This window comes from Populus alba, chromosome 1, assembly GCF_005239225.2.
Source record: "Populus alba chromosome 1, ASM523922v2, whole genome shotgun sequence".
Classification (NCBI taxonomy): Eukaryota; Viridiplantae; Streptophyta; class Magnoliopsida; order Malpighiales; family Salicaceae; genus Populus; species Populus alba.
This window is the reverse complement of record NC_133284.1, coordinates 48,027,717-48,170,858: the sequence shown is the minus strand read 5'-3', so window position 1 is coordinate 48,170,858 and position 143,142 is coordinate 48,027,717. Positions and strand designations below refer to the sequence as shown.

At 33.3% G+C, this 143,142-nt stretch overlaps 11 protein-coding genes, 1 non-coding gene and 2 pseudogenes across 18 annotated transcripts; 5 read left to right on the top strand and 9 right to left on the bottom strand.

The window, feature by feature from the left end:
- LOC118063022 (ABC transporter B family member 15-like) overlaps positions 1–6,107 on the bottom strand; it is a 6,772-nt pseudogene extending 665 nt beyond the window's left edge.
- A 12,338-nt stretch (positions 6,108–18,445) lies between these two features.
- Positions 18,446–26,530, top strand: LOC118062994 (pentatricopeptide repeat-containing protein At4g04790, mitochondrial). Of its 2 annotated transcripts, XM_035076894.2 has the most exons (16): positions 18,447–18,886; positions 18,973–19,023; positions 19,372–19,998; positions 20,186–20,365; positions 20,847–20,911; positions 21,935–22,042; positions 22,248–22,361; positions 22,716–22,811; positions 22,972–23,070; positions 23,995–24,114; positions 24,292–24,396; positions 24,833–24,997; positions 25,078–25,205; positions 25,316–25,394; positions 25,744–25,961; positions 26,069–26,530. In XM_035076894.2, the coding sequence occupies exons 1-16, from the start codon at positions 18,625–18,627 to the stop codon at positions 26,256–26,258; spliced, it is 2,607 nt and encodes an 868-aa protein (XP_034932785.1). In that variant the 5' UTR covers positions 18,447–18,624; the 3' UTR covers positions 26,259–26,530. The 2 variants fall into 2 exon arrangements, with proteins under 2 accessions (XP_073263275.1, XP_034932785.1); XM_073407174.1 differs by lacking the exon at positions 26,069–26,530 and having other exon boundaries at positions 18,446–18,886; positions 25,316–25,431; positions 25,744–25,910.
- Positions 26,531–37,777: 11,247 nt separating this feature from the next.
- LOC118063024 (uncharacterized) lies at positions 37,778–40,707 on the bottom strand. The gene is made up of 3 exons (XM_035076936.2): positions 40,456–40,707; positions 39,453–39,535; positions 37,778–38,350 (listed from the first exon to the last, which is right to left on the bottom strand). The coding sequence occupies exon 3, from the start codon at positions 38,345–38,347 to the stop codon at positions 37,778–37,780; it is 570 nt and encodes a 189-aa protein (XP_034932827.1). The 5' UTR covers positions 38,348–38,350; positions 39,453–39,535; positions 40,456–40,707.
- A 6,225-nt stretch (positions 40,708–46,932) lies between these two features.
- LOC118062999 (polycomb group protein FIE1) lies at positions 46,933–50,911 on the top strand. Its single transcript, XM_035076900.2, has 13 exons — positions 46,933–47,241; positions 47,794–47,859; positions 47,967–48,089; positions 48,368–48,448; positions 48,520–48,612; positions 48,743–48,818; positions 49,091–49,170; positions 49,250–49,321; positions 49,822–49,881; positions 50,028–50,124; positions 50,287–50,350; positions 50,465–50,524; positions 50,629–50,911. Exons 1-13 carry the CDS (start codon positions 47,065–47,067, stop codon positions 50,693–50,695), a joined length of 1,116 nt encoding a protein of 371 aa, XP_034932791.1. The 5' UTR covers positions 46,933–47,064; the 3' UTR covers positions 50,696–50,911.
- A 2,137-nt stretch (positions 50,912–53,048) lies between these two features.
- On the bottom strand, positions 53,049–62,280 carry LOC118062995 (uncharacterized). Of its 3 annotated transcripts, XM_035076895.2 has the most exons (20): positions 61,848–62,280; positions 61,549–61,637; positions 61,281–61,390; positions 61,131–61,185; positions 60,334–60,422; positions 59,957–60,023; positions 59,814–59,876; positions 59,435–59,605; positions 59,191–59,284; positions 59,027–59,106; positions 58,840–58,915; positions 58,456–58,499; positions 57,707–57,774; positions 56,957–57,042; positions 56,712–56,869; positions 55,293–56,628; positions 54,899–55,182; positions 54,201–54,398; positions 53,959–54,115; positions 53,049–53,547 (listed from the first exon to the last, which is right to left on the bottom strand). In XM_035076895.2, the coding sequence occupies exons 1-20, from the start codon at positions 61,957–61,959 to the stop codon at positions 53,249–53,251; spliced, it is 3,636 nt and encodes a 1,211-aa protein (XP_034932786.1). In that variant the 5' UTR covers positions 61,960–62,280; the 3' UTR covers positions 53,049–53,248. The 3 variants fall into 3 exon arrangements, with proteins under 3 accessions (XP_034932786.1, XP_073269002.1, XP_034932787.1); XM_073412901.1 differs by lacking the exons at positions 61,131–61,185; positions 61,281–61,390; positions 61,549–61,637; positions 61,848–62,280 and adding an exon at positions 60,764–60,968; XM_035076896.2 differs by lacking the exons at positions 60,334–60,422; positions 61,131–61,185; positions 61,281–61,390; positions 61,549–61,637; positions 61,848–62,280 and having other exon boundaries at positions 59,435–59,540.
- Positions 62,281–84,884: 22,604 nt separating this feature from the next.
- LOC118062996 (autophagy-related protein 18f) lies at positions 84,885–92,698 on the top strand. The gene is made up of 8 exons (XM_035076897.2): positions 84,885–85,807; positions 88,863–89,306; positions 89,385–89,816; positions 90,196–90,432; positions 90,547–91,380; positions 91,462–91,628; positions 91,954–92,319; positions 92,474–92,698. Exons 1-7 carry the CDS (start codon positions 85,589–85,591, stop codon positions 92,315–92,317), a joined length of 2,697 nt encoding a protein of 898 aa, XP_034932788.1. The 5' UTR covers positions 84,885–85,588; the 3' UTR covers positions 92,318–92,319; positions 92,474–92,698.
- Positions 92,699–94,696: 1,998 nt separating this feature from the next.
- LOC118063025 (disease resistance protein At4g27190-like) lies at positions 94,697–97,881 on the bottom strand (annotated as a pseudogene).
- A 5,592-nt stretch (positions 97,882–103,473) lies between these two features.
- On the top strand, positions 103,474–107,437 carry LOC118062997 (probable galacturonosyltransferase 12). 2 transcript variants are annotated; one of them, XM_035076898.2, is made up of 6 exons: positions 103,474–103,926; positions 105,410–105,483; positions 105,577–105,732; positions 105,822–106,412; positions 106,500–106,802; positions 106,901–107,437. In XM_035076898.2, exons 1-6 carry the CDS (start codon positions 103,716–103,718, stop codon positions 107,183–107,185), a joined length of 1,620 nt encoding a protein of 539 aa, XP_034932789.1. In that variant the 5' UTR covers positions 103,474–103,715; the 3' UTR covers positions 107,186–107,437. The 2 variants fall into 2 exon arrangements, with proteins under 2 accessions (XP_034932789.1, XP_034932790.1); XM_035076899.2 differs by having other exon boundaries at positions 103,476–103,926; positions 105,428–105,483.
- Positions 107,438–113,520: 6,083 nt separating this feature from the next.
- Positions 113,521–116,883, bottom strand: LOC118063000 (transcription factor ILR3). The gene is made up of 5 exons (XM_035076901.2): positions 116,210–116,883; positions 115,299–115,361; positions 114,616–114,693; positions 114,368–114,530; positions 113,521–114,206 (listed from the first exon to the last, which is right to left on the bottom strand). Exons 1-5 carry the CDS (start codon positions 116,437–116,439, stop codon positions 113,940–113,942), a joined length of 801 nt encoding a protein of 266 aa, XP_034932792.1. The 5' UTR covers positions 116,440–116,883; the 3' UTR covers positions 113,521–113,939.
- Positions 116,884–119,129: 2,246 nt separating this feature from the next.
- On the bottom strand, positions 119,130–120,689 carry LOC118063003 (thioredoxin-like protein CXXS1). Its single transcript, XM_035076907.2, has 3 exons — positions 120,516–120,689; positions 120,212–120,334; positions 119,130–119,473 (listed from the first exon to the last, which is right to left on the bottom strand). Exons 1-3 carry the CDS (start codon positions 120,615–120,617, stop codon positions 119,318–119,320), a joined length of 381 nt encoding a protein of 126 aa, XP_034932798.1. The 5' UTR covers positions 120,618–120,689; the 3' UTR covers positions 119,130–119,317.
- A 1,542-nt stretch (positions 120,690–122,231) lies between these two features.
- Positions 122,232–123,354, top strand: LOC118063002 (photosynthetic NDH subunit of lumenal location 3, chloroplastic). Its single transcript, XM_035076906.2, has 3 exons — positions 122,232–122,600; positions 122,733–123,019; positions 123,110–123,354. The coding sequence occupies exons 1-3, from the start codon at positions 122,324–122,326 to the stop codon at positions 123,254–123,256; spliced, it is 711 nt and encodes a 236-aa protein (XP_034932797.1). The 5' UTR covers positions 122,232–122,323; the 3' UTR covers positions 123,257–123,354.
- Positions 123,355–123,489: 135 nt separating this feature from the next.
- Positions 123,490–130,247, bottom strand: LOC118063001 (kinesin-like protein KIN-14N). 3 transcript variants are annotated; one of them, XM_035076903.2, is made up of 17 exons: positions 130,111–130,247; positions 129,603–129,854; positions 129,368–129,512; positions 129,183–129,292; positions 128,965–129,084; positions 128,672–128,875; positions 126,998–127,174; positions 126,842–126,916; positions 126,587–126,733; positions 126,372–126,510; positions 126,143–126,252; positions 125,706–125,867; positions 125,416–125,621; positions 124,744–124,825; positions 124,550–124,654; positions 124,352–124,456; positions 123,490–123,824 (listed from the first exon to the last, which is right to left on the bottom strand). In XM_035076903.2, the coding sequence occupies exons 2-17, from the start codon at positions 129,792–129,794 to the stop codon at positions 123,645–123,647; spliced, it is 2,259 nt and encodes a 752-aa protein (XP_034932794.1). In that variant the 5' UTR covers positions 129,795–129,854; positions 130,111–130,247; the 3' UTR covers positions 123,490–123,644. The 3 variants fall into 3 exon arrangements, with proteins under 3 accessions (XP_034932794.1, XP_034932793.1, XP_034932796.1); XM_035076902.2 differs by having other exon boundaries at positions 130,085–130,242; XM_035076905.2 differs by having other exon boundaries at positions 127,097–127,174; positions 130,085–130,242.
- A 9,403-nt stretch (positions 130,248–139,650) lies between these two features.
- On the bottom strand, positions 139,651–139,723 carry TRNAA-AGC (transfer RNA alanine (anticodon AGC)). Its single transcript has one exon. It is a non-coding gene; the product is annotated as a tRNA-Ala (tRNA).
- Positions 139,724–141,052: 1,329 nt separating this feature from the next.
- On the bottom strand, positions 141,053–142,352 carry LOC118063004 (21.7 kDa class VI heat shock protein). Its single transcript, XM_035076908.2, has 2 exons — positions 141,749–142,352; positions 141,053–141,420 (listed from the first exon to the last, which is right to left on the bottom strand). The coding sequence occupies exons 1-2, from the start codon at positions 142,053–142,055 to the stop codon at positions 141,137–141,139; spliced, it is 591 nt and encodes a 196-aa protein (XP_034932799.1). The 5' UTR covers positions 142,056–142,352; the 3' UTR covers positions 141,053–141,136.
- Between the last annotated feature and the right edge of the window lie 790 nt (positions 142,353–143,142).

Below are 143,142 nucleotides of genomic sequence, written 5' to 3'. Positions count from 1 at the left end.
GATTCTCTTGCATCCTCTCTACCATAGGCAATATTTTCACGGATAGTTCCAGCTAAGAGTGTTGTTCTTGACTGACTAGTGCAATATGAGATCCTAGAGCTCTCAAATTGAAGCTCGTTATCTCCTTAATGATCATTTTTTGTCCTGTTTGATTTTTATCAAAAAAATAATCAAATTAAAAAAAAAATTCCAAAAAAAACTGAAACCAGTTCGAACCGGCCGGGTTCGGTTCAGTTCGGTTTTTAGGACAAAAACCGGTTCAGACCAGTTCGGCTCGATTTTTTTCGGTTTGACTTGGTTTTTTCAGTTTTGGCTCGGTTTGGGTTGGTTTTTTTTTTTGTTTTTTTCTGTTTAGGTTCGGTTTGGTTTTTTCAGTTTTAGGCTTGTAAAACCAAAACCGAACCGAACCGGTCAGTTTTTTTCAAAATTTTAATCGGTTTTTTTTCACGGTTTAATTTTTTTATGTTTTTTTTTTTTTTTCTGGTTTTCTTGGTTTTTTCAATTTTTTTTGCTCATCCCCACCTTTAGAGGAATAAAAACTGCTCCTTTCAAGGAATCATAAAACCTTTCAACAAGTCCAATGATGGTATATTTTCCAGAACCACTTGGCCCCACCAGTGCCACTGTCTTCCCTGCATCAATTTTAAGGTTCAAGACATTGAAGATCATTTGATCTAGTCTTGTTGGATATGCAAAGACATTGTTGAGCTCCACTTGGATGTTTAGCTTTCTCTTGATGTTTGAAGTACCCAACGAGTTATTTGGATCAATCTCACTTTTCCTATCGAGAATTGGAAATACTGCTCGAATGGCATTGCCACCTTTGGACAAACCATTAGTCATGCTTCCAGCTTCTGATAAAAGCAGTGAAAAGAAGTATAAAAATGCTACGAAAAGGTGCTATGAGGTTGTTAACCCTTCTGTCATGAGCTCCAACCATACCAGTATGTTAGTGTGATAAAAGCTGTGTTAAAAAACTTGGGAGCTAAACAGGCCAAAACCTGAAGTGTTCAACACTTTCTTCTTTAGGACCTCTGAAGGTGGCTTTGAAAAACCTCAACATTCTCTTCTCAGAAGACAATGCAGCTATGTTTTCCTGTATTGTTCTTATCTCATTATACTGTTATGAAATGCCAGAAGCATCCAGCCATCTGGTAAATTAGCCGGCACTTGGTTCTTCATAAGGTGGCCAAGGAATAAAAAAAAATAGTCATCTTGATATCCGTCGCCCTATGCTTTGGCTCACTATTTATTTTGTCTACATGCTGGTCTACAAACCTGCTAATAGTCATTATCTCTCACTATTGCTGAAGATATAGACATTAAATAAATAATAGTTTGTCCTTGAAGTGATGATTACGAGGTTAGAATCATTCTTTGCGTTTCCATAGTCATGTAGGGGCAGTAGCTCGCTAAGCTCCCTTTTTCCTGTTGTTATTTGGTTTCACATTTTGCAAATGTTCTGCGAACAAATTCTGGCTGCATTTTGTCATCTCCTGCCAATGAAGTAGAAACAAGATACAGTACTTTAGATTTTCCTCCAATGATTATGTAAAAGATCTTTCTTTCCCTTAAAACTAGTTGTTAATTGCTTATCTTCTATGAAAGAAAAAGAGAAATGTGTATCAGAGAGTCTCACTTATCCAAGACATTGAATATGTCAACTCGGTATGCATTTTTAGATTCTTGTTCTTGTAAGTGATCATTGCATAAGACATTTAGATAAATTCATCTTTCTCAGATTCCATCCATGTGCTGTATACATGACCTTTTCTCACATGTAACAATCAAAATGCTTAAATTTATCCTCTGTCAAAACTTTGCCAAGGATGATGTTTCACAGCATGCAGACAATGATCTAATAGTTTATATTTTTAAATATTTCTTCGACAGTGATCTTGTTTATTCATGAAGAACAATTATGTCAGCATTCACATAGTTTTGATCTTACATATTCCTTATGTTGAGAAACAACTGGTATTTCTCCGGATGTTAAACTAGGGTTAAAGTGGGTGTCAGAACTCACTTTCTGCAAAGAAAGATTAGTATTTTTCCAGGTCTTCTCACCTCAAAATACTCAGAAAACAGAAACCTTCCCTTCATAAAGTTTGAATTACAGGCCTCTATAATAACAGTGACTTCCATTTCCATATTCTATGACGAATTCACCTCCGAACATTTTCCAGGGTGCCAGGATTTTGCACCCTGGCAATCACTAATAATGCAGTGTATAAAAGAGCAAAAATGGCATTTTATATGCCTCTCATTTCTCTTGCTTTATGCATACATCTTCTCCGTGAGGGAACTATGAGCCAACATCACACAAAGGAGTTGAAATAGATCTCTCAAGAATCAATAATTGAATAGAAGCTTCTGTTCCATAAATGATAGCAAGTAACAAGAATCGATAAGGTAAATGAGGATGCAAGTATCATCATGCGAGCAAATATCAACAGATAAAAAGAAAGATGCAAGTTTCTAATACAAATCATATTGAATATGAACACCAAAATTAGTTCACTGTGTATTCTGAGAAGAACAACCATCCTGCTTCAATGATAAGAGGAGCTTCCACTTTGTATTCTTGTCAGAGAGTAGTACGCTCCTCCACTACCCAATTCCATTAGTTCACTGTGTGAACCTTGTTCCACAACTTTTCCATTCTTGATAACTGAAATGCAGTTGGATTTCTGTATTGTTGACAGGCGATGAGCAATGACTACACATGTTCTGCCAACCATCATCTTCTCAAGTGCATCTTGAACTAAGCTCTCTGACACACTGTCAAGTGCACTAGTTGCCTCATCCAGCAAGAGGATTGATGGGTCCTTGATTATCGCCCGAGCAAGTGCTATCCTTTGCTTTTGACCTCCAGACAACTGAACCCCTCTTTCTCCACATTAGGTATCATATCCATCTTTCATTCCACTGCAAAAAAGGCACAAATGAAATGGAATGAGAGGTTAATAGCTTCAATTTGCAGATTCTCAGATCAAAACCAAGCAAAGAATATTTACATATTTTGTTAATTTATATCATAATGCGTCCTTAGACAGCTAAATTTTTGCCCTTAAAAGTTATAACCATTACTTCTTTTGGATGGAAAATTAATTCTGTAACATTTACTATAACATCTTTCATACCTGATGAATTCATGTGCATTGGCAAGAACTGCAGCCTTTCGTATCTCAGATTCTCTTGCGTCCTCTTTACCATAGGCAATATTTTCACGGACAGTACCAGCAAACAGTGTTGGTTCCTGGCTGACTAATGCAATATGAGATCTCAGCAACCTCAGTTTGTAGCTCTTTACGTCCTGTCCATCAATAAAAACTGTTCCTTTCATGGGATCATAAAACCTCTCGATAAGTCCAATGACGGTAGATTTTCCATAACCACTTGGTCCCACCAGTGCCATTGTCTTCCCTGCATCAATTTTAAGGTTCAAGCCCTTGAAGATCATTTGGTCTGGTCTTGTTGGATATGCAAAGAAGACATTGTTGAACTCTACTTGGCCCTTCAACTTCTTTTTGATGTCCAAAGCACCCCAAGAGTTATTTGGGTCAATCTCGCTTTTCCTATCTAGGATCGCTAACACCGATCGAATGGCATTCCCTCCTTTCGATAAATCATTGGTCATACTTCCAGCTTCTGCAATGACATAAGCAAAGAAAAGCAGTATCAAAAATGCCTGGAAAAGGTGCTCTGGGGATATTAAACCTTCCGTCAAAAGCCTTCCTCCGTACCAATTCTCTGCTTTTGGCCACCAGATAGTTGGAATCCAAATTGACCAACCTGAGGAATTCTTGAAGATGGTGTTTCAATCAGGAACTACTGTAATCTATCTTACGTTCTGACCTTTTCAGACTTCAAGAATTCTAGTTAACTGAATTAAATGCCAAAAACGACAGTGCTGAATAAATGTCTAGGAAATCAAGAACAGCATGCTACCTTAACATATAGAATTTGAGTTAAATGCCTAGAAACAAAATTCATAAATTAATTGTTTTAAAGAAACATTTTCTTACTAAAGAAACATCTGAGACCTGCTATTAGAATTTCTTTCCATCAATATTTCTATGAAATTCTATTGAAATGAATTCGAGAAATAAAGATAGCTTACTTGAGTTTCATATCCATCTTGTAACTTGGTAATGAAGTCATGAGCATTTGCATCCTTAGCAGCATTTACCACATCGTCCATCGATGCTCCTTCCTTCCCAAACAGTATATTCTCCTTTATAGATGTTGCAAAGAGGACTGGTTCCTGGTTAACCAGACCCATTTGCGATCTCCACCATTTGAGCTGAAGCCTATTTCCTTTGTGTCCATCCAAGAGAATTTGTCCTTCGTTGGGGTCATAAAATCTTTGAAGCAATGAAATCACTGTGGATTTTCCAGAACCACTGCCTCCCACAAGGCCAACTGTCTTACCATCTGGAATCGTGAGATTCAAGCCTTGCAAGATTGATGTATCAGGTCTTGATGGATAATTAAAATATATGTCCTGAAATTGAATTCTCCTCTTATATATGACAAAGCCTTCCCCTTCTTATCCTCTGAATCTATACTAGGAGTTCGATCAATCATTTGAAAAATACGAGTAGAAGCAGCCATTGCCTCTGTGATGGAAGTTAGATTTGGGAGTGCTCCTAAAACACTCCTGCAATTGCAGAGTAAAAACTATGAGTTCTTGAACTCAAATTAAATCAGTTAGTCTGCTTCAAAGAAATTATCAAAAGAGGAAAATAGAAACAAAAGGAACTTACAATCCTCCCATGATGATATTGATTCCAGCTACGAAGATAGAGCCTCCTTTTTCTCCTTTTTCTGTCACCAAATAAGTACCTAACCAAGCCTGAAAAGACCAACCAACATAAATCATTCCCATGCTCCCCATCAACAGTCCCTTTGCGAAACCTTGCTTATGAAGTTTATGCACTTCGAAGCATTGATTTTGACAGTCAGGTCAGTGAAATGTCACCCTAAGTGTATCAGTTACTGCATATCAGAGTCGTTCATGAGATCTCTCTAACAAGTTGGCTCTTGTGAACAATACTAAACGCAAACCTTGTCGCATATTGCTACTTGGATTGAATTGGCATCATTAGAAATGGTTGAGACAACTTGATGCGTGGTGGAAGAACCAGCTTCTTGGGTATCGAAGAAACCAACTTGTTGTCTAAGGACAGATTTCAGATATTCCATTCTCATTATAGAAGTTTGTCTCTCAGCAGTTCTTGTCCAACACAGCCCTTCTGCAAAAGTAAAGATCAACCAAAATGCAATAAAGAACGGAATTAGCCTCCCTGTACCTGTTGATAAATGATTTACAATTGAAAATAATGAAACCTGAAAGCAGTTCATTAGATTTACTAATACTAAACTCACCAACAAAAGCAGAAAGTCCAACAGCAATTGCAACATATAGCAGCTTGAGAGAGTACTGACAAGTAGAATTAAAATAAATTCAAATGAGCTATGACAATTAACAATATTAAGAAGGATCAACATGAATTCTGATGCACTTAAGGTGAAGAACTTCTAAGAATTTACGCAAGCCTTAGGCATGAAGTTACACCAATAACTTTTACATTTCCATTGTGTAGTAGGAAATCATGCATGTATAAGCATTGTGGAGGTTGTTTCTGCGATGGATGAGCTAATTAATCAATCATTATGCAGATTACTCTATTTTATATTGGATCTATAATTTTCAGTTAAAATATATGGAGTCAAAACCTTCCCTCTCAACATATTTTCATGTCTTCAAGACATATCACATGACAAGTCCTTCATTTAGGTTTTTTCCACTACTGTAGACACATCAAGTAATGTCACTGGTGCAACCTTAACTATAGCAAGAAGGATATATAGAAGGGATTGCTAGAACAAGATAGTTTCGAGGACTTCAAGATGCTCACCTTGTTCACGGTATCAATAGACACAGATGCACTGGAGCTTCCATATTCATTGATAACATGGCTAAGAACATACATTGTGAGAGGATATTGCAATCCATCTCCAATGCTGCCCAGAACCCCAAAGAACATCAACAGCTTGTCTTTGCTATCAGCATACCGAAACATGCTATCTTTGCCTCCCATTGTCTGTGCTAAATCTAGGAGAGCGATGAAACTTTCAACGGTGCACTTAGCTTCATCAATGCTTGAAATTTCAAAACATAGATTGCTTTTTATTTGCGTTGTTAAGGAAATAATTAATAATTTGCGTCCCTCTCTCTTGTATCGTTTTATCCTCTATAGTCTTATGCTAATCCAATTCCAAATGCATTTAGTAAATTTGTCGGCACTTACTTTACGGCAGGGAATCAAGGAATCTGAAAGCAATCAGGTTGCCCGTGTTGGAATCCGACCGTACTGATAGTTATTAACATAGTTATTAAATCTAGTTTGGAAGTTGACCCGATTAAAAGACCCGGTCTCAGGTTTTATGGGTTAACCCAGGTCAACCCATAAAACCCAGGTTATTTACTTATTTATGGGGTCAGGTGGTTAAAGAAAGAAATGGAAAAGAAAAGCAATTATAAAGAGGTGAAGTGGGACCCAATGTGGCAAGGCATAGGCATGGGAGAGGGTGATGTTTTTGGTTGTTGATTGTTTTGTGCAGAGATCTCTTAATCTCATCACAATCTTCTCCTACCCTCTCTGGCTCCTTGACATGCTTTCCCCTGGGGTGAAGCACAGTCCTTGCTCCTTACGCACCCGTGCTCTAAAACTTAAAAACACCACACGAATCCTCTCTCTTTTACATCTTTTCCCTGCAAATTCCTATGGTTTCTACATGATTGAAAACATTAGCAAGAGAGAGAGATGTTAAAGACTTGATGGTGATAATAAAGCCTGTGGTGCTGGTACTGTATCTATTACCTCTCTCTCTCTCTTGAAACTGCAAGTTTGGTCCCATTTAACCTTTAATTTTTTTTAAGTTACAGTCATCAATCGTCAGGCTAGAAAAAAGAAATGGAACCCAACACCAACTCTCAAGATCTCCAAACCCAGATCGACCTGCAATCGTCTCAAGCGAACCACCTCCAAAACATCGGGTGTCGCCCGGGTTCGTCCGGGTCATGGATCGACCCTCCAAGTCGACCGGGTTTTGCCGGGTTGTTGCACCGGCCGGTTTTTTGACAAACCCGGACCGGTCTAGCCACCGGGTCAGCCGGGTCCCGGGTCAACCCGCAGGGCCGGTTCGGGTTTAATAACTATGGTTGCTAATTGAAGACTAAGCATACTAACATAATATTTAACGTGGTTCAGCAAACCATCTATATCCACAAGAAAAGTCTATATTATTAGAGATAGAAAAAAGATATAAAACAAATACATAAAGAAGAATCACTTCACTTAAACTCAACTCTCAACTCACATTGCTGCCCTTGCGGCTGCTGACATTGCAACACTTTTTTCTTTTTTTCTTATTCTCTTCACATACTCATTTTCTCATTGGATTACCGTTTATTTTATCTACATGTTTGCCTAAAAAAGTTGCTTGGATTTATTGTTCATCACTATTGTTGAAGAAGATTTTGACACTTCATTCTTTTTTGGCTCTTAAGCAAGATTCTGCCTGCAGCCACCTCCTGTCAAAAATGTAAAAACTGGATACTAAATTGTAGTAAAGCACTCTGTTGGTGAGCATTGAGACTTTACTATTTCTTAAAGCAGAAAAAATATGTTCATTACATCTACTGCAAGTCTCTTACGTAGGAACAATAGAATTTTACACCACTAGTCAGCATGTGACACGTGTACAATAAAGACACTTGTTATGATCTGTTGCCCAGCACATTCCCATGTCATTTATGCCCAATCGTCTTTTGATAGAGACCTGCCATCAATATCAAATTTGAGGCATTTGCCAAGGATCTTGCTTCCAAAACTGCAGACAATTTTATACTCTTTTTTTTTTCTCTCTTTGTTAAGAAGGTATCTTCATACACAAAGTTTAGGGCTTACAGAATCTTTATGTTGATGAATAACTGGTGAATTTATTGCAACTTGCAATGGAGATAGCATTTTAATAACATAAAATTTCTTTCTGATACATGTTATCACCTCAAACTACACATAAGACTGAAAAAAAACTGCAGTTTAATCTTTTTCAGTTTTCCTAAAATCCAAAATAAATATCGCATCCTTAAATTAATCCAGTGTGAGTTTGAAAAAATACCCAAAAGATCAAGGTCTTTTGAAGGCTTGTGAATGAACTGGGAGATTAAAACTAGTGGACTTGGTTTTTACAAACACTTGCAAAACAAATCCTATGTTAGACTTAAAAGACTTTTTTATACTTATATTAGCACTTGTGTATGAGGAATGAAGCCTTAGAAGCTATATTATGTCTGTTTACGGAGAAAATGTAAGAGATGATCGGAGGTTAAAGCGAAGTATGTGAGTTTCCAGATAGGAAGGAAACCTTTACCTAGTGACTCGTGGATGTTTATATATCCATGAGCCGCACCAACTTACATGAAAATAATGTTAGTAGTGTTTGGTTTTCTAAAACATATATATACAGTAAACATTACTAGATTTAATAGCTTTATTGATAGAAATTTTAATTAGTATTTACAATAACATTTCACTTATGATTATTTTACCAACAAAATCACAAATAAAAACCTTTTGTTAGAAAAACTCTATTTGATAATTTCTTGTCTGTCGATAACCTCGTCGTTAAAATTTTACTAATGGATTTATAGATGAACCATGCACACCAAAAAAATAATTACATGTTTCAATCCATAGATAATTCCCTCGATACTATTTAACCTATCATCGACAAAATAATCATCGGTAATTTCATCGATGAGTTACAATAGCATTTACAATAATTCTTTTCCAACTCTCTAAAATATACTTACGAAATTATTTCGTCAATGATTTAACAATTGCAATGGCATTTAAAATGATAAATTTAAAAAGTTTTTGAAATCCAAGAGACTTCGTTAGATAATTCTAGAGTTGTTTAGATTTTATACAAAGATTATCTAAAGATTATATATTTTTTTTAACTTTGAATAATTGCTTCAAGACTGGATTAATTATCACAAACTACAAAACGTTCAAGTGTCTGACTTCTAACAATAATTTATATAGAGAAGGGAAGAAGGATGTTTAGAATCAGATTCTGACATCAATTCCATCTTCAGCTCATGGGGGATCAGGAGGCCAAACTGCTTTGCATGCTGCTGTGATGGAGACACATCCAGGTAGTGTCCCGTGCTAGGAAAATTCTTTCTTTTAATTTATCCACATTCAATTCTATCTTTTAAATTCTTTTCCATTCTTTGGGTTCTGATGCAACCTGCCAGCTGTGATCAAGGCTTCAAATGACTCATAGATCTCAAGCTTTTGTGCAGTTGTAGTTTCATAATTCATCTTCCATGTGATGTCAAGTATCATGAAAACCCTTCTGAGATGACTGTTAGAGAATAATATAATTATATTTCGAGATTTTATGTAAAAATTTAAATTATTAGGTTAAGATGGTTCTTTAACATGGTATTAGAACTGTCGCACCCGACATCACGACGACCCTGAAAATAATTCTCTTGAATTACAGAAAAAGAACAGATTTCTGGCATCCGGTTCTTTTAGGGGAAAAGGTCTTGTTTGAGGAGTCGCCACCTAGTATTATGGTCACTAGGAATCCTAACTGGTCAACAGAGATTCTATGGCTCGGGATTGGTTACGTAAAAGGAAAGATATTATCACCCCTTAAACGTTCTGCCTAAAGCAGACTGCATTGCTGGTTTTGTCTTAAATTGCTAAATATTTATTAATTTATGCTATGATGATTTGTTTATAACATTCATGACTCTGGCGTCAGTGAATATTCTAGCTCGAATAATTCCAACTCTGGCGTTGGTAAAAATTCGTAGCTAAAAAACAATTAGATCAATATTATTTATTTCCTACTCTAGCACCAGTGAACAAATAAAAATAAATTTATTTTTATGCATGCATATTTTTTTTATTTTTCTAGCTAAATAAAATAAAATACAACGAATAAAAATAATATAAATGTAAACCGGTATTTTTATTCCCGACTCTAGCGTCAGTGAATAAACCAATAAATTTACATTATTTTTATTCATGACACACATTTTTTATTTTTTTCTACCCTTTTTTATTTTTCTGTTTTTTTATTTTTTGGTTGGGCTGGGCTGGACTCAGCCCAGCATACGGTTTTGGGCTGGGCCTAGCTCAACCCCTATGGGCTGGGCTGGCCCAAGCCCAGCCAACCCGGCTGGGCTCAGCAGCACGCGTGCTGCTGCACTGTGCAAGTGAATTAAAATTCACTTGCACAGTGCATAAGGCGTTTGAAATAAATGCAGAAGAAGAAACCACTTACCTGGTTTGCTGGAATCGATGGAGACGATGGCAAAGCTCTGGCTGGCCGGCACTGCCTCCTCTCCTCTACTCCTTCTTCTGCTTTCCTTTGCTTTCTCTTCTGGTTATGGAAACGCTGAAAGCAGTGGCAGCGATCTCGTGACTTTCCTCTGCTTGTGTTTTTTTTTTGTCTGTGTGTCTCCTGGGTTTTCCAGTCGAGAGGATGATGAAGAGGCCGGCCTGATGGGAACTTGTTTTTGATTCAGGTTTTCGTTGTTTGCAGGGACGAAGGCAATGAGGGCCAATACTCGTCTCTATGTTTTTCTATTCTCTGTGTCTCTGTGTATTTGTTTCTGCGTGTCTCTCTGTTTTTCCCTTGTTTATGCTAGGTTTCCCTCTGGTTTTCGATTCTTTTCTAGCTCGCTTTTCCCCTGTTTTTTCTGGGTTTTCCCCTCTGTTTCCCAGTGTTTTTTTTTTTTTTCAATCCCTTGGGTTTTGCCTCTGTTTCTAGGTTTATTCCTCCTTTCCAGTCTAAAAATCCCCCCGGTTCTGTGTTTCTCCCCCCTTTTTTTCGTCCCGTGATTCCTTGTTTTCTTCGGCTTTATAGCCACAGCATTCCACCGTTACCAGGTAATCAATTGACTGTTATTGCAAGAGTAATGGTGGCGGCCGACAGCTGAAGAGTTTGAAGAAGATGAACAGTGCTGAGAAACGACACTGTTTTTTTTTTTGTTTAATGGTTATTTTCATTTTGGCCCTTGAATTTTTAAACATTTTGTAATTAAGCCCCCTGGGTAAAATTGTAATTGGACCCCTGCATTTCAGCGTCATTTTCAAAATGGTTCTTGGATTTTATTTTTTGCAATTTGGACCCCAATTAAACTCCAAACTTTGATATTGTTTCAATTAAGTCCCTGATTTCATTAATTTAATTAAATCCAAGTCCAATTAAGTATCAAAACTTATCAATTCTCCAATTAAACCCTTAATTGGATTAATTAAATTTATTCCAAGCTTAATTAAGTCTCAAAACTTATTAATTCTCCAATTAAATCCTTGATTGGATGAATTAAATTAATTTCAAGCCTAATTAAGTCTTAAAATTTTATCAATTCTCCAATTAAACCCTTAATTAAACAAATTAATTCCAAACTTAATTAGATTAATTCCAAAGTTTAATTAAACCCCAAAACTTCCATTCATATTGCCCTTAACCCAAAAAATTAATTCATTCTTCATTTATTTCATTTTACTTGTTTTCTCATCATCATTATTATTTTTTTTCATCGATTTTTTTTATCCTTTTCAATAAATAAAATAATAATAATAATAATAATAATAAAATGGTTAAAAATTGGGTTATGACAGTTGCCCCCTCTTTATAATATTTACTATGCAAAGATATTGAAAAATTTCATTTTCTTTTACCTTTGTGTAGTAAATTTATAAAGAAAAGTAGATAGAGAAAGAACCTTTTTTTTTTTTTTAGTCTTGAAAACTTTGAAAACAGTAGATTGACACACGACCTTTACAGAGATTGAAAACAAAAAACAAGTCATTTGGAAGACGATCCACCTTTTTTGTTTTTTTTTTGTTTTGTTTTGTTTGTTTTTTTTTTTTTTTGGATCAAATTGTTTTGGGCAACTTGACCGATGATAAAAGAAACGCGAAGGATTTCGTGAATGGTCTAATTTTTCCAGGCGACCTGCCCGATGATTGAGGAATAAAAAAATACGAGGATGATTTTTTTTTTTAGGATGGTCACATTGTAATGGGTTACCAGCCCAGTTGGTCACATTGTAATGGGTTACCTGCCCAGTTGGTATATTGTAATGGGTTACCAACCCAAATGGTCACATTGTAAGGGGTTACCTGCCCAGTTGGTATATTGTAATGGGTTACCAACCCAGTTGGTCACATTGTAATGAGTTACCTGCCCAGTTGGTAAATTGTAATGGGTTACCTGCCCAGTTGGTCACATTGTAATGGGTTACCTACCTAGTTGGTAAATTGTAATGGGTTACTAGCCCAGATGGTCACATTGTAATGGGTTACCTGCCTAGTTGGTAAATTGTAATGGGTTACCAGCCCAAATGGTCACATTGTAATGGGTTACCTGCCTAGTTGGTATATTGTAATGGGTTACCAGCTCAGATGGTCACATTGTAATGGGTTACCTGCCCAGTTGGTATATTGTAATGGGTTACCAACCCAATTGATCACATTGTAATGGGTTACCTGCCCATTTGGTATATTGCAATGGGTTACCAGCCCAGATGGTCACATTGTAATGGGTTACCTGCCTAGTTGGTCACATTGTAATGGGTTACCTGCCCAGTGGAAAAATACAAGGATTTTTCAGGATGATACATTGTAATGGGTTATCAGTCCAGTAAAAAAAATACGATGATTTTTCAGGATGGAAGCTCAAAGGAAATGAGGGCTTGGAGGCACACTCGAAAATAAATGAGGTGAGGGCTCAAAGACGCGCTCAAAAGGAGGTAGGATAGGAAATGCACTACCTTTGATGGTCGAGGGCTCGAAGGCGCACTAAAAAAGAAATGAGGTGAGGGCTCGAAGGTGCACTCAAAAGGAGGTAGGATAGGAAATGCACTACCTTTGATGGTCGAGGGTTCGAAGGCGCACTCGAAAGGAGGTAGGATAAGAAATGCACTACCTTTGATAGTCGAGGGCTCGAAGGCACACTCAAAAAGAGATGAGGCGAGGGCTCGAAGGCACGCTCGAATGAAGATAAGACGAGGGCTCGAAGGTGCGCTTGAATGGAGGTAGGATAGGAAATGCACTACCTATGATGGTCGATGGCTCGAAGGCGCACTCGAAAAAAGATGGAAAAACATAGAGATTTTTCAGGTGGCCTAATTCTCATGGGCAACCTGCCCAGGATGAAAAATTCTCAAAAAATGAAAAATTTTCAAAAGCAATTTCAATCTTGGCCATTTCAAGTTGGCCTTCCACTTGATGGATTCCGTTGGAATTTTCTCATATGAAATTTACAAAACTCATTGTTCAATGTCTCGAAGTTTAGATGATATGCATGCATCTTTACCTGTTTTGAAATATAGGCCCCCATTTCTTCTTAGTCTTCTTGTTGCTTGACTGATGAGGACTTGCTACCTCTGATTCGGGTCATCTTTGTCACTTGGCTTCTAGCCCACTCGAGTTAGCCCATGTAAATCTATTTCCAGATTTGTTTGCACAACTCAGCCTTTGTGGTGCCCATTGTGACCCACTTGCTTGCTAAAGATTTTTTTTGACTCGTCAAATAATTTGAGAGGATCATTCATTACTCCTCGTTTCACTACTAGAAACATCCAGTGTCACTTGCTGAAAGGATCAAACTGTATTTCATAAACCAAAATGCCCCCTTGTCTTGTTGTAGGAAATGTTCCATCTCCTTTTTCTAGAATTTTTCCTTCTAAGCACAATGTTGCCCCCTTGTATTGGTCATTGCCCCTAAGTGTGCTCTGTCAGCGACTTAGAAAAATTATGGTTTTAAGAGGCCATTCTTTCATTTCTCTCCTTTTCAGTTTGGTGAAGGAATATAGGTCTAGAATGAATCTTGAAATCTTGATCTTGCATTTTGAAAACAAAAATTATTTTGATGTGAGTCTAAAACAATTTGCTTTTGAAATCTTGCAACTCCTTGGTTATTTTCTTTCTTGGAAAAGAGATTATTAGCTCTTGTGTTTGGCAATGATATCTTCGGTGAAAATACATCATGAGATGACCTTTTTTCAAAGTGAAGGGCTCGAGAAAAAGCTCGAGGTTTTGTTTGAGAAAAATTTGTCTCTTTTTGAACACTCATTTTTATCAGCATGAATAATAATGAATAGCTTATTCTTGAGGTCATGAGTCTTATGAAAAAAATATTCTTTGCATTTTGAGAGCATTGTTTATTGTTCTAGGTTGCTTGCTTGCTTGATTAGAAAGGACTTCTACAGGTACGTAACGTAGGCTGTGGTTTTTGGCTATGAAAGAAATGGATTCATAAGGCTCAAAGAGTGTTTCAGGGTTTCAAAGACTGAAGATCACGATCAATAGTTTGACTTTTGGCGTCATTCATATTTTCTTTTGCCGCTCTTCTTTGATTTGCCCCTCTTTTTTCTTTTTCATTGCTTTGCTAGAGCATACTCATTTTATCTTGATTATCACTTTTTCTTGTGATTTGGGCATGCCCCCTAGCATTTGAGTTTCTTGAACTCTTTTGCCTCTTGGCTTTCTCACGGCTTTATCATCTTTCTTGATCATTGAAATTTCACTTGCCCCTTACTTTTTTTCTTGTGATGTGGGCATGATCCCTAGCATTTGTGTTTCTTGGGCTCTTTTCCCTTTTGGCTTTCTCACGGCTTTATCATCTTTCTTGATCATTGAAATTTCACTTGCCCCTTACTTTTTTTCTTGTGATGTGGGCATGATCCCTAGCATTTGTGTTTCTTGGGCTCTTTTGCCTTTTGACTTTCTCACGGCTTTATCATCTTTCTTGATCATTGAAATTTCACTTGCCCCCAGTGTAGGGTGTGATCTTAATCGGGATTTTTTATGAAAGAAAAAATTATTCAGGCTCAAAAAGGGATCGCAAGGGATGTATTTATTTCAGAATGTGAAAGGAATAACAAAGATGGCCTTTCCTCATTTCAAGCGCAAGCAGCTATGATCAATAAACTTTGACCTCATCTAGTGTGATGGTTTAGTCTTTGCAAAGATGTAATTCATGAGTTATGAGCAACAAGTTCACTACATACCATTATTCATACATTTAAAAACACATGATTCAAGAGTCATGGGGTAAGGGTATTTATTCATTTCTTTTTTTCTTTCTTCTTTTTAGAGTTTGGTCACCTTTATGAAGGAGTTGCTTGATTCAATTGTCATTCTACAAGTAGAATGTCAAAAATATCGTTTTTGATCTTTTTAGAGTTTGGTCACCTTTATGAAGGAGTTGCTTGATTCAATTGTCATTCTACAAGTAGAATGTCGAAAATATCGTTTTTGAATAAACATCAAATTATTTTTTGAAATCAAAATGCCAGATCAATTTTTTTTCAAAACTCTAATAGGGAAACTGATTTTTGTTAAAAGAGATGAATTGCGTCTATGAGATCATACAAGGCTTCAAAGATGTGTTTGTGAATCTTTATAAGAAAACTCTCTCAGAAAAAAAATGAATAATGATAATCGTAAATATGATTGAATGACAAACTCATTATTTCATTGAAACTTTGGAAAATAAGTTCAACAAGAAAGAACTTATGACAACATCTTGGGCTATGAATACTGGCATGATAACATATAAAGGGGCTAAACATTTAGTGATCATTGATTGGAATTTCTAGAATCAATCATTCATTCTCCTTGACAAGGGCGTCTTTTCAACAATCAATTGAAGTCATTTGTAGATCATTCTTGACCTAATATCACCATAGCTTTATCTTCAAGATAGTTGATTTCTGAGAGTTGGTGTGAAGCAATTAACTATATGAATGATAAGTGTCTTGGCAACCACCTTCAGTGAAACCGTTCTTCTCAATCGGGTTAGCAATCTTACCTAACCCAATGGCTTGTTCAATTCTCTCAACTATAACAACCAGGTCAGTGAAATGTTGTGCAGAGCTTCTAACTAGGTACTCAAAGTATGGAGCTTTAAAGGTGTTGAAAAATAAATTGATCATCTCTTTTTCCAACATGGGAGGATTAACTTGTGTAGCTACCTCACTCCATCTCCGGGCGTATTCTCTTATGGACTCCTTGTTGTTCTTCTCCATAGCTTGCAAGCTTAACCGATCAGGGCTCACGTCTATATTGAACTTATATTGCCTTATGAAGGCATCAACTAAGTCCTTCCATTTTTTAACCTTGGTATTGTCCAACCGCATATACCAAGTGAGGGCAGCGCCACTCAAGCTATCTTGGAAGAAATGAATCAGCAGTTTCTCATTATCAACCACCTCAGCCATTTTGTTGCAGTATGCTTTGAGATGAGTTATAGGGCATTAAGTTCCTGTATATTTGACAAATTCTGGCACTCTAAACTTTTTGGGAATGACAACGTTGGGCACCAAACACATCTCAATAGCCTTTATAGGATCATATAGTCGAATTCCCTCCAATGCTCTCAACCTTTGCTCTAGGGCAACTAATTTGTTCATACCATCTTCTTTTACCCTCTTGCCCTTTTGAGATTCCTTCTCTGTAGAATCAATGGTAAACGACATTCTCGTGGGGTATGCTGGTTGAAAATGCATGGCTTGTTGAAAATCAGATGACAACCCATTTGCCCCTAGATTCTGTTGATTGAAGGGATTTACGAGCATAGATTCAGGCTGAGCTATAAGTGTTGCTTTTCCGGATTTATCTCTCAAGGCTTGCTCGAGTAGACTAGTAAGCCTTGCGACTTCTTCCTTAAGATTGTCCACCTCTTTTTAATGTTGGGCTTCCAATTGGGCTCTTTCTTCGTTTTCCATTTGTCTTTTTCCCGAACGAGTGTTATAGATGGGTTTCAATGGGGAACCTATATTTCAACCTGCTAAATGTAAATCATGCAATTATGCAAAAATGCTGAAGCAATTAAAAAATACATATGAAATGCGGACTTGCCCTTCATGGGGTGACAACCTAATAGAAAGATCCTAATTATTCAGTGCATCAAGGGGTTGGTCATTATCTAGTCTCAAAGGGTCTCTCGCATGCTCAGTGATCGTCCATGAAAGGTCGATATGAGGCTTACAAGTAGTGTGAAGATAGAGGCCCTGAGTAATATCAGTTTGGCATATCAACCACTTCCAAGTAAACAATCAAGCGAGAGTTGGATGGTTTCACGAGTCTTACCCAGGCTAAAGCCATTGGGGTACCGTTACTTCCCCACTTATCCTAGGTTGTAAAGTGTGTGCTCCCAAAGTGATGCATAACAACATAAACAAGGATGCATGCTAAAGCAATAAATGCAAGAAAAAAATAAACAAATAAACACAACAACAACAAAAAATAATAATAAAAAATAGCAATAATAAGCCAAAAGACAAAGCTTAATCCTAAGTCCCCAATGGAGTCGCCATTCTGTCGCACCCGACATCACGACGACCCTGAAAATAATTCTCTTGAATTACGGAAAAAGAACAGATTTCTGGCATCCGGTTCTTTTAGGGGAAAAGGTCTTATTTGAGGAGTCGCCACCTAGTATTATGGTCACTAGGAACCCTAACTGGTCAACAGAGATTCTATGGCTCGGGATTGGTTACGTAAAAGGAAAGATATTATCACCCCTTAAACGTTCTGCCTAAGGCAGACTGCATTGCTGGTTTTGTCTTAAATTGCTAAATATTTATTAATTTATGCTATGATGATTTGTTTATAACATTCATGACTCTGGCGTCAGTGAATATTCTAGCTCGAATAATTCCAACTCTAGCGTTGGTAAAAATTCGTAGCTAAAAAACAATTAGATCAATATTATTTATTTCCTACTCTAGCACCAGTGAACAAATAAAAATAAATTTATTTTTATGCATGCATATTTTTTTATTTTTCTAGCTAAATAAAATAAAATACAACGAATAAAAATAATATAAATTTAAACCGGTATTTTTATTCCCGACTCTGGCGTCAGTGAATAAACCAATAAATTTATATTATTTTTATTCATGACACACATTTTTTATTTTTTTCTACCCTTTTTTATTTTTCTGTTTTTTTATTTTTTTTTTATTTTTTGGTTGGGCTGGGCTGGACCCAGCCCAGTATATGGTTTTGGGCTGGGCCTAGCTCAGCCCCTATGGAAATAGCAGAACTACAATGGCCCATAAATCAAGCAGATAATGGATCTAAGAGCCAGAAATGAAAGCATTTGGAGGAACACAAATAGCAATGGTAGCAGTATTTGCAGCAGCTTTCGCACTCCCTTGTGGCTTTAACAACAATCTAGGCAATATGCCTTAAGAAGTTCCTGAATTTCCGCTTGAATAAGTTTGTAATAAATGTTGTTTTTTTAAAAGAAAAATTATTTAAAAATATATTAAAATATTTTTTTTATATTAAAAAAATACGGTCACTTATGAGAATTAAATAAAAGGTAATTCACATGTAGGAGAAAATAATTTTCTGAGCTCACTTACATCTTGTCATTTGGAGATGGCAAGGAAGGGTTTTTGAGGTTACGAAAACAGAAAGCCTAAAACCTCAGCAGTCCTCACATCTTGTCATTTCGAAGACAAAGCCACTGCTGCTTAATCGTCCACCCCCACCAAATGCCATGCCCAAACCCAACAGCCTAAGTAATCTCTTCCGTGCCGCCTTCAAAACCACCAATACCTCCACCGCCTCCGCTGGTGACAGAACACGCGAAAGCTTCATCACCATTCTCGAATCCAAAACACACTCTAAAAAACCCCCCAAACCAAAAACTTCCTCTGAGTCCGAGAAACAACCTAAAGCTAAAGTTAAACCTCAACCTCCTCCGTCACCTGCAGTTAATTCTAGCCTTCATGCTCTCAAATTAGAAGACTCCGATTTTGGTACCTTTTTTTTTTTGTTCTTTTTTAGCAAATGAGAATTTTTGTTACATTTGATTTTAATGTTTTGTTTTGTGTGATTAATGCAGAGGAGTCGGTAGCAAACCCGACAATGCAGGACATAACAAAGATTATAAATGGTAAGTGTTTTTTTGTTTTTTTTACTACGTTAATCAAAAACAGGGTGCAATTTTTAGTAGCCAAAAGAAACAAAAAATAGATCTTAAAGAATTGGTTTGTGTAATGTAATGTAATGTTATTGTTTCATTTCAATTGCCAATAAAAGAAAATTAATAGAGTATTTAAGTTGTTAGAGTTCTAGTTTGGATATCTGGGTTCATTCAAGAAATGGAGTTTCATCATCATTATTTTTTTGCAAATTGGTTTTTTCTGTGTTATTATTCTTATTATTATCTTGTTAGATGGGTTTTGATTATTTTTTGCAAATTGGTGTTTTTTCATTTTTTTTTTTTCATTTTTTTTGGTAGATGGTGTGAAAATTAACACACCAGATTCTGAAGAAGCAGAAGATGAGGAACTTGTAAAAAAAGCTTTGGAGATACCATGGCTTTCAAGATTGAAGAATAACAATATAGGGATGCTGCGAAAAGATGTGTCCCGTGAAAGGAAACAAAAATGGGTTTTCACATATAGTCAGGTCAATCATATTAACCGAATTGTTGATACATGTGCCGACAAGCTGGGGACAGATAATGCGATGGAGGTATTCGGAAAATTGGGAAGGGAAACAGGTTTGAAAGAGTTCAATGCATTGATGAAGAAGTACATCGAGCAATGCAGGGAAACTGATGATGAGAGTGTTGCAATGAAACATATTTCCGCAGTTCTTCAACTTTTTAAATCAATGAAGGAGCAGGGTTTCTCGATAGAAGAGGAAACTTATGGTCCATTTCTTATACTCTTAATTGATATGGGTATGGTGGAAGAATTCCATTTTTTCTCTGACATTATCAAAGATACAAATCCTAGTAAAAATGCACGATTAGGTTACTACGATATGCTGTTATATATTGGTGTCAATGATGAAGAGAAGATTCAGGAACTTTGCAGTTATATTTGTATTGATGATGGGGACAATAATATCAGTTTACGAGGTATGTGCCTTTTGTGTTGGTCCACCTTAGAAAATAACTATTATCTGACATATATGTTTTCAATCAGCATGTTGAGTGTCTGGAAAAAAAAATTGGCAAATCATGTTCTCTTGAGCCCTTTATGACACAATCAACTTTTTGTGTATTGGGCATTAGTGATAACTACATGATCTTATTCCTGTTGCAGAAAATTATTTGCTGGCGCTCTGTGAAAGTGACCAGAAGAATTACCTGTTGCAGCTGTTAGGGACTATGGATATAACAAAATTTTCATCGTTGGACCATTTAGCCAGTATCTTTAAATCCTTAGGGAGGCTATCATTGGAGTCCTTTGCAAAGAAGTTCCTTTTGGTGCTCAAAAGTTGTGGTATGTTAATTATTCTATTATTTATTTGAAATCGAGAATCCTGCACTGATTATTTATTGAAGGTCATGAATAGCTATTGATAGCTGGAAACTGATTTGCTTTTCTAAATCAAAATAAAAGTGTTGGCATCTTGAACTTTTTCTAAGACGTCATTTTTCAAATCATCATTTCATAGCTACATTTGTCATACTAGCTTCTTTGAAAATGCATCACTTCTAAGAAATTAATTCAATTGGATTGTCTCCAATGACCACATCGTAGAACCTATACTTTTAATTCACAGCCCTCTGATACAGGATCTCTAGAGGTTCTTTTTCACTTTCTTTTTTTTCCCTTTTAAATGAATATTTTAAACCAGACTCTAGTTCTGGTATCTGAAAGAGACTGAGAATGTATGAGATCGGATGAAGACAAAGCATGCATTTCTTCTTGACACCTTAATCTTATATGCATTGTAATGTATTACTATGATAAAGTGCAGATTATGGAGCAGAGGATATCTCAACTCTCATCTTTAGTTATGCTACTAGCATCCCAAATTTAGTGGTGAGGAACTTCTCATGAATGCTGCTGGTAATGTCCTCAAGGCCATGATTCTATGAGGCACAACTGCTTAAGATGCAGTTTGCTTCTTCGAAACAAGCTCATTCTGAATAAACTTGAGGGGAACTTGAATGTTGTTTGCATTTATAATTAGTGTCTAATAGTAAGCTGCTTGTGATTGATTCATAAGCGTACTAGTGGTATTGTGATGTTTCAAGATTTTTATTTTCTATATGCTTATTTGTTTACTGTCTATTTGGGTTAATAAGGTGGTGGTGATGAGCCAACTTTGCTTTTAGTTTGATCAAGAATTGTGAAACTAATGAGTATGAAAATAATTCGCTTATGGTAACTGTAAGTTTGGTAAAAAATGGCTTTGCTGTGCTTATCAGAAAGTGATTCAGAATGTAAGCTGTGGAACTGGTAAAAATTGTCTGATTGACTACTTATTACATAATAGGACCTAATCTAGTTTCAAGGAGATCTATTTTGAGAGAGTCACTTTTGACTAAATTTTTTCTTCTGTTTAATTGATAGGAGGGCATTAGTAGCCATTGAAGGGGATGCAAGATTGGTACCTGGGCAAGCATGAAAATGTCAAGATTTATTGACACTTTATGTCATTCAAACTGGTGCTATATATTAGAGCTCCTCATCTGGACTATGCCATATCAATTGTTTTAATGTTATCTGTCACTGTGGCTATAAGCATGTGCAATTTGTCGATCACAAGTGGCTGTTTTTTCATCACAACATCACTCCTTTGTCCTTACTTTTCACTTCTCTTTTCAGAGGGCATGGTGTGGATTTCTCTTGTTTGCAATACCTTGACAGTAGTTGGATATGTTAATGGCCAAAATTACAATATTAACTGTTCTGTAACTCTATGTCTTAAATTCTGTAACAAATACATATGAACGCAGATATTTTAAGTGTTTGCACTATGGAAAATCCATTTCAATGTCTTTATGCATGAGATTTTAAATTGGCTTTTAAACACGTTGAATGTGATGTTGCCTGTTGTAGGTTGAGGATGTTGTTTCAAAATTCAAAACCTTGCACACGATAATGAAGATGAGTCCTTCTTCAACTTCATATGAGAAGCTCGTTGTATACAATTGTAATTTACTTAAGGTATGGCCTAATCTTTTTTACTAAAAGGAAAACAGATATTCAAGGTCCTACCTTCTTCAGGTTTCAATTCATTTGAAAAGTTTAAAATGGGAATTCTCTTCTTGTTCAGGGACTTAACTACTTAAGAACCCACATCAAACATATAAAATACTATCTATTTATTTCCATATATAAAATTGATCTATCTATGTTCATCTTAATGCAGGTGCATCTTGCTCTTGATATAGTAGACCAAATGTGTAAAGAGGGTTTAACCATATCCATAAACACAATACATTCAATATTGAATGCTAGTGAGGAGAGCTTTGATTTTAATTTGGTATGTTTTGTTGACTCTACATATCTTGGCATTATATATATATATATATATATATATATTGATCATTTGGATACACTAGTCCATGTCTCATTGTGTGATCTTACCTCACCTGAGGCCACCAGAATTGACCTTTGAACTCAATTTGATTATGTTACTGAGTTTCACTGATGCTAACCTGTGTTTCTTAATAGCCGCAGATGCGCTTACAAAATAACATTATGTGTCTTCTTTGCAACTCAGTTCCCATGAATCATATTTGCTGTTTATATTATTTTCAGCTTTATTCTACTATATTATCTTTTGCTCTGAATTGTTTTTTCATGCCTATCTTTCCTCACCTTGTTTGATGTTTAGGTTCGGCGAATCTATTCATTGATTTATCACCTGGACTTGACACCAAATAATGAGACATTTAGGAGCATGATAAGTTTGAGTGTGAAAATGAAAGATGTAAGTTGCTAGTGGCTCTCTTTCTTGCTTGGTCTCTGCATGTGTATCTGCTGGCCTGTGCACTTAATTTTATTTTCATTTCCTATGCTATCTTTTGCAAAATGATATTCCCATGTGCAATGATTATTTATTTTTCTCCATCTCTTCCTATTCAATGCAGTTTGAAGGTGCATATGGTCTGCTTGATGATTTGAAGAAATTGAATTTGGCACCAACGGCCAGCATGTATAATGCTATAATGGGTGGATATTTTCGAGAGGTAACTTAACATCTCAAGATATTCTTCCTGCTCTATCTCATGTGTTTTTTTATATTTTTTTACTGCAAGTTGGTTTTGACTCGTTGCACAACCTGTGACATTTTCTGCAGCTTTGTTTCATTTGGTACCTCATTATGCAAGTTAATATGGATGTTACATTTTCTGCAAGTATACTTTATATAGTTTTGACCTGTACATGGGATAACTGCTAGTTGCCTACTTTTACAACACTTGAGAGAGAGGGGAGAGGGATGGACATGTGGTGCAAAATTAGGTAGAGGTTGCACCTATTGGGGGGAGGTGAAGGTGGTTAATGATATGTGGTGCTTTTGAGTGACTGGATTTGAGGCAAGGGAGACACAAACACAAAAATATAGGTTGAAGGTAGAGGGTGATGTAGCTCAAGGTACTGCCAAGGAAAGAGAGTTTCTTTTTATACCATTTTATTTCTTCATGTCCCAAGCTTTATGAGATGTAATGACCTTACTACAGATTCCTGAAGAAGCTAGGGATTAGTTGCTAGATATGTTTAGGACTGCATAGTTTATTTTTTTCTTTTCAGTAAATTTATTCATTCACGAAGGAAAACTAATTGATTGTATGCAAAATCAGGATTCATGTAATAATGTCACTTTGGTGGGACGGGGACTTTTATTCATCTCTAGTACCATTTCAGATATTTTTCTTTACCCTATAGTTATGGGTCTGATTTGTAATCACATGAATATTATGATTGTGTAAACTTTTCTTTAATTGTTAGCTTGTACATTTCCTACAATATTGAGTTGCTTCTCCTATATACTTTGATGCTACAGATATGATATTTAACTTGCACAAAACTTCTTATGTTACACTCTAGATTTTGTTATTCTTCTTAACCTCATGATTTTTTACTGTCTTCCTCTTATGCCGAATGATCTTCAGAAAAACATTAGGGGCGCGTTAATGGTTCTCAAGCAAATGAAACTCGCAGATGTGAAACCAGATTCGTCATCTTACAGTTATTTGATAAGCAACTGCAACAATGAAGAGGAAATTATCAAGGTAGTTTGAGACTTGCATTTTAGTCAAGGTGTCATGTTTCCCTTTCTGTATGAAAGGAGTACAAGCTAATTTTCTTGTGTACTTGTCGACTTGCATACTTTTAAATAAAAAGAGTGCAGTGTCAATACATCTCAAACACAACACATTGTGGATTGCCATATGGTTATTTTCTTTCAGTATTATGAAGAAATGAAGGTTGCTGGAATTCAAGTATCGAAGCAAATTTTTATGGCGCTTATTAATGCATACGCAACATGTGGGCAATTTGAGAAGGCCAAACAGGTAAGCCATGTGTAGATTCCCTAAACCACCACATATTTTCAATATAATTTCATCACTTTCTATCCTTTGAATTGTACATAATTTTTTTGTGAACGCTTCTTCTTCCACCACCCTGTCATTCCCCTGCCAATCCTATGGCTTCGTTGACAGGAACCTCTCTAGCTGACATTCATCAAGCTCACAAAAGCTCTTTTGTTATGATTTTTTAGTTTCTTATTTTCTTTACGAGGATGCCCATTTTTCCTTTTGTGATCCTGTCCTCTATTTCTTCTAATAAAATTTTCTTGTGTCGAAGGGGAAAAACCCGCTATTAATTTGTTTCCTCCCTGTTTAGATAATTTTGTTTTTTAAGGAACCCATATCACTAAGCAGTCTTTATGATTCAAATAATATATGTTGTCTATGGTTATTTAACATATCCAATTCAATGTGGTAGGTACTCCTAGACAAAGAGTTTCCAATTAAACACTTAAACGAAATTAGAAGTGTGCTCGTCTCAGCTCTTGCTTCACATGGACAAATGACTGATGCCCTTAATTTGTATGAAGAAATTAAGCGAGCTGGATCCAATCTGGAACCCAAAGCTGTCATAAGCCTTATAGTAAGGTTTTTGTGTACACATGCTTTATGCCCTTTGTTGTGGAAAAAAATGAGATTCTTTCTAAGATTCTACTTGTGTAGGAGTACATTGATTCTGAAGGAGAACAAAGCAGACTGCTTAAACTACTGGAAGAATTGGATGATCCTAATTATTGGGTGGATGGCTGTTTCAGAGTTATCCTATATTGTATTCGCAATAAGGATTTAAGGTAAGCTAACATTATGCTTTCACTTTCTTGAATGATCTATCTGCTTGACGAATTGCTTTTTTGTTTTCGTGGGTTTTGGTTAATGTTATGGTCATTATATTTTAAATTAGGTCTGCTGTGGATTTGCTCAAGCAACTCAAAGATAGGTTCTCTGATGATGAATTGGCAATGGAAGTTCTGTTTGATGAGGTTTGCTATTGGCTGTCCCTAGACCACCTTTATTATAGTATGTAGCTCTTCAAATGTAGATCTTTGTCTCATTTTCTTTTATAGCATAACCTTTGGCATACTGATGTTCAGACACTGAAGTTTTTGTATTGTGGAGAAACCTTTCATATATGTTAGACTGTATTGCTGTGCTGTTTTCTGAAACATGTGGATTGCAATTTGTGAACTTGTAGGGTTTTTGTTTTCATTTCTGATCCGTGACTTGTAAGGCGTTAAGTAAACCTATGGATTTATGGAGCTTAAGTTACAAGCTTTTACTGTTCTGACATAATGAAATCTACTCTCTGGTTTGACTATCATTATTTTGTAGGTTTTCTCACAAGTTGCTGAGACAGAGCCTGCAGATGTGCAGATAGGCATGGACTTGCTTCAAGCCATCAAGGATGAGCTCGGTGCTTCACCTTCACGAAAATGTCTTGATTTTCTCCTTACTGCTTGTGTTAATGCCAAGGATTTGGGTAATTCTCTCTTGGTTTGGAAAGAATATCAGGCAGCTGGGCTTCCTTACAATGTTACGAGTTATTTAAGGTATTTGATTCATGTCCCATTTGTTAGTTCTAGGCTTCAGTAAGACGGAAATGTTTAGATTCAAACTCGTGGCCTTATATGGGGTTTTTCCCTTTGATGATTTGCAGGATGTACCAGGCCCTTTTGGCATCTGGAGGCCACGTATCTGCAAAGGTTATGCTAAATAAAATTCCAAAAGATGATCCCCATGTTCGCATCGTAATCCAAGAATGTCAAAGAACTTATATTGGGCACACTTCTTTAAAGGGAGAAAAGAAAAGAATCAAGGAAGAAGGAAGAAGGAAAAGGAGTGATTGATAAGATAGGTTACAATTTTGATGGGTATTTGAAAGAAAACAAATCAAGGCCCTTGTGTCAGATCATCCATTCATATATTCTTTGTCATAGTTACTAATGAAGATGACATGCCACGCCTCAAGTTAAAGAAATGGATTTTGCTCTGTATTGAGCTGAGCTCCATGTTCGGGAAAGAACTTTGGGCTCCTTGTCTGTTTTACGATTGGGAGAAATGGCAGTGAATGAAGTCTTTGAATGCTTTTTCAGTAAACCTGAGGCAAGCTTTGTTTTCTGATCTTGGACATGAAATATGGAAGCAGTGATTGCAAGACTTGCTTGCCAGCTAACAATACAAGAACTCAGAATCTAGGATGAGGGGCAACTTGCATGAAGCCATGAACTTTCCTGAAGGAACCATCACTTGTCTACAATTATGAGTGATGAATAACATAGCACTTGGGATCAAGAGAGACTCCCTTTTGTAGCAAGAGGAATCTCAGATATTAGATTTGAGCTTGGGGAGCTATAAATTGAGGGTTTAATTGAGTTAGTAATCAGTGCATGGAAAATGACAAATAAACAAACAAAAGGGAGCATTAATACGCATGCAAGACACAATTTTACCCCTTGCCCTTTAGCATCTTTGCGACCTTTAGCTTTGGTGAAGTCAAAACATGCTTTTTGTTTTGTTTTGTTTTTTTTTTTTTTTTTGTAGGCATCTAATGGTGTGGCGATCATCACAAATTAATGCTGAGTGTAAATTTTTTTATAAATAATATTTATTTTTCTGAACTCACCAAGATGAGATCACTCTATTATTAATTCACTTATCACAAAACACCTATAACTTTATTAATTTATAACTTTATACACCACGAGGTATTTGTAATACTATTCTACACTTTAAAAGGTAAATTGACATAATTAATATCTATAAATAACTCTAATCAACACATAAAACATTCAAGTCAAGCTAATAAAGGTAAAATTCATTCACAACACATATATCTCTTGCTCCTTTTTCTATATACATTTTTCTTCTACTTTTCACATTATTTTTGTTTCTATATATTATATTTTTCTTTTTTATATTTACCAACTTAAACATTGAAAGGATTTTTATTCTGACTTGAAACTTATATTACAAGAAACACTAAACATAAGGAGAAAAGGCTTACATTCAAGCTCAATCATTATAACCCAAGACACATGGTCGTGGAAAGATCATTCATATTTAAAGTTTTCACAACTTCATCAAAGTTCATTTTTAAACAAAAAAAAGTCATGTATAAGTAAATAATCCATTTATTAACTTTTTTATAACATAAAATACAATCTAATTTTAAAATAGAAGAAATATTTTAATTATCTTCAATAATTATATAAAAATAATTAACATATTAAAATAATACTAAAAGATCTAGTGGTTTTGTTGTAACCAAACTCACAATGCAATGCAATGTGGATTGTAATAGTGCATTGCAAGCTTTTTTATCATTTGATATTTTTTTTATCCTTTCATATTAAGTTGATTTAAGATTGGATTTCGTGTTTTGTTTCGGTTGGATTGGTATGGGTTCTCATAGTGCTGAGAAACAAATTTGACACTCGATTGATGTTCGGTTCAGACAAATCAAATCAATTTTGTTGATTCAAAATAATCTAAACTTTAGATTTAAACAAATTTACATCCTTTTTTTAGCCACTCAAGGGAAAGGGAAGAAATGGTTGGTGCATTTAACCCACACGCCAATATGCAAGTAAGGCCACCTCACTGTTGTTGCATGTGTGCTTTCTTCTAAGCTCCTAAAGTGGTCTTCATTAATGCCATTAGAATTGTCTCGATGGTGGCATTCTTATGAACATATGGGTGTAGAGATCCAATGTAGCTTTGCTAGCCCATTCTTCTTTCTATTTTCTCTCTCTCATCTCATTGGTTTTCACTTCTAACTCTCTCCAAAATAAAAATAAAAAAAGATTGTCAATTGTTTTTTGTCAAATTTGATTCTTATTATATTCATTGTTCTTTTTAGCAACAATTATTTTTCAAATTTATCTTTCAATATTATGTTAATTAGGAATTAGGCTTCATAATTTTTATTTTTTTTGTTTCCTTCTCATGAAGCTATTTTGGTCTCATGATCTGAATTATGACTTTGACAGGTTCACCCAGGTTAACTTAGGTTTGTTTTTGTCTTTTTTATTAATTGATTTTTTACTAATTTCTTCACTCTACATTGGATTGGTAAAAAATTAAGCTTCATACTTTTTTATTTTTTGTTTTTTATTAGGTTATGTCAGTCTCAAGACCCGAGTAATGGATTTAGCAAGCCAAGCAAAGTTAGCTATGGTTTTTTTTTTCCTTTTTTAAAGATTGATTTTTTTTTTTTAATTTTTTCCTTCAATATTGAATTGGCTATTGGCATTGTAATTTTTTTATTTTTATTCTATTAGAATATCTTGTTCTTATGACTTGGATCTTGTATTCAATAGGTTAACCAAAGTTGAATAGGGTTTTTTTTGTATCTTTTTTCTGAATTGAATATTGTTTTCTAATTTTATCCTTCAATATTTTCTTATGATCTAAGTCACTTATTTATTATTTTTATTCTTAAATTAATTAAAAAATATATTTTAGATATTATCTTTTTAAATTCCATTTAATTTTTACTTTGTTATCAAGTAAGATTATATAATTCTTTTCACAATATTGATACATTTTCTTTTTATGCAGGCCATCATGATTAGTTTTTTTATTTAATTCAATTTATTTACCGCGATAGCCTATCTTTATTATCATATAATTGAATAAAACAAACTAATTGAACCCATATAGACCCAAGTTTTGAAATTTTCTTGCTTCTAGAAAACATGTTAATAGTGCCTGAACTTTTTTTTGTTTAAAACTTTTTTGATCCAGCTTATGGCATAACACTTGTCGCCAATCTAGTTTCTTAATAAAACAAATTAAAGTTTCCTTTATAGTTGACGTTGCTAATTAACAAAAACCCTAAACCATGTGGGTTTTTCATTGTAATAGTAGACCTAGTTTACTTCGGATTGTTATAATGAAATTACCATTTTTTCCCTAAGTTGAAAAAAAGTGTAATGGTATTAAGGGTGTTTTGATATTAACAATTGGTTCATTAACAAAAACATATATACCATAGGGGTTTTTAACTGTAGTGATAAACACCATTTACTATGGATTGCTATAGTAAAATTATTCTTTTGCCCCCGAGTTGAAAAAAAATATAATGGTATTTAGGGTGTTTTGGTCTTTACAATTGGTCCATTAATCATTAAAAGGTTGTTTAAGGTCATGTTAGCACTTCTTTTTCTTTTTCTTTTATAGTAAAAATGTAATTTTGTTCCTAGATTTAATAATTTCTTATGTTTTTTTTTCATTTTAACATAAGTAACGAGTTTGACATTTAACATTGCTTTGAACCAAAAAAACACATTGTGGTTATCTTTAATTTCATCTTTATCAGTTTATTTTGGTCTCATGGTTTAGGCCATGGGTTTTGCAAATCTTTTTTGAATTTTTTTAAAAAAATGATTTTTTTATATTTAATTTTTGAATAATTCTTTTTATTTTATAAAGTTGAGCTTTATTTTATAAAATAATATTTATTTTTAAATAATATTTATTACATGTTATAATGTTTCCAGTTTCGTATTTGTTTTCATTTCTATTATCTTTTATTGATTTTTATAAGTAAATTTAGTAGACACAAACAAGTAAATATCTTATCTTCTAGGATCAAATATCTTGACTTACATTCATCTCTTAATTTTTTTTAGTTTTTTTTGTTATTATTAATGATTTTTTGGTTATTATAGAAAATAAATTTCAATAAATTAATTTAATTTGATGGAGTGAAACTTGATAAGTGATGAAACTAAGAGAGAGAAGTTGATCTACTGAAGAGAGGTTGCATTAGTGTCGACAAGTTGCTGGTTGAATTTGTGGGAAGGAATGTTGTAATTGATGAAATGGAAGAGAAGGGGCTGATTTTAAAATGAAGAAGAAGAAATGGGAAGAGGATAGGATGGTTGAGTTTTAATTTATTTTAAAATCGCATATCAAATTTTTATTGGTAATTTGATACATTAACAATTTTAATGAAATTTTTTATTTTTTTTCATCGTTGTTTTTGTTAGAAATTACTAATAAAAATTATTTGTAGCAATTTTCATCGATAAATGATGATGAAATAATTTTTTATTTACATTTTTTTTTTAATTTTCTAGTAGTGTGTATATAAAATATTTGGTTAAATGATACGAAGAGGATTTATCATACCTGAGGTTTTAAGTTTAAATCTTATAATTTGATCTTAACATGAATCAGTATTTGATTAACTCTATTTGTGTATATGTTCTAAGTGTTTAGGTTAATATCTTGAAACAAAATAAATAAAGATAGTGAATACAAAAATATATTCTTTAATATCTCATATTTTAAAAAATATATAGATTTTTTTTAAAATTATTACATAGAGAGATTTATTTTATATCTTTATTTTTGTTTTTTCTAACCATTTGTTCTTTTTATATCTTTTTTTTTTGTCAATAAACACTAAGCATATACAATATAAATATATGTGAGCAAAACGAAAAATTCTATCTATAAACCTAATTAAAATTTAATTGAATACATAAGATATTATTAAACATACATTTAAAGATTTAGAAAAGGAGAAAATACTTTGATGTTACATCAAAAGTCTAAACAACTCAATCACCATTCTATCCCTTCATCTCTCAAAACCTCGGCCTCTTCTGTAGCTCTCTCTGCCGTTATTTCACCAGCCTTAGCCAAAAGCGTAATTGAACCAAACTCTTTATCCATTAACCCCGCCAACTTGTCCACAAAGTCCATTATCGCATACCCTACGGGCTCCTCTAGCTTTATCTCTTTACTTCTTTTCCACCGCACTTCATAGTTTGGTGGCTCACCGTTCACGAGGTCTATTTTAGCCTTTCTTTCCCGGATTATTTGAGATCGTCTTCGCTTCTCGGTAGGGTTGTCTGAGTTGTTCAAGGTTTCTGTGGAAGGTGGAGCTGGGAATGAGGAAGATTAATGTCACGACCCGAATCCCGGATCCATGACCGGCACATAGGCAAGGTTCCCCTCCAAGATTCCAAACCTATGCGAACCCAAACTTACATACAATCTTTTGAACAACTCAATCAGAGTTTAGCACAGCATTAACAACAAATTAATTTCATAACATAATTTGATTGTCTTAATACAAGAGTTAATATAATTTCATAGTTTTGGAGCACTAACTTGACATAAAAAGAAAGATACAAATTACAACCAAAAGCAGGTTCGGAAAGTTCAACAAAAGTAACCCGCTATCAAGCTATAAGCCTGAAAAGAATAAATAATGAGAGGGTGAGTTCAACAACTCAGTGAGTAGATAACGTTCAATATACACACACGAGATAATATAGCAATGAGAAATATATATACAAGTATGGCTTTAGTTCTTATACGAAGGTTTATCAAATAGGCCATAACAAGAATATCATATGGTAGAACTCGTCAGAAAATCAAAATGCAATGAGCATGAGGCTCCGTACTGTTGGATGATCAGTCCACACAGGTTGGTGTCTCCCCCGACCAACTAGGGTTCAGATACGATGTGCACAAAGACTAACACTACCCTGTTAGCATGGGTATTCTGACTGACATACCATAGGTTCATAATCATAATCAAACAAACATATTCATATTTCAAAGCTCAACTCATGACATCAATCAAATGAGGAGCTATCAATTCAGAATTCACTTCAAAATACATACTGGTTCATATCAAGAATTCAGATTCAATAATTGATCATGCTTTATCATAACAAGGATAATAATCAATATATATTATCAAGAAGCATGATCCAATTCATATTAACAAATCAAATATTTATACTATTTCTCATGCATATGAAAAATTATCCACTCACCTGACTCAAAAGCAAATAGAAGCCAAAAGCAGACACTGAAGAAAATCCTACTGACGTCCCGTCGGTAGAATATCAGGATTATCTGAATACAAAGGAGACATATTCAAGAACGACTCGAAAGAACATTTAACCTATTTAATACACTTAACTAAGGGTGTATTCCGTAACCCTATATGTTTTTGAACTAACTAGTCAATTTTCTCAAAAACCCAAAGTCTAACGGTTTTCCCGAAATCTAATCCATAATAAAAACAACTAATAAAATTGGTAATAATTCACTACGTAACCCTTAATTATTCATCAAACTAATCTGCAAAAGCTAATATTACAGCTAGGGACTAATCTGGAATTTTTCCATATTTTTAGGGCCAAATTGTAATTTTTATCAAATGGAGGACCAAACTGAAATTTGTCATAAATCCATGAATATACTGAAATTCTGACCTTAATTAATCCTCAATTCTGTCCAGGATGTATCATTATGCTTCAGGGATCATTCTGGAATTTTACTAAATTTTTAGGGTCAAATCGTACTTTTTGTCAAATTGGAGGACTAAATTGAAAATGTTAAATTATCTTATCTATACAGTAATTATGTCCATAATTCATATGTTATTCTGTTCAGAATCTCGGAATATGCTCCAGGGACCAATTTGTAATTTTCCAAAGTTCAGGGACTAAACTGTAATTTTCGGAAATTGAGGGACCAAATTGAATTTTCGTCATCTTCAACCTCAAACCCAGAATTTCAACAGATCACCTACTGTTATCCCCTGATTTCTAACACAAATTCACAATTCAAACAAAACCATAACTCAAAATCATCACAATCTTCCATAATCAACTAAATCATCAATTAAACACAACAATCAACCCCTAACCTTCAATTTAATTCATCAATTAAACCCAAAACACAAATTCTCAAAACCCTAACATTCATCAAAACTGAAATTAAAGTTGAATTAACATATTATACATATTAAACAACCTAAATCTTACCTTTTTCACTTATTTCCTCCAAATCTCTTCCTTTTTCCCTTATTTTCCCTTCTTTTCTCTTCTTCTTCTTTCTCTCTTCTCTCTCACGGTTCTGCTCTCTAATTTCAGATCACTTTCCCTTTTTTTTTTTACTTCCTATTTATATTTATCAACTATTGGTCAATTACCACACTACCCTTCAATCATTTATACCCTCTCTTTAAGCCTCCAAGGGCTTTGTTGTAATATCCTATCTTATAAATTTCAAAACATTACAATCTCCCCACCTTATAAAAGTTTCGTCCTCGAAACTTAATAGAAAAAAAAATTGAATACTTACCGAGATTATCAAAAAGATGAGGATACTCCTCACGCATCTTATCCTCGAGCTCCCATGTCGCTTCCTCACGTGAATGGCCTTTCCATTTCACTTTCACTGAAGCTATGTCCTTTGACCTAAGCTTCCTCACTTGTCGGTCGACTATAGCTTCCGGTTGCACCTCATAAACCATATCATCCCTCAAGTCAATGGGATGAACCTCTAATACATGTGATGGATCTGACATATATTTTCTTAACATGGAAACATGAAATACCGGATGAATAGCAGACAAGTTTGGTGGTAATGATAACCTATAAGCAACTACCCCAACTCTCTCCAGAATCTCATACGGTCCAATGAATCGAGGACTCAACTTGCCTTTCTTCCCAAACCTGAATACTCCTTTTGTAGGTGATACTTTTAAGAACACACAATCACCCACTGAAAACTCTAAGTCACGCCTTCTTTTATCCGCGTAACTTTTTTGTCTACTCTGAGCTGTTTGAAGCTTCTTTCTAATTACCTCTATCTTCTCTGAGGTAATCTGAATCAACTCCGGTCCTATTAGCCTCTTCTCACCAACCTCAAACCAACAAACCGGTGATCTACACTTTCGGCCATACAAAGCTTCATAAGGTGCCATCTCTATGCTAGCCTGATAACTGTTGTTGTAAGCAAATTCCACTAATGATAGGAACTTACTCCAACTAACTCCAAAATCCATAACACAAGCCCTTAACATATCCTCCAAGGTCTGAATAGTCCTCTCAGACTGACCATCTGTCTGAGGGTGAAAAGCTGTACTCAACTGCACCTTAGTACCCATAGCCTCTTGAAATTTCACCCAAAACCGCGATGTAAACTGTGGACCTCTATCAGACACTATCGAGATTGGCACTCCATGCAACCGTACAATCTCACTAATAAACAATTCCGCCAACTTTGCATATCCATAAGTAATCTTAACTGGCAGAAAATGGGCTGATTTTGTCAATCTGTCAATAATCACCCATATCAAATCATAACCCTCCTGACTTCTAGGCAATCCTGTCACAAAGTCCATTGTGATCCTCTCCCACTTCCATTCTGGAATCAACAATGGTTGCAACAATCCAGGAGGTTTCTGGTGTTCACCCTTTACCCTCTGACAGGTCAAACACCTAGAAACAAAATCTGCTACATCAGCATTCATCCTATTCCACCAATAACACACCTTAAGATCTTTATACATCTTGGTGGAACCTGGATGCATTGTGTAAACTGTCTGATGTGCCTCTATCATCAATTCTCTCCTCAGATCATCAACATCAGGTACACAAAGTCTATCCCTATATCTCAGCACATCATCATCACCAATCACAAAACCTGCAGCTTTACCCTGCTCAACCTCATTTCGAATCCTGAGTAGGGAATCATCTTTCTTCTGAGCTGCTTTTATCTTATCAAACAAATCTGACTTAACCTGAAAATGAGCAATCATTGCTCCAGCTTCACTAAGATCAAATCTGACTCCTTCATCCACTAACTCATGCAACTCCCTAATTAGAGGTCTTCGTACTTCCTGAATATGAGCTAAGCTCCCTGATGACTTTCTACTCAAAGCATCGGCAACTACATTTGCCCTACCCGGGTGGTACTGTATGGTACAATCATAATCTTTCAGTAGTTCCATCCATCTTCTCTGCCTCAGGTTTAGATCCCTCTGCTGAAAGATGTATTTCAAACTCTTGTGATCTGTAAAGATCTCACAAGTTTCACCATACAAGTAGTGCCTCCAAATCTTCAAAGCAAAAATTACAGCCGCCATCTCTAAATCATGTGTAGGATAGTTCTGTTCATGCTTCTTCAGCTGCCGTGAAGCATAGGCAATAACCTTGCCATGTTGCATTAGAACACATCCTAACCCCACTCTCGAAGCATCACAATACACTGTGTAACCACCAGAACCTGATGGTACTGCTAGAATAGGCGCTGTAGTCAATCTCTCCTTCAACTCTAAGAAACTTTTCTCACAAGCTTCAGACCACTGAAACTTAACATTTTTCCGCGTTAACTTAGTCAATGGTGCAGAAATTCGAGAAAAGTTCTCCACAAACCTCCGATAGTAGCCAGCCAAACCTAAAAAACTTCTAATCTCTGTCACCGAAGTAGGCCTAAGCCACTGCTTAACTGCTTCAATCTTTTGAGGATCAACCTCAATCCCATTCCTTGACACTACATGCCCAAGAAATGCTACACTCTCCAACCAAAACTCACTCTTTGAGAACTTGCCATACAACTGATGATCTCGTAGAGTTTGAAGCACCATTCTTAAATGCTGCTCATGCTCCTCTCTAGACCTCGAATACACCAAAATATCATCAATAAAAACTATCACAAATCGATCAATAAATTGGCCAAACACTCTATTCATCAAGTCCATAAAAGCTGCTGGTGCATTCGTCAACCCAAAAGACATCACTAAAAACTCATAATGACCATACCGAGTTCTAAAAGCTGTCTTTGAAATGTCCTCCTCCCTAATCCTCAACTGATGATACCCAGATCGAAGATCGATCTTAGAAAAGAATTGAGCTCCCTGTAACTGATCAAACAAATCATCTATACGAGGGAGTGGGTATCTATTTCGAACTGTCACCCGATTCAATTGCCTATAATCTATACACAACCTCAATGACCCATCTTTCTTCTTCACAAACAACACCGGAGCTCCCCAAGGGGACACACTTGGTCGGATGAACTTTTTATCCAATAAATCCTGCAGCTGCTCCTTTAACTCTCTCAATTCTGCTGGCGCCATTCTATATGGTGCCATTGATATTGGTTCAGTGCCCGGAACCAAATCAATACAAAACTCAATCTCCCTATACGGAGGCAATCCAGGTAAGTCATCAGGAAATACATCGATAAACTCTCTTACTATAGGGACTTCCTCTAACTGGGGAACTTCTTTCTCTACATCCACTATATATGCTAGGTAGCACTGTACCCCTTTTCGAGCCATTTTCCTCGAGATAACCGACAACATAATTGATGGAGACCCAATCTTATCTCCTTGAAATACCAACCCAACTTCTTGATCTAGATCAAACATTATTTTCTTACCCCAACAATTTACTGAAGCCCTATGCTTCGCCAACCAATCCATTCCTAAAATCACATCAAAATCAACCATATCTAAGACATTTAAGTCTCCCATAAAGATCTTATCTCCAATCTCTATTTCACAATCCAGGTACACATACTTTACTAATATTAACTCATCTAAGGGAGTGGAGACTGAAATGGGGGATTTTAACAAGGTTGGTTGTTTATCTAACCTCATGGCAAAATATGGGGACACAAACAAATGAGTTGCACCCGTATCAAACAAAACTTTTGCTTCAAAAGAGCAAACAGGAAGAATACCTGAAACAACTGTGTTGGATGTCTGAGCATCCTGCTGAGTCAAGGCAAAAACTCTAGCATGCCCCTGACCTTGCTGTATCTGACCTCTATCACCTGCACCCCGACCTCTTTGACCACGGCCACCAAAACCTCTACCCCCATGAGCCACAGACTGGCTCGTCGATGGTGCCTGAATAGGATGCTGGACTGAAGCAGATAACCCTGAAGTGGACAACTGTCTCCTCGGGCACTCTCTAATCTTATGACCTATCTGGCCACAACTAAAACAAGCCCCAGTTCTTCTGTAGCACTCTGCACTGTTATGACCTCCTCCACAGTGCTGACACGAAGAACTATCCCCGGGTGAAACAAATGAACTACGAGGTGCAGTCTGAACTAAACTCTGGGTACCACTACTGCCACTCTGACCGCTTGAGCCACTACCTGACGGTCTCTGTCTAAACCTCCTCTGAACCCATGAGCCTTGACGGCCACTTCGTCCCCTAAACGGACCTGCACTTACTCCCTGTTGCCTAAAAGACTGACCCTCATCTCTAGGCCTCTTAGACTGGCCAGCAGTCATGTCCTCTATTTCACGCGCCTCTAGCAACCTGGCGCTATCAACAGCTGAGGAGTAGGATGGAAACACTTGTGGCGCCAATACCATATACATAGAGGATTTGAGTCCTCTAATGAATCTCTTCACCCTCCACTCCTCAGTGGGTAGAAGATGTTCTGCATACCTAGACAGCTGAGTGAACTTCAGATCATACTCATCCACTGTCATGCTCCCCTGAGATAGCCTCTCAAACTCATAAAGTCGAGCATCCCTCATGCTCTGAGGGAGAAACCTATCTAAAAACATGGAGCTAAACTCCTTTCATGTCCACTGAGTCTCTACTGGTCTTGCTCTTTCCCTAGACTCAAACCAAGAGATTGCCACATCTCCTTCCAACCTGAACGATGCCAAACTCACAGCTCGGTGGTCTGTACATCCCAAAGCTTTACATCGTCGCCAAATGTCATCTAGGAACCTCTGAGGATCCTCTGAACTGTCTATCCCAGTAAAAATAGGAGGTGCCAACTTCATAAAGGCATCCAATGGCACATTAACTCCCTGAACAGTGTGGGATGTCGAGGGTACATCCCTATCCCTCATTCTGTCTCTCTCCATAGTAAACTCTATCCAAGTCTGCACAACTTGGCTAAGTTGTTGAACCTTTGTAACAGGCTCAGGGTCAGCTACCCCCACACCTGTTTCATCAACCATATCTTCCTCTTCTATCTCCTGAGGCTCTTCCTCCACTGGTGGAGGTACCTCATCAACATGTTGAGGCACGGGTGCACCACGCCTCCTTCTCTGCCTTGCAGTTATCAACTGCATAATAGGGACATCATCCTGATCATCATCTACCCTAAGAGTATCAGTTGTTCGTCTATTCCTCGGCATTTCCTAAAATAAAAGTGAGAGCACTTAAGTCATGCTGGAACAATAGCATGATGATTATCACAGAATTTTAGGATAGCATATCTATCACAAGGAAGAAGACATACTTGATGAGAATTTAAAATTTCAAAAACAACAAACAAGACAATACGAATCCTAATGCTCCACTTATTATGAAATTAATTATATTATTGTTTCTTTAACCTAAAGCTCTGATACCAAGTTTGTCATGACCCGAATCCCGGATCCATGACCGGCACATAGGCAAGGTTCCCCTCCAAGGTTCCAAACCTATGCGAACCCAAACTTACATACAATCTTTTGAACAACTCAATCAGAGTTTAGCACAGCATTAACAACAAATTAATTTCATAACATAATTTGATTGTCTTAATACAAGAGTTAATATAATTTCATAGTTTTGGAGCACTAACTTGACATAAAAAGAAAGATACAAATTACAACCAAAAGCAGGTTCGGAAAGTTCAACAAAAGTAACCCGCTATCAAGCTATAAGCCTGAAAAGAATAAATAATGAGAGGGTGAGTTCAACAACTCAGTGAGTAGATAACGTTCAATATACACACACGAGGTAATATAGCAATGAGAAATATATATACAAGTATGGCTTTAGTTCTTATACGAAGGTTTATCAAATAGGCCATAACAAGAATATCATATGGTAGAACTCGTCAGAAAATCAAAATGCAATGAGCATGAGGCTCCGTACTGTTGGATGATCAGTCCACACAGGTTGGTGTCTCCCCCGACCAACTAGGGTTCAGATACGATGTGCACAAAGACTAACACTACCCTGTTAGCATGGGTATTCTGACTGACATACCATAGGTTCATAATCATAATCAAACAAACATATTCATATTTCAAAGCTCAACTCATGACATCAATCAAATGAGGAGTTATCAATTCAGAATTCACTTCAAAATACATACTGGTTCATATCAAGAATTCAGATTCAATAATTGATCATGCTTTATCATAACAAGGATAATAATCAATATATATTATCAAGAAGCATGATCCAATTCATATTAACAAATCAAATATTTATACTATTTCTCATGCATATGAAAAATTATCCACTCACCTGACTCAAAAGCAAATAGAAGCCAAAAAGCAGACACTGAAGAAAATCCTACTGACGTCCCGTCGGTAGAATATCAGGATTATCTGAATACAAAGGAGACATATTCAAGAATGACTCGAAAGAACATTTAACCTATTTAATACACTTAACTAAGGGTGTATTCCGTAACCCTATATGTTTTTGAACTAACTAGTCAATTTTTCTCAAAAACCCAAAATCTAACGGTTTTCCCGAAATCTAAATCCATAATAAAAACAAACTAATAAAATTGGTAATAATTCACTACGTAACCCTTAATTATTCATCAAACTAATCTGCAAAAGCTAATATTACAGCTAGGGACTAATCTGGAATTTTTCCATATTTTTAGGGCCAAATTGTAATTTTTATCAAATGGAGGACCAAACTGAAATTTGTCATAAATCCATGAATATACTGAAATTCTGACCTTAATTAATCCTCAATTCTGTCCAGGATGTATCATTATGCTTCAGGGATCATTCTGGAATTTTACTAAATTTTTAGGGTCAAATCGTACTTTTTGTCAAATTGGAGGACTAAATTGAAAATGTTAAATTATCTTATCTATACAGTAATTATGTCCATAATTCATATGTTATTCTGTTCAGAATCTCGGAATATGCTCCAGGGACCAATTTGTAATTTTCCAAAGTTCAGGGACTAAACTGTAATTTTCGGAAATTGAGGGACCAAATTGAATTTTCGTCATCTTCAACCTCAAACCCAGAATTTCAACAGATCACCTACTGTTATCCCCTGATTTCTAACACAAATTCACAATTCAAACAAAACCATAACTCAAAATCATCACAATCTTCCATAATCAACTAAATCATCAATTAAACACAACAATCAACCCATAACCTTCAATTTAATTCATCAATTAAACCCAAAACACAAATTCTCAAAACCCTAACATTCATCAAAACTGAAATTAAAGTTGAATTAACATATTATACATATTAAACAACCTAAATCTTACCTTTTTCACTTATTTCCTCCAAATCTCTTCCTTTTTCCCTTATTTTCCCTTCTTTTCTCTTCTTCTTCTTTCTCTCTTCTCTCTCACGGTTCTGCTCTCTAATTTCAGATCACTTTCCCTTTTTTTTTTACTTCCTATTTATATTTATCAACTATTGGTCAATTACCACACTACCCTTCAATCATTTATACCCTCTCTTTAAGCCTCCAAGGGCTTTGTTGTAATATCCTATCTTATAAATTTCAAAACATTACAATTAATTGCCATCATCAAGTTCTGTCGGAGGTGAGTTTGATGGTGTGCATTTTATGGAGAAGTACTGAGGGGTTTGATCTTTCTTGACTGGTAATAATGATGGGTTTGTGGAGTGTTATAGCTAGATTATAGATGTAAAAGGATTGCATGGCACTCGTGTGAGGCCGTTAGAGTTAGTTAAGAGTTGGTTAGCTATGAAATAAACGTGTTAAATCATAGGAAAGTTAGTATAAATAACCAGAGGAGTTTACATAAATGGCACACAAGATAATAACAAAATTCTTTTTTCATCTGTTCTTCTCTTCTGTTTTCTCTTTTCTTATGCTTGTTAAGCTGAAGCTTAACAATTGGTATCAGAGCTTGCAACAAGCTACGAATCTCCTTCAATAATGGTAGATGGTAACAAATTCAAGATAGTGGATGAGCACTGCAAAAGATTGGATAATCAGCTACAGGCCTATCATCTAGAATGACAGGAATCAATGGTAGAAAACAAAGAGCAAGGAACCAAGATCGAGCAGTTGGTAATACAAATGGAACTACTATCCTCAAAGTTCCAACAATTTGTGATTGGCCAAACGGCAAGGACAGATATGACAGGAGGTCATTCCAGAGGCATCCTAGCCACTCCGGGACCGGACAGGAACGTAGAAGTGAATGCACCTAATGAAAGAATAACTTCAGGACTAAGAACACAAAATCGAGGGGAGTAGATGACAGGGCAAGAGCTTTATAAAGCAGGGTTCCACATACCATTGCCAGGATGGAACTATCAACCTTCAAGGGAGAGGATCCTTGAGGATGGCTACGCAAATGCAAGAAATATTTTAAGATACATTCGATACCTACACATCAGTGGGTAGAGGTGATCTCGTATTACTTGGAAGGCAAGGCAGATGTATGGTTCGAAGGCTTGATATGGGGAAAGGATCCACCGACAGACTAGGAGGAGTTTGCTCAGGATCTTTGCAGGAGGTTTGGAAACAAGGAAGACATTGTGGAAGAATTCAACAAACTAACCCAAGATGGAAACATGGATGATTATATAGAAAGGTTTGAGGAGCTGAGATCATTGATGGGGGCTCTCAATCCACTGTTGCCAGAAGCTTACTATGTATCCAGTTTCATTAGTGGATTGAAGGATAAGATCAAGTCGATGCTCAAGATTTTGAAACCTGCAAGAGTGTTGATAGCCTTTGAGCAAGCCAAATGGCAAAAAGAGGCTAACAATGCCTTAACCAGGAAGACTCGAATTCTGCAACAAAACAATTCTTATATTCACAGTGGTAGAATGTCAAGCAATGTTTCCCCAAAATATTTTGGGCCACCCAGGACTAAAGGAGCGAAGCTGCCTTCTGATAGTTTCTATGAACAACGAAAGAGACTGGGACAATGTTTTAGATGTGGGGAGAAATATACGCCCGATCATAGAGGCAATGCCAAGAGTCTACACATGATAGAAGGTGTGGAGGGAGAGCAGGATGAAGGAATGGAAGAATTCGAAGACAATATGCAAGGGGAAGATAAGGGAAATGATCAGGTAGATGTATATGGCCTGTCATTAAATGCCTTGGCAGATAACGACACTTACAATACTATCAGGATTAAGGGTAACTGTCAAGGACAGAACCTTATCATCCTCATCGACAGTGGGAACACACATAGCTTTATCAACAAAGGCACAATCCAGGCATTGAAAGCTACCACCAGTAAAACTACATTGTTGGCAGTCACGGTGGCCAATGGAAATGTCATGTTGTGTGAAACACATAGCTCTGCATTTACATGGTTTATGCAAAGCTATGAATTCAAGTCAAATTTAAGGGTGCTGGACTTGGGTAGGCATGATATAGTGCTTGGAGTTGATTGGCTAAAAAAGTATTCACCAGTGTTATTTGATTTCATCAAATTGCGACTGTCATTTAAAAAGAATGGCAGGATGATTGAGCTAAAAGGCATTTCACAAGGTAGTGAATTGCAGATGATATCCACCTTTAAAGAACAGGGAAGCTTCAAGGATGTGATTGGAGGGCTAGTAGGCCAGTTCTTCGCAATAGACAGTGAAGGGGAGGATAAGCCAGCCGATACAAGAGCTGAGATTAAATCTTTATTGGTTGAATTTGCTGGTATCTTTGAAGAACCTCGAGCCTTACCTCTAGTAAGACAATTTGATCACAAGATACCTCTGAAACCAGGGTCACAGCCTATTAACATCAGGCTGTATAAAAGCTCATTCATTCAAAAAGGAGAAATTAAGAAGCTGGTGAAGGAAATGATATCTAACAGCGTGATTCAGCACAGTGTTAGCCCTTTTGCATCCCCGGTGCTGCTGGTTAAAAAGAAAGACAACACATAAAGATTTTGTATTGACTACAGGCAGCTCAATGAACAAACCATAAAGAACAAGTTTCCCATACCTCTTATTGATGACCTTCTGGATGAGCTGCATGGCTCAAGTTTCTTCTCAAAACTGGACCTAAGGTCAGGCTACCATTAGGTTGGGATGCATGAGGAAGACATTGAGAAGACAACATTTAGGTCACATCATGGGCATTATGAGTTCAGGGTCATGCCCTTCGGCCTTACCAATGCTCCGGCCACCTTCCAGGCATTAATGAACAGCGTACTGGAGCCATACTTGCGCAAGTTCGTGCTGGTTTTTTTTTATGACATACTCATTTACAGCCCAACATTCGAGAGGCACCTTGTCCATCTCCGGCAAGTTCTGGAAAATTTAAGCGATAACCAGCTGCTAGCTAAGAGGTCTAAATATGCATTTGGAGAACAACAAGTGGAATACCTGGGGCACGTAATTTCTAACACAGGGGTAGCAATCGACTGGAAAAAGACTGAAGCAGTAAACAATTGGCCTATTCCACAAGCTTTGAAAGAGTTAAGGGGTTTCTTGGGATTGGCTGGGTATTATAGGAAGTTCATCCAACATTTTAGAGTTATCAGCAAACCCCTCACTGAATTACTGAAGAAGAATAAATTTGGGTGGAATGATCAATCTCAACAAGCTTTTGATCGTTTGAAGAAAGCCTTGTGTGAAGCACTAGTCCTAGCCCTGCCCGACTTCTCTAAGACATTTGTCTTAGAAACCGATGCTTGTGACTCAGGGTTGGGGGCAGTCTTAAGCCAAGATTGTCGTCCCATAGCTTATTTCAGCAAGGCATTAAGTCCAAAACATATAGGGCTTTCCATCTATGAAAAGGAGTACCTGGCCATACCCATGGCTGTGGAGAAATGGAGACATTATTTAGAGCAGGAGCAATTTATCATACAAACGGATCATGAGAGCTTGGAGTATCTATTAGATCAAAAGATTCATACAACAATTCAGAAGAAAGGCCTGACCAAGCTCTTGGGGCTGAGATACACCATATTATACAAAAAAGGCAAGGAGAATATTGATGCCGATGCACTATCCAAGAAGCACCATAAAAATGCATCAATCACAGTTGTGGGGGAGTTGGATGCACTAACCAGTATGCTGCCAGGTTGGTATGAGGAGGTGCATGCATCCTATGACAAGGATGCTAAGTTGCAGTCCATTATCCTAGACAAAATGATGGGAAACACAGGAAATATGGATTACACTTATACAGAAGGAGTGTTGAGTTACAAAGGCAAAATAGTGGTGGGACAAGAAGGAGAACTTAGAGCTAGATTGGTTAAATCTGTGCATGACTCTTATGTGGGAGGGCATGTTGGCATACAAAACACATTCAAAAGGCTGAAGGCCAGCTTTTATTGGTCAGGGATGAAAGCAATGGTGAAACGAATAGTGGAGGAGTGCGATGTTTGTAAGCAAACTAACGCTGAGAGAGTAGCTTATCCAGGCTTGTTACAACCATTACTAGTTCCTAATGGAACGTGAGAAGCCATCACCATGGATTTTATAGAAGGTCTGCCAGGTTCGGATGGAAAGAATGCTATTATGGTGGTCGTGGATAGATTCACTAAATATGGCCATTTCATTGCTCTCAGTCATCCATATACGGCACAAGATATTGCGCAGCTATTCCTTGATCATTTCTTCAAGTTTCATGGACTACCAGCTGTGATTATCACAGATAGGGACAAGATCTTTACCAGCATTTTTTGGAAGGAATTATTCAAAAAGTTGGGAGTTCAGGTATTGATGAGCACGGCTTACCACCCACAGACGAATGGGCAGACTGAGAGGGTGAATTAGTGTTTGGAAACGTATCTTCATTGCATGACCATGCATCAACCAAAACGATAGTTTCACTGGTTATCGCTGGCGCAATGGTGGTATAATTCCAGTTATCATTCTACATTGGGAATGAGTCCTTTTCAAGCCCTTTATGGCTATGTTCCTCCACAGAGAGAGTGGGTTGCTCAGGAATCAACACCAGTGGCTGCAGTGGAAGATGTGTTACAACGAAGGGCCAACATGGATCTTGCAATGAAAAAGCAGCTCGAATAGCAAGGCATAAGATGAAACAAATGGCTGATAAGCACAGGTCAAAAAGGGAGTTTTCAGTGGGAGATTTGGTTTTCCTTAAACTTCAACCTTATCGACAAAACAGTGTGGCATTAAGAAGGAACCTTAAACTCAACCCCCGATATTATGGACCCCATCCTATAATTCGCAGAATCGGGCTGGTGGCTTATGAGTTGAAATTGCTAAAAGGGAGTTTGATACATCCAGTGTTCCATGTATCCCTACTAAAGAAAAAGATTGGTGACGCAGCAATTGCCTCTTCCAAGTTACCAGTGACAGACAAGGAAGGACGTATGCACATTGTGCCAATAGCCATATTGGACAAGAAGATGACGAAGAAGGACAACCAAGCAGTAACAACAGGGTTGATTCAATGGTCCAACATTTACCCCGAAGATGCTACATGGGAAGACCTAGAGGATCTACAACAACGATTTCCAGAATCCATCGCACCTTTCTTGGCAGACACTAATTAGCATTCTTGGAACAAGAATGCATTTAAGGGGGGGTATTGTTACAGCTGGATTGTACAGCTTGATTATAGATGCAAAAGGATTGCATGACACTCGTGTGAGGCCGTTAGAGTTAGTTAAGAGTTGGTTAGCCATGAAATAAACATGTTAAATCATAGGGAAGTTAGTATAAATAACCAGAGGAGTTTATGTAAATGGCACACAAGATAATAACAAAATTCTATTTTCCTTTGTTCTTCTCCTCTGTTTTTTCTTTTCTTATTCTTATTAAGCTGAAGCTTAACATGGAGGTTTGGCTGGTAGATGATTTTAGTAGCGAAGGAGAGTGGAAACCATGAGTGCACTTGAGCAAAGTGAAGTCATGAGTGCCATGAGGCCAGCTATTACATCTTAATAAATAAATATTGTTATATTAATTTTTAATAACTTCTTAACATCTTACTAGAAATCAAGAAACAAGTAAGAATGGCAAATAAAAATAAAAATTAAGAAATGTTTTCTTATAAAAAAGTTATTAAAGACATTGTTTTATATAAAAAAAAGTTATTAAGACAAAGCTATTTCAGTAAAAGGTAAAAATATAATATAAACATTATTAAGACATGAAATATACAAATTTGAGTTTTAGTGTATTCCTTTTATAATTTTATTTAAAGATTTAAATTTTATGGATTTGTTTTATTGTTTTACTTAAATTAATTTTTTTTCTAAAATTACTTTTTAAAAAATTTGGACCGGATTATCTATGGAAGAGAAGTAGTTTTACTTTTCATAAAATTAGCAATACTTTTTAGTGACAAACACATGAATTTTTTTAACGATAATTTGATTTTTTAGTGTATTTTTATTTTTTTAATTTTATTTTAGATTTTTTTTAATATTATTATTTAATGTTGAATTGATTATGAATCAATTTTTATATTTTTTTTTATTATATAATAAAATAAAAAAATTAATTCATAAAATTCATAATTGAGTATAAACTAATATAAATATTTAAAAAAATTATTTGAACCTATTCAGTTAATAAGTTTATTTCAAGATATTTTAACATTATTTAATTTTACAACTTGAAATGGAGAAAAAATTGAGTTAAAAAATTTTAAATTTAAATTATTATATCAATTTAATAATAATATTAAAAAAATTAATTATATTTATTTTTTATTTTCTAAAAAAACAATTGTCCAAACTCCAAGCCGCTGTCGCAGCGTGGACCTAAGTATGAACGAAGCAACCCGTCGCCCGAACCTCATGACTAAAGGTTGACACGACATGTCATTCATACACATTACCCTTCCGCCCAGCTTCCTGAACATCACAAGCCTGATTAGTGATTAATCAAATCTCCCAGTTCCTGAACTGAAAGCCAAAAAAAACCCTCGAACAAGCGATTTTGGGGAATCGAAAATGGCAAAAATCGCGTTAGGCTGCGAGCCAGTAGTAGGGTCACTAACCCCATCAAAGAAGAGAGAGTATAGACTCACCAACAGACTCCAAGAAGGCAAAAGGCCTTTATATGCTGTTGTTTTTAACTTCATCGACTCGCGTTACTTCAATGTCTTTGCCACTGTCGGTGGCAACCGGGTACGCTATAGAAAAAAACCTCTTTTGTACTTCTGGTTCATTTTTATTCTTTTGGGTGTTTTCTTAAGTTTTTGAAGGGTTTGCTTTTATGGGTTGTTTTTGGATTTTTGAGTTTTCGAGGTTTGTTATGCAAAGATTAGAGCTTTAGTCAAGCTTTTATATGGTTGGTGGTGTAAAGACTGTAGCTTTGTTATGGATGCTTTTATGCTTTACAGGAATCGATTTCTTGGATCAAAGTCTCGTTTTTTCTTTCTTTTAAGCTTGATTTGTAGGCTTTTTTCTGGAAAAGAATATTGTTTTTGAGAAATTTAGGAATTTGATAGTGTAATTGTATTTGTGTTGCTTCAAAGGTATTGCACTTTGATTGGTATTGCTATAAAAAAAAAAAACTCTTAAGAGTTAAGGTATGTGGCCGCTGGATATTTTTATCTTTTGTTGGGTGTGTGCTGGTGAAATGTGTTCTATTGTTAAATAAAGTTGTGATATGCTTGCTTCTTCTTTTTCAAATTTTTGTTTGAGCTTTTTGGGTGATACAAGCTGTTGTTTCTTCAGGTAACTGTTTATCAATGTCTTGATGAGGGAGTTATAGCAGTATTGCAGTCTTATGTTGATGAAGATGTAAGGAAATACAGTTGTTTTTAGCTTTATTATCTGAGCTCGTGAATAGTAATGTAAATCTGTTTCCTTAAAGAACATTTGGAATTTCCATGTGCTTTGTAGATCAGAAGGATGAGTCTTTTTATACGGTGAGCTGGGCATGCAACATTGATGGTGCACCATTCGTTGTGGCTGGAGGAATCAATGGTATTATGCGCGTCATCAATGCCAGCAATGAAGAGATACACAAGGTATCTTATTTCTTAAGGCAGTAGCTTATATCAAAAAAGTAGTCTTTCTTCCTTTTTTTTTACTGAAGTGGCATGACACAATCTGTAAACAGAGGGTAGAATTCTGGCATCTTTCATTTTACATGCTGCTTAATTCAGTTTTATTGTTCTTTTCTGATTCATTAAACAAAATTCTATGATGGTTAGTATCTGTTTATTTGATGTTGAAATTTTCTAGAGCTGCTTTTATACGAGTAATATACACAATCATTAAATACATATATTTGTACACTATGCAGAGTTTTGTTGGGCATGGGGACTCGATAAATGAAATCCGAACTCAGCCACTGAAACCGTCACTTGTGGTATCTGCAAGCAAAGTAAGTGACATACCCATTTTCTTTTTCATGTGTTCTTTTTGTGTGTATTGATGATTGTTTGATTGGACCAGGATGAATCAGTTCGGTTGTGGAATGTTCATACTGGAATTTGCATTTTGATATTTGCTGGAGCTGGTGGTCACCGCAATGAAGTTTTGAGTGTGGTAAGTTTAGATGATGTAGAGTTATGCCTCCACTCCTGCAATAGGAAGATATTATCATGTGTTCAGTAGTTCATCACTCCTTGTCTCATAACTCAATTGAAACTGATTAGGGTCGTGGTGGTAATTGCAGGATTTCCATCCTTCAGACATATATCGCATTGCAAGCTGTGGCATGGACAACACCGTTAAGATTTGGTCAATGAAAGGTATGCTACTTATTATGGTCTGTCTTATTTGGTGTTGCAACACTCAGTTTTATTGGTATGAAAAATGGCCTTATCCAGTCCAGTCTGACTGGATGCTTAGACTATAATGTACGAGTTATGAAATGATATATTGAAATGTAGAAGGTTTTAAATTTAAATCCTTGCTTCAAATGTTCTCATTTACTGCAGAGAAAGGTGGCTTCAATTAAAAACTATCATTTTTTAATTGTTTTTCTTCCTTTTTTTTATTTGGTGTCATTTACTATGTGCAGAGTTTTGGACATATGTAGAGAAATCTTTTACATGGACAGATTGTCCTTCAAAGTTCCCCACAAAATATGTGCAGTTTCCAGTGAGTTTCTTTCCTTTCCTTCAACATCAGAGTGAGGAATATGTTACCTTGACATATGAGGTTACTATTTGTCTTTCAGGTGTTCATAGCTTCAGTTCATTCAAACTACGTTGATTGTAATCGGTGGCTTGGTGATTTTATGCTGTCAAAGGTGAATGCTGCTTCATGAAAGTGTGTTTTGTGATCTAAAAAAATTAATTGAGAAAGATGCCTTGTATATTTGCCTGTGCAGCTATTAATGAACTAGTTTTGTTTGTTAGTCTCTTTAAAATTGTGTATAGAATTTATCACTGCTGCAACAAATTCTACTTCTTTTGGCTGTAGCATTGGAGGAGTTTAGTATTGTGTCTAATGCCAACTCTCATTTACCATCCCCTAGAAAGATGTGAATAGTTTGGGATCCTAGATGAAAATACTTCAAGCAGATGATACACCTGAATCCTTAAAATAACCATCAATAACTTCATTTGAGAGGCTGGCAGTAGTGAGAAAATTGTTTGAATCAGCAAATTAGACTTGAATCGGTCTGAGAATCATAATTCTTTTTTAAAAAAATACTAATCTGACACCCTTGATCTATGCATTTTCCCTAGCTGGGAATTTGCAGTGACATTCATGCTTATCCTTGTAAATTGTTTTGCACAACTGCAGAGTGTTGATAACGAGATTGTGTTATGGGAACCAAAAATGAAGGAACAGTCTCCTGGAGAGGTTAGGGTTTCTTCATTGATATTTTTTTTTGGAGACATCTTACAGTTCTGATCCACTTCTGTTTATTAATATGTATAATATTTCTTGTCACTTGCTGATTTTGGTGGGCCACATGAATCCTGGCCATTCAACTATTTTCTATTTAGGGTACTGCCGACATCCTTCAAAAATACCCCGTTCCAGAATGTGATATCTGGTTCATCAAATTTTCCTGTGATTTCAACTACAATGCAGCTGCCATAGGTAATGAGAGCCTCGTGGTTGCTTTTGGTATTCTTGTCCATGGATTTTATCTAACATAATTTCTCAAACTCACTGACATTAGTATTCCCTTGTTTCCTTTTTATATTTAAGGTTGTGCGTAATTCATGCGGAGACTTGATCTGTCTGCATTCTATGTGACAGGGAATAGGGAAGGGAAGATCTATGTTTGGGAACTGCAAAGCAGCCCCCCTGTTCTCATAGCAAGGTCCTTGTTTTTATTTTTTTTTATGGTTTATCTTCTTCTGCTGTGGAAGAAACTCGTACTTCATCAATGCCCCGTGTTCCAAGCATTTATTCACTAGTTGTGGTTCTCTCTCAGGCTATCTCATGCTCAGTCCAAATCTCCAGTTAGACAGACTGCGATGTCCTTTGATGGAAGGTAATTCCCACATGAACTACTGCTCCACTTCCTCATGTTTCATGAAAATTTTAGTTTGGTAGCTAGTGAAATAGCTAAATTCTATTTGGTTTTGAATGTTGCAGCACCATCCTCAGCTGCTGTGAGGATGGGTCAATATGGCGCTGGGATTCAATACCACCACCTTCCTAAAGTTTATATCCAAGCGGTCCCTAAGGAGATTTGCTGTCACAGTTAACCTGCTTTAGTTGACTGGTTTAAGGCTAGTGTAACTTATTTGGAATTCTAACAGCTATTTGACCGTGATTAGTTGTGGGTTGCATATTTTTATTAAAAGAAAAATGAATATGTAAACTTTTTCAACATATTTTTTATATAAAAAAAATTTAAAATATAAATTGAAAATTTTATTCACGCATCAATTGATAATTATTTGTGTAAATAAATGAAGAAAAAATAAAATCATTAATAATTACTAAAAGTGAATCTGGAAAAATAAAGAGATAGAGTAGATCAAAAATATTTAATTATATAATGAGATATTTTTTTTTTTATTCAATTAAAAAATAATAAAAACAAGCACATAAAATTAATTGAATAAAAAAAATTATAAGTCTGTATATATGATAAATGTTATTTAAAAATAAATATGTTTTATTTTAAAAAAGTAAAGTTTGTATGGAAATATAAATATATTAGCATAGTATCTTTAAAAATTAAATAAAGATAAAAAAAATTTAAAAAAAAACTTTCATTTAAAAAAGACTAAATAAGCAAAATAAAAAATCATAGAGGAGAAATTAATTGAAATATAAATATTTTTTTAAAAAAAGAAGACATTAAGAATATCAATTAAAATCAAAATCAAAATTAATTAGAATAAAAATTAAAAAACAAATTAAAAAAAAAAAAAAAGACAACTATTATCTAGATGTTGCAAGCGCATTTAAAAAAAATAACTTGGGTTACATGTCCGACTAGGTTTTAATAAGATGGTTCTATTTTATATAGAAAAAAAAAATCATGATAACTTGGAATAAAAAAAAAAATATGAAGTTGGATAAAAAATAAACAAAGAAAAAAAACATGGGTTAACTCGAGTTAGCTTGATAGATATATAACTTGGATAATAAAAAATAAGTCAATTAGTAGTTATATTGTAAAACTCGTATTCCAAAGTAAAATTCGTACACCAGATCATAAGATCAAGATAACTTAATAAAAAAAAAATGAAAAGAAGCATAAAACTAATATTTTTTTAAGAAAAGAATCAAACAATGAAATGAAAAAAAAAATAAACAAATAAAAATATCAACTCACATTAATTTTTCAAACATGTAACTTGAGTCATTAAAATAAAAGTATTGTAAATGAAAAAATCATGAAATTTAATTCTCAATAAATTAAATGTTGAAAAATAAAATCAGGAAAATAAATCAATTGCACCAAATAATTTTTAAAAAATTATAATTAAAATATTGGTGGTGAAAATCAAAAATAAAAGGAAAAGGAATAATTACAAAAAAAACTTTCTAAGAATTGATCATTTTTTCACATTTTATATCCTAAATTTTATATGTATACTAACACTTAACTTCCTGTAAAAAAGTCAACAAAGAAATATGTAATTATTTATAGGATTTTCATTATTTTTTATTTAACTGTGATTTTTATTTCATCTTTTAGATTTTCATATTAAACACTTCATTTAGATGATATTTCATCATTCCAAAACACACTTCATTTAGAGTTTTGTTAATAATTTGACATAAACTTCAAGATATCAAATTTGAGGCTGAAATGGCAAGACTTGATTTAACAACAGTATTTTGCCAACTGATGTGGTGGTGGCTTGTGAATTTAAATTTTTTTCTTGTATAAATCACATCAGTTGGTACGAGAAAGCCCTAGCTATGTATACAAACTTGCAGAGAAGCAGCTGAAAATGGCAAATAAATTTGGATAAAAAATATTAGTTTTCCCTACTGAATTATTCACCATCAGATAATACGTTGTATGAAGTATTCTAAGCAGGAAAACAAACATTTCCAGGCATGTGAATTGATCCCTTGTTTTTTTCTTTCTTTGATCTTAGATTGAAGTATCATTTTTCTTTTTCATGGTAGCTCTTAAAATAAAATAAAAAACAAATTTATTAATCTGGGTTCAAATCTCAACCATATCCCAATACGATGAAGATATAAGTAGGGGTATTAATTGGTTTCCAGGTGTAGAAGCTCAGGCAATTCAAGCTACAAACTTTCTACAGCATGTTCAATCTTGGTGTGTCTATGAGATGTTTGTTGATCTAACAGAGAGAGAACTGTATGAAATTCAGACCAAACTATCTGCAACGCTAGTAACAAATTCCCCGCAGGAAGCCGCTTCTGAAAACCTGCTAATATCTGCAATCAGAAAAAATTGATCAGCTCCGTAACCCAGATTTTAACCAGCAGGGTTTAAGTTGTCGATATAAACTCGGTTATGACAGGAAAAACCACCAGAAATGAAGCTAGTTATGCGACGCACAAGACATGTTTATTGAAAAATTGAACTATAACTCATATGGTAACTGGTCACCTAGGATACAAAATTCTTTACAACAGATGAAAATATCTCAATTTTGCCTCATTGCAATGCTCATCATGCATCTATGCTATAATATATATACAAGAAAGAATCGGTATACTATATCCATTGGATCCATTTGTATCCCAAAACTTTACAGCAAGGAGTTGAGATCGTTCAGATTTTGGTCCGTAATTGCATCACCAAACTCTGCATGATTTCAAGCTTCTGACTTAGTTGTTTAATATCAGCAAGATGCTGTATAGAGGATTCTGAACTGGATAAATCAGTAATAAGGGCAGCCAATTTGGCCTGTGAATCCAAAAGTGCTTCCTCGAGGGAAGTTACTGTTGATTCCATGGTTGTTTGTGCGCTTTCGTTAATCAGATACGATGACGGAGAGAAAGCACTGCTGGCAGGACTAGCACCCCTGCTGAGCCTGTCTGGGGTGAAAATCTTGTCAAAGCCCTCACTTCCTGCAAGGCATAATAAATTGATAAATACAAAGCCTTGCAAAATATGTAAAAAGCAAATATCGGAGCCATATACAGAAGACAAGCTCAACCCGAGCAACCTTAATCATATATTCCTCAACTGGAACTCAATGAAAAAGGCCTGTGCACATTATCCGTTACAGGTGCACATTTTATTCCTCTAGTCCACTATTAAACAGTCCTTGCATATCAAGCCAAGAACCTCAACTCAGACATCCCACTCATATCAATTTCCAGTCTAACAGCTGTTAAACCACAACTTCTCATGCTTCCAAATCCCAAGCTCAAGTTTTGAAACTAACTTATGAATTATAGGACAGTATTATGTGTGTGTTTATTAAAACATGTAAGAAAGTATAGACAAGGAGCTTGTAAAAAACAATTAGACTGTACCAAGGTTGCTAAGTTGATCTATGGCTGACTGGCCAATTGACCGTTCAAACTTGAATAGCCTCAGGAAACCGGCGGCTATCCGACCCATCGCATCACCTTCTGACTTGCACAACAAAGCAAGGTGCTGGAACTCATCTTTGGTCACAACAGCCTCAATCTACAAGGAATAAATTATAAAATTTCAGGTTCCATTTAAGGTAAGAGCCACTGATCAAATATCAGGGAAGTTTGTATCTCATTACTGGTTGCTTGACAGAAAATTTCAAGTTTTCCACAACCCACTTGGCCATCCCATCATCAAAGTTTTCCTCCGATGCCACCATCCGAGCTTCAAGATTGATTCCTCCAGATGTCTCCACAACTTCCTTTATCCCATTTGCAGGTGTAGAAATGCCCTTTTGTCCCCATGGCTTCAATGTCTGCAAGCCTTCCACACCAACCTACAGGCACAATCCCAGTGTTAAAAAATAGCAAGTTAGAGACACAATATCTGCATAAACTGAAATTTAATCCGCACATATTGCCTAATCAACACCTGACCTTGTAAGAACAATAGAAAGTATAACACACACATCCTCCACTTCTTTATCTGAGTCTCAACCCCCAAATCAAGCAGGTCTGCAGACCTTAAACTATGAAATTGCCAGAAGTAAATTATACTCCCAGTTAAGCTTAAAACTATGATATCTATTGAATCCCCCAAAAGAAGACCCACTAAAAGTGAAGCCACTTGAAAAAAGACGTGTCTAAGAAATGCGGTGATAACCCAATGTAGTCACAAGTCTAAAATATTGGTAAAAGCTGACAGAGAATTGGCAAACATGTAAACTGATTTTACAAAGGATAAATCCAAACAACACTACCAGTAAAGTTTTTTGCAGCTTTGCAAAACCAATATTACCATTAAATCCTTGAGAGAGAGAGAGAGAGAGTTCCTTACTGTAACTAATTCCACAGGATATTTCAGTTTTCCATTTGGTTTTTCTTTTCCATTCAGCTCTATCTTTGGACTACTTTTTTCTTTAAACTGCAAGCTTTGGAAAGATGCGTGCCAACACCTCTCTTCTCTTCCCACATCTTTGTTGTTGTAAGAGAGCCACCCACCTGCCATCTCCTGTGCACCTTCAAGAGCAAATAACCAGTCTTTTAATTCTATGCACACATCCACATCATCTGGCAATCTGAGGTGTAAAACTCCATCTTTTCCATCTATTAAACTTCCATCTGTAGAATTGATGAAGAGATAAGACAGCAGCAACTGAAGTGGAAATTAAAACAGAGCCTAAGCAGTACTGCATAATAATGACCGACCATTTATGTAGGTTGCACCATACCTTCTTTTAGATTATCAATAAGAGGGGACCCTTTAAAAAGTTTAGAAAGTGGCCCAGTTGATAAATTTTCTAGCCCTTTAGAAAGCCCCTCCCCTGGACCACCATCAGGCCCCAATATTCCAAACCGATGGAGGAGAGCTTCAGCATAGTTCATTCCTCCACCCAGGCGGACACCAGATATACAGGCAGAAACACTTAAACTATGGCACTCTTGATCCTGTTCGCTTAATGGAATCATGTGTACCATGCTTGTGTCTAGAAATGGGATTGTACAAGCAATACCATTCGCTTGGTATTTCTGTCCATTATGCACCCAAAACACAGCTCTTAGTTGAGGGTATCCATTCGCAGTTACATGACAACCATTTTCAACGGAACTTGTCAGCATGCCATTTTCATGTGCCAAGCTTCCCTCAGTCTCTACACAGTCCACCTCAACACTCTGCCAGTATACAGAGGATGAAATAACAACGGCACCACCAAGGGTTCTATGAGAAACTTTTATGTAAAGATCTTCCCCAATAAATTGAGCCAAAGGCATTCCCTCAATATCTGAGGCAGAAGATTCTAAAAATCGAAGTCGTAGTTCCTTCACTGCTAAGCTTATTGCAGTGTCACAGGGAACCTTATCCATTAGCCTAACACCAGAAGATCCATTCCTAGTTATCTTTGGTCTCTTATCCTTGCCAACTGAGACAATCTTTTCACAAACCCTGCCAAAATATGCATAAAGATCAAGGACAAAAAATAGCTGCTCGACAGAAGTGTTGGAAAGATATTGTTGACAAGCAACTCCAACTCTGACAATACCACCAGGGGGAGGAACATTTGTTAATGGACTCCCATCAGCCGATATCATGGCAACTTCCACAGAAGCATCTTGTAGTTCAACGCATCTCCATGAGCCTGAGCTCATCCCATTGGAACTCGGTGTCCCATTTAAGTTGGTAGATGTTTCCAGAGACAGTGTAAGGTGCGATGCTCCAGCAGTCCATTTTTTCAGGCTAGCATCAATTGGTTGTCCCTCCCAGAGATAAAAGCAAGCAGGATCCTTCTCCAGCTTCAGTAGCCTGAGTTTTAGTGTTGGTGACTCTGAGAAGAACAAATTTTCTATGCGAAGCCTTGCTCCAGCAAACACATTGTGAAGAGTAGAGTTTCCATTTTCAGTTGGGTTGTTTGGTTGACTCACATCCAACGGAACAATAACATCTAATTCCTTGAAAACAAATACCAAGGAATTTACTGAAAAATCAGGTAACACATCCCCAGGATTGATAACGATGCCATCAGCTAAGAAGGAAGATATCCTCAAACATGATTCTTCTTGAAGGTGAATCTGAGCAAACAACGAGAAATGGTGATTAGAAGAGAGTACAAAAAGAAGAAAAAACATCAGCTACTGAGATTATCAATGCATACCATAAGAGGCTGACATGTGATAACTGTTTGCGAAGCAAAACATGGTGGGACTGGAGAGGGCTTAGCCTGAAGAGAGTGGAGGCATATCAAAGGAATACCAACACTTTTCTGCCACTGGTGGTCTCCCAGAGGATATATAGGAGGGCAAAAATCCTTTGCTGTGAAGACAATTAAATAAGCACGATCAACTTTAATGATTTATCTTCAGTCCTAACTAGAAACGCATTCATTAGATTGAATAGTACCAAAATCAGGAATCCGTGCAACATTTTTTGTGATAGCTTGCAGGGATGGTTGCAGTAATGTGCAAGGAGGGCGTGAGAAGGTGTCCCTACATTTCAGCAGTTTACAAAGTCATTAAACCCAGCTACATATGATCAAATCAACTCAAAATCAAGTCCCTGTTGTTTTATTGCCCAAGAAGGCCATTTTTCATCTGGTCTAAAATTAATCATGTGAAAACTTTAAGAAAAAACAAAAAGGTCAAAAGGTGATAAACAATGGTTGTACTGTCCAATGCCATGACAATCATCTTGACCCAACCAATATTCAATCCCGTTTTGGTCAGGTGTTGTCCATTCCACCACTGCATTCCAATTTAAAGATGACCAACTAATAAAGAAACTACTCTGTGGCTAATCAAATCAAAAGGAAGAATTCTATTAAAAACAAAAAACAAAATTATACAGAATTTTAATCCAGTGACATAGAAAGTGATGAAGCCATCACTTGCCATACAAGTGAAATGACACAACTCTATTTATACAGTTTTTTGTATCATTTGTATCTGTATGTTGTTCATAGAAAAGGAAAATATGTGGTAACCACGCAACAATGGAATGCCACAGGCATAATGCTAATCCTTCAAACAGCAGCTAACAACAAAATAAAAGGCCAGAACCAGTGAGCCTACTCGACGCAAGAACAGATTATTTGAAAGAGAAGAGATATTTACCAGTGCTAAACAATGACAAACAAAGAAGAATGAAGTTTACCTCAAGAACATTCCACCAAGCATAACCTTTGTCAGATTATTGGCAATTTTTCCATCAGATACTGTGGCCTGGAAGTTACATCCAAGCATAAGATTTCAGAATGCTAAATCATGTCACCATGCAATTCGTAACAGAAATACACGGAAGCACAAAGAACATAAAATGCTCAAGAATTTCAGACTCGCAGCTTCTAAGATAGGTAATGCAAAATAGAATAATATCATTAGAGCTCACTAGAACTTATCAAAATAGAATTGCTTCAGTCCGCGTCACCGCACAGCTGCATTTAAAGTTTTTGCCTTCCAAGTAACATAAAAAATTTCAAAAGTATAATAACATTTAGATAAAGGATCAACCTTTCCAACTATCTCATACAGCTCAACTGATGTCCAGCTATCTCATATTGATTCTTTTGAGAGCTAAAAGAACACATTCTCAAGAAAAATAGAAATCAGATCTAACTTCTTCTTAGGTTACTTGATAAACAAAATACATTCTTAGACTAAAAACTTCGGACCGGCAAAAAGAATGGTCTTATTAGAAGGTTGAATGTCTAACTCAATTCAATCCTAATTATGATTTGAGAAAAACCATATGCAGGATTTAAAGACAGAAAGGTTACTCACAGTTGTTATTAGGTTTCTTAAGACATGATAGATTATCAATAACCCACAAGAAAATGGGACCAACAAAGAAACAAAATGTTGTTTTAAAGCTCAATGTTTATAAGGAATGAGATGAGACAATACCCGGGAAAAAAGGAGAGACTGCATCAAAAGTTCAAGCTGGAACTCTGCAAGCAAACTGCAAACGTTAACAAATTTTGAGTGGTGGAAAGCACAAGCTAAGAAAGAAAACTATCATGTGTTTCTGGCTGCATATCCTCTCCTCTACACATACTCTGGGCCACAAATGCAGCCCACAAGTGGCGTGAGGTCAAGAGATATGTACTCATAAGATATGTTATTTTACTCTAAGAAACAGAATGTCATATGTTGTACCATAGACAGATAAAAAAACAACACAAATGAAAATCAAATTAATGTTTCAGGCATATTTAAGGGCAAAATGTTAATAGAAGAATACAACTAAATACAAAGACTGAGTTAAGGACAAAAGAAAAACAGACAAACCAGCATCTTTGATGCGGAGAAATATGTGGTCAACAACAATTGAGACAATAGAACATCCTGCTGCTTCTGCAGATCGCTGCCAGGATTCACAGAGAAAAATAGAGCAGAGCACTTAGTTGAGACTCATCTTGACATGTTAAACTTTAAAATGCTAGAGAAAGGGGTAAGAATAAGGACAACTATAAACCTGTTGAGCCTGTAGACCCACATCTCCTCTATTAAGACACACATATAACCCAGTCATGAAGCGAAGAAGAGCACGTAGTCCTGCTCAAACAGTACTATGTCACCAACTTGCTGCATTTATGCCAAATATAAGAAATGGATGGGAAGAAAACATTTAAAGTATACCTGGTTCACTCAATGCAGGACAGACGGCTTCTGGAATATGTAACTGAACCTCAAGCCCTAGTGGACTGTTTAGTTCAGTTCTCTGCATTGTGATCTGATAAAAATTAACAAGTTAGGAAACATTCGACCACAGTCACTGCACAGCACAGGTGAATCTGGAAAAGACTCAATAACACTGCTCTACGGTCCAGAGCAAAGAAAAATCATTAAAAAAAATTACTTTAAAACTTATGATTCACATTACATAAGCCTCTCCAGATATTCCTTCCAGAAAACGTTCTCCCCCAAAGAAAACTCGCTTTGCACCATCATCATCTCTCTGGGAGGCTCCCTCCTCAGCACGAGCTAAACTGGCATCGGTGAACATATCAGGATGAGGCAGGAGATCAACAGATAAAGAGTCCCATTCAAGTTTCTATCAAGGAAAGAATGCATCATCGATTAGATGCTTCAAATAAAGCAAGCAGGAGACACACATTTCCTACAGTCCTACCTCACAAATTCATTAAGTAAATAAGCCACGCTACAGGCTTCACCCCTACCACAAACAGTAGAAAAGCCCTCTTCGATACACAATATTTAAATTATGTGCATCATTGTACTGTCAAAAGCTTGTATGTTACCTTGAATGCATATATGAACTTTTTGTTAGTGGAGAAGTCACGTGCTTCCTTAAGGTTTACTACCTGTAATATAAACAAAATAAAAAAATAAAAACACAAGAAAGCGGTCAAGGTTTGAGGCTAAGAGGCTGCAGCAAAATTACCTGCCAGTTTTCATTTGTGGTATATAATAAAAGGTTGTGTATAGTAATTGATGCCAGTGGTGAAGCCCTGGAGATGGACAAGATATAGATAAGTGTCCATCCAAGTTCTCTCAAAAAAAAAAATGGAACAACATACTGCATCACTTAAGATTTCCGTGAATCATGAAAACATTGTGCTAATAAGGTTAATTCAAACAAAAATCTGATCCTTATGTAAACATCATTAAACAGCTGGTATTTTTTATTGAAAACGTTGTAGAGCCAACGGCAGTTAAGGAAGCTGAGATAAATAAAAAAAGATAGAATGTTTGCATTTATATAAACAGAAAAGTTAATTCCCATATGTCTATATAATGAGGGTGAAGACAACAACTTACCATGCAGCCCCTCCCCCACGTTGAACACCCCCACGTGTTTCAAGTAGAAGATTAACAGTGGTAATCTGAATGGTCATTCCATCTGCGATCTGGTAATAATAAAAGCAAACTGTTGAATCCAAATTTCTACATTGCTTTGAATGTAATAAAATACAATAGAAAAATTGTTAGGTTGCCACGGTGCATAAACACTTAGTTCCTTTCTAATTCAAAACTTCAGTCAGTGCAATGGTTAATCATTTAACACATTATAGTTTGAAAATCCATGTTTATCAAGGAGGTTGGTAATGCTCCATTTTTAGCAATTCCTCATTTAAATATATATATATATATATATATATATATATATATAAATCATTTTTTAACCGCCAAGGAAGGACTGTGTGTGTGTGCCAATACAGAAAACACTGGTTTGAGGATGAGAAACTACTATGCTCACTTTCTGCCTTCCCCTTTCTTTGACGTGATTTCAATATTTTTTATCCGTTCACTGCCTTACTAGGTTATTTTATGGTTGAATTCAGCTGAGAAAAGCTTCAGCATCAGAACAGTCCTTGTATTTAAGAGATTAACATCTCCTCTTACCCTTTCTTCACTTACTCTTTCTTTGCACCAGAAAGACTCTTCTGCATGTCCTAATTCAATTTTGACATACTAACAAGTTACAGGCCTTTCGTATAGAGAAAGGGGGGCAAATTGGGGCTTGGAGAAAAATTAGATTTCCAAGATGCAGGCTGCAGTCACTGAATTCCAAATATAAAAAATAAAATGCAGTCGCACCCAAGATGTCACCTAACCTTATCAGCAAATCCATAACCGCTACTCTTGCTGGAACCACCGGACAATTGTGAGCTGCAACATTAAAAAGCAAACATAAGTAATCTTTAACTTTGAACCAACAGCATAACAATCACTTCAAAAATTAAACCCGCACAAAAGCACGTTACCTGTTGGGACTGCTGCTCCCATCTAAATCACTATTTTCCTCCAAGACCAAATCGAGCTTATCAATTTGAATAACAATCGGTTCTACTTGCACATAACTTACATACGGAAGCTGAGAAAAGGGGGAAGAAAAGAAAAATATAGTTAAACCCATAAAAAATAAACATTTCAATTGTTTTTTAAACCACTAAGATTAACTGCTAATCAACAAATAATCACAAAATGTCTCAAGAAAATTTAATTAAATTAATAGCTAAGGAAAACACTTACAATTATCTCGAATTTGTCTACTTTCGCCTTTGTTACATTCAGCGCCGGCGGCAATCCCATACTCGCGTGCAAAGCGTCTCCATTTATTTCTGACAAAAAAAGTGAAAACCAAATCCAAAATTTCTTCTTAAACAGACGAGAAAATTCTAAATGATACATTTAACCTAGCAAAAAAAAAAAATTTTAAAAAAAAAAGAAGGAATAATAACTTAGGATTCCTCTCTCATTAAATCAAGATACTAAAATTTCCAGAATGAATGAATCACGATTAAGAAAGCAAAAACAAAAATGAAAGTTACCTAAATTAGAAAGTTGCACTGTCCGGCCTTGAAGCTTAAACTGGTCTCTAGAGAAAGATTTGAGCCAGTACTTGAGCGTGTACTCTAACGCGAGTGCCAGTATCGCCTCCATTAATTGATGATGATGGCGTCACCTCCAAAATGAGAGATTTTAGATCGAAGAATCACATTCACATGCAGAAGAAGAAGCGATTTTTTGAAGAAAGGAATCGGTGAAGCTGAGGAATTTTGTTGATTAATGCAGAGTGCGTGTGTGGGTCTAATGGTTCAGTTTTGGTTTTTACAGTTTTGGAATCCGAAGGAAGAGTGAAAGGGAGGGTGGCGGTGTGGCATATGCGAGAGAGTGTCGGCTAGTAGGTGTGAGAAAACGGGGGCACGGTACATCGGATCGCGGGGTGTGTGTCAGGGTCCTGGCGATAGATGTCGGGTGGATTTGTTAAACTGTATTTTTAACACTAAAAACAAAATACAATATAAACTAGTAAAAATAAATTATAAAATTATAAGTAAACTTTTTGTTAATATTTTAAATACTTTAACATAAATATTCAAGTAAAAATTCATAAATATTTTAAATACTTTAAAAATATAATACAATTATTATTTTCATAAATAATCTGTATTTTTAACAAGCAAAGACAATATAAACTAGTAAATAAATTATAAAATTATAAGTAAACTTTTTGTTAATATTTTAAATACTTTAACATAAATAATTCAAGTAAAAATTCATAAATATTTTAAATACTTTAAAAATATAATACAATTATTATTTTCATAAATAATCTGATGTATTATATAAATTAAAATTAATTTTATTACCGTCATCTTTCTTCTTATAAAACATTTATTAAGATTTATTAAGATTATTATCATTAAAAGAATTATTAATGCTAATACTAATATACTAGTACCAATATTATTAACTTTATTTAATTTAAAAATTTTTGAATTTTTTAAATTGATATTAATTTGAATCTTCAAATAATCTACAATATTATTACTAATTATAAAAAATAAAAATAAAAAAAACTTGTAGCTTTTATCTTCTTTATTTATTTATTTATTTTGTGTTGCACTATCAACTACATAAAAAAATATTAAAATTTAATAAAACCTATTATTATTATTATTATTATTATTAAATGAAAAAGTAAAAACATGTGATGTGATATGACAAATAAATATATATGTTTGATAGTGTAGTTATGGTTACTTTTCAAATAATTTTTTATGCTAAAATATATATCAATAATTTTTTTTATTTTTTAAAAAATTATTTTTAATATTAGCACATCAAAATAATTTAAAATATTAATTTAAAATTAATAAAAAAATAATTAAAATAATTTTAAAGCACAAAACAAACAAGCTATAAAAAAGACACAATAGTAAATGGTGCGTGAACCGTGTTGCCAGCTAATTTCTATAATCCAGCTAATTTCTTGACATTCCTGAACGTGACAACAAAATGCAAAAAAGCAAGAACACCACGCTTTACGAGGTGAGAAAAAAAATATTTTTAATATTAATATATTTAAAATAATTAAAAATATTAGTTTAAAATTAAAAAAATTAAATTTTTTAAAAATATTTTTAAATCACATAAACTATATGCTCTTGAATCAAATGGCTTTCACGTTCCAAAAACGATGATTTCTTCGATCTTACGTCCAGCTTCATGCAGTATATATAGCATTAAAATACTTTCCAACAACTTCCAAAAGCTTGCTGATGATGCAATCGATGGATCAAGACAAGGGAGTATGCAATATATAAATTTTCATTAATCTTAAAATATATAACATTTAAACCACTAATTTTTTAAAAATAACATCTTTAGATTTAAATTTAATATAAAGATTTATGTCATGCAAATAATTGAATATTTACTGTGATGACTTTCATTATCAACCCATCACTATCACCATTATCCTCGTCGCTGTCAAAATAAGTCTTCAAAATCATACATGTCTGGAGACTTTAGCCATTTTCCACCGACTTTAGCCGTTTTCCACCAGCTCTTTCCCATTGTAACTAGACATTGGGATATTAGGATAGCTGTGAACGGAGTATTTGAAAGTATAATAACGATTATATTTAATATATTTTTTTTAATATATTAAAATAATATTTTTTAAAAAAAAAATTCAACATTATCTCATTAAACAATTTAAAATATAAAAAAAATTTAAATTTTAAAAAAATATAATTTTACCCGCATCATAAACACTGCCGACTACTTATAGCTCGAGTCGAGTACATGATGGACTTTGAAGTTTGAGCTTGGGTGAATTAAAACCATCTGTAGGCTAAGACCCAGCAGTGCAGCTTGGATAAAAGTCTGGCCCAACAACTATTCAGGCCTCAAGCCCTAACTTAGTTCTGTGGAGAGCCTTGACTTTTTTAATTATAATATTTAAATTTAATTTAATTTAATTAATAAATAAGTTAAATTTATATATTTTTAAAAAATAAAATTTAATTTATTTTGTTTCTTATATTACTATCATCACCCTCATCTTATTCTTTCTTCGAAGGTTTCTAATAACAAATGGATAGATAGATATTTTAAAAAAAACTAGTTTTAAACATCAATTTCTCTTATTTAGTGTAGTAAATTAGAGGCATATTATTTACTTTTATATTATTTTTAAAAATTAAATTCCATTTAAATTTTAATTTTTGACACTTAAAATCATTTCAAATATAAGTTTTCATTAAAACCTCCAAACATGTTGTTAATGAATTTGAAAGCATTGAATTTGGCAAAGAATATAATACTTTATCATAAATTTATCCATTTATCAAAATTTAGATGTAACCTCTCATCCATTTTATTGTAGTAATGAATAATTAAATGTCAAGGTTTTTTTAACTCTAGTCCTCGAGTATTTTGATGATTTTTTTTATAAAAAAAATTTTAATTTCATCCTTCAATTTTGAATTTATTAAGTATTGATTTTTATAATTTATTTAGATTTATTTTCTATAAAGTTATCCCGGTCTTATGATTCAGGTTGCGAGTTTTATGGGTTAATCGTGTTGATTAGAAAATGAGCTTCATAATTGTTTTTTATTTGATTTTTATGAAATTATCACAGTTTCATGACTCGGGTTACGAGTTTTACGAGTTAGCCAAGTTGACTCAAATTTTTTTGTCCTTTTTTAATTGATTTTTTTTTCAATTTTATCCTTTAACATTGAATTGATTGGGGATTGAACTTTATAATTTGTTTTTCTATGAAATTATCCTGGTCTCCAAAATTGGGTTTGACATGTTAGCCTAAGTTAACTCAAGTCATTTATTTTGTTCCTTTTTAGTTTATTATATTTTAGTTTAATCCTTAAATACCGAGTTAGGTTGATTGATAATTGGGCTTCATAATTTATTTATTCGGTCTACTTTATATGCGATTATTGTGGTCTTATGACCTTGGTTGCGAGTTATGTTGGTTGACTTGAGTTTTTTTTAGTTGGTTTTTTTTTTAATTTCATCATTCAATATTGAGTTGATTGGAAATTAAGCTTCATAATTTATTTATTTTTGTGTTTTATGAGATTATCTCAGTCTTATAACTCGGGTTTATCGTATTAACCCAAGTTGACCTGACTCATTTTCTTAGTTGAATTTTGTTTTCAATTCCATCCTTCAACATCAAGTGTATTGATAATTGAGTTTAATACTAGTTTATTGGGTTGAAAATTAAGTTTTATAATTTTTTATTTTTATTTTTATTTTCTTGCTATGGGGGTTATCACGGTCTCAAAACTCAAGTTGCGAGTTTTGTGGGTTAATTAGGTTAACTTGAGTTTTTGTTGTCCTTTTTAATGAAATATATATATATATTATATATATATATATATATATATATATATATATATATATATATATATATATATAAATAATCTTTTAACATTAGGTTGATTGGGTTTATAATTTTTTTTGATTTACTTTCTATGGAATTATCTCTATTTCCTTATTTGGATTTAACAAGTTAATCCAGGTTGACTTTATCATTTTCTTTGTTATTTATTTATTATTATTATTATTATTATTATTCTCAATTTAATCTTTAAATATTGGGTTGATTTGTAATTGGACTTCATGATTTTTGTTATTTTCTTTCTATGGTGCTATCATAATCTTATAACTCGGGTTACGAGTTAGGCTGGTTAACTCAAGTTTTAGTTTTTCCCTTTTTTATTTGATTTTTTTTTTCAATTTAATCCTTAAATATTGTGTTGATTGAGAATTAGGCTTTATCATTTATTTTGATTTGCTTCTTATGAGGTTATCTTGATCTCATGATCTGGGGTACTAGTTTAATCAGTTGACTCGAGTGTTTCTATAAGATTATTAGGATCTTATGAACCTAGGTAGTATATTTGACAAATTAACTTAAATTTATCTAAATCAGTCTAATATATTATCGTTTTAGTATTTAAAAAAGATATTATCTTGATTTGTTTTAGTTAAACTATATTTATATCGGCTATTCGGGTTGTCTTTAAACTTGTCAAGTTAAACGGATCATATCAGGTCAATTTCTAATATAGTTTAAATTTTTTATACTAAAAAATAAATTAACAATACATGAATATTTTTTTGATGTCTAAATAAAATTTGATATGACCTGCAATATAACATGTTCAATGATGTATTAAGATTACTAAATTGAAAGGTCTGTAACTTGAACAAATTTCAAATAGGACTCTTTGATAAGGTATTGAAGGGACAATAACTTGAGCTGATGGGTGCTCTCTAGCCCATTATTGCTTGGCCAGTACAGATTTTGGAAACAACTTTTTAAGTTTGATCATAAAACAAGAATATATACATTAGTAAATCATAATGCTTCCGTTGTGCTAGTTTATGGTTTCTGGGAGATAAAAACTATAGTTGGATCTAGATTGTTAATATGTGTTGCCCTATAGGTCAAATTAATTTCTTTTGCTAGCAAATTCTCCATTAAAAAACAATATTTATATGGAGTTTAGCTTATCATGATATGATCTACTCAATAAGTTTGTAAGCAACTTGAACGATATGAAAATATGATAATAAAAATAAATACTTATAAAATTAAGTATTAATAAAATGATAAAATGTTTTATCTAAGAAAAATAAAACAAACCATGAAAACCAATTTAAATTAAATATAATATTAAATAAAAAAAAACTAAATAGTTAAATTGAACAAAAAAAATCAAAGCACTTAAAGAAAGTTCAAGTGTGTGGCCCTAGGCCTTAAAAAAAAAAGCTTGGACAAACAGGCCTGTATTTTATATTCAAGCCCACATATTAGGCTTTGAAAAAAAATTTTATATGTAGGAATGACATGTTATTTGTTCTCAATTTTTTTTTTTTTAAAAGATTTTGCGATGCGATATTGTAGTGTCTAAATTTTCACGACAAGAAACCTAAATAAATCTATTTTTGCCTATAAAAAACAATTCAAAAATAAAAAACCAACTCTAAACCCATAATCTTCTTGATGTTAAATTTATTATATCATGCAATATAATTTAAAGATGAAATAAAATTTTAATAAAATTATTCTCGTTAAATAAAACTTACTAACATCAAAATTAATTATTTCAATGATCAAAATCAGCATCAACAATCAACTTCTTTCTCTGCAACAAAAATCTGGTGATTTTTTACTGGTGAAATAGCCAAGGCACTCCTTTAAACAATGGAAAACACGTTCTGTGCGCGTGTCTAAAAACTGAAGCCTGCTCGGACAAGGAGCCTGTTTGGCATTGCGGCCAAACCGGCTTTTCACCAAAATTCATTTTTTTTTTTTACTAAAATTAAGTGCGGTTTGTACTTTTTGGATCGTTTTGATGTGCTGATGTCAAAAATAATTTTTAAAAAATAAAAAAAACATTATTGGCATGCTTTTCGGCACAAAAAAGCTATTTCAACCGCTACCACACTCCCAAACACCCTCAAACTTGCAAGTAACTTGTGGTTGTGTTTTGTTGCTTGGATGCTCGGACAACGACTCTTTTGGCACTTTGCCGACTTGCGGCGCTCGTACAGTGTAACCGTGTAACCAGGTTCCTAGCGGCGCTCGGCTAAGTGTCGGCTACCCTGTCTTGGCTCCTAATCCAGCTGGCTTGTCTCCATAATTTCCTCTTCAACGGCAAAGGATAAACTCTTAAGGATTTTTGTAAATTTTGTTTTTCTTATTTTTTTGTTTTGATTATCCAAACTAATTTTTTTTTTTTATTCCTTTAGTTTTACAATTTTATTATTAGATTCTAAATACGGTTTTTTAAATGTCAAACAATTAGTTTTAAAAAATTATAGATATTCAAAAAATAAAAATAAAAATAAAAAGAGAAAGTTACCTATTAACATATTTCGAAAACAAAAAAATATTTTTAGTGTCATTATGTTTTTTTAATGAGGAGAGCAGTGTTATCTAGATATTTTTTTAAATTTTTATCTTGTTAGAAAACATCTATCTAGTCTCATAATTGTTTTACAAATAATTAATTTATTCCTTTTTTTTTTGCTTATTTAAAAGTATTTAAGGTTGTAAATAGGTTTATTAAGGTGCCAAGAATGTTTCTTATGTGGTTCAAGTAAAAATATGTTTAAATTGGTGGGTTTTAAATACTTAAACTTTGATTTTTTAACCATCTTTAATAGTTAAAATCTTTACCAATAAACGACATGTAATTTGTTTATATTTTTAAATAAAATAGATGACACTCTCAGTCAAATAAAAAAATATTAAGGTTAAGGGCAAGCTCAAGCAAAACATGCACAGGACCGGATATGTATAGGCTTTGTTTTATTGGGCCAAGCACATGGGCCTCACTTTCCATACCCAAGCACTTGTTTTTGTTTTAAAAACATTATAATTATTATTTAAAAAAAATAATTAAAGTTTATTATAAATAAAATTATTAAAATTATATTAAAAATACTATTCTATTAATTAAAATACAATACATACAATTTTTATTTTTTTTTTAAATAAGATTATAGCATTTTTTTTAATAATATTAACAATCATTTCATTAATTAGTGTATATGAACCTATTATGGAAAAAAAATTAATTTTGTGATTGAGAATATTTAATAAAAAAAATTGTTATTTTATATTATAAATATTTTTATAAAATCTTCTTAGATTAATTACTCTTTTTCACATTCAATTGGAAATAAAATATATAAACATGATTTTCAATGTTCTTAATTAATACTTGCTTTTGAAAATATGATAAGTTTTTTAATTTTAAAAAAGAAATGCATTAACAATGAAATGTTGTTTAGATTTCAAATACACATTTTTTCTAACTTATTTCAAATTATTAAAACTTTAATAAAAATTTAATTCTATTGCTTTTACTTTTACTTTTAATTCAAAAAACTTGTTACTAATAAAATATCGAGACATGACTTTTTATATTTTTAATTGCTACTTTCTTCTAATACCCTGATAAGTTTTTTTTTTATTATTATTTAAGAAACTATGCTTACGATACAAAATGATGTTTTCATGAAAAAAAGAAATGAATTAATAAGGAAATAATGTTGCGATTGAAGGTATACATTTTCCTCCTTTTAAATTATTAATACTTTTACAAAAAAATATTTTAATTCATTTTACTTTTAATTTAAAATACTTGGTAAAAAAATGCATGAATAGAAGAATTCGTCTAATAAAATATGTTTTTTTAACAATTTAAATCATAAAATTTCATGCAAATGGAAATATGATTTTTAATTGAATTAAAAACTATCATGCTCGATAATAACTAGTACATTACTCTTCTATTAGCACAAAAAATTTAAAATTTTAGTGAAATAACATAGCTACAAAAAGATTGGATAAAATTATATAATTTGTAACTGTTACTGTTTCAAAAGGTAATATATAAAAAATCATGATTGAAAAATACAACACTAAATAAATGTTGTATTTATAAAACACGATGTTAAAAATAATGATGGGATTTAATATCATGACATGGTAAATTGTTGCGATTCAAAATCATGATATACTGAAATTGTATTATTTTACTAAGCAATTTTTAAATTATATTATTTTTATTAATATTTTACATTTACCATAGTAATTTTAGAAAAAGAAATAAAATCTAAGAAATTGTGGTGTGGAATTTAAAGCCCATATTGTTTAGTAATCATAAGATGGCATGCTCGCATGCTGCCGCAAGTTTATAAAACAAATATACTTGATAGTGTTATAAGTGTAAATCAGCGCTGGATAAATAATAGAAACTAAATGTATGATGGAGCCAATATTCCATGACAGAAAAAAAAAAAGTTGTGATGATGATTAAAAACTTAGAGACTGAACAAAATAATTTGTAGCAATCCACAATATTTTATGAGGAATGATACAGTGTTTTCCCCAAATAATTTAGTTTTTTTGTTAATAAAAAGCAAAAAAATTACAAAGCTAAATTCTCTACCAACTTAATATTATAAAAAAATTGACAAAGATAATTTTGGAAGGAAAAAACACAGGAGGAAAAACGTTGTAGCAATTAAAAAATTTTTTATGAGGAAAACTACAGTGCTTTCCCCAATAAAATCGACAAAGATAAGTTTTTTAAAAAACATTTAGAGAAATACTGGAGCAATCCACAGTATTTTCTGAGGAAAACTACAACGCTTGCCCCATATAATTTAATTTTATTGTAGTTATAATTATTAAGCAACTCAATATTAAAAAAAAATAAAATCAACAAAGATAATTTTATGAAAAATCATAAAAAAATATCATGTGGAAAAACACTGCAACAATTCACAATGTTTTAAAGAAAAAAATTACAAAGTCAAACTCTCAATCAACTCAGTATTAAAAAAATAAAATCGATAGAGATAGTTTTAGAAAAAAAAACAAAAAAAAATAGGGGAAAAAAACCATGTTGAAAACACTGTAGCAATTCACAATGTTTTGTGATAAAAGCTACAATATTTCCCCACATGACTTAGCTTTATTTGTAATTACTTGTAATTGCAATTCTCAACGAGCTCAATATTAAAAAAAATTAAATTAACAAATACAATTTTGAAAAAAATTATAAGAAAAAAAATCATGTGAAGAGACATTGTAGCAATCCACAGTGTTTTGTGAGGAAAGCTACAGTGTTTTCCCCACATGATTAAGTTTTATTACAAAGCTAAATTCTAACTAGCTCAATATTAAAAAAAAATATCAACAAAGATAATTTTAAAAAAATTATTACAAAAAAAGAAAACATAAATGAAACTGGAAAAAAACAATGGGAGGAAAAACTGTAGCAATCCACAGTGTTTTGTGTGGAAAGTTACAGTGTTTTCCCAATAAGATTTAGTCTTACTTGTAATTGTAATTCTTCAACCAGTTCAATATTAAAAAAATAAGATTGATAAAAACAGTTTTAGAAAAAAAGATAGCATAAAACCACGTGGAAAAACACTGTAGCAATCCACACTAATTTATGAGGAAAGGTACAATGCTTTATTCTTATATTATAACTAGAATTCTTAATCAGCTCAGTATTAAAAAATAAAATCAACAAAGATAATTTTGAAAAAAATTATAAAAAACCAAAAACCATGTGGAGAAACATTGCAGTAATTAATAATGCTTTAAAGAAAAAAATTACAAAACTAAATTTTCAATCAGCCCAACATTAAAAAAATAAAATCAACAAATATAATTTTAAAAAAATCATAAAAAATAAAACAGAAAACCTATGTGGGAAAACACTATAGAAATCCACAGTATTTGAAAGGAAAAAAATACAAAGCTAAATTTTTAACAAACTTAATATTAAAAAAAAGTAAAATTGACAAAGATAATTTTAGAAAAAAACAAAACAAACAAAACAAAAAAAGAAGAAGAAGAAAGGGGAAGGTACTGTAGGAAAAAAAAAAGTAAAAAAAAAGGAAAGTAATGCAGGGACAAAAAGAAAAAATAGAAAACTACTTTGCAATCCATATTAATATTTGAGGAAAGCTACAGTACTTTTCCATTGACAAATATAATTTTGGAAAAAATCATTAAAAAAAGAAACACAATATTTTTTTAAAAAATTACAAAACTAAATTTTCAATCAGCTCAATATTAAAAAATTAAAATCAACAAATACAATTTTAAAAAAATCATAAAAAAAATAAAATAGAAAAACCGTGTGAGAAAACATCATAATATTCTATAGTATTTTAAAAAAAAAATTACAAAGCTAAATTTTTAATCAGTTTAATATTAAAAAAGTAAAATTGACAAAGATAATTTTGAAAAAAAAACAAAAAAAGAAGAAGAGGAAAGTACTATGGTAAAAAAAGACAAGAAAAAAGAAGAAGAAAAAAAGGGAAGGTAATGTAGCAATCCACATTAACATATAAGGAAAACTACAATATTTTCCCTATATGTTTTGGCTTTACGTATTAAAAATATAAAATTGACAAATATAATTTTTTTAAAAAATTCTAAAAAAATAAAATAGAAAAATGATATGGAAAAACATCATAGCAATCTACGGTACTTTAAAAAAAAATACAAATTTAAATTTTTAAACAACTCAATATTAAAAAATTAAAATTAACAAAAATAATTTAAAACAAAAAAATAAAAAAATATATTATAACAATCCACAAAACATGCGAGGACAGCTATAATATTTTTCTCGCATATTTTAGCTTTACTTATAATCTCTTTGTCCAATCATTCTTCTTGCTTTCCTTTGTTATTTTCAACTTTAATTATTCGTCCTCTTATCGAATCCAGCTAATTCGGCACGAGTAGTGAAAATTGACGGATGAATGAAAAAAAACACGGATTTCCTTTTTATCCCAAAATAAAATATTCCCATTTCCTTTTCGAAAAAAAAGGAAGTGCAATGAGTAGAGAATTTCTTTTTAGATAGATTTTTGATGGATTAATTTTCGCCTACCAAGTAAATGCTTTGGAAGATTATAATTAATATCATCTATAGACTAAATCAATAGATACAAAATATATAAATAATTAAAATATAGCAAATTTCACTTAATAATGTAAGCATTTTACAATAAAATATAGTAGTTTTTACTTGAACTTATTTGTTTACTGGAATTTTTTTTTTTTTTAAGTGGTTTCCTTAAAAAATGAGATTCCTGAAAAGTGAATTATTTTTCGATGTTTGATAGTATTATGAAAAAATAAATTCAAAAATACTTTATAGTGTTTGGTTATATCATGGAAAATGACATGGAAAATAAATTATTAATATTTTTTTTCCAAATTTATTAAAATAATAAGGAATAAATCTTACAAATTAAAAAGTTGAATGAGAATGAAATTGAAAACAAATATAATTTCATAAATTATCTCAAATAAAATCAATAACAATCAAAATAATGGAGATCAAACCTAACAGATAAAAAAAATAAAAAATTATAAAATTAAAATAATAATAGTTACAATTCATAAATTATTTTAAATAAAATAAGTAACAATCAAAAGAATAAGGATTGAATTTGATAGATAAAAAATTTTAATTAAAAAAATGATAAGAGAAAAGCAAATAACAATCATAAAAATAAAGACCAAAATTAATATAAAAATCAAATTAAATCAAATTTTAAGGAATAAAATTGATTCTAAATATGTTTACCAAGTTTATTTTTTTTATTTTTTATTCCTTTAGTTTTAGAATTTTATTATTAGATTCTAAATATGTTTTTTTTTTTAAATATCAACCCATTGGTTTTAAAAAATGATAGATATTCAAAAAATAAAAAAGAATAGAGAAAGTTATTTTTTGACACATTTCAAAAACAAAAAAAATATTTTTAGTGTCCTTATATTTTTCTTGAGGAGAGTAGTGTTATCTGGATGTTTTTAAACTTTTATCTTGTTGTAAAAAATATATCTAGTCTTATAATTGTTTTAAAAATAAATAATTAATTATTTATTTATTTATTTAAGAATGTTTGAGGTTGTGAATAGATTTATTGAGATGCCAAGGATGTTTTGTAGGTGGTTCAAGTAAAAATATATTTAAATTGGTGGGTTTTAAATACTCAAATTTTGATTTTCTAATCATCTTTAATGATCATAATCTATATCAGTAAATGACATATTATCTGTTTATTTTTTTAAATACGACAAACAATACTCTTTGTCAAATAAAAAAAATATTAACATCAAGGGCAAGTTCAGGTAGAGTACGCATAGGGCTGCACATGCATAAGCTCTCTTTTTTGGTATTGGGCAAAGCACATAGCCACATAGGCCTCGCTTTACATACCCAAGCACTTGTCCTGTTTTAAAAAACATTGTAGTTATTATTTTAAAAAATAATTAAAGTTAATTATAAATAAGATAATTAAAATTATATTGAAAATATTATTCTATTAAATACAATACAATACATACAATTTTAATTTTAATTTTGTTTTTAAATAAGATTATAGCATTTTTTTAATAATATTAACAATCATTTAATTAATTATTATATATGAACCTATTATGCAAAAAAAATTAATTTTGTGATTATTTTGTTATTTTTTATTATATATATTTTTATAAAATTTTCTTAGATTGCAGATACACATTTTTTCGAACTTATTTCAAATTATTAAAAATTTAATAAAAATTTATTCCTATTACTTTTACTTTTACTTTTAATGACTTTTTATATTTTTAATTGCTGCTTTCTTCTCATACCATGACAAGTTTTATTTATTTATTTATTTAATAAACTATACTTACGATACAGAATGATGTTTTCATAAAAAAAAAAAAAAAACTGAATTAATAAGGAAATAATGTTTAGATTGAAGGTATACATTTTCCTCCTTTTAAATTATTAATACTTTTACAAAAAAATATTTTAATTCATTTTACTTTTAATTCAAAATACTTGGTAAAAAATGTATTAATAGAAAAATTCATCTAATAAATATTTTTTTCTTAGCAATTTAAATCATAACATTCCATGCAAATGAAAATATGATTTTTAATTGTAAAAGAACTAAATAAAAGTTGAATTAAAAACTATCATGCAGTATCGAGGGGGTAAATAACTAGTACATTACTTTTTTATTAGTATAAAAATTATAAAATTTTAGTGAAATAATAAAACTATAAAAAAATTGATAAAATTATATAATTTATGATTTTCACGGTTTCAAAAAGTAATATATAAAAAATCATGATTAAAAAATTCAACACCAAATAAATATTGTGTTTATAAAATGTGATATTAAAAAAAATGATGGGATTTAATTTCATGACATGGTAAATTAATCGTGATTCAAAATCATGATATACTGAAATTGTATTATTTTACTAATTATTTTTTAAATTATATTATTTTTATTAATGTATTTAAATTTACTGTAGTAATTTTAGAAAAAGAAAAAAAATCTAAGAAATTGCGGTGTGGAATTTAGAGCACACGTCGTTTAATCATCTCTTTGTCCAATCATTCTTCTTGCTTACCTTTATTATTTTCAACTTTAATTATTCCTCCTCTTATCGAATCCAGCTAATTCGGCACGAGTAGTGAAAATTGACGGATGAAAGGGAAAAAAAAAAAAAAAAGGATTTCCTTTTTATTCCAAAAACAAATATTCCCATTTCCTTTTCGAGAAAAAGAAGTGCAATGAGTAGAGAATTTCTTTTTAGATAGATTTTTCATGGATTAATTTTCGCTTACCAAGTAAATGTTTTGGAAGATTATAATCAATATCATCCATAGATTAAATCAATAGATACAAAATATATAGATAATTAAAATATAGTAATTTTCACTTAATAGTGTAAGCATTTTACAATAAAATATAGTAGTTTTTACTTAGACCCGTTTGTTTGCTGGAAATTAGTTTTTTTTAAAAAATAATTTCCTTGAAAAATAGAATTTCTTAAAAATAAATATTTTTTAATGTCTAGTAATGTCATGAAAAATAAGTTGGAAAACTCTTTTTAGTATTTGGTTATATGATGAAAAATTACCTGGAAAATAACTTATTAATATTTTTTTTCTTAGATTTATTAAAATAATAAGAAACAAATCTTACAAATTAAAAAGTTTAATGAGAATGAAATTGAAAAAAAATATAATTTCTTAAATTATCTCAAATAAAATCAATAACAATCAAAATAATAGAGATCAAATCTAACAGATAAAAAAAAAATAAAAGATGATAAAATTAAAATAATTATAATTATAATTTCATAAATTATTTCAAATAAAATAAGTAACAATCAAAGGAACGGAGAACTAAATTTGATAAATAAAAAATTTTAATTAAAAAATGATAAGAGAATAGAAAAAAATAATTATAAAAATGATGACCAAAGTTAAAATAAAAATCAAATTTTAAGGGATAAAATTGAAGAAGAAAAAAAGATTTAAAACAAAATATATAGCAATCAAAAAGTTTAAGAACTAAATTTGATGTAATCAGCAAATAATATGATATTTTTAATTTTTTTCACAACTTCTAAAAAGTGTTTTCCGCTCAAAATAATAGGAAAATATTTTTCTAAAAACCAAACTAAATTTTTCTTTACCCAGAAAATATTTTTTTTTGTTGACTAGTTTTTCTAATGATAAATAAACATATAAAAATTTGAAAAATAAATTTTAAAAAATTTACTTTTCTTGAAATAAATAGACCTTAATAATGTATGCATTTTACATGATTTTATCTACGTGCCTTGCATTATTAGGCTAAGTTCATCAATGAGAAATCTTCTAATAATTTCAGGTAGATTGGGAAAGTCGAATGAAGTCTTCTAATAATTTTGATTTTTAAAAGCTGAATTTAACGACAGTACGCTAATAACTTAAAATTTAAGAGAAGCTTGACTATTTTGCCCCCCTACAACGATACAATGCACCACTGACAAATAAAAACACCTTGAAAAGTAAATCAAGAAAACATATAGTGGCACTTTTGGTAATTATACTAAGTGTTTGTCTATTCGTAGCTGCAATTCAACCTTTTTTTTTTTTTATATATATAAAATTTGATTTTTTTACTTTAAATTATTTTTTCTTTAAGGTTTTTTTATCGCTTTGATTTGTTAATATTAATAATAAATTTTACAAAAAATAATAAAATATTATTTTACTGTATTTTCGAGTAAAAAGTAATTTAAAAAGACAACTATCACCACACTCTCAAATATCCCTATAACTTTGGATCAATTATTAACTATGTTTATTTCATATTTAAAATCTATTTATTTTTACGTTTTAAAAATAATTTTGAAAAAAATTTAATTTTTGTTGGTTAAATTTTTTTTTTATATCATTTTAATGTAAAAAATTATTATTTTAATATATTTTTAAATAAAAAATACTTTAAAAAATAAATCTTATATTTTTTATATGTCTTTTTTTACTGTTATTATTATTTACATGAATGGTCATCTAATCCATATATTATTGTTACGTGAGCTGGTTTAAAAGACTGGATCTTTCTAGAGACCTAAAAGTCTAACTTGGCGACCTGTCTAGCTGTGTTGATGTGTCCTTGCCTCCTTGGATAAAAGCAGAGTTCGTTAAGCATAAGCAATTAATAGAGAGGTGTTTCGTGCCGGAAAGTAGAACAGCCGCATGCCTACATTGTTAATTATTACGGGAATAGAAGAACAGTTGCTTCGCTTTTGGCAATGATCTCCGATCAATTTGCCTCCGGTGAGAAAAAAGATGGCCAGCGGGAAAAACCGGCTGAAAGCGACTCTTCGTTATCTAGAATTGATCGAGATTGATTGGAAACGCGTGTTTTTAAAGACAGTTTTTTTTTTCTTAGTTTGATTTATATTTTATTTAAACTAATTTGGTTTGGATTTTTTATTTTAGATTTATAAAATCAAATTGAATTTTTTTAAAAATATTTTAATTGAATTTTTTTCATGGTTTGATTTTTTAGTTATTTTTTCTAGTTTTTTTTTAATTTTTAATTTTTATTTTTTTAATTTAATTAATTTGTTGATTTTTTTACGCATTCTTATGATAAGAGATACGAACAAGAAACTTCAAAAAAATTAGTATTTGTTTGAATTATATGCTTATAAAATTTGATTTCATGAGAAATAAAGAAAAAAACAGTGAAATTGATCTATTTTTAGCTCGTTCCGATTGAAGTTTTTTGAAATAAATCGAAGCATTTTTAGAGGTAAGAAATTAAGTTTTTTTTTCTTTTTCTTTTTTAACCCGAATCCTATACTTTAGTCACTCGATAGCCAAATGTAGCCTTCCTCTAGCAATAATTGGGCAGTAGGCTGATTGAGGGAATCCAATGGCAAAGTTAGCTCGAAAAATGAAATTCCAAGCATTTTTCTTTGTTTTATTTACTTGAAGAATCCGATTTTTATTTTATTTTTTAGGAATCTCACTTTCTTAAATCCTCCTATTTCCCCTTGTTGGAAGAAAAGTCATTTTAATGATTAATATTAAAATTAAAACAAGAATATATAAAAAATGAAGTTTTTAAACTATTAAATTATTAATTTTATATATTATATATTGTATTGGCTTCTATCATTATGATATGCTTTTATATATCACTTATTTATTTATTTTATATAAAAAAATATCCTCATGTATCTCATTCACTGCCACATATTTTTCTGTGAAATCTTTTTTAGTATTTTTCGATATGAGAGGTTTATTTTATGATAATTATGATATTATTTTTAGAATTTTTAAAAGGAAACAACAACAAACAAACAAAAAAATATTTTTTCAGGGATCGTATATTATTAAACAAACACAAATTTCCAAGTTTCAACTGGTTTCTTTTCCTGGAATCACTTTATTAGAAGAGTATATCCGAAGAAGAAAATTATATTCCGTGGATCAAATTCCAGCTGTCATGCATCGAGTGGCTAGGAAACAAATGTTGTTTTTGTTGAAAATGTTACAACATATCAACCCACCACCTCTTTGTTCCAGAGAATAAGCTAGGCAAGCTTGTTCCTTGTTTTAGAGTGTGTTTAAAAATATAATTATGATTATTTTTTAAAATATTTTTTATTTATAAATATATCAAATTCTTTTCATTAAGGCTACAATGTTGCATGAGGTCCAGGCTTTAGTTGTTAGCTGAATGATATTTTTTTATTTTTTAAAAATTATTTTTGATATCAGCACATCAAAATAATCTAAGAGCAATAAAAAAATATTAATTTGAAATAAAAAAATAAAAAATTTTTTTTTTTAAAAAAAATATTTTTAAAATACAAAAACAAATAGAAAAAAAAAATGAAATGAATCTAGTTTGTGTTCAAATCATAGCTAGGGTTACAAGCATAGAGCATGATAAATTATAATATGTTCAACGCACTAAACAGCAAAAATAAAAAAAGAAGAGCGGGTTTGGCATTGGTAGAAAGGAAAAGCTTACCACGCTAGGAAAATTACCTTTCGTAGAAGCCACCAGGTTGCATGAAAGAAGTAATGAATAAATCATGCATGCATGAATCAACCGGCAAAGTTGACCCGCCGTAATTAGATTAGGTTTAAACCCATAGATAGATTATTCATATTTAAATTAATTTATTTATGAAAACACTTTTATATATCTTGAGGTTAGAATTGTAATTTGAAAGGCAACCCTGGATATAGTATCCCTTGTGGGCATACATGCATGCACATACATAGCGGTGATTATTTTTTATTTTATTTGATTTTTATTTATAAAACAACTAAACTGAAATTTTATAAAATAAAATTAAAATTAAATTAAAATTGATTTCAACTGACCAGTTTATATTCGGTTCAGTTATTTTAAGTTAAAAATCAAACCTAATCGATCGGTTTTGGTTTGGTTTGGTTTGATTTGATTTTGATTTGGTTTCAGTTATTTTATATTAAAAATTAAAAATTATATTGTTTTTGGGCTTTTTTTGAACTTTTTAGTGGGCTTTTTGGGTTTGGTTTAATTATTTTTTTTTATAATTTAGTTTTTTTTAGGTTTTTTTTTTTTTAAAAAAAATTTTCTCAGTTGTTTTACTGAGCCCTACATTGACCTACCGAGTGAACTAGCCAGCAATTTTTAATGCAGACAATCGAAACCAATCATAGGGGAGAAAAGAATATCTCAAGGCATCATTCGGCTCCATCTCTTTGGAGCAATGCCTGTGGTCGATGTTTTGCAGCAAACAGTTTTGTTCATGTCTTTCTCGCGAGGTCTATTGTTGAGGTAAAGTCCTTTGTATGCATTAGACAATTCGACACGTTTTCCTCGCCTAGCTATTGCTCTTTTATTTTATTTTTCTCCATGGATTTTCATTTCCCCATTTGGTTTACATATAAAAAAAGAGAGAGAGAGACCTAGCTTTACCTTTGAAAGAGGTGGATGTTATCAGAAAGATTTTTTTTATAATCATATTTAATATATGTAATCTGTAATAATATCTCTAAATAACCTTTAATTTTACAATAAAATCAATGTACAACCATAAAAAAAAAATTATTGTTAGAGAGCTATGTTGATTTTGTTATCAAACTAATTATATTATTTTGAACAAAAAATAAAAAGATCAAAACACTCATGAGTAATAAGCATTGTATTATTTTATTGTGTGGTTAAATTAATAATTTCAATGTGTAAAAAAATAAAAATAACCAATATAACATTAATTAATTTGTAAAAAAATTTGTGTCAATTAATTTATTTGTCCTAAAAAATCGAACCAAAACCAATTGATTTGAACTGTTTCCGGTTTGATTTTATTTTTTTTAAAAAAAATATTTTAATTTAGTTTTTTTTATATAAAAACCAAATCAAATCAAAAAATAATTAACCCTTAATCCTTAAACTAGCTAGTTTTCTTTCATGCGATGTGATAAAGACATGTTTCAATCTAGCCTTTAGATTGGACATCAATCCTAAACCCCTTGTCTTTTTTTGATAATTTAAACTTGGAATGATATCATGAAAATAAACTTATTTGTCACTTTTATATACAACACTTTATTCTGAATATTAGAGCTTTAAAAATCATTGAAATATGTTAAAAATAAAAATAAAAACAGTATTATCCTTTTATCATGGAAGATTGATAGTTAATTAAATAAACTATATTTTTATCCTTATAAATTTATCAATGTTAATAGTTTAAAATTTTCCAATATAGTTTTCCAAAATTTCAAATTAAAAAAACTAGATTTTGTATAATGCAGTATGACCTGTTTTTTTAATTATTTAATTTTATTATTTTTAACCCTTTAATTTTTTTTTATTTAAATCTCATTCTTTATTTGTTTTTCAAAGTTTTTTTTTATTTGTCTTAAAAAAACTCCTTTTGTTATCAAACTTTTAAAAAAATTAGAGTTATTTTTTATTATAGTTCAGGCATCATCACCTCTATTTCTTAAAAAATAAAAATAAAATGATGTTTGATATTAAAAAAAAAATATCATACACCTTGTTGGTGTATAATTAAATGAAAAGTAACTTTAGAAATAAAAAAAATTATTAACCACATGAGGTTCAAGATTTGATTCACAGGATTTGATAAAATAACCTTTATTATTTTTAGTATATATTATATGGGCCGGGAAAACACTCCTTAAACTATTTATATCTTCTAGCTTTTGATATTAAGTTGAAACAAATTTTGGAATATACATTGAGAGGGGATTTTGGAGATGCTTGTAATTAAGTTTAAACCAACAAGAATAACAATGAAATGTAAAAATGTAAAAGAAAAGTAAAACAAATCATTTAAATTTAAACCCCTGAAAATAAGCTCTTAAATCGATATATTTTAATTTTCTAACCACTAGGTAGGCATGTTCAAAGGATTGTATGAGCTCTACAATTAGCTATGTGTACAAATATCTTCTCAAATTGATGACATGATAAGAATGCAGCTCATAATTTACTAGCACAAAGCTTATAATATTATATAAAAATAATTTTATTATTAATTATTATGTTATTTACGTACAAGCTGTTGAAAAACATCAATTAATAAAAAAAAAAACTAAAACTAAAACTAAAACTAAAACTAAAAGAAACCCCTTGTCAAAAATATTATTCACTTGAATAATATTATATTATATTTTTATTTTTTTTTATTTTTTTTTCCGATTTGAATTATATTTTTCAACATTAAATTTATTAGGGATTGACTCTAGTCGTTTTTATATTTTTTTAATCATTTTCTTTTTAATTTTTTTTCAATACTAGATTAATTGAGAATTAAATTTTATAATTTATTTTAATATGTTTTCTATTGAATTACCTCATTCTCATGACCTAAATCAGAGGTTTGTCAGGTTAACCCGGGTTGATACAAATAATTTTTTTAATTGATTTTTTTTAATGTCATTATTCAAGACTAAGTTTATAGAAAATTGAACTTCATAATTTGTTTTAATTTAATTTCTACAGGGTTATTATATTCTCGTGATTTGGCATGTAAATTGGCAGGTTAACCCATATTCATTCGAAATCGATTCAATATGTTTTCGTTTTAATATCTATAAAAAAATATTATCTTAAATGTTTATTTTAAATCAAACTAAGTTTTTACCGATCATCTAGGTTATTTTTAGATCTGTCAAGTTGTAATTTGTTACACTAAATCAATTCTCACACTGCTCAACTCTTTACTTTTACTAATTTTTTTTAGTAATACTTGAATATTTTTTATATTAAAAAAGATATTTAATTCAACCCATAATGTTTAGCACCTATGATGAAGTTGCATAACGCTCAAATTCAAGAACCACCACTTTTGACTCTTAAGGATTTCATAAATGGTTTTGGAGTTTTGACACCAAGTCTTGACTAGAATTTTGAGTAGTCAGTCAGCCAAACTGTTGAGCTGACCAGCCTTGGAAAACTAAGCTACCCGTCCATATTCTAACTAAAATGGAGATTACCAATACCAAGGGGGGTTATTGGATGCTGTATGCATGCTTGACAATCAAGAAAACTTAGCTTCTCAAGCAAACTATATGTTGGCCAAGCAAAACTAGTGTTTGATTTTGTCATAATAATAATTGATTTTTTTATAATTTTTATATACAAAATATATTAAAATAATATATTTTTTATTTTTTTAAATTTAATTTTTGATACTAGAACATCATAACAATAAAATATATATAAAAAATTAATTTAAAACAATTTTTTTTTTCATAAAATAAATACTACCAAAATCCCTCTTCCTACCTTCTAAGATACTCTTCAGCAAAGTTAGTTTATGTTTTTTATTTATTTATTTATTTAGGTGAATGATTCTTTTTAAAAGTATTTTTTATTTAAAAATATATTAATTTTTTTATATATATTTTATTGACATCATCACATAAAAACCATTATTTTTTTTTTATCAATTTATTGTTTTTAACATAAACAACACTTTTAAAATGCATCTAAAAAAAACTATTGCAATTAGAAATACTTACTTAGATCCCGTCTGTTTTTTGTGGCTGGAAAACACTTTTTCAAAAGTTTGATTTTTTTTTGTTTTAAATTATATTTTAGTATTTTTATATTATTTTTATATGCTAATATTAATAAAAATATTAAAAAAATAAAAATATTATTTTAATATATTAAAAAAATAATTTAAAAGATAACCAATATTATAATACCAAATAAACTCCAGCAACACAATTCCTTGTGTCTCCGCATCAGCAAACTTAGCATGGATGCCAAGAATACTACAGGAAATACTTCAGTTTAACCGTGCAAGAAAACCTAAACAAAAACATTAGCTGGCATTCTCGAACCCGATAGATTTATAAAGATCCTAAACGAAAAAACATTAGATCCGAAAAGAAAAAAAAAGACATTTAAAAAATAAAAAACCAACAAGAATAATTATCTTCTAGCCAGGGCGAGAAAAAAACTAAAAACTAATTAAATAAAATATTAAAAAAAACAATTAAAAAAACTAAACTAAAAAATATTAATTAAATTAATTAAAATTTTAAAAAACAACCAGTTCGATCTTATAAGTCTAAAACTAAAAAATTCGAATCAAATTGAATTAAAAAAAAAACAAGCTAAATTGGAAAAGTTGAGCCAAACAAAAAAAAATTGAGCCAAAATAAAAAAGCCAAGTCAAAATAAAAAAAAACTAGTTTTTATCCAAAAATACCAAACTAAATTGAAACTGATTAAAATGAATTAATTTTATTTTTTTAATTTTAATTTAATTATTTTGTTAATAAAATCTAAATCAAACTAAAATTAATCACTAATAATTATATTTCAGCTACTAAAAAATATAGGGGCAGTTTGGTACTGCGGTCCAAACGGTTTTTTACACAATTTCAAATTTTTTTTTTGCTAAAATTGAGTTCGGTTTGTACTTTCTGGATCGTTTTGATGTGCTGATATCAAAAATAATTTTTAAAAAATAAAAAAACATTATTGGCATACTTTTCGGCACGAAAAACTATTTAAAAAGCAACAGCTACCACACTCCCAAACACCCTCATAGGCTCGTCAAGAGAGATGTGAGCCTTGTCGGCCTCCATTTATGAGCTCACCAACCCATGTATGGCTAGACTCGACAACTCATGCTGTTCGATTTACTATGATTTTGCTTTTTAATAAACCACCACTTGATATTTATTTTAAAATACTGAATTAATATTTTCTGAATTCAAACAAATTTTTTAAAAAATTCTTAAACAAATTACTAAATACATTAAATTAATTTTGTAAAATTATCTAACTAGCTTAAGATGTATTTGTTTCTATATATTTTAAAAATATTTTTTTAAATAAAAAATATTTATTTATTTATTTCAAATTAATATATATTTTTAATGTTTTTAGATATTTTAATGTGATGATATTAAAAATATATATTTTTTTTAAAATTAAAAAATATTATTTTAATATATTTTTAAGTAAAAAATATTTTAAAAAATAATTGTTGTTAAAATTATTTGCTGAGATATATTATATTTTTTATTTGTAAATATATTTTTAATATTATATTAATGTAATATTTTTTTAAATAAATATATTTTCGAGAACGTATAAAAAGAGAAGCCACCCCTAACATCCTATTAGCTCAACAACAATGAGGTAACTCAACATCGACAGACCTACAGTATTAAATTAAAGGAAGAACGAAGAAGGGTTAAAATCAAAATCAAATGCAAAATAAAAAGAAACGACAGACGTGAAAGGAGACTCCTTTTTCTTCTGTTTTTCTCCTTTACCAAAAACTAATAATTCCTCTTCTCATTATCCTTTCTCCCTCTCTCTCTCTCTCAAATTCTTCTTAAAAGTTAAAAATCCTAAAAAAAAACCTATCAAATTCACAAAATCAAATTCCCTGTACCATAATAATTAATTCAATTATATTTTTTGAAACTATCAAAAACATTTATTCCTTTCTCTCTGTATATTCCTCCATTTCTCTCAATTGTTCTCTCAATTGGGTTTTCTTCGATCATTCCCCCCTTGAAACAAAAAAAAAAGGCCCGTTTTTTGAAGTTGAATCGGTGGCTCTGTGTATATTTATTGAATTTAATTTAACTTCTGCCAGTTTACAAGAAAAAAAATATAAATTTGGAAGTCATGGACGCGGTTGAGACCTGAAAGATTTAGTTTTTTTTTGGGTTACATTTAGTTTTTCTTTCCTGCTTGATTTCTATTAGGATTTTTGGATTCTTCAAAAAAGGAGCAGTCTTGTTTGTTATGCTGGAAGGAGAAATTGGAGAATCGGAGGTTAGCAAGTTGGGTGTTTGTTGCCATCGTTTTTTTGGCTTTTGTTACAACTATTATGAGGAAGAGTATTGCTAGCAATGATGTTCAACAACAGCAGCAGAAGAATTTGCAGGGGAGAGCTAATGGTAATAAAAATGGGTTTTTGCCGAGCTCGTTTCGGGCGATTTCGAGTTATTTGAGGATTGTTTCATCTGGTGCATCGACGGTTGCCAGGTCTGCCGCATCGGTTGCACAGTCTATTGTGGATAGGGACGATGATGCCAATCACGACCAGGTAAAAAAGAAAAAAAAATTTCGATGTTTTTTTGTTTATATTTTTGTCTATATTGTGAAAGATTGTAGAGAAGCGAAGAGGTTAGATTGTTGATTTTTGGTTAGAGAGATTGAGTGTGCAATTTTGTCGTAAATCTATATGTTCTTTTTGAATTTTAGGGTGGCCCATGTTCATATATTTTTTTTTTTTTGGAAAGTCTTTTTTCTTAAGAGATTTGGGTAGATGTGTGTAAATATGTGAATCTGGAGTGCCCAAGTTGAGTTTGGGAATGGAGTGGGATTTTTTAATGGAAGCAGTTCATTTATGGTGTGTGATTTGGCTAGGAAATTTTAAGATGTTTGTGTTATATTTTAGCTCATTTATGGTGTCTTGATACTATTATATATCGATTTGTTCTTTATTAATCGGAGGTGGTTTAGTTCGGGTTAAGCAGGGAAAAAATTGAACTGGTTTTTTATTTTTAGTTTTAAAAGAGGGAATGGTGGATATTTAGCGAGGGAAGGAGAAGGAAGAGGAAAAGGAAAGGTGCTATCCTGCGTGACTGAGTGGATTATTTACCTTCTCGAATCCATCCGTTCCTTTGTTTCTGACATTCTTTAAAGTGACTAATGTTGGAAGGATTATGAGAAAGCATGCATTCAGTAGGTTTTTGCTTTCTTGCCTTTCATCTTCATCTAAATACTCTTTTCTTTGTGAAGTCAAACAAGAGAAGTTTGGGTTTGGGGTTTAGAGAGATGGATTACTTTTAATCTTCCTTCCCTCTTGTTCTAAGCCAATTCATCCCTTTCGTAACCAAATAAACTGTAAATTTGAAAGACATACTGAACTCTGGTGCTAGCCATTTCAAACTTGTTGCATAAATTTTGTGCTTGGGGACTTCAAATTTACGTTTCAATTGATTTATGGGACATGTATATAAACAGAAGTCTTCTGTAAATTTTTTGAGATGAAAAGGGTGATGGGCATTTTTTGTGTTCTCTGCTGCATTTCGAAAAGATTGAAAATTCTAGCATGCGCATTTGTTCTTATCTTGCAAGTTAAATTACTGAAATTTGAACTGTTGATTGCATAATCCACAATAAATTAAATGGAATGTTGGTGTGTGATTTCTGGTCAATATGGGCAGAGTTGAAATACTGGGTGCTCATAATAATAATGTGATACAAGTTGAAACTTCAGTTTATCTCTGTAACTCATTCTGAGAGTTGGACTTAGAGATACATGTTTTGTTTTTTGGGCCATTTGAAACTTGAGAATTCTACTCTGTCCATTTCAAATTGTCAGATAGTTGAATGTTTATGGTGTGATCTAAATTAATTGTTCAGCCTTAATGGAAATAGACCATCTAAATTTCTAGTTGGATGCCGTGTTAAAGACTAGTGAGATTTAGTTTCTTGTGCAGACTGTGTATGCATTTGTTTGTTAAGATATTGTGTGCTCATTGTCGAAATCGTGGATTTACCAATTGCATTCAACTTGATAAGCCCTTAAACATGAACATTTGATGGTTGTTTAGAATTATGGACATCATTGGGAAGTTATATCTTGTAAAGAGGTGTCAGGATACTCAGTAATGCAAGGATAATTTTTGATGGGAGATTAAACAGTTGCAATTTCATTGATGATAGATTGTACTAATTACTGATGTCTTGCATGCATGGTTTGTGATCATGTCTTTTTTTAATTTAATTTTCGCAAGAAACTTCATTGAGTTTTGTCTGAATGGGTCAGATACTTGAACCTGGATGGATGTAGATTGTCTTGGTTTATGTGGCAGTGTTTTATGAGCGAGTATATTTTTTCTAAGAGCTTTCTCCATTTTGATAATCTACTTTGAGATGCATTTTACTGATCGGATTTTAATGCCATCAGTTGTTTGGCATGATGGTAAACTGCTGATTTGTTTTCAGGGTATTTAAAATGCGTTGAAAGTGTTGTTCTGGACATAAAAAATTATTTTGGCTCATGCTGTTTTGTTCCAGATATTATTGCTGTCATTGTATGTGGATTTTCTATCTGGACCTGGTCATGGCATAAATGCATGAAATAGATGAGGTCATGACATAAGTACATGAAATAGATGAATTAAGAACTTTGAAATCACAGTTTTAATGGTGGACACAGAGTTTGATTTCTGCATTTGCCCGGGATGGCTTGTTCTGGACATTGAAATGGTTTGGCTAAAGTATAGTTTGTGAAACTTGGATAATTTAAGTAGCAGGAATGATATTTGCTTAGCCAATTATTTGAGAACCTTTCCAATTTATTTGGGATTTGTACCTTTTTTGTGTGATAATCAGACTGTATAATTTGACCTGAATCATGGTAACCAAAAATTGACCACCTCTTTTTTCACAAGTTTCATCACATTAAGAAAAAAATTGACTTTTGGCCCTAGTTTTGTGTTTTTTTTGTCTTTTGTCAATGGAGATAAGATTATTGATATTAAACTTGTACGCATTTAGCAAGGAAAGCTCTAAGTATAGAAAACCAGGATCTCCATTCTCGTTTCATGTTTTCCAGAGAGACTGCACTAAGAGTGTCAGCTTGAGAGTGGTCAGGTGTTTTTTCTTTCTCTTGCAAACACTCTCTTACTCCCCTCTCAGTTGGGAAGTTGCTAGTCAACTGGAAGAACTGGTATTATTAGCAGTTTAGTTCTTAAAAGTTTTGAAAAGAATTTGATGTTTGGTTGAAAGATTCTGATTTTGTCTTGAATGAATTGTATGTTGTTTACAAGTGTAGTTTTATCCAGCATTCCTTACTAGGTTGGACTGAGGCTTTGAGTTGGTTTGGGAATCCTGCATTGATGTGGGCTTGTCATGTTCGTTGTCTTCTTAGAAGGAATTTGTTGGCATGTGCCTTTTGCATTCATCTGTTTCTTTCTTTATTTTTAGCTGTAGCTGTTATCCTGCATTCCATATCTTAGTCTTTGTATGTTCTTCTTATATTTCATTTTGTGCCTGATAGAATCACATCATTTTTGGACTTCCTGAAAGTTGAAATCAAGATTTGAGTGGTGATAGCTCTAATCCTATATCACCTGTACAATATGCAGGTTCGCTGGGCTGGGTTTGACAAGTTAGAAGGTGATGATGATGTCATTCGGCATGTCCTCTTGTTGGGATATCAGTCTGGTTTCGAGGTTTGGGATGTTGAAGAAGCTAATAATGTCCGTGACCTTGTTTCCAGACAAGATGGCCCTGTGTCATTCTTACAAATGCTGCCAAAACCAGTAACATCTGAGGGATCACAAGACAAGTTTGCAAACAACAGACCTCTTTTAGTGGTTTGTTCTGATGGGGCACAAGATGGGTTGGCTACTTCATGCAACGGGAATGTCTCTAACAACAATTATCCTGTTAATGGTAGCACTGTGCCAACTGTTGTCCGGTTTTATTCTCTTAGATCTCAATCTTATGTACATGTGCTAAAGTTCAGATCAGCTGTTTATTCTGTAAGGTGCAGCTCTAGAATTGTGGCTATTTCTCAATCAGCTCAGGTTTGTTTGCTTGTGCAATTTTTTTTTCAGGCACCTATATTTTTTCTGGATGTGATACTTACATTTAATCTGCTACAGATACACTGTTTTAATGCAACAACATTAGAGAGGGAATATACTATTCTGACAAACCCTATGGTCATGGGGTCTCCTGCTTCTGGGGGTATAGGCTATGGGCCTCTTGCAATTGGTCCCAGGTGGCTGGCTTACAGTGGAAGTCCAGTTGTTGTTTCCAATTCTGGATGCATTAGCCCGCAACATCTAACATCTTCTATGAGTTTTTCTGGTTTCACTTCAAATGGAAGTTTGGTTGCTCATTATGCAAAGGAATCAAGCAAACAACTTGCTGCTGGAATTGTGACCCTAGGAGACATGGGATATAAGAAGTTGTCCAGCTATTGCTCGGAGCTCCTTCCTGATTCTCATGGTTCCCTACAATCAGGGAATCCTGGCTGGAAAAGCAATGGAACTGTTAATGGCCATTTTCCTGATGCAGATAACATTGGAATGGTGTGTATCGTGCTTCTCCTTTTGTTTTGTTAAAGTGCTTCTAGAACCTTTTTTTTGTTCTCCGCTCTGCTTCTTTTTACCCTTAAGCTAACTCCAAAGTAAATGTGTTTTGTTTGCTTTAACGAGCTTTGTTGGAGAGAATGAATGAATATTACTTGATAGCAATGGCGTGATAAGAGTATTAAGTTCCTATGTAAGTAATGTTCATTTGTTCTGAGGGATGAGTTTCTGCTCATGCATGTTATGTTAGGAAGTAGTTATGAGATTATGCTACTGTGTTTCATCTGCATTAGTTTTTTCTGCATTGATTTTGATCTTGTACAAGCACAGTTGTTCTTGTAGAATTTTGTCTCCTTCTTATGCACTCTCTGTTTTTCAGGTTGTTGTCAGGGATATTGTTAGTAAACTTGTTATTGCCCAGTTTAGAGCTCACAAGAGTCCAATCTCAGCATTGTGCTTTGATTCTAGTGGGACACTTTTAGTGACCGCCTCAGTCCAGGGTCATAACATTAATGTTTTCAAAATAATGCCTGGACTCCAAGGAAGCTCTTCTGCTGGTGATGCTGGTGCATCTTATGTACACCTGTACAGGCTGCAGCGTGGATTTACAAATGCAGTAAGATCAGAACAAATGTTTTCATGTTTTTTTTTTTTTTTTTTTAATTATTGCACCATTAGCAACTTGGATTTGATCTTTGTTTAATTTGTTTCTTCTGGATTTATTTCTCAGGTTATACAGGACATCAGTTTCAGTGATGACAGCTCCTGGATTATGATAAGTTCATCAAGGGGGACAAGCCATTTATTTGCTATTAATCCATTGGGAGGAACAGTGAACTTTCAATCTTCTGAATCTAGTTATGTATCAAAACATAGTGGTTTGGGAGGAATGAATAAGCCAACTGTTAGTTGCCCTCCCTGTTTAGGTTTACAAATGCATAATCAACAGAGCCTTTGTGCAACTGGCCGCACAGTTACACTATCTGCTGTCAGCAGAATAAGAAATGGAAATAATGGTTGGAGAGGCACTGTAACTGGTGCAGCAGCGGCTGCTACAGGCAGACTGGGATCCCTTTCTGGTGCTATTGCTTCATCTTTTCACAAATGCAAAGGAAATAATGATATGTATGGGGATGGGACCTCTTTCAAGTCAAAGTACCATCTTCTAGTGTTCTCTCCTTCCGGTTCTATGATACAGTATACTTTGAGGTTATTGGATGGCATTGATTCAACACCAGTCGGGTCTGGACTTAATGTAAATTATGAATCAGCTGCAGAAAACGAAGGAAGATTAGTAGTTGAGGCAATGCAGAAGTGGAATATATGTCAGAAGCAAAATCGAAGAGATCGAGAAGATAATGTTGATATATATGGTGACAATGGGAATTCTGATAGCAACAAGATACATCCTGAAGGCATAAAGAAAGGAAATAGTATTTATCCTGAAGATAGAGGTGCAGTCACAAATACAAAGATCAGTCCGGAGGAAAAGCATCATTTGTATATTTCAGAAGCTGAACTGCAAATGCATCAAGCTTGTTCCCCATTATGGGCAAAACCTGAGGTATTTAAAGAAACTGTTGATAAAAACGTGCATATTTTGTTTTGTCTGTAATTGTGTTAATTTCTGTCAATTGCTTGCCAGATATACTTCCAATCAATGATGACAGAGGGAATAGATGTGAATGATGCAGATGCAATGCAAGGGGAAATTGAGATTGAAAGAATTCCAGCTCGCATGATTGAAGCAAGGTCAAAAGACTTGGTCCCACTTTTTGACTATCTTCAAACACCAAAATTTCCACATTCAAGGTGCGCTGAAATTTTGTTTTAATTTGCTGATCCTGCAGATTGAACTATTCAATTTTATTGAATAAAAACTCATTTGCCTCTCCAAAGAGGAAAGATCCCTCATTCATTGCTGCTTTCCTCAATGATGTTGAAAATTTGTTTGACGATGGAATCATGCTTCATATCTATGACCAAGGAAAACTGTGTTTAATTTTTTAGGTGCTGCAAGCTGCCAAGTTTTAAAACTTGGCGTGTTTACTAAAACTTCTTTATTGTAGTACACATCCTTGCATTTTCTTAGCATTGATTTATTTCTTATGATGTAAATATAATCTCACACATACAGGGTTCCGTCCTTAGATAGCAATAGTAATGGGAGTCTGCAGCATCAAAGTTCCGGGCTGTCTGAAAATGGCAGGCTTTCTTGCAGGAGCAGCTCTGGCTCCCTTGACTCCATGGCTGAGAATGGTGTTGCAGTGGCTGAACTTCGCAATGGTATTGAAGAAACTGGGTTGAATGGTTCTAGGATGCCTGTAGAAACTAGGGGCTTTGTAGATAGCAATGGCAGTCCGAAAACAAATACTCGGCTCGAGGTTGTAAATAGTAGAGAGAGCTCTAGAATGGAGGCTCAACTCAAGTTTGTAAATAGTAACAACAAAGGCCTGAAAATTGAGAATCATTTCGAAGATGAAGGTGATGAATTTGATTAGAGGTACTCTTCTACCCTTTAAATCTTCAGTTCATCAAAATGAGTAGTGCCTTTAGATTTTTCAGCTCTGTAGTATCATCAAACTGAATTAAGCAAGCACACGATTATGCTGTCATGCTCTAACATGAAATCCCCCCAACCTTTTTTTTTCTTACAGGCCTGCAGTTATTCTTTTATTCCGTGGAATGTTCGTTAACCATGTTAATATTGTGGATGGAATTGTAGACAAGAGTGAGGCTTAGGTGGTTTGACTGTGAAGCGGAACTGTGGATACTATTATGTTATTGGGGTTTCGTACTTCTGTCGACATTGTAAATAACAGACGAATATTCCCAATACGCAGCTGTGATATGTAAATAATAGCATGACTTTTCGTTCTTAATTCTGTTCAAAATCTTTTTTTTTCTTTTTACCATTCTCGTCCAGATTTGTTGACATTTAAGTTTGCCATATAGTATGACGATTGAATGTTTCAGCGGCCCTTTCTTCAAATAAACCTTGGAAATGTCTTGTCCAGGTTTGTCATATAACTTAAGAGTCATGGTGGTTTTTTCTGGCTGTGTAATACGATCAGGCATTATTGTTCTGTGGCATAAACTTCTGAGCTTTGGTCCGCATCTTCCCATTTTTCTTTCTTTGGACCCGGTTTTATCATTTAACCTCATCAATTGTTGAGGTTCAAAGAAAAGACTGATGGCCCATTTTTTTTTTTTTTTTTTCAATCTTCAGAGGAGGCTGGGGCTAACAAATCATGCAAGGGGCTGTGCTTGTTTTTTCCGCAACAGGTCAGAGTAAACTGCCGGGGTTTCTTTCAAGTGCCACCGGATTTGGTTTTGAGAAGGGTAAGTTGGGGATTTGATCTCTCTTCCCTTTCAATTACCAAACATTTGAAGACATTGTCTGGCTAAAAAAACCTAGAGGAAGACAGATAAACAAGCACTCAAGTTTCTCCTGTCATGAAGTATCATGTAAGAAAGTTGTCTTTTTAAGGTTTGAAGTAAACTGTTACCGAATGAAAGTGGAATCACGACAGGCAAAGGCTATAGGATAATCGATCGATGTGATTGCTGGATGTCAAACAAACAAAGATAGTTACGTCAAGAAGAAAGGAATTGCAAATGGAATTCTCTACTTAAATTCGTGATAAATATTATTAAAACAATAGTTAAAACTATACAATAAATTTGACTTTTAAAAACAAGTATAAAAATGTTAAACAAGATTTTTTAACAAATCAAGATCTTATATTTTTTATTGCAACAATTATAATAAATATTCTCCACTAAGCGAAGTTGTTTTCAAATAGCATACCATACAATATATAAACTAAAAGAAGAAGAAGAATATAACATAAAAAGTCTTTAAGGTTGCTGAACGCAACCTTAAAGATGAGAGAAAATTCCTGAGGAATTAGAGATGAGAGAAAAATCAGAACATCTTCTGCTACTGAACGCAGGTCAATCTGGATTCTTGAGGCAATTCCTCCTGTAATACATGTTGCCGATAACATCGTAGTTTAACACCCTAGCTACCTAGTTGCCTCTCTCATTAATGCTAGATCTTAAAAGATCTCAGAGAAATACTGACTGGACAAATTCCAACGCCAGAAACTTGTTTTTGTATGTCCGGTGTCTGATGTAACATCGTCGCCAGAATTTTGGGCTGTTTCTTGTCCTGTTTTCAAGCCTGTTAAAAAAGATTCACTGGATTTTCACTAATCACCATAAAATTATTCATGAGTCATCTTCCTATAACTGATTAATGGAGAAGAGGAAGAAGATGGGAAAAAATATTACACATTCTATCTTCTGAAACCAAGACTTCTGATATTATTTGAGGTATAAACAAAAACCTAAAATGTTTAGTGAATGAATTGTAGCTGCCTTCAAATAGCATTGCTCTAGGAATAGTACTCTCTCTGTTTTTTGTTTTTTTTTTCCCAGTCCTCCAATTGTTTTTTGTATTTTGTTTTTTAATTTAATCCTTAAAATTTTTTTTTTTTTTAGATCGGTCTTCATGATTTGTTCTTCCACGGTTTAGAGGGGACTATTGTAGTCTCGAAAAAATACCCTGCCATTAAGTTGCTTCTTGATTTTGCAAAAAACTACTTGGTTTTATTGTTTTACTTTACTCAAGCATTCAAAAAAACTTGCCTTACAGCCCGTATAAAGTAAGCTCTGATATCAGTGTTGAAACTGCAGAGTTTGTGAAATAAAACTTGCAGGGAGCAAAATCTGATATAAAACAAGAACAAAGACCAAGTCCAACTAAGCTTGTTTCAAACTTCAAAGGCAGATTCTCATGAATTCTAACAAAGACTCAAGACAAGTCCTTCAAGCTTTGTAATTGGACTCTGTCAAAAGCTTTATATCAAGTCCAGTTACAAGAACATTCAATTCTATTCTGTACTACAGCCATTTTCCTTTACCAAAGGTGTTGCAACAGCCATCTACCTCCCTTGTAGCTCCGGAACCTTGTCAAAATAGCGAGACTTGAGTCCCACTAACCCAAGAGGCCAAGACCATAAACAACTATGTGAAGAAAAATAAGCTGATTAAATAAGAGAATGGTTCTTTTATTATGCAAAATTTTTACAAAGAACGAACACACATTCTCACAACACACAAAAGAGGCTAGAAGATAAATACACCTGGAGAGGAAACCAGAACAACTCATCCAGATAAGAACTCTTAAGAGAACCAAAAGACACTTTGACTAAACATAGGAAACTAAGGTCCAGGGATGTGCCTGGTTGTGCTTGCTTGGTGATTTGAAATGACCATGCCTGCAAGAAAACTTCCAGCTTTCTGAAGCCTTTCTACCTCCTTGAGAATTTTCCCAACTTTCCTGCCAAGTTTATACTGCCGCAAGCATGTGCACAGATTTGTTTTATTGGCCATCATACCTTCCTGCATTGAATTTACTTCAAGTATTGCCTTTTCAACTCTTTGCAGCCACTCGTTTAACTTGTTTTGTTGCTATTTTATCATTTCGATCAGCCAACTCAAGCTCATGTTTCTGTCTTTTCCTCTGATCAGGTAGATTATCCATTTCTTTCTCGAAGGTGTTAACATTTGATTGGAATCTAACAGTATTGTTGATGTAAGAGAAGACAGAGCCCTTTAGAAGGCGGCCAGTTTCCAACTATAGTGAACTCAAAATCGAAGCAACACCATGGCAAACCTTTTGGTGAACAGGATGCCAAATCCTTGAGGAAAAAAAAAAAAATAAAATCAAAGGCAATGAGCTACTGAAACTACAAAAGTGTTTATGGGATTAATGATCTTAATTTTGAAGGTAGGCCACTGTGACCAAGACTTTTTTTCTTTCTTTGGGCTGTATGATGAATTGGTCAATGTTATGATATGGCATAGACTAATGAAGAAGATAAGCAGAAATTCCATATGCAGATAATATTTGAAGGCAATATTTACTGAAGGAAATTTCATTATCTATCTTTCTCTTCAGGGTTTCCCAACAGAAGGCTGCCCGGTTTCTTTATCTTGCAGCTTCTTACACGAAAAAATTGAGAAACGAAGAAGTAAGAAAAGGGGAAAGAATATTTGACAGCCATACACAAGCTTTCAACGAAGGCTAAATAAAAAAGATGAGCACTTTTTTGGTGGAGGGGAGTATTGAACTTCACATCAAGATTGCTTACCAACTTCTCTCGGGTGTTTCTGGTTCTTCAGCCCTGTAAACATTAAGAATAATCCAAAATGTAGTTAGGAGAAGGATAATTAGGAAACAATATTCTTCTTAAAGATACTACAACAATCTATAATCAGCAAAAATAGTTTCAGAACAGGAAACAAGGAAAAAAGCTGTTTCAGATGTAAAATGACCGACCTCTCTTCTTTTCCGAGTGATGTTGAGACTACACATACTTGGAATCGTCGCTGAACAAGCGATTTAATCTCATAATCTTGCCATGCGATATTATTCCACCATTCCAGCTCTCCTCTTATTTCTTTAATAGCTGCCATTGTAGGCTGTGATAGGAAGCTTCACCAACAATGAGCAGTTGCTCACCCCAATCCTCTCCAGAACCGGCCGATGTACTGTTCTTGTGCAGACACCCTTCAGATTGACCATATCCCACATTTCTATTGTTTTTAACTTTGGAAGCTCTGAATTAGATGCAGATCCAGCTATAAGACGTTTGATCCTTCTACATTCACCTACCTTAATCTCTTCAAGGTTTTTTAGCTGTCGAAGAAAAGAAAAGGATACCAGCTGGTTCTCCAGTCTTCGGCAATCTACCACTTCTAAAGTCTTCAACATGCCGAGGCAGCCTCTTTTAGGGACAATTCCTTCCAAAATAGCTGACAGTTTTTTCAAGCGTCTAAGTTTCAAATGCTCCAAATTAGGTAACATGCTTCTCAGGATAGTCTCCCCATTTATCTAACTTGTGATCCAATCACAACTTGATATCGTCAGAGATTTTAAGCCCGATAGGCCATGCAAATTATGCCTGACAACTACTTCAGATAAATTATCCATGCCTCCACAATTTACAAGGTCCAGTGCACTTGCATTGCAGAATAATCCTTCGAGCCCTCCTGTCATCAGATCAACCCCTCTAAGAATGACCCTCTTCTCATCATGTTGAATAGGCAGATAATTTGAATGACAGCTCCTTGGACTAATCTTTATGTTGAACTTCCTCAAACGTTTCAACCAGTAACTTTTTAGGGTAAGGCAATTGGCAGAGTTTAGCCTTAGGTGAAGAACTGAAAGTTTCTGCAACGATAGTAACTCGTCAAATGCTGCTCTTGGTTCTCCTACGTTACCCATAACATCCCATTTGTATGCACTGGAAGAAATGTCCAAGGCCTCAAGGCTAGATAACCCGCGAAGTGTTCCAGTTTCGATGTTTTCTAAGTAAATGGTGTGGGACAAGTTCAAATATCTGAGATTACCGAGCATACCCCTTTTCCAGGGTAGTTCTCGCAGCCGTGTGCCAGAGAGATCAAGCATTTGGAGTTCGCAAAGATCTCCAAATAGGGGTAGTTTTTCTAGATAACAACAGTCTCTTACAAGAAAGGCCCTGAGCTGGACTAGATGAAGTAGGGTAGAAGGCAATGATTTAATTAGAGTGCCACTTAAATTCAGGACTCTAAGTGCTCTTACTTCTCGAAATAAGTCATCAGGTATTTTCTCTAGAGGATTACCCTGGAGAAGTAACACGGTCATCCTGGAGCATCTAAACAGTTGGCTAGGAATCCTTGTAATGTTGCAGTTCATAAATGAAATCATTGTGAGAGATTTCTGCAACTTCTGTGGTATGATAGTCACTGAAGTACCTGCTTGGCAAAAGAATCCTGTTTCTATTGAAATCCATATGGCCATATCCCTCGCCAAACCATGCATCCTTACTGTTCCAACGCCTTCACCTTGTTCTAGCATGCAAGAATCCTTCAAATTTTCAATCAAAGAAATCCCATAATTGAATGACTGCTCAAGAGTTTGATGGTCATCAATTAAGCCATCAACAATCTAGCATTGTATCAGTTCATTTGCTTCAATTGAAAAGTTTTCTCGGTATAAAGAGTAATATGACATGACCAAAAGGTTGATGTGTTCTCCCAAATGTAGGAATATCAAAATAATAAATAACCCGACAAGACCGAGGTCGAACCACAAGGAGGTTAATTGTATAAATTATAAATAAAAATAACACAACAACAACAACAACAATAATAATAAAGAAGTTGATGAGAACTTTGAGATGAAAAATTAATGTAAGGATTAAATAATTATAAAAACAAATGTCAAGGTTAGAGGATCCACTAATGGTATTTCAAACAAATACAGTATAAACTCTTATTACTCAACTAGAAACCACACATAAAGGAGGTTCTAATCGGATGATTTATCATTAATAACTAATTATAAATTGTTAACATGATCATATTAATTATCTTATTTACATAAACACCAAAACTTTTTAAATATTGTCAGGAATTCATGATGCTAACTTATGTTAACAACAAATCAAGTTCCTTTCATAGCACATGTGTAGGTAATACCATACGGTTGGGCTATGAGAGTGCCAAGAATTTATTGTACCAAGTGCTATACAACACAAATCTAGATTAACCATTTAACAAGCAAAGTATTAATAATTAGTAAGATAAAAAAGATAAGACATGTTAATATTAAACATTAAGGTCCATGTTAAGTTTACACCATACTTATTCTTACACCATTAGTGTAACCTTTTCACCTTGACATAATAAACTTAGCTAAACATAATAAAAAAAGAGAAACATAAATAAATAAAATAAGAACATAAATAAGATACAAGTTAACTAAGTAAAGGAAAGGAAATGAAAAGTATAAACAAGAAATTAATGAAAGCAAAAACTTAAGAATTATATATATATATATATATATATATATATATATATATATATATAAAGAGAGAGAGAGCAAGAGCAAGTTTTTGATCTTAAAAACCAAGCCCCTAAATGCATGGCAAATGCCTCCTTTTATAGGCCAAAATTTAAAACTATTGATTTGATGACTAATTGTTGAGTGAGTGACCAACTCTTGACTTGATGAAAATCCTTATCTTTTTGTCTGAATAAAACGTTATTGCTAGCATCAGAACTAGAACCACATGTACCCATGAAAGTTATAGGAAATTATCTTATCTTTTTAGAAAAAAAAAATTGAGGTCATTTGAACTTCTAGAACTCGAGATATGGGCTGAACAATGAATAGTGCTTGGGCTGCAAGACAGATTCAGACTTCTTCGTTGTTGCTATAATTTGGACTTCAAAACGGTCTTTTTAAATCTTGGACTCCATATAAAAGTTGTAGGCCTATGTCTTACCGAATTTTTTTAAAAAATTGAGGTCATTTGAACATCTAGAACTCAAGATATGACCCAATTACCGAACAGTATTCCAGTTTGGACTGCATCAACATCTCTTTTCTAAGTTTGACCCTCTCTTTGTCCTTTCAATTTCAATACTTAAACTCATCAATCAATCCTTTTATTTATGTGATAAGCCTGTATTTAAGATGAACATTTACCATAAAATAAAGGTATTTTATATTATTAGGTATGTTATTATAAAACATGCTTTAGTTAAGGAGTTATTGATACTTCAAGTGCAAAATGATGATATAAAACCTTGATAAAAATACACTTTTAAATACTAATCACACCCCCCAACCAGCTTATTACTAGTCCCTAGTAATCAAAGTGTTAAAATAAAAAAACAATTTGCAAATTTCATAAAGCAAGGCATTTATCATTCAACTTCCATTAATCTATCCAGATAAACAAACTCTCATTAAATTCATATATCTGCTCAATACCTCTTAAACAAGATATTAATAAACCTTTCTTTTGTGCTCAAAATATCAACATATAGTTATGGGCTTTATTTGGAAGAAAACAAAATATTTTTCTAATGTTTAAGGTTAACTTCTTGGGTTGAAGATTATTATCTTTTTTTTTTTTTTTTTAATATATACATATAACTTAAAACACAATGCATCTTTAACCCATGTAACGAGCTTTCGGCTAATGACTCCCAGACCAGTTGGTCTTAGGGCATTAGGTGCTGAGACACCTCTACGAGATTAATAATTCGGGTTGCAAATAGTGAAACATAGGTAGTGCAATGTTTGATTCCCTTAATATTTTCTCCTCAACCCATGTAACAAGCGTTGAGTCAATAGCTCCCAAGTTAGTTGACTTTAGGGTATTAAGTGTCAAAACACCATTTCAGGTTTAATTGCTTAGGTTAGGGAGGCTACGAAACCAAACTTATCTACATAAGTTTTGATCACCAAAGGTGTCTCTAGTAATTGAAAAATCAAATGTAAGTTTTGAGATCCTAAAAACCCAAAGTTCTGTAAGGAATAGGGATCAAATATAAAAAGTGTGAAACTTGAGGGATCAAAATGAAATTTTCCATGTCATTTGAACAAGATAAGCAAGAAAATGTTATGTTTTTTTTAATTGCAATTTCAATCATTGATTTTTCAATTTTTATCTTAAAAATAACTCGAATTTTTTTTTGTAAAATTGGCATGTAATTCAACGGTGGAATATCAAATGACACAGTGAGTGAGATGATGCAGTTAGAAATAAATAATAATAAATAGAACTCTGCCAGCATAACTTGCAAGGATTTAATTAAAAAGAAATAATGTTTAGTGATTAAAGTGCAATTGAGAGACTATGAAAGAAAGAAAAAGCTATAAACATTAACATGAGCAATAAAATAACTTGTTTTAATTAAAATTATAGTACTCAATATAAACTAAAATTAAATTTGAAAAAACAATCTCTAATTATTGTTTTAAATATATCAAGTTTGATAATAATATAAATTAATAATAAAAAAAAACAAAAAAAATTGTATTTTATGGTGTCCTATCCTTTATCAATCAAATAAAATATAGAAACAATCACTTTATTTTATATATTACAACTAAACACAATTTTATTTTTATTTTTAATCTCAAATATCTTTTTTTTTTTTTTTTTAATCTTACAACAACAATCAAAGTATATCTTTAATGTAATGATGTAAACTTTTCGGTCATCTTTTATAAGATTTCAATTATAAATTCTGTTCTCATATTACATTTTGATTATCAATGTTTTTTTTTAAACCAAGAAAATGTATTTTAGGAATCAATTTATGGATAAATTAAAATTATTTTTCCTCAAATAATTGCAAAAACATATAATATTTTTATTTAAGTATTAGTATAAATGTAGTATTAAGTTTTGATCGTGGATAGTCCTATATATACTCTCCGTTTGTCACTATATTATATTGTAGATAATTGACGACCAACGATGAAGACAACAAAGAGTGATGTGGTCGAGACAACTCATAATATAATTAACTACAAAGCAAGATATATAACTCGATGTCAAAGCAATGTCTTTGCCCACAAAATAAACTAGTACAAGTTATTCAACACTACTAGAACGTTAGGTAATTAAGTTATACATTACCTTGTCTTCCGGAACAATGCCATGGTTAATTGACCACGAGCTACTCTCTGATTTGTTATTGTTGGACCTACCGTTTACTCCATGTTTTCAATTCATGTTAATCCATGGGTAAATTATTATTTAGTTCTTGTATTTATTTTTTCTTGGGTTATTCTTTTTTTTTAAAAAAAATTAATAGTCTTTTGATTATTGATCCAAGGATAAATTATTGGATTTATTAGACAAGTCTTCCTTACATTTCTAATTGTATTTATTAGATAATAAAATATTACAAGAATAAAATTAAAAAGGAATGATTAGGAATCTCTTTTGTAGTTTGATCTGAATTTCATTTTTCTTCTATAATTAAAAAGGAATGATCTGTCTTTTGATTTTTTTTTTTTTTTTTTTGGTTTTTTAAATGCTCCCCCATTAAAAAATTTTACAATGTTTTTGTAAGGATTTTGTCAGATGCTATTCACGTGTTCCACGTCTTTTCAATTTGTTGTTAATTCTTGACATACCAGAAAAAGTGGGCACGTGTCTATCCCATCCCAGACCACGTGTCAGGAATTAACAGTAAGGAGGGATTACATGGAGAGATTTTCTTGAGTACAAAGATCAATTAGTGAATAAAAAAAGTAAAATAGACCACATCAAGAAATTATTAAGAATACAAGGACTGAATAATACGCTGCGTTTAGATTTGTTTGATGGGCTTTGGCCGAAGCAAGCCCTAATATTACGTTAATGACAATTACCCATCACCTGCATACAAGAACGGTCTTCGGCTATGGATTTTATTGAAGATTTGATTGTAGAGAGGACTGGCCATGCAAGGCAAGTCTTATCCCCCCCCCTTTTTCCCTCTCCTTTTTCTATATATATATATATATGTCATATTTTTTTTTTTTGTATGCGGTGTTACGATAATCATTTTATTTTCAACATTCCTCAAAAATAAGAATATATCAAAATTTGGTAATGATAATAATAAGATTATTTGGTCAAGTAAGCAAAGAATTATTCATTTTACTCTACAATGGTCTATATTAACATCAAAGCAATGTATTTTCCCACAAAATAAACTATATAATAATAATAAAAAAAAAACCCTAGAAGGTCATGTAAATTATGCATTACCCTATCCTTAATGTCGTCTTAGCAATCTTATGGTGAATTGACGTCGAGCCTGTAATGTAAAAGGACAAGGAGATGCCACGGCCTCCATCATTATCATGTCTCAATGGTGTTATTTGCTCCCTCTACTCTCAATCTTCTCTTAATTTGGTCCTCCTGCTCTAATTTGTAATATTCTCATCCATTTACTCTAATAAGATTGGTGTCATAAAGATAGGATGTAACTGGGCAATGATGCCAAGAACAAGCAAGTAGAGAGTAGAAGGATGGGATTAGGACAAAAAGTAAAAAAAGGGACGACAGTGAAAATAATTGGAGGGGCCAGATAGAAAGTTAAAGATTCTTTTCAATAATTTAAGGGAATCTGCTTTTAGAGACAATTAATTAATTGATTAGTATCAAATCTACAACACATTCCGAACTATCATGATCTTCTCTCTCGATCGCCCTCTCTCTTTCTTTCTTGATTTAACAAAATAAAAGGTATTATTATATGCCGGAAGACCAATTAATTACCGTAAAAGCCATTTCATGAAACGAACGACCTGCTACCGATCACAATCTCTCCCAGGTCTTCCCTTGATTTGCTTTTGAAGAAGAAGAAGAAGAAGAAGAGGAAGAATGGTTTCCTGTCTTTACACTCCAAATGCAGTCCAAGACGAAGAGTCGTTTTCCATTTTAGAAGGCCTGTAATATCAGAGTCCAAACTCCCTTTAGCATGTCCCCAAACAAAAACTTCATGTGCTGGCAAAGCTATGTAACACCAAACAACGTAACCTCTAGTCAAATTTATGTAAATTTTCTTCATATATATATATATATATATATATATATAAAAAGCCATTTCTCTCAACTTCCCTCCTTCAATACCAAGCCAAAGTCTCCAAACCCTTGAAAAACAAACACCATAGCCTCTTCTAAGTCCCATGTCTCTTTCTACTTAACAACCCTCCTTCCTTTCTCATGTGTATTAAAAGATCCACAACACAAGTTTGAATATATATATATATATATGTATACATACAGACGCACGCACACATGTCTAGCCTAATTGCTAAGCAAGTTTAGGTGAACGATAGCAACCTCTTTAGACTCCCATCATCAAATCCTTCCTTTTTACAGCAGAATCCTTACTTGGGTTTCTCGCATTTCTACTCATCGCCAGTTCTTCTTAGGGTGTGATTGCCAAATAATGACATAGCCAACCGAGAGAAAGAAAACGAGGCGCAGCTCTATTTCGGGCTTCTTGTTTCTTGGTTTCGCTGTGTTGTTCTTGGTTTAAAACAAAATGCAGCTTCATATATCGCCGAGCTTGAGGCATGTTACAGTTTTTCCTGGAAAAGGTGTCAGAGAGTTTATCAAAGTGAGGGTTGGAGCTAGAAGGGTTTCTTATCGGATGCTCTTCTATTCTCTCTTGTTCTTCACTTTTCTTCTCCGGTTTGTGTTCGTTTTGTCCACAGTTGACTCCATTGATGGAGAAACCAAGTGCTCTACACTAGGTACACATTTTGAATAATATTGCATTCGCCCTGCTTTGATCTTATCAGCTCTTCACGTCTCTTGATAGATTTTAAGAAATGATGAATATAATTGCTAGCTTTAATCGATGATATTGATCGTTTTAATTAAGAAGGATTTTTTTTGCGAGATTAACTAGAGATTAATGATCATAAGATAAAGCTTCAAATCTTGATAATGGTGTTTGATGGACCAAAAACATTATTAAGATAGAAAACATATATAACAATTACTGGCCGGCTTGTTTTTTTTAGTTAATTAATTCAATAAGTCATAGAGGTTAAGGTTTCTAGGCAATATCTAAGCTTCACCACTAGAGTTAAAAAAAAAAACATCGTTTCAAGACTTTGTTATGCTCTATCTAATTATATTTATCATAGAATTTATACATAAATGTCTGTTCTGAGCACTTGACAAGGTCGTTTGTCTATATTGGCCTTAAGAGGTATAAAATCCACAGATAATTCTCCAAGGATGTTTTATATTATTATCATATATTATCCTTATATTTATTCATTTAGAGGTTGCTTCTACCAATAATAATAACACGAAAAATCCTCGAGCTTTGATTTTTCCTTTATAGTTACACTTGTTAGTTTTGTAGCTTACAAAAAAAAAAAGGAAAAAAAGAGAAGGGTTCAAGTGATTTTTTATAGTAGATGTAACATGTTTGTTATTGTGGTGTATAATATTTTTTAAAAGTGTTTTTTTTTTGTAAAATATATCAAAATAATTTTTTAATTTTTTATAATTGTAGCATCAAAACTATCAAAAAAACACTAAAAAAAATATTAATTTAATACTTTGTCAAGTGAAACATATTTTTTAAAACACACTAAAAAAATAAAAAACTATCTTACTCCGTCATGTCATGAACATTGAATCAAAATGTCATGTTTATCAAATTGATAGTACTTGGTTTGGTTATTGGTAAGCATATTAATTTGATATCCAAATTAAATTAAGGCTCCAAATGTTGGTGAGAAAGTATGCTATTAATATTTTCGGACACAATCATATCTATCATGAAAAAATTAAGAATCTAAGGACCAAATTAGAAGATATACAAGCATATGGTAGTTCAGCCCTTGCGAAGCACTCATTCCCATTGCCCACCATCTGGCTACATGAATTTACGAACATGCCCCTGGTTTTCACAGAAAATGTCTAAAAATCTTGTGAAAGCGAAAGATGGACCGACATATAACACTTATTTACAATAGTTCTTTCCAAATTATAGTTAGCCAATCAGTTCTAAAAATAATATATAGTTAGTCAATTGGTATATTCAATAATTAATTCGCGTGTCAAAAGATTTGATAAAGAAAGATGTAATAATTAACCATTTGATATATTAACCTATGGTTGGTGTGAACAGGCTTAGCTTATGAGAGGCTAATAATATATTAATTACTATTACTTATTAATATATATGCAATATGATTTGATTATCATTTTTATTAATTAATCTTGCCTGGATAGGCTGCTTGGGGAAAAGACTAGGGCCAAGGATACTGGGGAGAAGGCTTGACTCAGCTGTAAACTCCTTGAACCCTAGGATTTTTGTGGCATTAAGCTTGATTAGTGTAATTTAAGTACTGCTAATTGAGATTATTGTTCGGTATCTGAAGGTACCAGAGGTTATGTTTCAAGTGCTAGAACAACCACTTGACAATGATGAATTAAAGGGAAGGAGTGATATTCCTCAAACATTGGAGGAATTTATGGACGAAGTCAAGAACACAAGATTAGACGCGAAAACTTTCGCTGTCAAGCTCAGAGAAATGGTACCTCACTTTTCTCTCCTTTTCTAGATCTCAAACGCTTGTTCTGGGAATTTTCTGTCGCAAAAATGTCAACAATTGAGTTTTCTCAGGTCACTCTACTCGAACAAAGGACCAGAAATGCCAAAATCCAAGAATATCTGTACAGGCATGTAGCATCGAGCAGCATCCCGAAGCAGCTTCATTGCCTTGCCCTGAGGCTAGCCAGTGAGCACTCCACCAATGCAGCTGCTCGACTGCAGCTCCCCTTGCCGGAACTCGTCCCTGCGCTCGTTGACAATACTTATTTTCACTTTGTCCTGGCTTCCGACAACGTGCTTGCTGCTGCTGTTGTTGCCAATTCACTTGTCCAAAATGCGCTGCGCCCCCAGAAGTTTGTGTTGCACATAATAACAGATAGGAAGACTTACTCACCGATGCAGGCATGGTTCTCACTGCACCCTCTGGCTCCGGCAATAATTGAGGTCAAGGCATTGCATCATTTCGATTGGTTCGCAAAGGGGAAGGTGCCAGTCATGGAAGCAATGGAAAAGGATCAGAGGGTGAGGTCACAGTTTAGAGGGGGTTCATCTGCCATTGTAGCAAATAACACTGAGAAGCCTCATGTTATCGCAGCAAAACTACAAACACTTAGTCCCAAATACAATTCAGTGATGAATCACATCCGAATTCATCTACCTGAGGTAGGTAAACAGTCAGTAATTCTGCACAAACATAAGCTTTTTTAGTCGATTCTTTTAATTCTCAGTGTCAATGCTCTGTTTCTGCAGCTGTTCCCAAGCCTAAACAAGGTTGTGTTCCTAGACGATGACATAGTGGTGCAGTCCGATCTTTCGCCGCTCTGGGACATCGACATGGATGGAAAGGTTAACGGAGCAGTAGAAACCTGTCGAGGAGAAGACAAGTTCGTCATGTCAAAGAAGTTGAAGAGCTATTTGAACTTCTCTCATCCTTTGATATCAGAAAATTTCAAGCCCAACGAATGTGCCTGGGCTTATGGCATGAACATATTTGATTTAGAGGCTTGGAGGAAAACCAACATAAGCACAACATACCATCACTGGGTTGACGAGGTAATCATCAATCTAAATATCCACATAGTTTTCAAGCATTTCGTGACATTTCTTGGCTACTAAGTTGTCGAAAACTTGTTCTCATTTTCTCCTTTCAGAACTTGAAATCAGACCTGAGCTTGTGGCAGCTAGGAACACTGCCTCCAGGTCTGATCGCTTTCCATGGCCACGTCCACGTTATCGATCCCTTTTGGCACATGTTGGGTCTAGGCTACCAAGAAAATACAAGTTTGGCAGATGCTGAGACTGCCGGAGTCATCCATTTCAACGGTCGAGCAAAGCCTTGGCTAGATATAGCATTCCCTCAGCTCCGCCCGCTGTGGGCCAAGTACATCAACTTTTCTGACAAGTTCATAAAGGGCTGTCATATTAGGCCATCTTAACTTGAGTTTTGAGATGAAAATGTTGGCTGCGATCGTGATTAATATATGTCTATATATAAGGAGAAAAAAGCAGAGAAGAGAGAGTTCTTCACAAATCCAAGGCCTTGAATCCAGAGAGTAAAATATTCATAACCAGGCATTTGTTTGCTTGGTTTTTTTAGAATTCATCCTCTGTGGGCGAACAACCCTTCCCTATTACTTCAAATCTTGATTCAATTTTAATGAGAAATTAAGCATGTTATGGATTTTCAACCGTTTCCAGCATTTAGCACTATTATGTCTTGCTATATATATATATATATATATATATATGCTTGGTCATCTGGACCTAGCCCAACGACAACTATAATTTTTTTTCTCGCACACGTAATTATTTTTAAAAAAAAACAAACACATTTTCTATTGCCAATAGCTACACTTCCATAGCAAAACAAGTAACAAATCCTCTTCATACAATTTTAAAAAAAAAAAAACTCTATATTAACAACAATAATAAAACAAGCTCTATATCAATAATAATAATAATAATATAAAAAAAAAAAAAAAACTTGGCAGCCTTTGTAATTGGCGAATTAATAGCGCTATCAAATTATACAAAGCATTCTCTATAGATGTGCCTTAAACCTTGAAACAGCCTTCGATTCTCCTTCTTTCAACAAGAACAGTCCATGTCTCACCACTCACAACCCAATCTCTCACGCACTTGAAAATCGCTCCTTTTCGCTTGCTCAAAACACCCCTAACCTCCAGCCTCATAAATGAATAAATCACCTGCAAAGATCCCACAGAGCCACTCAAATCACCAAACTCGTTCTTGTTAAATCTGCAGTTAAATAAATACTATTGAAATCTGCAGTTTAAATGAATAACAAATGCAAAGAATTAAAAAAAAAAAAAAAGTTGAAGCTGAAAGATAATAATAGTTATAAATTAAGACTACCTGTTTAAAGGCTTACAACCAAATTCAAAATACTATAAATTCTCAACAAACATGAGAGATTTATTGAATTACTACTAATTACAGAATAATAGTAAAACTTCACAGCAGAATCTGTTATGAAGATAAAACCAAAGACTAAGTCTAACCGCTATCAAATGAGGCAAATTCTCAACGATTCTAACACTCCTCCTTGAGATTTGCCTTGGACAAACCAAGTTTCATCCTTAGAAATTCCAGCCTTGCTTTAGGAAGTGCTTTCGTCATTATATCAGCAAGTTGTATTTCAGTTGGACAGTAATGAAGCTTTACAAGTAAATTCTTCTCAGCTTCTCTTATGGAGTGAAATTTTACATTCATGTGCTTAGTCCTCCCATGTTGAACCGGATTTTGAGCAATAGCAATGGCAGACTTGTTATCACAATAAAGCTTAGTTGGTGAGCTTTGTTCTTGGCCTAGATCAGCAAGAAATTTGTTCAACCATATTGCTTGATTTGCAGCAGCTGCTAGGGAAATATACTCTGTTTCAGCTGTTAATTGTGCCACCACTTCTTGCTTTTTTGCATTCCAACATATTGCACCTGAATCAATTGTAAAAACATATCCAGAAGTGCTTTTCATATCATCAACACTCCCTGCCTAGTCACTATCTGCATATCCACTTAATTTTACTCCTCTTGACTTTGAGTACAAGATTCCAAGATTGGTTGTCCCTCTAATATACTTTAGGACCCTCTTGGCAACTCCCATGTGAACATTGCTAAGTGAGCTCATGAACCTTGACAGTAAACCAGCCGGGAACATCAAGTCAGGTCTTGTTGTTGTCAAGTATAGTAGGCTACCTACTAAACTTCTATATGCAGAAGGTTCTTCAAGTTGCTCACCATCATTCTTTGAAATCTTCTCATTTTGTGCCAATGGAGTTGCTACTTCTTTGCATGATTCAAGCTTAAATCTCTTGAGTATATCAACAACATATTTCTTTTGTGAAACAAAGATACCCAAGCTGCTTTGATATATTTCCATTCCAAGAAAGTAGTTCATAATGCCAAGATCATACATTTGTAAAACATCATGCATTTCTCTTTTGAATTCTGCCAGTAATTTGACATTGCTACTAGTCACTAGCATGTCATCCACATAGAGTGAAATTACTAGTTGCAGACCATCTTCATCTTGTTTCAAATACAAAGTAGCTTCATTTTCACTTCTCTTGAATCCCAGTTGAATCAGATGAGTATCAATTCTGCTGTATCAAGCCCTTGGTGCTTGCTTCAAGCCATAAAGAGCCTTGTGTAGCTTATATACTTTGTGTTCATGGCCAGTAACTACAAAGCCTTCTGGTTGCTGAATATAGATTTCTTCAAGGAGTATCCCATTTAGAAAAGCAGACTTGACATCTAAATGATACACTTTCCATTCCTTTTGACCCGCAAGTGCAAGTAGAAGTCTAATGGTATCATGCCTAGCAACTGGAGCAAAAGTATCACCATAATCCACTCCAGCAACTTGAGCAAAACCTTTAACAACCAATCTAGCCTTGTGTCTGAAAATTGAACCATCTGGATTGAATTTGGTTCTGAAAACCCACTTCACACCAATTTCCCTTTTGTTCTGAGGAAGTTCTGTTAATTCCCAGGTTCCATTTCTTTCAATGGAATCAATTTTTGACTTCATAGCATCAATCCAAGCTGGAAATCTTGCAGCTTCAGTGTAGCTTGTAGGCTCAGCATGTACCAGATTACATCTTTCATATAAATCAGATAAAGGTCGCACCTTAAGTATTGCTGTATTTGAAGTTCCTTCAATGTCTGGTTGATCTCCAGTTTCTTCTACTGTTGGTTCAATAGCAGTTGTGGTTGTGCAATCAACTTCCTTTATGTCCCACTTCCAGTAAGAATTTTCATCAAAATGAACATCTCTGCTAATCTGAACTTTAGCTGCACTCAAACTATATATTCTGTAACCTTTAGATTCTGTTGCATATCCCACAAATATTTGTTTTTTAGCTCTTTCATCAAGTTTCCCTCTTCTGGAAGATGGCACATGAAAATAGCACAATGATCCAAACACTTTGAGATGTTTGACAGTAGGCTTAACACCAGACCATGCCTCCAATGGTGTTCTGTCTTGAACGGACTTTGTTGGTAGTCTGTTGAGAAAGTAAACTGAAGTGTTTACAGCTTCAGCCCATAGAAACTTTGGTAGCTTCTTTTCAAACAGAATGCACCTTGTCATCTCTATCACAGTCCTGTTCTTCCTCTCTGAAACCCCATTCTGCTATGGTGAGTATGGAATTGTCAGCTGACGCACAATTCCAGCTTCTTGACAAAAAACACTGAACTCTTTTGAAGTATACTCTCCTCCATTATCAGTTCTGAGCTTCTTAATTTTCTGACCACATTGAGTTTCCACCATTATCTTGAAGTTGTTGAACATAAAAAGTGTTTATGACTTGTTTTTCAGAAAATAAACCCAAGTCATCCTACTGAAATCATCAATGAAGAGACTAAAATACAGGTTATTGCTTAATGAAGCTGTGCTCATTGGTCTATAGATGTCTGAATGGACTAACTTTAGCTTGTGAGTGACTCTTTTTGATATGCTTTGAGGAATGGTTGTCGATGTTGCTTCCCAAGCTCACAGCTATCACAAGTTTGGTCACTAACATGGATTTCAGGCATATCATTTACCATACCAGCATCATGCATAAACTTTAAAGACTTTAAGTTGAAATGACCATATCTTTTGTGCCACATAATACTCTCATCAACCTTGGCATAAAAGACATGCCCTTCAATTGCATCAAGCTTCAGATAGAAGTTATTACCATCCATTTTGAGTTTTGCTATCTCTAATCCATGTGTATCAGTGATAAAACAAAACCTTTTTTTAAAGGAGACTATATAACCATTTCTTAGCATTTGTGCAACACTAAGCAGATTTTAATCTATTTCAGGAATGTAAAGAACATTATTGATGATCTTTGTACCTTTTTTGGTGTTGATAGCAATTGTTCCTTTTCCTTTAGCCTGCACAACATTACCATTTCTCAGCTTGACTTTTGGTTGAATTGATTTATCAATGGAAGAAAAAATTGCCAGATGTTTGGTCATGTGACTAGTGCAGCCACTGTTAATGAGCCAAATATTCTATTCATGAGAACTAATAACTTGTGATGCCATAAACAAGTGCTCGTCATCCTCTTTTTCTTCTTCTGAAACATTTGCTTGCTGATGAATATGCTGTTAAGATTGTTTCTTCTTTGCTCTACAATATTTCTCACTGTGACCGAGATTATTGCAGAATGTGCACTTGAAAGAAGGTTTGTCTTTATACCAACAATCCTTCTCAGCATGGTTGGTTCTTTTGCAATGAGAGCAAGGTAAGTAATTTTACTTTCTTGAAGACATTTCAGTTTTTCCCTTGGTAAACTTGAAAGGCTTCTTTCGTTGCAAGTTTCTAGAACTCTTTTCTTTGGTGTTTGCTTGGAAAGCTCCTTCAATAGCCTCTTCATCTCTCATTTAGACTCTTTGCTCTTGTACATGAAATTTGCTGGTTAATTCTGTAATAGTGAGATTGTTCAGATCACAAGACTCTTCTATTGCAGAAATTTTGGCTTCAAACTTCTGTGGTACTGAAACCATGATTTTCTCTACCACCTTATAATCTATAAAAGCCTTGTCAAGAAGCCTCATTTGGTTTACAACATCCATTAATTTGCCAAAATAATCTTTGACAGATTCATTATCTTTCATTTTCATTAACTCAAACTCCCTTTTCAATGCAAGAAGTCTAACAGTTTTAACTCTGCTACTACCCTCAAATTCACCTTGAAGCTTGTCCCATACCTGTTTTGGTGTTTCCAAGTCCATAATTTTGGTGAACATGTGATCTGCAAGTCCAGAATGTAGGCAAGTGATGGCTTTGTCCTTCTTGAATTTTTCTTCTTCATGTGCCTTCATCTGAGCAATTGTGGGGTTTACTATCAATGTTGGTGGATCAGAATCAGAAGACACTACAACATTTCACAAGCCTTGAGATCTTAGATAAAATCTCATCTTGACAGCCCAAATATGATAATGCTCACCATTGAACATTGGAATTGCAGATGCAGAGTTGCTTGAGGTAGACATCAAATCAGTAGACAAAATAAATTACTAGTGTTTACACTCACCTTCTCTGTGTTTGACACTCAACCTTACCGTGTTTAGCACTCAAAAAACTTGCCCCACAGCCCGTAGGATAAAAGCTCTGATACCACTGTTAAATCTGCAGTTAAATGAATACTATTGAAATCTGCAGTTTAAATGAATAACAATTTCAGAGAATTTTAAAAGAGAGAAAGTTGAAGCTGAAAGATAATAATAGTTATAAATTAAGACTATCTATTTAAAGGCTTACAACCAAATTCAAAATACTATAAATTCTCAACAAACATGAGAGATTTATTGGATTACTACTAATTGCAGAATAATAGCAAAACTTCACAGCAAAATCTGTTATGAAGATAAAACCAAAGACTAAGTCTAACTGCTATCAAATGAGGCAAATTCTCAAAGATTCTAACAGTTCTCCTCTTCAAAACCCCATTTCGTTTTGAATATGACTACTAGCTTTGGGCAACAGTTTTGATATCAAGCAACGGCCAACTCTCTGGCGCCAAAAACACTGCTGCACTGAAGAGTCTGTGTTCTGTATTTCTGACTGAAGAAATGTCAACGTGCTCGACGTTGCTTGATGAGTAATGAGGTTGAAATGCTTCGATGCCTATGTTCTTCAATGTGGGACTCGGCCGGATGAATGGCTACATCTTTGGAAGTGTGAAGGGAGCTGGAGGAAGCCAAGGCGGAATGGATAGATAGAGAAGGACTTCTGAATTGGTGAAGGAGAGGCGAGGGGAAGGAAACATGGAAGTAGAAATGGACATGGTGGTGGTGGTGGTTTTCAGAGAGAGCCATATGTGGGAAGAGAGTTTTATGTTGTGGAAATTGTGTTGAACGATCAGTAGTTTTGAATGATTGGATGTGAGAATTTAAGGAGATTCGAGGCCATGAGAGTTTTTTTAACAGGATTGCAAGATTTTGAAACCAAGATCGTACTCGAGCTGCGAGCAGCATGAGATACCATGTCATGGCAAGTTGACTTCTGAGAAACAGATCCAATTTTCTTTCAGAGTTTTCTCAGAACGTTTGCCTGGAAAACGAAATTTAACCATCGAAATGTCTCATAACCAAAACTCCACTCGCTATGTAGATTGGATCCAGGGTGGGTGTGGGTGTGGGTGATGGATATAGTTATTCCAGGCTGGGTCGCCGAGACTCAACCATTACCATCCCTAGGAAACAGGGCACACGCATGCTTAATTCCACGACCATTGAGGACAAGAGATTAGTACTTAGCCAAAGTGAAACTTTTATTTATTCAAAGAAAGTGATACCCTAGTTAGCAGGGCCCCGAGTCCAGCTGAGGTTAAGGTGACCCACAGACTTTACCAGTAACAGGTGACCTAGAAGAAACCAGTGGATTTCTAAAGCCTAAGATTACATTGCAATCCCTGGTTTACAAGCTCAAGGAAACAACAGCTAAAGAACCCCCTACAAGTAGCCAAACCTAAAAGAAGGTTGCCAGACTAAACTTATTTAATTTACATGTAAACACCAGCGACTTCATAGAACGTCCAGATTGAAATACAATCAGTCAACCACCAAATCCAGTGAGAACTTCAGCAACAACTAATACAGACAAAACAATTACAAAATAAATGCACTTGTTTTGGTACAAAATACAAACCCAATTCATAGCAGGTCAGCCAATTTATGCAACTGGTGGGTGGAGCACATGATCTTGCGACGTATCCACTGCAGCAGGTGGCATAAACTGCCACATAGCGACTCCTGGATAACCAATGAACGGCATTAATTTGTTGCCAGGTGCTTGGCCTTGAGTAGCAAATGCAGCAGGGATTGCAGGAGGGGCAGGCATGAAGCTGGGTTGTGAGCTCATGGCTTTCAGCTGATGCTCCAGCTTCTCCTTCTCTGCCTTCAGCCTCTGCTTCTCATCACGAAGCTCAATCTTCTCAGCCTATGCAAGACAAAGGACAGTTCAAAAGAATTGCAGTAGTTGTATTAGGATGCAGGATATTATGCAAAGGGAAGAAATCAAATACGTGAATATATAACTAAAGCCCAAAAGTCCATCAAAAAAAAAAAAATAGAATTGGAAGCATATAAATGCCAAAAGACCTTTAATTCTTTAATCTTCTCTTGAAGACTTGAATTCGAGTCCCTCAACTTCTGGGCTTCACCTCGTAACTGAGTCACCATGCGGACAGCATCAACCAAAATAGCAGCCTTGTCTGTTTTGGGAGTTCTTCCAGGCTCCAAGATAGAGCCCAATTCTATAAACCTGGTAGACATTCCAAATACAAAATGTGAGTGCCCAGGGGAAGCAGAGACAGAGACAGAAGGGAAGAGAGAGAATAAGAGAGTACTTGTCATTCAGCCTATCCCTTCGCAGCTTTTCCCTACATGCTTTGGAGCTAGATGCACTACATGATTCAGATCTACCCCTGCAGAAAGGAAACGTGAGAGAGAGAGATGGGATAGCATCACTCCATGACATACTTGCTCCCTCCAATCCGCTTATTTAAAATGTAAAACAACAAATAAAAAATCCATCCATGGATCATGCTTTGGTAAATTCAGAACAGATTAACAAAGTAACAAATAAAAAATCACTTCATCAACTGCACTTAGAATAGAACATTAGGTTACATGATAACTCTAAACTGGTACTAAATGTAACATCATCTTCATGGTGCTTGTTTGGAAACACCTCCAACATACATAGGTCCCACTGGGGCGCTAGTAGCAACAGTAGGAGACAATTTGATTTATTGTCCTCGATTCTGGCATCTAGAATACCATTAGACCATTAATTATGTAAACCAGGTCTTTGCTGTCCTGTCTCAGCATAAGGGCATCAAAAGGTGGTTCGGATTCTCAATTTCAACTGCTAAAACTTTCTAATGAAAACACATATATGGGGATAAAGTTGTATCAGCTCAACATGATTAATAAACACATAATAATTAAGGTTGAATTCAGCAATGAACCCCACCCCTTCCTTTTTAAACAGAGTAGAACCGAGAGAGAGACAAAAGAAGTAATGTACCTCTTCTTGGAACATGGTTCCTTCTGCACATCACATTCCCCGAATGATCCATCGATTTCCACACTGCACAGATGATCACACATGCACATGGAAATATACGAGATGAGATGAATAACCACAAAAGCAACAAGAAAAAAGCCATCCAAATCAATTTAAGTGCTTGTTACAAGTATGCTTTTATATCCAAAACAAGAAGAGTATACATCACAAAAGAAAGAAAAGAAGCGAGTGAAAATAAATAAGATAACAAGGAACTTAGAATGGAACATTATAAACAGCCTTCAAGTGAAAAGAATTGCTCTCTCTCATTAATGGAATTGCTGAACACTAACTACCGAGCAAAAATGAAAAGCTGCCCGATTTAAACTACAAAGGGAAGTAAGTGAAACCTCGCTATTTGCAGGTATCAGACTTCCAACTAATACAAGGTGTCAAGAAGTGCCTAACCTCTCGTCCAATCGATTATACACAAATCAATCCTCTCACGATACAGCATAGTTATACTACAAGTTCGTGCGTAAATTATGCAATTCAAACTCCTACTACTTGGAACTGAAGCTCATGTAAGTAAAGCACATTAACCTCTAAAGACAATTCAAGGCAAATACACCCCACAGTAACCATCCTTCAAATCTCGGCCAAGCAATTCATCTAGCAATAAAAATGGCATCAACCACCAAATTCGCAGAGGAATAATTCAAAAGTCGTCATATTTTAAGCAATTACATAAGCCGATTTTAAAACTCACCTGACCACTAGCATTTACCAGGCACAAAACAGAATCTCACATAACTCTTAACAAACCCTAACCACTAAAACCCCTAAAAACTGTTATTTATTGATATGATCTAAAGCTAACAAAAACCCTAATCTAAAAGAGAGAGAGAGAGAGAGAGAGAGAGAGATCCTACCCGAAATTAGGACAAGAGACGGTGGCAGTGTGAGCAAAAGCGTTCATGGTTTGTTGTTTTTGTTGTTGTTGTTGTTGTTGTTGTTGTTGTTGATGATGATGATGGGGTTGAACAAGGGGTGGCCAAGAGAAAGCAGAGAAATTGGGATCTTGAGCTGGAATATTTATAGCATCCATATTTATGTATTGATCGTAGTCAAGCAGCAAAGCCGCGTTTCCAGGTGACACCATTTCTTCTTCCCTTTTCAATCTAATTAATAAATCAACCAATTGATTGATTGATTGATTGATTTTTCCTGGGAAACAAACAAACAGGAGGAGGGGAAGGAAGGGTTATGGTTATGGGTGTTTCCTTAGGTTTTGTTTATAGGGGAATCTTGGGGAGAGGCAGGAGATGATTATTTGATTGGTGGGAGGTGGGAGGTGGGAGGTGGCGTGCTGCTGCTGCTGCTGGTGGTGTTGAAGATTCCTTCGTTTTTTTTTTCTCGTTTAGCCAGCGTATTCTCATGCCCCTTCCGGACAAGGAGACCTTGAAACGGATTTCATTACCAGCAAGGATTCACTTCACGGAGAGAACTGGCCCATTGCCGCTGGACCGAACCCCTAGTTATTGCAATGAATTGGATTTGAGTTTTGGATTTTTTTTTTATTTTTTTCCGACAATAAAAGGATTAAAATTCAAGATTTTAAAAAATATATATAAATTACCTTGTTTTATGTTTAATAGGGCTACTTACCAGTTTATTAAACACTCTTTCCAAAGATCACATCATCGTTAAGAAAGAGTCTTCAATCTTGATCAGCAGTAAATGGGCGTTCCAATTATAGTTTTTTTTTTTTTTTTAAAAAAAAAGGAAAATGATTTGATTGGATTGAAATTGATAAAATATATGAAGATCGAACCCAGCAGGCAAAATTTGAAGATCATGATCACACGGTCCAATAGCTTGATAAGATTAATTGTCTTTGTATTCTTTATTATTTTATTTTTTTTAACCCGGGGTGTCCAGGCCAGCTTGCGCGCACCACAACTAATCCCTGGGTTCACTGAACATCCTACAAGCTCAGTGAGCATGTAAGGCACCATGGGGATAATAGGCATACACAAGTCTCTTCAACCACTAGGCTACAACCCCATGTATCTTTGTATTCTTTATTATTATTGTTGGTGGTGGTGGTGGTCTTATTAACAATATTTAAGAGTTGGGTTAGGGGAAAAAAGCATTAAACACTTTTTTTAAGATAAAAATTAATTTAAAAAATTCGATTAAATTTCTAGTTTTCAAATAATTATTTTTATTAATTTTAAAAAATTAGTCTAGTGATAAAAAATGTCATAAAAAATACTTTTAAAATGATCAATAAATTAGTTATTATTAAATAATTTTTAATATTAAACAGGGTGTAACAAAATACAGAACACTATAATCATCATTTGTTTACTGTAAGGATAACAAATTAATTCGAACTTGTTGGATACCGATATGTCCCAACATAAATTAGTAGGTATTTTTTGGATTAATTAATGAGGTATAAACGAGGTATTGATATTATTAAACTTGATTTGAAATTTATTCGAATCTAACCGAAATAAATATTTATATTTATAAAGTATTTATATTTTTTTAACATAATATAATATGTGCATGTGAATACAAAATATACTTAAAAATATTTACATGTATTTTTTTTTTTATTTCCTCTCTTTTTTTTTCTATCTAAGTTTTTTTTTTTTTTGGTCTTAGACAGCTACCTAAAAAATGAGATCCTCTGCGGGTCCAAATTAGGAAGCGAGTAATGTCTCTGGCAATTTTCATAGGTGGAGATAGGAATGAGATTCAACAGGGCTGAGTTGTAGGAATGCAATTGGCCAGTAATGATTTTCATACACATGTGATGTGATGGTGTGGGCATGGCATGGCGTGGCATGGCATGGTGAGGAGAGAGAATTGGCCTTTGGCCTTTCCACCTACCCCTTAAATGCTTCAAAACAATACAAAGGCAAGCGGGCCCCCCAAATTCCTTTGGTTTACACTAGCACGCGTTTTTGCAGCAGGTTGTAGGAACACCATTGCTCTTGTAACGTCAGCAAAAATATTTAGATTCTCTTTTTATATATATATATATATATATATATATATATTATTATTAAACTCCAAATAATAATTTAAATTTAAGAACTAAGTTGATTCATGACCTAGTCAAAGCTTGGTCAGAATTTGTAAATCTTTTTCTAATTTTTCTCATAATAGCAACATTTTAACTCTTTTTTTTTTTTTAAGTGTTATCCCATCCAAGCATAGTTTTAAGATGAGATCCCGTAGCCAACTCGGTTCAAGGTTTGGGTTCTGAGTTTTGACTGAATTATCTTGTTGGTCAGGTCATTTTTTTTTTTTTAAATATCAAAACGACATCATTTTAATAAAAAAAATAAATAAAAATCAACGAGTTTGCGGCCAGGTCAACCGGGTCGCCGGATCAACCCGCCAGGTCACATCGGGTTTTTTATTTCTTTATTTTTTCTTCAACTCGCCTGATTCCAACACCGGATCGATTGAGTCCCAGACCAGACTGGGTTTCAAAACTAGATATTCAAGCCGTCATCAAAACCTTGCTCCAAATAAACTTAATAATTACCCTGAAAAGGATCTTAATTCCATCTTTAAATGGAGAAGAAATCACCTTTTTTTTTTATTCCTCCCTAACAAGGTCACGAGCTGGACAGGCATATAAATGTGGTCTTGTTGGTGGGCATACTATATACTTGTCATTTTAATATTATTTGTTTACTATATGCTTGATGCGTTCATGCACTGTGTTCTTGCAAGTGTCTTCATTATCACGCTCAACAATGCTAGCGATCGATAGGAGAATGCTCGCATCCTCTAGCTTTTTCCCAAAAGGAGAAATAAGTGGGGAGAGAAAAGAAATGGCAATCTTTTTAACCATTGAATAGGGTTTCCAAGCCCTGAAAACAACAATCAAATTCAAGCAAGTCAAGCCCACAGATCACAGAGGAAATCTTCAAGTAAAACACTGCTAAACCCTTCATTTACAGCAAGTTCCTGTACAATCTTGAGGATGCCATGTTTGGCACCTTGTCCACTTCCTAGATTGCTTTGTACCCCTGAATAGTGTGAACAAAACCACCAATCCTTCTCTTTATCTCATCTGGATTTGCACCCACCAGCTTATCGACTCTAGCGCCTCCCATCATCAATAAAAAAGTTGGCATGGCCTTCACCTCCATCCTCGTAGCTATCTCCTGGTTATTTCATACGAGCACAACACCATTATTTATCAGAAATCACGTGACATGCATTGATATTAGACAATGTTTAGAGTCCATTATTGTGGCCTGATATAATAGTGCCTGGGACTAGATTATTGATGCAATAAAGAAGGAGGTTATTGCTTCTTTGGATGCTCTGTATAGAGTTTTATATAATTGTCCTTTTTATATTGGGTTCATAGATAAGGTTTTGTGAGCTTTGTGATTGGTGGGGTGCCAAAATAAGAAAAAAAATACAAGTCATGTGACGTTAGATCAGATTTTTGACTTATTTCATTTAAAAATTTAGGGTTTTTTTATTTTATTTGCCGTCATATGGATTTGATTTGTCTTCACTCAGTACAGTGCAATTATTGATGTAATGAATGAGATCCTGGATTGAACAAATTCCAAGTTTTAATACCAAAAAAATATTCCATATTTTAACCAAAAATCTAGCAGGTCAAAATCCCTGTTGCAGGCTTGCACATGTTTTGCTTTCCAATAACATGCAACTGGCCCAAAAGTTCAACAGCTTTAAGAATCAATTACCAGAGTTTGGAAGATAAAACGAGTCCATACACTTTTGTGAAACAGAGGAAGGAATCCCTAGCAACTGTGGCATGTCAGCATCAATTTCCATATGGTTGATGAGATTAATATGTGTGTGTGTGTGTGTGTGTGTGTGTTAGTTTAGGATTTTAAATGGTTATGTTGAACAAATTAATTTACCTTAACTTCATCAACATCCACAGAGAGAAACAGAATATGTTTATAGTTCGAGGCTACTTCCTCAAAGAAAGGATTCATGGCTACTGAGGGCATGCACCAACAAGCTGTAAAGAGCACCACCACCTGCAGGGAGCCAAAAGGAAAGGCTAATTCTTTTTAATTTTTATAAAATTCTAGCCTCTAAAATGATAACTTCTCTGTACAAAAGCTGGCGGAATTGAGTAGAATTTCTTGAAACGTAGATTCTAAGTAGCTGGATCATCAATACAGCGGCACGCATGAAAAAAGAGAGAGAATTACTTACAGGGCATTCTTTACTGGTAGCTTGATTGATGAAGAAATCCCATGATTTCTCCGAGTCTATCCTGACAACTCTAGTCTTAATGACCTGTGAATCTCCAGCCATCTTTTCTTCCCTTTCTGCTCTGTTGCTCTTATGGTCTACTTTATAGAGGCTTGGATTAGCTATTGAGTTCGGCAAATTTAACTCGGGATGCTGCTTGTTTTTTTCTATTTGGTTTAGAATCAATGCAATCTCCCTTTGAATAAGACGTGGCTGAATCGATAATATTGGACCCACTTTAGATTTTAGTTATTCTAACATATGTGGAAAGTAGTTCTGCTTTATCCAGTTAATCATGCATCTTTGAAATTTGTCTAATGATCTTCTTAATGTCTAAATCTCCATCCTGTAATTATTTGTCTCTCTCGAAGTGTGAACCTTGATGAATCATGAACAATATTTTACCGAAGTAAAAGAAATCCAGTGTCATCAAAATTAAGATGGCCTTACCTGGCTTACAATACGTTGATTGCTGCAATGGTGAACTCTGTGTTGACTTTAAGGATTGCAGGATATAGGAACTCAAAGTCAGTTTAAGTATTTTACTTTTGTTTTCTCATTTCTAGTTGAGTTTGTGGGATCCAGATCCTCCCTTAATTAGTCATCTTGATTGATCATAGCATTTGTTGACTCAAGCTCAAACTCCCAATCTTTCTCGATCCATTGCACGATCTTCCTCGTTTTAAGGGAGATAATTAACGTTGTAAAATGAACTATTTAGCTTTATTCAATTCTTGATGATGCAAAGATAAGACTTAACTACAACCAATCAAGAAATTATGGATGTATTCAAACAAGTTCTGTAGTAAGCTGACGAAGGTTGTTGGTTCTATCAATATTCTTGGCATTACGTGTCGATCTAGTAAGTTGATATAGAAATCCCGTCGTCCTCCCACTTCCATTAGCTTTTCTATTTGGATGGGGAACGTCTAGAGTTTAGCTTTGCTTTAGCACAAATGTCAATGAATTCTGCTTCTATAGCCCACCCATGTTTTCCCCTCAGCTTCTATATCCATAAAAGGGGCTCGGGATTATCCTTGTCATCATCATCATCCTGATACTGAACTGACAGAACGTAGACAGTATCTGCTGTCCTGTCCCTCCTACGTAGGGCTTGTTTTTATAACAATATATGCTTGCTTCTGTCTGCCACATGAGATTGTTGGAAATAGGTTTTATATGTCTACTTGACCTCTTGCTGCTAAAATATACAATGAACATTGCGAGGATAACTCTTAGCATTTAGTTGATATAATACCTCTGCATAGAGCATCCTAGATTACTAGGCTTCCTCTTGACCTTGGACTTGAAGAATGAAGATTCCCCTGGCTCAAATCTTGGTTTATGATTCTTGCAACTCAGAAATGAAAGTTTTTATGCTCCTCAGGATGAGTAACACACAGATTACCGCTAAGCATCTGATAAAAGGGTGGATAGGAGTTGGGAGGTCTAATATGATCTATTTTAACACTTCAAGGTCTGAAATCTGCTACATTTTTAGAATATAGACTGTAGAGATGGTTGTGTCCAAAACACAAGGGCATAATTGAAAAGGCTATAACTAGTTTACCACATAGTGAAGAATGTGCTGAAGATGTAGTCTAAAATTTAAATCCCAGACTAATTGGGGGGAAATGCCCAAACTGTCCTCTGTGAGGATATACTTCTGGTGGTCACGAGTAACCAATACTTCCTGGAATGGATAGAACACAAAACCTAACAAAGAACTCATTACAGTTGCTCAGAGTTGCCACTCTTCACACTTCAGAATGGCTCATTTAACAAACTTAAATGGAATCACTGAAACCCTGCCAGCCATACCAAAACTTATCAACTTGCAGAAACCTCAAAGAAGGATGAAAATAACTGGATTGCTAGGCAAAAAGCCGGTTAATCTTCGAGAGAATTCGTTTCAAACTACAAGAAGACTAGCTTTAGGCCTTGCTTCAATAGCTCTCATTGGAAATCCCAGTACCGGTGTCTCTCTCGCGGAGGATAATTGGTGGGCTCGTGATATCCCCTTGCCAGTGCCTTCTGTGGAGAACAGTAAGCTTTCTTATAGCATCACGTCAGAATGCTAAGTTTCTCATTCTCTTGTTACAAAAATGTTGCCCGAGTGTAGAATTCTGATATGTTCCCTTGATATTGCAACCATTCATCATTGTTTATGTAGTGCAGAACTTGCAAATGAGGAGACAGGCACACGTTCTTTTCTGAAGAAGGGAATTTATATGGCAAATGTTGGATTACAAGGTAGCGCACGTAGGGTAAAGAGATATGCCTTTGATCTCTTAGCTCTGGAGGATTTGATAGGACCAGACACCCTGAATTATGTCAGGAAATACTTGAGAATCAAGTCCACCTTCATGTACTATGATTTGGACAAGATTATCTCTGCAGTTCCTGTAGATGACAAGCAGCCTCTTACTGATCTGGCTATCAGATTGTTTGACAACTTCGAAAAGGTGAATCAATGGTTACAAGCAGAGATTTTTCTCTAATTCTCTTGCACAACTTTCTTTGAACTAATTGTTCAGTTTCTGATTCATTGACAGCTTGAAGATGCATCAAGGAGGAAAAACCTGCCTGATACAAAATCAAGTTATCGAGACACAAAAGCACTTTTGCAAGAGGTCATGCAACAGAATCCAATTGATCTGAAGAGTAAATTTACCTATTACCCGGATGAACTTCAAAGCTAGTTGAGCCTTACGGGTGATGAAGAAAATATATTCACATTACAGTGTACTTTCTATTTATTCTTAATTTGCAATTTAGCCTTCCCACTTACATTTCAAAATTCCTCGTGCATTTTTAGGCAAATGGCAAAACTATAAGTTATTATGTAAGAACATGAAAGAAACTAGGAATTAAGCAAGTACATCAGTGTGAACAGGTAATTACAACAGAATTTCATAAGGAACTCATTCTCGAGTAAACAAAATAATAATTGGGCAAAGCCTTTTAATAACAACAATGTAATGCACTATACAGGTTACTAACTATCAGTTCGTGTTAGGATCACTCTCACTTTCTCAATTTACCAATACTCGTGACAGAGATACATAATACTATCATCTTGTGTTAGAATCAGCCCAAACTCAAGCGAGAATCAAATGACCGCATGTTGGCATGACGTCGAGGAATACCTATCTCACAAGCATTAACCCTGGATGCAAATCGGAGTGAGCAAAGTGACTCACCCAGTGAAGAGTGATCAGGAGAAATGTTTACGAACATCAGTGTCTTCGAGTCTCCACCCAAACATGGCTGAAAGAACATGGGATTAAAAGAAAAAAAAATATCTTAGATCACCAAGATAAACAAAAACACTGGGAAAGAATGGTGTGGAGTGTTCATGTTAGCCAGGATTTAATTTGAAAAGACACAAAATTAGGTTTTACTTCCAAGATAACCATTCAGGTAGTTTTCTTGGGATGTGTTTTCACCTACTATAGGTAGGCCAAACAAAAAAAAAAATAGAACGAAAGCTCCAAGAAGAGCTATTAATTTATCTATAAAAACCTTTTTTTGCTCCAATGATGGCATAGGAGAACTCAATAAGAAATATGCAAAATACTTCATACAGAGTGGAGAAGAGATGAACCTTATATAATAGTGTAGTGTGAAGATCTTAAAAGAAGAATCATCCTCACAACAAGGAAGTCTCTTTAATAGTTGTGTAAGAGATTTTGCTACTATAATCATATAAAGATGAAAGACTTGATTTATCAAAGATAATTCCATACAAGCAGCACTTAAAGCTTAAATTCTTCGAAGTCTTTTAAGCTATTTACCTGCAATAGATAAGTAAGCTTTGAGTTTCTAAATGGTACATGATCCTCCTTCTTTGCCAAGGAAAATATAACATCACTTAAAGATGACAAGCTTTTATTGATAGCCTGATAAAGATTGCACAGAGAAATAAATTTGATTACTAATAGTGAATTAATTAATAAAATATACTATCAGGTCACAAGAGTCAAGTCACATACTTGGGTTTCTCTCAATCTATCTCCAGTCGAGCCACTCTTGGAAAGACGTTCACTCCCAGCAAGATCAATAAGATTCAAAACACCTTGTACTTGTTGTTCTGTGTTCTAATGGATGGAAACAGACATTCAATTTAAAGGGGATAAAAGAAAAGGAACGACAGAAAAGAACTTACAGAAAACAAAGGTATTGTTACCTCATTAACACCATATATTCGCAATGTGAAAACAAAGTGACTTCTAGATGATTGCTCATTCATTTGGGTCTTGCCAACAGACCTACAAGAAGCAAAAATTTCAAGTTTTTATCATATAGCACTGTAATTGAGGGTAACAAGTTGAAGGGTCTGTTTAAGAGTGGTTTAAGTTGTTTTTCAAAGTGTTTTTTGCATGGAAATGCATCAAAATATATTTTTTTTATTTTTTAAAATGAATTTTTGTTATTAGCACATCAAAACGATCTAAAAACACTAAAAAAATTATTAATTTAAAGCTAAAAAAAATTAAAAATTTTCAAAAGCACAGTTGAACCGTAATGCCAAAAGGGAACAAAGACATACACCACATTTGTTTGTGTGCATGTGTGCAATTTTCCTTTTTTGAATACAATCAAATTAGATTTTTTTTTATTGAGAATTTTTATCTATAGCAGCACGTATCAACAATAAGAAGAATTGGAAATGCAAAAAGAAATATGGAGATTCACATACATTGCACAATACAGTATTGCACAAACATATTAGATGGTTAAACAGCACCAAAAAAAGTATTAAATGATTAAAACGTCTATTTTAGACAGCCATATTTTAAGAATAGAGAAATGACTAGAAAGAGCTTGAGAAAATATTCATATTCTAAACATTACTAACCTACTATGAGATGCCTGATCCAAGAGAAAAGCGACCTCTCTAGAACTGCAAACGTCCACAACAGTGAGATCGGAAACATGTGTGTTCCCATTGGCATCGTGCTTAATTGCGTATTGCTTTCCATTACTGCCATACTCTGTTCTTGATGAATCTTTAGTTGACAATAAATCTCGGATTGTTTCATTGTATATTTCCAACATTGACACCTGTTATTGTTGTAAAAAAAATGCTTAATTATGATACATAAAATTATGTCATCGATTCTAACAACAAATGAGACTACTTTTCACCTGCATTTCATATTTCCAGCCTTGGGATTGAAGAGATTGCCTAGTTTGGAATATTTGTTCTAACGACCTGGGTATCAACCCCTTCTGCTCCAGGTTTCCTGGTTTGCCCATCATGGTATAGGTTTTACCAGAACCAGTTTGGCCGTAGGCAAAGATGCAAACCTAGAAAAACAAAGCTAATCATCTCTTACTGCAAGAGAATAAAAAAAAGATTCACGATTTCTCTTTTTAATCATTGACTAGATGAACTAGTTAAGATAAATTTAGTGACTGAAAAAAATTAAGTTACAATGAGTTGAAACAATTAACTTAAAGTTTCTCAAAGGGCTTGAAAAAAAAATTCAAATAAGGACATAAGTGCACTCATGCAGTTGCCATTTGCCACATATATGTTCGTGAAAATGCAATAAAAAAAGACTCAGTGCTGGATAAATCACCTTATAACCATCAAGAGCACTTTGAACAAGCTGAGAAATTTCTACAAAAACATCCTCTTGTGTTGAATCAGGCATAAAAACTTTATCAAAAGTGAAAGAATATTTTTGCCCTGGTGAGAAAGTAAGCATGACATTAGTTTGAAAGATTCAAGATATGATTTGAACAAGAGAAATAGTATTCTAGCAGTAAAACAAAGTTCAATCAAATATTAAGTTATTTCAAGAATACCATTTTGTGTCAAATCAATGCCTCGCCCAAGAGCTTCTGTTGTTGTGGGATAAGATACATCTTTTCCATCAGCACCAGGACTATCCTCTGGCAACAAAGGCCGTACACGACAAAACACACGAATATTTCCCTTTAGTTCCTGCAGCATAACAGAGCTTCATAAGATAAATGTAAGTTGTACTCAAATAGAAAATAGTTGGAGACTTTATGATTACCAATATTGTATTGTGTAGCTTTTTCCTTAACGTCTCTCCTTCAACAATTTTAAGTTCTGCATCTTCTAAGCGGTTTTGTAACTCACATATAAGTTTCTTTTGTGCTTCAAATTCAGTTTTTGCCTCAAATGCAGATAAATCAGATACCTAAAAAGAGAATAACCTTAACCATTATAATAAATTCAAATAACACTATAAAATAGCAGCAACTAATCAAGCACATGGAAAAATCTCTTGCAAACTCGATAGCAATACCCTTAATTTATTTTGGGCAGCATCTAGCTGATCCTGCAATGTCTTCAACTGGTTGCTTTGGGATACACATCTTTCCTGCACATAACATTTAAGAAAATATATTTGTAAATGCACTAGACTAGTGAGGGAATGAAAATTTAAATTTTAAAAACAAACCTTTAATTCATTTGATTTTACAACGAGCTCTTCACAATTAACTACTTCAGTTGTTAAAGTTTGAACTTGCAATTGCAGTTGATCGCGATCCTCTCTCACCTGTTGCAACTCTGCCCTTACAGATGCAACTTCTTTCACCAGCGCATCCTTTTGCTTTGCAGCATCATTCACGGATGCCTGATAGTTTTATCCATCAATGATAGATTAGGAATGCTAAAAGAAAAGCAGGAAAAGAAGGGGGGGGGGGACAAAAAATTATCCTATGCTTCAACTGGATAAAGTGTAGTATAAAAACAATTTTCATCCAGAAAACCATACAACACTGTTGTTATTAGCACGCCCCACTAAGATCTCATAACATGATTTGACAACTTTTAACAAGGCTGTGCAAGAAAATTAGTTAGTACTCCTATAACTGAACATTTGTAGACTAGACAAAAATCTTATCCAAATGATTGCATGATCAGAGCAAGCAACCTAATTCAAAACCCTTCACTATCTTTTGAGAGGCCCATTTAAACTGTTTACCCATCTTAAAACCCTTGGCAAAGGGATGCCGATTGCAGAACTTTCCCATCTAATATTGACAACATTTTCCTAAAGCAAGGATGCTAAGTTAGATCACTGAAAATTGACAAGCTCACCAGATTAGCAACGGCACATCACCTCATTTAGTGACATTGTTTGCTTCTCTACACAGATGGTAATTCCTATAATGCTAGGGTATAAGGCTAATAATTACATATAAATGGACCAGGCTTCCAGAACCGCAATCTTTGTACTTCCTTGTGGATTGTTATATTTCAAGACCATGCACATTGGCATGGAAAATCATAACTAATGTTGAATGACAAGTGGTTGGATAAAAAGTTCTTTTCAACTTTCCTTGCGTTCCAAATTTGAGATCTATCAGTGAAGATATCCCTAACAGCTTAGAACCTTAGGTTGGATGTCTCTTCAATGTTACTTCTTAACAATATTTGAGATGAAATTAAACCATTTTAGCAACTTCAGATCATAATTTAGACTGCTTACATAAAGAAGCTTTCAGAAAGGAATTTCTTTCCTCTAGTATTTGGGTTACATCTTTTAGTAATGTGTGTTCAAGTTTGACTTTGGACTTCGCACTAGTTTCCCACCTAACCAGTTATATTCACCACATTCCTCATTTTGGGGAGTCATACATTGTAAACAGATATGTTTTCAGAAAGCAGGCCTGTTCAAAATTTCCAAGCATTAGTAAACACCAGATCTATAAGAAAAAACAAGTATCGGCGGCCTTCTTTTTCAAAGCAATAGCTCCAATAGTGCCTGCAGCCTAAGTGCACTAAAAATCAATTCCGATCCTGATAAAGAGAGTTAAAACAAAAAACCTGTAGGTATTTTTCTCATGGGTGCAATAATGATGCCAATTAGGAGTATTTTTATTTCTGCACTTCAAGCGAGAAAAAATGGTTTCTAAATACCTCAAAGGTAATACCTAGTAATAACATTTTTTTTTCTCCTGAAGACTGAAAGCATTCTTTTTCCAAAGTGTCTGCTCTTGCAAGAACATTGAAGTCATCTTCCTCACTATTCATTAAGAATAATATTGTACCATGCGCTTAACTAGTAAATGTCACGAGAAATGATTCAACACTTCAACCAAGAAGAAAAGGAACGAGACCAGCTTACTTTGCACGAATTAAATTGATCTTGCAATGTCATGTATTGACCCCCCAAGGTGCTTAGGTTCTCTACTATAGCAGCTTTCTCTTTTTCTCCACGCTTTACATTTTCATGAGCTGTGTCAAGATCTGTCTGAAGCTTGCTATTGTACAATTGTAAGCTTGAATTGTACTCCTGTAGCAACTTGTACATATCACTTACTGATGTTATCTGCAGAATTCAACAAAGCATATAAGCGCACAGGAAAGGTCACTTCATAAAATCATCAGGACTATTTCAAATTGCATTTCTTATATTACCCTTTGATTCGCATTTTGAAGCTCTCCTTGAATCTTTCCGAGCTCTTCAGAGAGGGAAGCTTGTGACTTTTCAACGGTAAGTCTAGCCTCTTTCTCTCTTGCAAGAGAATCCATTGCAGCCTGGAGAATCCAGAAAAGAAGAAGAATCATGAAAGATAATTCACAGATCAGTATCGTATAGGTGAAGGATACCAAAGTTTTCATCTACTCTTTCTTACCAACTTCTCAGATTCCTCTTTGGAAAGTTTCTCTTGTAGAGAAGCAAGGCTCTTTCTCAACTCCACGATAATCAAATTTAATTCTTCTTCCTTGTTCTTCACTATCAAATCTAAAATGAAAAAAAAAATCCATCAGCAACCAATAAACAAAAAGAAAAGAAGGGGAAACAAAAAAGCAAACATACCCATTTCAGCACATCTGCTCTCAGCAAAATCCAAAGCATTTTGTAACTTTTCTTGCTCAAAGAGGTAACTTCCTTCTAGCTCTTGAAACCATTTGATACATAGCCTTAACCTCTTTATATAATCCATCATGTTTTCACATCTCTCCTACAGAACCCCAAAAAACAGCCAATCTTTAAACAAAAATTGCTAACTAAATCACTTATAACATTAAAAACCAGAAAAACTTTCACTGACCTTGTAATTGAACTTGTTTTTGTATTTCATTCTCTCACACAATAAAGCATAAACATCTTCTCTTGTGAACTCAAAGCCACCATACTCTGATCCAGCATTACTAGGTGGTGCACTATTTAAACCAACTTCTTGCTCACCATTTACAACTGAAAATGCATGCCTCATTCTGCCATTATTTGCCGTCCCAACCATTTTTTTTTCAAATCCAAGTTCTTGCCACTTATCTACACGCACCTCATCACCGATATACTTCTGAAAATCCAGCAAAGAAAAGAAAAGAAAAGGCCTTTAGCCCAAAATACGAAACACAAAAAATAATTGCTCACATGGAGATGAAAGCCCGGGTTTTAAAAATGTAAACTATAAGCTAAACATATGAAGATCACAAATAAACTTCTCTCAAAAAACAACAAAAAAAACTCATCATCAACAAAAAAAAGACCAGACCCAGTACTAAGAAGAACCTGAAGAAGAAAACCCACATTTTAGAAATTTAAAAGGCGCTCACTTGTGCTGGAGGATTAGAAGCAGTAGAAAGGAAAGGGCTATTGTAGAGGTGTTAAGACATAAGTGGAGGTTTGTGTTCTGCTCCTTGCAGGCCATTTTGAAGCAACAAGAGAGAGAAAGAGTGTGTTTGTTTTTTTTATTTTTTTATTTATTAAATAAAGATATTTAGAAGAAATAATTTATATTTATATTTATATTTAGATAGAGAGAGAGAGAGAGTAAGTTTGGTCTCGAGTTTGGTGGGGGCCATTGATTGTATTCAAAGCTATCAAGTGTAATCACAACCATTGCTTTTAAGAGCAGGAAGGAAAGATTTCATATATTTGCAGAGCAGAGAGTGCTGAGCTCAGGTTAGAAATTAGAAATGGAGCACTGTGAGATTTATATACCTTTATGTGTTCCTCATAGTTTCTATGTTTTGTCATTTTAATCCCTTCACTGAAATTTTAGGCACCCAAAGTCTTCTGTAATTTGTGTTTCATCCAAATGGAAGTGCTCAAATAAGAAAGCATTAAGTGGCGTTTGTTTGATGAAAAGTGGTTTTTTGAAAATCAATTTTCAGACTTTCTTGTATTTATTTATTATTAAAAAAATTGGTTAATAGAAAACACTTTTCAGTTAAAGAAAAATTTAACTTGGTTTTTAGGAAAGTGTTTTCCTTTTATTTTGGACTGAAAAAACTTTTTGAAAGTTGTGAAAAAATTAAAAATGTTATATTATTTGTTGATTATATCAAATTTGGTCCTCAAACTTTTGGTTGTTGTATATATTTTTTTTGAATTTTTTTTAATTTCATCCCTTAGAATTTAATTTTTATATTAGATTTGGTCCTCATTTTTATAATTATTATTTGCTTTTCCTTTATCATTTTTTAATTGAATTTTTTTATCTATCAAATTTAGTCCTTATACTTTTGACTGTTATTTATTTTATTTGAAATAATATATGAAATGTTAATTATTATTATTTTTTTAATTTTTTCATCTTTCAAAATTTTTTTATTTGTTAAATTTGATCTCTATTATTTTAATTATTATTTATTTTATTTGAGATAATTTATTAAATTTTTTTTTTTTCAATTTCATTTCATTCAACTTTTTAATTTGTAAGATTTGTTCTTCATTATTTTAATAAACTTGAAAAAAAAAACATTAATAAGTTATTTTTCAGTATTTTCTATTACATAACCAAACACTAGAAAGTATTTTTCAATTTATTTTTTATTACACAATTAAATATTAAAAAATAATTTACTTTTCAAAAATAAATTGTTTTCCAACAAATAAGCAGGGGATAGTTCTCATTTATCATAGCTTGTGGTTGGTTAATGCTATTATAGTTGTAGGAAAATGTTTAGAAATATGTTATGTAATTTCTCTCGTAATATTAAAAACTTCTATTTGGTTTTTAACGTGGATTAAAAAATAATTCAATAGTATGTTAACTTATCAATTTTTTATTGATTTTATTGCTTTGTCTTTCAAATTAAATGTGGCTGAATTGCAAAATCATGTCAATTTAATCTTTAATCGATGATGAAACAATAAAGTAAGATAGTTAATTTTTTGTGTTTTTTTTAATAAGAGAAATGCATTCTAGGATGACTAAATGATAAAAGAAAAACTCTTTTATGGGATAAAAAGAATATCGTGTAATTTAAAAGCCTAAAATCTTATTTTGTAAATTCTAATTTTAAATTTAAAATAAATTTGAAAATAGCTTTTGAGATTATTTCCAAATACTTTATTGGCTTTCATGAAAAACTAAAAAAACAAATATTATTTAGGACCTATTTAAGAGTATAATTATGATTATTTTTTAAAAATTATTTTTGAGATCAGCACATTAAAATAATCAAAAATATATAAAAAAATTAATTTTAGCAAACAAAAAATATTTAATTTTGACGAAATGCAGGTACAACCGCGTTTCCAAACGCTCTCGTAAAACAAGCTCTAAGAAGTGCAAGGATTGTAACGCTCAAAGTTTTAGACGAGGGGTTAAAATAACTAAATTCAGAAATATGAAGGACCAGATAAGTTAATTTATCCATGTATAGTTAGGTTGTTCCTGTCGTATGTAGTTAACCGTTGGAAATGGGACTCGAGCTTTTAAAATGACTAAATGAGGGATAGTTAGATGGATGGCGTCATTGTTAAGAAAGGGATAAGACCCAAATACCCTTTACTTTTATTACCACAATATTTTTGGCACGCACTCTTACCACAGGTTAAATAATTCTTTTCTGAACTTAAAAAAAAAATATGTAAAGATACTATAGAGAAAAACTTTGATGTATGCTAGATAAAATGTTTTTGAAATATTAAAATGGTGATATAGCGAGCATTATATTATAAAAACAATATTGAGATATATGGGATCGATTTAGATTAGTTATGATTAACTTGTAAAATTTGTAATCCAAAACATAAAATCATGATAATTAATCTTATATGTGAATTAAAACAAAATAAAAAGTCAAATTATAATTAAAAAAATATCATCAAATGAATAAATGATGCCCTATATTTAAGCAATTAGTTTAATTTAATTAAAAAATTATCTTTTAAGAAAAAAACTAAATCTATAAAAAAAAAACAATAAATAAAAAGATCTAAGATAATCTAGATCACCTTTAAATTAATGAAAGACCTATAGAAAAAAAAAATACCCTTATTAACTTTTTAAATATGTTATCTACTCCTAGTACAATATATAAAAAAAATTATAAAAGTTCAATCTTTAAGATAAAATTAAAAATAAAATTAATTACATAAAATGATAAAAAAAAAGTAATTAAAAAATAAAAAAATGAAATAAAAAATAAATTAAATGGTAATTATATTTTTTTTGAATGAAAAGTGAAATTAAAAAAAAATAATAAAAAAGCTCTAAAAGCCTCCAAGACATGATGAATAATAAAAAAAAGAGACACCTTTTACATCACAACACTTTTCCTAGAAGCAATCTCAAATAACTAAAAACAATGTGTTGTCATTTTCCAACAAAACAAAATATTTGCACAAAAGCAAAATACGTGGCATAAATAGGACCAGTTCAAATAATAATAATAATATATTTATGTACGTTGAAAAAAAAAAAGAAGAAGAAAAAAGGTGGATGGCACGAATACTGGCAACCAAATATTAATTTGGTGACAAATTGGGAAAGGTCGAAGCTATCAATCAAGCAAAAAAAATTTAACAAACACAGAGTCGTCTGAATTCTGTGTCTTTAAAGTTCGGTTAGCCAATGATTACCTAATAAATACATGGAGAAATACTTAAAAAATAAAAAAAGTTGTTTGGAAGAAGAAAAATATAAAAATAATTAATTGTTTCATATATATATACATGTAATGATGATAAATATAGAGTACTAAATCTTGAGGGGTGTTGTTCAACTAATCAAGTTTTAGATTTATTTTATAGAGGTCAGTAGTTTGAATCCCACAAATCTTAAGGTCATTGAAGATTTACATGATTATTAAATTCAAGGTTCGTAAATTAGTCGAAATACGCACAAACTGGTTCGAATACTCACAATAATTAAAAAAAATATAGAGTACTAATTCTTCTGTTTGCATGGAAAAAAAAAAATCTTTGGAAACCGGATGATTGAAATTTTACTTTGAACAGTACCTTTTTTTCTTTTCCATGAGAAAAATAAATAGCAGAAATAGGTTTGACAATTGGATTTATATCTTTTTTAGAGTAAATTGGATTTTCAATTTGAACATTCTTTTCAAAGTTCAAGATGGATGCGGGAATTTAAATAGATACGAGGAAAGTTATCATTTTTGTCAAAGTTATAAAACTCGGTTACGAACAACAACGAACAATGTAATTTAAGATTCAAGATATAGATTAAGAATAGATTCAATTTAAAATAAAAACTTGATATAATTTTAAAGAAAAATAATCAATAACTTTGTTTGAGCTAGATATGAAATTAACGAGTTATTAAGATAGTATTTGATATTATAATAGCAATTATTTTTGTTTAAAATTTTATTTAAATAATAAAATCAACACATCAAAACAATTCAAAAATATCAATAAAAAAAACATTAGTATTTTAAGTTTTTTTTTTTAAAAAAAAGAATCGGCAAAGTTGTCAATTTGGGAAACCAGAAAGGTGGCAAATGATGAGGTTAAACGTCGTGAAAGGAGCATAGAGTCCCTTTCCCATACCTAATAATTAAACAAGGACATAACTTACAGGTAAAAAAACATTACTCTCATCACTCTCTTTTACCAGCCCAGAGAGACTCTCACTGTCTGACCTTCGTTATATACTATATAGTATATACCATAAGATCGGACAAATAATTTCCCCTTTGCGTCGAATGGGTGTCAAGAATTTTCACTTTCACTTTAATAAAAAAACCCTCTCATCACTCTCTCCTAGATTTGGTGACAAATATTATACAAAGAGCAAAAGTCCCCATCTCACATGGTGCGAGTAGTTGTTATATCTATTTGCCTTTGGTGCTCAGTTCCATTCATGTGATCCTTTTCATATAATAATAATAATAATAATAATCATCTCTTCTTGGATGCTTCTTCTTCAGCCATTCCCATCACTTTGTGTCCTTCCAAAAGAGTTTAAAGAACTTTATCCTATGCGTGTTGCCCTAGCTAAGAGTGTTTCATGGCATCAAAGAATAATATCAACCATCTTGAGGTCTTTGAACTTGAAACTTGTACAGATCCATACTATCTTATGCTTAATTTTTATAAAATAAATGAGAATGATGAGATTCAAACTTATGAATACTTGGACATTAAAACATTAGTACCATGTTAAAAAATCATCTCAATCCAATAGCTTAATCTATTAAGTAAGGTTTCAAGATATGATTTATATTATTCTTTAACATAGACGATATGCTGGATTGTTTTTTCTAACTTGAAAAATCAGCTGAATCTCTCCTGTATACCCGATGGAGCCATTAATGTCCGGGCATCTTAATTTCTCCTAGAGCTGTTTCTTGATGTTCATGGCTTAACTAAATATTTATAATCTGGGTCCAAGTTACTCACAGTCGATAAATTAATCAAACATCTTAAATATTTGCCTCGAAAAAATGTTCCGGGTTTTCATTGATTTTGGATTTAATGTTGACACGCTCGCGAGTGCATGTGCATGTTGTCTTGTTGCTAGCTAGGGCACGTACGTGGATGATTTTATGTGGGGAATAATTAGTTGCCTGCTAATATATAGCAGTGTTAAGAATTTGGTGGCATTTTGTCTTGATGGTGATATTTGCCTCTTTATGAAGCAAAATGAGATGAGATCTACACTTTGATTCAGCGTAAAGATGATGAACCTTTCATCTTGAAGATAACCCATTTTATTTGGTGTTGTGATCTTTAGTTAGATCGATGCGTAGGGAAGCATTAATAAAGAATGCTAATTAGGGCATATTGAAATTTCTTTTGGAAACACAAATGGATCTAGCTAGGACTAGGAGGAGTCAACGAGTGGTGTTTTTAGCAGTGAAAAGTATGAAGTTTATGCTTGGTACAAGTTTTTGAAGTTGAAGTTGGTTTTTATATTTTAATTGGAAAAAAAAAAAGTTATATTTGGTTAGAAATAACTCTTGACTTGTTATGAAATCGATGGGTAAAAATTTTAATTTAATTAAAAGTTACAGTTTTTATCTTTTAACTTCTTGAATTTAACTTGTATTATGGTATTCATTATTCAAAAATAATTATTTTGAATCTTTTTATTAAATATACTCATATTGTATGTTATTTATAAAAAAAATGATTTTTAAATTATGGCTTAAAATAAAAAATTATGATTCAAAAATCATATAAAAAAACTAATACAAATACAATGAAAATTTTATGGTGCTTAGAAAATAATGAGTGGCATCCTATTATTTACTTCATTAGCCCACTTAAAAAAAAATACATGAAAGAAAGAGAAAAAATCAAATTCATGACTCCTCAAATATAATAAGAATATTTTTATATAGACATTCTCTATCATATTTGTGTTTGTCTCTTTTAGTTCCACTCACTCGGATAATAGTCTTTCATATACCCACGTTGAAGGACTATTATTATATCTTAAACTAAAACTTAGGATATCTTGACAATTGGATTAATAACATATAAAACCACCTAATGAAAAGCTAATATAATGAACAATTATTCTTATCCTATTAATCAAACTTTATTTTTTATCTATCTTAAAATTAAGGTATTTATACACACATAGGACATAAATGTTAGTTCTTTTTTGGCACAATATCTAAAACATGTATCTTGCCTATACATTAGAGCATCAAAACTCTCTCCTATATTTCCTATCCTAAAAAATAAAGTTCAACCTCTTATTTTATACACTACCAAAAAATTATCAAATAACAAAGGAATTACTGATAAAAAATATTTCACCGGGTAATGTTTGTGACAATAGTGATGGAAAATATTCACCGGACATTACCAACTTCATTAGCGATGAAAAATGTTTCATCAAAAATTACTGATAGAATTGCATACAAAATAGAAATAATTAGAAAATCAAGAAATATTTTGTTGGTAATTGCATCAGTAACATGACATGCCATTTTTTGTTGAAGAAATGATCGAGGAAAATATTTCATTGTTAGTATCTGCTGGAAATTCGGTCAGTAAATTTGAAAGTGTTGTAACTAAAAGCAACCTCATCTTGCCTTTCTTCTTCACCTTTTCTTTCACCACATAAAAAAATATTTTTTTTGTAACACCTCTCTCCATTAGTAAGATATTATCCGTTTTGGCTTATGAGTCTCGCGGATTTGTTATTGACAATCACACATGACCCCAAAACACGTCTTACTAGTCACGGAGATTATACTCATATAAAGCCCTCCTCCAAGCCCCACCCACTGATGTTAGATATTACAATCCTCCTCCCATAAGAAGCCGCCCCGACGACCCCGTCGGCACCTTTGAACAGCCAGTGAGCTGGTCTTTGATACCAAATGTAACATCTCACCCCATTAGCAAGGTATTGTCCACTTTGACCCATAAGCCTTATGGATTTGTTTTTAACAGCCACGCATGGCCCCAAAACGCGTTTTACTGGTCAAGGTGAGCATATTCATATAAGGCTCTCCCTTAAATCCTCAACTATCGATGTGAGATATACACTTTTCCCCTATTCTCCCATAAATGTAGGTCTCATCCTCATAAAATCAGCCACCATAACACTCAATAGTATCAACATCATTGTCTTGGTTCGATTTTTTCTAGATTTCCCTACATCAAATAAGCAAACCTATGTTGCCATAAATCAAGGCCTCATCCTTGTAAGTTTCACCTTAACACTCAATAATGTTAAGGTGATTTTGTCTTGATTTGATTTTTTCTAGATTTCCCTACACCAAGTAAACTTATCCATTTATATTTTAAGTTAATTTATTGATGATTTTATGTAGTATTTGTAGTTTTCTTGTATATTAAACTAATAATATAAAATGTATTCTTCAATTCAATTTAGTTGTTTAATATCAAATTATTTGATCTAAATAAGCATGCATTAAAAAAATATTGAAATACCAATGGAGTCAACAATAAACATTAAACTTTTATCGGTGATTTTGTCGATAATATAAGCACATTTCCTCCATAGGATTACTAAGAGCTATAAACTTTTTGATATTGCCAATGAATTTACTGATATAATTTGTATGTTGAAGATTTTATTGGGGAATCCATCAATGATACATGATCAATTGATGGAGGTTATAAGTTGGTGAGGTACATGAGTGTTATAATTCCATCATTGATTCATAAGTAAAATTTAACGATGTATTTTGCGAATAGAAATAATGGTCAACAATTTATTTTTTTTGTGTGAGTATTTTGTCAGTAAGTTATTTTATGGATTGAATTATTAATGGACCTAAAATCCCCAATGAGAACCTAGCCGAAGATAATTTTTCATCGGGAAATCCGTGATAATTTATATGTAGTTGGAAATATAGCTTAAATATTGACGGAATATTCCACCCGTGATAATAAAAAAGCAACATGTCCTCTTTTGTTTTAATGATATACATATCCCAAAAAAAAAAAAAAAAAATTACATCCACTTATGCTTCTAATAATTGAGGAGAAAAAAGTAAATGCCTTTGTGACAGTAAAAAGCAAAACCATTTTCAATAAAAATAAAGTCCATTTATGATGAAAATGTGTACTTTTTAGTCAATTTGCACTCCCCTCAGATAGATTAAATAAAACCTGGCACTCTAATTATGCTGTCTGATGTTTGAGTCAACACAAATCCTTGAGAACCAAACATTTGGCAGATTTGCTACTTCCAAGGCCGGAGGGGGAGGGCACTACCATGTTGAAAAATGCTTGCCAGTTTGCTCCTCCTTTTCTCTTAAGAAGTTGTGCTTTAGACACCATAGTCATTGGAGCAACAAGATGAGGATGGCCTGCAACAAAAAAAAAAAAAAAAAAAAGAAAAAAAAAAAAAAAGGAAATAATATTTGTGAGATTTAGTGCTGTGCTTGCTATTGATCTTGTGTTTGACTAATTTCATTGACTTTATGTTGCTAAAATCATGATGCTCTGCACTGCCCCATTTCCTTGACATTTGGCACTATTGACTGTTTGCCTTGTTGCCTTTTTCTTTTCCAAGGGTGGTTCTTTTTCGAACATGATACCAAGTTCTTTTCTTTTTCTTTTTCTTTCTTTTTTTTTTTTATAAAAAAAACAAGAAACCGCGTCTATCCATTTAGTTAATTAATTAATGTAGAGAAAGATTTATAAATTGTTAGTTAATTAATGACAAACCATTTTTATGCATTATAAAGGGAATTTTTTTTATTATTATTAATGTGGGTGTCCAATGCAGCTTGCGCATAGCTCCACTTAATCTCATGGACTCTAAAGTTAATGACTATGTAAGTCTCTAATGACTCTAAGGTTTATGAGATTTAAAATGATGATCTTTTTTTAGCAAATCTAGAGTCTAACCAATTGAGTTACACCCCTCAGAGTTAAAGGGATAATTTTTCAATGTATTGTTAATGGTGTTTGCTGTAGTGGTAAAAAAGTTATATTTTAAATTACTTTTTATTAGAAAATATATTAAATCAATACTTAAAAAAATATTAATTTTTACATTAGCACTTTAAAACGATATTAAAATATAAATAAATAAATTGATTTAAAACAAAAAATAAATTTAAATTTTTAATAAAAAGGTGATTGCACTACTACACCATGTTGAAAAAACCAAAGTGGAACAAAAAAGTTTAAGGTAAAATTAATAATCTTAAACATTGCTAGGAATAGAAAAAAAAAAATATATTTTTTGAACATTTTCAGGATAATTATAGTGAAAAGTCAAAAATCATCAAGACATTTGCATATAAGACTTCATGGGCCTAAAGCAAAACATTTGCAAATTGCTTTGACTGAATATCCACAGTCATATTAAGAGCCCAATCAGGATCCATTAATTCATGGATTAGATTAGAAATAGCATGAAGGAAGAAATCAAATAAAAACAGGAAAACAACATAAAGTGGAGATGCGGGGTATCGATCCCCGTACCTCTCGCATGCTAAGCGAGCGCTCTACCATCTGAGCTACATCCCCTTCTTGCTCCTCTATCATTTTATTAATATATAAAAGTTAGAAAGAGAAAACGCTGCAGTTTTTAACCCTTTTCTTTTTCCTTTGGTGAGATGCGACTTGCATGCCAAATGCTGAGAACGGGACATGGTTTTATACTTCTTGTAGTAAATCACATGATTATGACATGTTTAAAGACTAATCATTGGATATGGTTTTCCCTCTGCATATGTTTGGTTGCTATATACTTATGGCAATTATCAGTTTGATTGAGATGAAGCTTTGTAAAGTCCAGATTTGAGTATGTGCTTTCTTTGTCTATGATGTTAATTAGAAACAGTAATTGCATTATGTAAAAACTATACGTGAAAAAACCATCTTAATTTAATAGTTTAAATTATTAAGTTATGTTTTAGAATATAATTTATATTATTTTCTAATATATCCCCTCAAGTAAAAGCTTTTTGAGTTTGAAACTTATATAAATCTATGTTACTTTACACTTAATTTTTATCATATAAATAAGAATGATGAGATTCGAACTCGTAATCACTTGATTATCAAAGTTCTAATATCATGTTATTATCTCGATCTAATAACTTAAACTGTTAAATAAGATTTCAAATATGATATATATTATTTTATAAAAATAACTCCTCCTTCGTCAGCATTCTTGATGACAATTTTCCCTTTCAAGAATTACTCAAACCAATGGTGTTTGGTGGAGCAAAGTACTTTTTCTTTGCTCGATTGACCATTTTCCACTTACACACCATGCTATTTGCTGTTAAGATGTACTTTTGAATTTCCAGTGTAGAGATCGACTAGGTGTGGTAACCCTAGTCTTGTCACTTTCAGGTGAGCGGTCCGTAAGGTTCCAGGCTAAGATCCTTCAATCAAACTCTCCCTCTCTCTTGATATTAAGCCCTTTCGTCTTCTCTTTGTATGTCACTGAACCTGTCTTGAAATAAGGTGAAGTCTTGTTCGAATTACCCACTTCAAGTCACTATGAATGGGCATGCATGGGAATTATAGCCATAGCCGATTTATCATCCATCTGAGCTTTATAATAGGAAACGTTTCGCCTGTTGTGATTTTCTAGTTGATCTCATGCCTGGAATTAGTCTTGGTTTTCATCAGAAAAGAGTGGTCTCTTAATCCATTGCTTGTTAGAAAACATGTTTGTTCCAGTGAAAGCTCTCCGAATTCGCCATCTGCAGAGCATCCTTGCTGTGTTAGCAAGGATTGCTGCTTCAGGAATGATCATTTCTTGGACCTGTCTCTTCTCTCTTACAGCAAAAGATTTGACATGAACTATATTCTAAAGGGGTATGTCATGCACACAAAACGATGTAAGAGAGCTCATTATATTTGTCAGGAACTAGGAGAAACATGTCCTCGAGAGCAGTTTAATCTTTACACATCAAAAACTAACAGTTAAGCAGAATTTTTGGTCATGGTGCCATTTCCTGGAGTACCAGAATCCGACGTGCTCTTGGGAATTCTTACTTCCAGAAACATGTCATTGCTCACATATGCCTCAGTTTCCCTCCAATCGACGTCTTCCGGTAGCTCAAGCCTTCTAACAAAACCAGGTTCCCACCAGTGGCCACTTCTCCAGTCTTTTGCTTTTGACTGATCTCTTTGCGGCTTCCACTGCCCGCTAATTTCCATGATCTTCCCATTTTCGACATAAACTTGTACGGTACTATTCCCAGCTCCTGCTTTAACAAATCATAAGTTGAGAAAATTCAAAAACATTCCATGAAGGGAAAATTTGCTTCAGTTTAACCAATCGAGTATCGCCCTTATCTTTCAAGTCTTCTGATTTTTCCATTTCCAAGAGTTTATTGTTTTGAATACATCATAGGAAATCATTTTCTACTTCGTTTCGAACATGGCAATGACAATTATATGACAGGTTTTCTTGTTGATCAGAAAGATAAGCCTGTGACTCCTGAGGTTTTGTAGTTTCCTTGGTTCATGATCATCATCTCAAGCAAGGTTCTGGAATTTTAAAGATGTTTGAGAATTGCTAAGAACACTTACCTGGTAAATCTGCTTTTAGTACATAAGCATCATCTGTCTGGAACCAATCAATACTAGTCTTGCCGGAGCTCCGAAGACTAGATAACAAGACATCTGACTCAAAATCCCAGAGTGGAAATGCATCCGAAGGATCGAAAAATTTCCCAAACAACAATGGACTGAAAAGTGATCCATCACCAAATATCTTATGCACAGTGGGACTTCCATTGGCAAAAAATCCTCTGAACGTTTCTTCACTTAACGAAACACTCCATTTGTGTGGAGTTTGATCTTCTGTATGAACTTCAAGCTGTTTCCAACCTGCCATCACCAACTAGAGCTGAAAATCTTCAGAATCCCTACTTTTTTTTTTTTCCTGGAGACAGTTTTTAGGCTTTGGATTTCTTATAGTGAGAGAGGAGCCTTTTGATAAAGCAGAGAACAAATTCCTTGAGAATATTTGAATGGCTGTAAAGCAAATAGGAATATTTTCCTTCTAGACCTTGTTCAACAGTAACAAGGAATGGAAGAGCCATGCTTTGATGCCATGTGGCTACCTACTGAAATTAGTCTACCTACAGATGACTTTTGCAGCGATGGAAGAGCTCCCTTAGCCTTTAGGAGAGAATCTTCAGTAGTTTTCCAGGAACACCATATGCCTTACTGTCCAAACAACTTACACGGCAGGACACTTCATCAGATTTTTGTCTCTAACTTGTAATAATCCTGGTGTGTTTAAGCGAATGAAAACACCTGGATGAAAAACTATATATATATAACAATTAATTATACCAATTATTTAAGCTTGATAATGTTAATTACCATTTGATCTATATGCAAAATACTGCTTTAGTAACTTTAACATAGAATCTATATGGAAATCCTGCGGTGATCATATGCAAAGTTTTGATAAAAAATATATAAAAAAACTAAGATTTAAAAGTTTTGGATTTTTCTGTAAAATTATACCTAAGAGTTTTGGGTTTGGCTGCAACACCTTACTTAAGAATAATATTTATAATATTAATAATAATATTAAACTTGCATGACTCAAGTTTAAGTCAGTCTGATTGCAACACCGAACCTAAAAACATTGGATGTGGGTCTAGCTATAAGATCGTGTCATAAAAGTGTGATAATTAAAAAGAAAAAAACAAATAAAAAAAACCAACGTGAAGAAAAAGAAAAAAAATAAATTAATTGGGTTAACTCTTTAAACCAGGTTATCCCGTAAAACCTGGGATTCACGTCATGAAAGTTTGATTGCTAAATAGAAAAAAAAAATTGACGGGTTAACCCATTAAACCAAGTTAACCCGTGAAGTCTAGGATACGTGTCATGAAAGTCTGATAATTAAATAGAAAGAAATTTAATATTAACAAGCTAAACTAAATGAAAAAAATTAATTAAAAAAA

Coding starts and splice junctions, on each gene's coding strand:
- LOC118062995 (XM_035076895.2), bottom strand. CDS start 61,959: ATGGAGGCGATACTGGCACTCGCGTTAGAGTACACGCTCAAGTACTGG. Junction 61,186..61,280: donor GGGAGCAGCAGTCCCAACAG/GTAACGTGCTTT, acceptor TTAATGTTGCAG/CTCACAATTGTCCGGTGGTT. Junction 59,606..59,813: donor AGTTCATATATGCATTCAAG/GTAACATACAAG, acceptor TTTCCTTGATAG/AAACTTGAATGGGACTCTTT.
- LOC118062999 (XM_035076900.2), top strand. CDS start 47,065: ATGGCAAAAATCGCGTTAGGCTGCGAGCCAGTAGTAGGGTCACTAACC. Junction 49,171..49,249: donor CAAAATATGTGCAGTTTCCA/GTGAGTTTCTTT, acceptor TTTGTCTTTCAG/GTGTTCATAGCTTCAGTTCA. Junction 50,351..50,464: donor CCCCCTGTTCTCATAGCAAG/GTCCTTGTTTTT, acceptor GTTCTCTCTCAG/GCTATCTCATGCTCAGTCCA.
- LOC118063000 (XM_035076901.2), bottom strand. CDS start 116,439: ATGGTGTCACCTGGAAACGCGGCTTTGCTGCTTGACTACGATCAATAC. Junction 115,362..116,209: donor GTCTCTTGTCCTAATTTCGG/GTAGGATCTCTC, acceptor TCATCTGTGCAG/TGTGGAAATCGATGGATCAT. Junction 114,531..114,615: donor AGGGATAGGCTGAATGACAA/GTACTCTCTTAT, acceptor AATGTCTACCAG/GTTTATAGAATTGGGCTCTA.
- LOC118063003 (XM_035076907.2), bottom strand. CDS start 120,617: ATGGCTGGAGATTCACAGGTCATTAAGACTAGAGTTGTCAGGATAGAC. Junction 120,335..120,515: donor CTACCAGTAAAGAATGCCCT/GTAAGTAATTCT, acceptor GGCTCCCTGCAG/GTGGTGGTGCTCTTTACAGC. Junction 119,474..120,211: donor TGGATGTTGATGAAGTTAAG/GTAAATTAATTT, acceptor TGAAATAACCAG/GAGATAGCTACGAGGATGGA.
- LOC118062996 (XM_035076897.2), top strand. CDS start 85,589: ATGAGGAAGAGTATTGCTAGCAATGATGTTCAACAACAGCAGCAGAAG. Junction 85,808..88,862: donor ATGATGCCAATCACGACCAG/GTAAAAAAGAAA, acceptor TACAATATGCAG/GTTCGCTGGGCTGGGTTTGA. Junction 91,381..91,461: donor CATTATGGGCAAAACCTGAG/GTATTTAAAGAA, acceptor ATTGCTTGCCAG/ATATACTTCCAATCAATGAT.
- LOC118063004 (XM_035076908.2), bottom strand. CDS start 142,055: ATGGCAGGTTGGAAACAGCTTGAAGTTCATACAGAAGATCAAACTCCA. Junction 141,421..141,748: donor ACTAAAAGCAGATTTACCAG/GTAAGTGTTCTT, acceptor TTGTTAAAGCAG/GAGCTGGGAATAGTACCGTA.
- LOC118062997 (XM_035076898.2), top strand. CDS start 103,716: ATGCAGCTTCATATATCGCCGAGCTTGAGGCATGTTACAGTTTTTCCT. Junction 105,484..105,576: donor GGAGAAGGCTTGACTCAGCT/GTAAACTCCTTG, acceptor CGGTATCTGAAG/GTACCAGAGGTTATGTTTCA. Junction 106,413..106,499: donor TCCGAATTCATCTACCTGAG/GTAGGTAAACAG, acceptor CTGTTTCTGCAG/CTGTTCCCAAGCCTAAACAA.
- LOC118063001 (XM_035076903.2), bottom strand. CDS start 129,794: ATGGTTGGGACGGCAAATAATGGCAGAATGAGGCATGCATTTTCAGTT. Junction 126,917..126,997: donor TAAAATCAAATGAATTAAAG/GTTTGTTTTTAA, acceptor TGTTATGTGCAG/GAAAGATGTGTATCCCAAAG. Junction 124,826..125,415: donor GATCAGGCATCTCATAGTAG/GTTAGTAATGTT, acceptor TGCTTCTTGTAG/GTCTGTTGGCAAGACCCAAA.
- LOC118063002 (XM_035076906.2), top strand. CDS start 122,324: ATGGCTCATTTAACAAACTTAAATGGAATCACTGAAACCCTGCCAGCC. Junction 122,601..122,732: donor AGTGCCTTCTGTGGAGAACA/GTAAGCTTTCTT, acceptor TATGTAGTGCAG/AACTTGCAAATGAGGAGACA. Junction 123,020..123,109: donor TGTTTGACAACTTCGAAAAG/GTGAATCAATGG, acceptor ATTCATTGACAG/CTTGAAGATGCATCAAGGAG.
- LOC118062994 (XM_035076894.2), top strand. CDS start 18,625: ATGCCCAAACCCAACAGCCTAAGTAATCTCTTCCGTGCCGCCTTCAAA. Junction 20,366..20,846: donor TTTGGTGCTCAAAAGTTGTG/GTATGTTAATTA, acceptor GATAAAGTGCAG/ATTATGGAGCAGAGGATATC. Junction 24,115..24,291: donor ATGAAGAGGAAATTATCAAG/GTAGTTTGAGAC, acceptor ATTTTCTTTCAG/TATTATGAAGAAATGAAGGT.
- LOC118063024 (XM_035076936.2), bottom strand. CDS start 38,347: ATGCCGAGGAATAGACGAACAACTGATACTCTTAGGGTAGATGATGAT.